Source organism: Vipera berus, assembly GCF_964194415.1.
Source record: "Vipera berus genome assembly, chromosome: 1".
Taxonomy (NCBI): domain Eukaryota; kingdom Metazoa; phylum Chordata; class Lepidosauria; order Squamata; family Viperidae; genus Vipera; species Vipera berus.
Genome location: NC_138202.1, coordinates 73,115,569 through 73,237,464, shown reverse-complemented (window position 1 = coordinate 73,237,464; position 121,896 = coordinate 73,115,569). Strand labels below are relative to the sequence as shown.

Here is a 121,896-nt window from a genome sequence, read left to right as displayed (position 1 = left end):
GTATGTAAGCAGGGCAGTAGGGCTTGTGTCTAAAGAATTAAATTAAACAGGTTATACTCTTGGAAAAACCAGGACAGACAAGTTTATATGAACAGGAATTGTATACATTTATTCTTTCTCCCTGGTATATTTCAAAGTATTTATAGTGCCCCGTCAACCATAACTAAAAATGATGGGATCTATAGTCTAATACATACATCTGGAGCCTTCAGTCAAGGGAGGGTATTCTTACCATGTGTAGAAGATGCTAGAGGGGTATAATTCATCAGCAAACCTTGTTAGAGGATATACTACTTAATATAAGTAGAGTGCTGAAAGAATAGTGAATAATTCAATAGCAGAACTTCCCATTTTCTAAAATAAAAAAGAAATCATAGGTTTTTTTAGCTCAGCTGGTAATGAATTTGTTATGTTTGAAATAAATGCTGTTTATTAAGAAACGCATAAAGGCAAAAAGGCCTACCTTCTGCTTTAAACTAGGTAAGTAACCCTCACTTAATGTAATTGGGACCAGAATTTCTGTCGCTAAGTGATGCAGTTTTAAAGTATGATATCTTGTGTCCACACCCCTGACCAAAAGAAATTCCAGCACTTCTGCTTGCCATCATTAAGTGAATCACTGGATTGTTAAATGAGGGTGAGACCTCCTGCTGGCTTCCATGTCCACCTTGCTTGCAAGAAGCCAGCAAAGAAGCAGGAAAATTGACAATCGTCCAACCGTGGAACGCTGCTGCAATGTTGCAAGTGCGAGCCACGTGCTGTGTGCCTGGAGGGTGGTCAAGTGACTGTGGGGATGTTGACATAAATACGAAGGCTACTTGTACCGTTTGTTCAATGCCGTCAGAAGCTTGGTTGCTCAGCAAGTAGTTGTTAAACAAAGCCTATCTCTATATGTAGGAGGGAGGGAGGAAGTTCTCTCTTGTCTCTTAAAAAACAGACTCATTTCACTACCAGTAGGCCAGGTAAGAAACAGATGCAGTGACATGTCTAGTGATTGAACAGGCTTACAAGTGAGAAGTGATAAAAAGTCTCCAACTGAAAAAGAATTTACAACAGATCTGAGTTTAGTTTTGCAAGGCAAAACCAGCTGGTGGTAGATGAAGATACCTTTTCTACACAGTGTTTCTCAAGGCAGGTAATATAGGAAGAAGGTAATAGGAGATTCTGACTATTGGCCAGCAAGAGGAACCATGCAGAGCAAAAAAGGTTAAAGTGACAGTTGTACGTTGTGGGGAATACTACCAAGCAGAACCTTTGCTGCTTTTCCTAAGAACCAAAAAGAATAAAATAATAGCTAGCAGAGTCTAGAAAAACTAATTCAAGCCCAAGAAAGGAAGCAGGCGAGGGGATCATGTTTGCCTTTTAAAGTTTTGATCAGTCTACTGATACAGACCCTCTTCTGCAATTTTATCATATTCTCCATTTCCCACGTGAACACAAAGCAATGACAATGAAGCACAAGAAACTTTTCTCTGCAGTCATCCACAAGTACTGTATTTTCCCGTCTATAAGACGCACCCTTGTATAAGACACTCTGGAAGGCGAGTTTCTCCGCACAGATCAGCTGTTTGGCGGAGCACCAAACAGCTGAGCCAGCAAATCTGGAAGTTCAGCTGGCCAACGATCTTGCCCCCTCCCCCCTCCCGTTAGTGGCAAGCCCACTGGGGCTTGACACTTGCACCAGGTGGCATGACAACCCACACTGGCATGCCCTGGGCTGCGGAGGTTACCATTATTTTTCTGTGTGTAAGGTGCACCTGATTTTTGAATAGGGTGTTTGCAAGAAAAAAAATAGCATCTTATACATGGAAAAATACGGTATATATATCCAAAGCCAGATCCTCATGACTGTTCATGGATTTTCTCCTTGTGATTTTTCAGAGGGATGTGGGGAGAACTAAACTAGTCAGCTTCTGAATCAGGCACATTAGTAAAAATGGTCTGATCAAAATAAAAGTGTAACTAAGCCTAAAAAAAGACAAATCTTGCTGAGGGAAAGCCAAAATAGTAAACAAAAAAAGTATAAGAATAAACAGCTTATTCAACAGGGAATTTAGAAGAGTCCCTCAGGAACCTATGGCTAGAGTGGCAGATTTTATTTTATTTTTTATAAATGAATAGTAATCAATGAGCTTGCCCATTTTTCAGAACCTAGACTGGTAGAAACCAAGTGACTGAAGAGTTTCAGAAGGTGGTCTTTAAACTGGGGGAATGGTGCATGCAGTTCTATGGAAATGTCAAATGATACATTGGAGATCCATCCACCCATCATATACATGCATGAAGTTATATATATACTTCATTTTTTCATGAAGTCATGCATATTTACATTTGGGTATGTAGTGGTTACAATGCTGCCTTTGACGTGGGACCCTGGAGTTCAAATCCCAGCTGGTACCTACCTTACCAATAGAGATATCTTGGAGCTTCATCTCCCTACCTCAGATATGACAGTGACATGAACTAGGAAAGTCACGCCAGCTCAGATGCCACCTAAATTAACATCTGCACCAGAGGTTGGGGAACCAGGAAAATCTGGACAAGAGAACCTGGAATTGATGGAATACTATTACAACAGTAGACCTAATGAGAGAAGAGATATGAAACATCTGAGGGAACTATGGATGGACAGAAAAGAAACAGCTAATCAATCAATGCTTCAACATAGTAAAGAAGCTTCTCTCACGTGAGATAGAACAATCACACATTATATCCCAGACAGGAAGAATAAGTGGATATGCAGCCAACACTTGGAACTTGGAGCATCACTGCTACCCCCTCCATTGCAGAGCAAAGCAGCTGATATGAGTCATTTGAGACTGGTTACCAAGGCTCAGTGTAGTAGTACCATGCTAGAAAGTGCCACCAGAGCCCTCAGCAATAGCACTTAAGTCTTACATACCGCTTCATAGTGCTTCACAGCCCTCTCTAAGTGGGTTTTTGGAGTTGGCCCAACAATCTGGGTCATTTTACTGACCTTGGAAAGATGGAAGGCTGAGTCAACTGTGAGACTATCAGGATCAGATGGCAGCTGGCAGAATTAGCTTGCAATACTACACCACACCTCTATCCCTAACAATTACTATCACCATAACGCAAACCAGTGAAGTGGTATACATCACAGCCGTTGTAAGGAGATGCTTGGCTTCATGATCAAGAAAAAAAACATACATACCCCATCCCTGGAAAATGTAGTTAGAGACTAAGATCAAAACAACTCTGAGAGAGGTTAGTCAGCTAGTGGAATTACTGAAAAATAAAAGGCCCTGATTCCATTTGAAGCCCTGGAGACTGCTAAATAAAGGCTCACAACACAGGCTAAGCAGAAGCAAGAAGATAAATATCTGCCCTCCAAAGTACCATCCAAGATGTACTCCCAACTGCAATACAATAACACAGTAACAGCAGACTGAATAGGGTTGGAAGAACTTATGGGAAAGAGAAGAACGCATAACACCAGAGGAAAATGGCTGCAGAATGTTGGTCACATTTGAAAATGAATATACCGGTAATACAGCTGCGCCAGAATAGTTTTACTTAAGAAGGACTATTGTAAACCACCATGAATACAACTGGGTATAAGTATATGATTGTTCTGTGAGTGAGATTTGATAAATAAAACCTGTGATTTGATGGTGGCTTTGGAAATATCTCTTCTAAAAAAAGGTTGTTAAAAAAAATTCACTGTAGACCTGAAGATGCAGAATAACTACAATTGTCCAAGTGCTTCATTTACATTACATTTAAATTAAATTTGCATAATAAATCTCTCAGTCCCTATCCCTGTCTTGTATCCATGTTTGAACAATGACTGACAAATCAGGATTTGTTTATCAATTTTATTGGAAACAAAAACTGTTGTTAACAAAGAAAAGTTTACCAATGTAGCTTAAATGAGCAACACAAAGACCGCCAAAGCTGCAGAAAGCACGGGAGATATAGGGCAGATTTATTTTATATACTATATAGCACATTGGTACATTTAAACATTTTTAAGATTGCTTACAAATATTCCAAATGGATTCCCTCATTTTAACTACATGGAAGCCAGATAATTTAGTTGATCTCAAAGCTAAGTATTAGCAAAGTACTAGCTATTAACAAAAACTAAATCATATTTTGTAGAACTAAGAAAAATGCCATTTCACAATTTAGCATTCATAAAATCACAATACATTAAGCTTTTACTTACCTTGACAACTGAATATTATCTTCCATTATATTTGACAATTTACTGCTTCCGATATCTCATGTACCTCTAACAATTAAGTCTTTTGTACTGGAAGCCATATAGAACAATACTCTTTGTATGCTATTAAAATAAAAACTTGGAGCTTCAGTAAGAGGGGCATGTCTTCAAATTTTTAAGGGCATCCTGTACAAAATGACAGCATTCTCATAAAATGGATTAAATATATTGAAGATTCTTTTCTAATTTCTAATTATGAAAAAATCATTACCAGTCCAGAGCAAATTCAAAGTGGAAACACGCTTCTCAACCAATTTAAACTAGCATTCCAAAATGTGTTGCAAGTTAACCTGGTAACATTAAACATTTCTGAGATTTGCTATTTTGATACATAAATATTAGTGTAGTATAAGCAACTAATCATTCAGGATCAACATACTTTTCTGTGCACTGTTAAACAGAGCTGCTAGGTCCACCTTCAAACTTCACATTGGTAGTCAACTTGGTGGTTTACTGGTTGCTAAGTACAAAACGATTATGTGCAAAGCACAAAGGATTCTGAAAAGCAACACCACAGTCTAGGTCTTAAATTCATTGAATACATCAATGAAGAAAACACTCCCAATGTGTCCTACTTTATTCAGCAAGGCCTCAACACAGTGCATAGTACATTTGAGTAATTATAATTTGCCAATTTATCGGGGTTTTTGTTTTTGGTTTTTTTTACTTTTTACAATTTTACCTACCTACGTGCACACTTCAGATGTCTGTGCTCATTTGAGAACATCCACAACTTATTTAAGCTTGTAGAAAATTTGATTTTGAAATTAAACATCTATACGTTTCTCCAAATATCTTAAGTGCAGCTTTCAGCAGAACTTGACCTAGAGCGAGACCTCTTCTTTGGCGGAGGAGAGGGAGAGGAATTCTGCGTGCCAGAGTGGTTTTTTTCAGAGCCTTTTCTTTCGGGCGTACGGCTTCGAGAGCTCCTTTTCTCAGGGGTGCGGCTTCTGGAACGAGACTTGCTGGTTGACTTAGAGGATCTGGCAGATCTTGACTTGCTGCGAGACCTTGAATAACTTCGAGAACGAGATCGGCTCCTAATAAATATTCAGCAATTAGTTTTCACTCTGCATAATAGTCTTATTACTGGTCTTCATATTCACCAAATGTGTTCGTATGCAATTTTGCACATCTTTATCAAGAAGTCTGAAGATCTTAGTCTTTAAAGAACTTTCTTTACAGTTTCTCTTTTGATTCCTCATTCAACTTCGCTGGACTTACTGTTTCTTAAAGCACCAAGCGTCATGGTTTCGATGTTAACTAATTTGTCTCTCCTAATCTATTTCCCAAGAATTACACATTTGGATTTCAATTTCAGATTAGAGCATAATACATCCACCACCACATTTAAAATAAAAATAACGCTTTGTTCTGCAAATTCCATAAATCCATTCATTTAAGCCCAAATGCAACCCTAACTCAGTAAAAAAAATCAAGTAGAAAGGTGCTATTAGTTTTTATTGATTCTCATTTATTCCACAATGTAAGAGGGAAAGGAAAGGTTTCCTTCCCTTAAACCTCTGCATAGTGGATATATTTAAAATGGACAGCCATACAAATCTTTTAATCTACTCTGGGTGGCTCACAAATGATTGGAGCAGCGCTAAAGTTAGTTGCTTTCATTTGTGTTTTATGAGTCATTCCTTTTCCTAAATTTCTGAACAATATATTAACTATTTATGTCTCACATCACTCTTTCCTGTATGTTCTGCCATACATGTCTTAGCCAACAATGCACAAAAGATGCTGCCTGAGCCGTGAAATGGAGCCTCTAGAGGATAAGTACAAAATCTATTAGTATCCAATGAAAAATGCAGAAAATTTATGCTCCGATAGAAAAATCTGGAAATACAATGCTTCTTCTGCAACATTCCCTGACCATGTAACTATTACAAATTATAATTTTACTGCCGTTCGTAATTTTTTAATCTAACAAAATACCTGCGCCTTTTGCGATCTTCAATTAGTTTAATTCTACGTCCATTCAACTCACTGCCATCCAATTTATCCATTGCACTCTTCATGTCACTGGATGATGCAAACTCTACCACTCTGTTGATTCAATAGCAAAATTACAATAGAAATTATTAGTGGTGACAAAAGTATATTACATTAAAAATACATTACTGGTTATCTTAGTTTCTCCCAAAACTTATAAGCAAGTAACTCCCAATACTTATGTTGTGATTCAGGGTCAGCCTGTGGGTTCGGCAGTTGGGTCGGACGACTCAGAGGAGGAGGGGGGTGTTGAAGAGCTTGCTGAGGGGGTTGAAGATCTTGCTGATGAGAGCCCTCAGCCAGGCCCCTCCCACCTGGTCACCACGGAGACCCAGCTGTGTGAGCCTGACAGCGTGGATGAAGATGACCCACAGCTGGCCCTGTTCAAGGACGCCCGACGCAGGAGGCAGTCAATCAGGAGTAAACAGAGGAAGGCAATGGGGCACCTCGGAAGGAGGCAGAGAGAAGCCACGCCCTGAACTGTATAAAAGGGGAATGCGTGGGAGGGCTGGTTTGCTGAAGGCAACCGCTTGATTAGTTCCTGTTTCATAGCTCCTGTTTCATGGTTGTTGTCTTGTTTTGCTCTGTTTTATCTTAATAAATTTGGCAGGCTTAATTCCAGCCTCTTGCCGTTTGTAAAGGGGTTGTCCCTGCCTTTTCTGCAGGGCTGGTAGCAGGCTGGTACAGAACAACTTAAGTCTAAAGTTATTTGAATTTCAGTACAAAATAGACCTGTGAAATATTTTCTTTGTACAGTGAGGGAAAAAATTATTTGATTCCCCTGCTGATTTTGTAAGTTTGCCCACTGACAAAAAAATGATCAGTCTATAATTTTAATGGTAGGTTTATTTTAACAGTGAGAGACAGAATAGCAACAAAAAATGCATTTCAAAAAAGTTATAAATTGCATTTTAATGAGTAAAATAGGTATTTGACCCCTTTGCAAGACATGACTTAGTACTTGGTGGCAAAACCCTTGTTGGCAATCACAGAGGTAAGACGTTTCTTGTAACTGGCCACCAGGTTTGCACACATCTCAAGAGGGATTTGTCCCACTCCTCTTTGCAGATCCTCTCCAAGTCATTAAGGTTTGAGGCTGACGTTTGGCAGCTCGAACCTTCAGCTCCCTCCACAGGATTAAGGTCTGGAGACTGGCTAGGCCTTCTTCTTGAGCCACTCCTTTGTTGCCTTGGCTGTGTGTTTTGGGTCACTGCCACACTGGAATACCCATCCACGACCCATTTTCAATGTCCTGGCTGAGGGAAGGAGGTTCTCACCCAAGATTTGATGGCACATGGCCCCGTCCATCGTCCTTTTGATGCAGTGAAGTTGTCCTGTCCCCTTAGCAGAAAAACACGCCCAAAGCACAATGTTTCCACCTCCATGTTTGACAGTGGGGATGGTGTTCTTGGGGTCATAGGCAGCATTCCTCCTCCTCCTCCTCCTCCAAACACAGCAAGTTGATGCCAAAGAGGTTGATTGTGGTCTCATCTGACCACAACAATTTCACCCAGTTCTGTGAATCATTCATATGTTCATTGGCAAACTTCAGATGGGCATATACATGTGCTTTCTTGAGCAGGGTGACTTTGCGGGTACTGCATGATTTCAGTCCTTCATGGCATAGTATGTTACCAATTGTTTTCTTGGTGACCACGGTCCCAGGTGCCTTGAGATCATTGACAAGATCCAAGATTTATCGCTGTTCTCACAATCCTTTAAACTCCACAAGTGATATCTTGCATTGAGCCCCAAGACCAAGGGAGATTGATGGTTATTTTGTGTTTCTTCCATTTGCAAATAATCGCACCAACTGTTGTCATCTTCTCACCAAGCTGCTTGGCGATAGTCTTTGTAGCCTATTCCACCTTGTGTAGATCTACAATCTTGTCCCTGACATCCTTGGACAGCTCTTTGGTCTTGGCCATGGTGGAGTTTGGAATGTGATTGATTGCTTCTATGGACAGGTGTCTTTTATATAGGTAACAAGCTGAGATTAGGAGCACTCCCTGTAAAAAAGTGCTCCTAATCTCAGCTTGTTTCCTGTATAAAAGACACCTGGGAGCCAGAAATCTTGCTGATTGATAGGGGATAAAATACTTATTTCACTAATTAAAATGTAAGTCAATTTATAACTTTTTTGAAATGCATTTTTCTGGTTTTTTTTGTTATTATTCTGTCTCTCATTGCTAAAATAAACCTACCATTAAAATTATAGACTGAACATTTGTCAGTGGGCAAACATACAAAATCAACAAGGGATCAAATAATTTTTCCTTCACTGTATGTTCTTTAGAACTTCTCCGTGGAAATTTACTGTTTCTAGCAAATGATTGTGTAGGAAAAAGTTTTTAAACAGAGATGAAAAGGAGTTGTCTCCCTTAATTTTTTTCCTACTGATTCTACATATGATTAAAAACAGGTAACAGATTTTTAGTTTCTAGTTAATAACATTCAGAAAAATTCCATCATCCCAATAGGTAGGATGCAAATATGAACGGAATAATTCTGTACTGATTCTGCAATCTAATTTTAATAGCAGCATTTTCAGTTATATTCTGGAACAAAACTGTCTGTTAAACAGTATTATGGTGGAAAGTCTGGTGTTTAAAGCCCTCCCAGAATCAGTAGATGTGAAAGTTCAACTTACCCTTCATTTGGATTGTTTCTGTGAGCATCCACAAAAGTAACTTCCCCAGCTTTCCTCATGAAGTCTTTCAAATCCTGCAGTAAGAGTTATAGTGCAGGTTAAGAAATGAGCATAAGATTCAAGATGCATTGTTAAACAGGACTTAATAGTTTACAAACTATAGCCAAATGTCATATGCTATAACTATGAGAAAAATTAAACTAATTTGTACAGTTAAGACATACCTTATATAACACCTAAAGTATTATAACATGTATTTTAACTAATATATGCATGGTGTTATTAAATGCAAGCATTTGATCATCTGTAATCTCAGTTCACTTGTATAGTCAAGGTTTGCCTAGAAACATTCTATGTCCCATTCTATAAAAAATTAAACACAAATGTCTTTATTAAGTTAATGCTAAGATTCTGTCACAACCTGTCAAAAGATAGCATTAAAATTTTATGGCTTTTGTCAGTCCGTGCCACAACCTTAGTGTTATTTTAACAGAGACTTGCATTTAATGTAATTGAGACGGTGTTTATTTTGCAATGTTATCTAACTAAGTGTTAAAGACGTTTTTAAAGTCGTTTATGCATTATTTCTTAACTTTTACAAAATGTCCCAATAATAGCTGACATTTTATAGCCAGAGGCTACTTACCATAACATACCACAAGCGGTCAGATGATATAAGCAGGTACCTTAAGCAAACAGTCGCTTGTCCAATAATTGCCTAGCAGCTCAAGAGGAACTCCCTTACATGGGAGGGGCAGAGGAATGGAGCATAGCAATGTACTTCAAGGGGAGGTACCAAAGACCCTGAAAGCATTGGAAAGTCTCCGGAAGTGGCTCTAGAACCTGAGGTTGACCTGTGCTAGCCAATCGAGCTGTGAGCCAACCAGGATCTACATCGCCATGATAGCTGTGTCATGGGCACCAAAGGGAAAACTCAGAACAGGCCAAGCCCTAGAAATTCAGCCACTAGGAACCCCAACCTCGTGGGTTCTTTCTCCTCCACACAAGAGAAACGAGGGCTAACCCAAAGCAAGGCTGTTAAAAGAGGTTCAAAATGAACTTGGTTAGAGTATATTTGTGAAAAAAAATATACAAACAAAAAGCCTAAAGCTGAACTAGATTACAGGATACCTCAAGTTATATAGTGTTTAATAAAGTTCTGCTCAATTTTACAAACTAGCATGTGAGTCAAACAGTTCAAACACCTGAGCCTTCATCCTAACACAAAACAAATTTGAAGAGCAGACATTCCTTCAAAGCAGGATTCAATTATAGTATACTGAATACTCCACAGTCAAAATTCTCCATAGTAGTGATTTTTTTAAATATTTAAACAATAGAAGAACTTAGAAATCAAGATGGGAGTAATTAGCATACACTTGAGTGGATCCTCTCAATATAAAGCTTATAACACATAATGCAGTATGATGGGAATAGCAATTCAAGTGATTATATCACAGTAAAAGGTGTATTTAAACAACCCTTGCACACTTTTTAATTCATTAACTGTAAAATTAGACAGGCACCTATTTATCTATAAATCTGATTATATCATATTTCCAATTTGATTACCTGGTGTGAAAGTTAATTAAGCTTAATGTTAAATTAGTTCTCCATATGTCACTGTCACAATACATTCAATTATTCTTTTTTAGAAATTAGAAGGAAAACTGAAATAACTTTATATTAATATTTTTATTTAAAAAGTATTTTTATTTTACTTATCCTAGATTGATGGAGAATTTTTAAAGGGGAGGAAAATAAGTTATATCAGAGCATACATAGTATAGATACCCTTAACAATAGTATCTGGATTTTAAAGACTTATATCAGTGGGAAACTAACTCCTTTAAACACTATATCAGGCTGTCACTTAAAGGTTGGAATCCATTAAATGCTAGCTAAATTCAAGATATTTTACTGAATTTCTGAACTTAAGTAAAATCTTGCCTCAGTCACGATTGCTGACCTCTGTTAGCAAAATTCAAATATTGGCTTTGTGTCCCTTGTTAGTCACATTATGTGAACAATTAAGCACCCCTCCCACTCAAATTAAACAGGAGGAAAAGTGATTTCAAAGGACTATGAAACTTAGCTTATGTTAGATTTACCCTAGGATTTTCCTTATCCAATTATAATTCCTGAGATCTTACAAAGTATATCCTATGACAATATCATACTATATTCCATTATGTTTAATTAGGAAAATAGAAAGGTAGGTGGTTACTATTCAGTGTCTCCTTTGTTCAAAGGAAATTAAGCTAGGCAAACAAGCTAATTAAGAAACGGGGATGGATGCATTATGATAAATATGTTTTCATCCTGCCAGTAGAAGGCAGACATAACATGCACTAGGTTAAACCGTCTATTTTCTTTCAAGCACAGTATGAACTCTTAAGCACTAACTGACATCAAGTAAATAATATCTGCAATAACTTAGTGTTTCTTATACAATTGATAATCTCATCTAAATCAAAACTTTTACTACCTTCCTTCAAAACAGTTAGCTGTCTGTATCATGGAAGCAAAATAGATTTGAACAGAAAATCACTTTATAGTTTAAAAGCAAGGAACTTTTAAAAAGTTGTTTAGAAAGAAGAACCACATGGATCCCGTCTATAATTTGCTATAAGGCGAGGATCATTCACAAATGGGGAGGATGGCATACACTTAAAACTGACAAAATGATTGTCGTGATTTTTGCATGCATTTCAGCAGAAGTATACAGTGTTGATGTTGCCCAGTGAAAACTGTCACATTAGCTTTCACTATAAAAATACACAGAAAGGCATTTAGAAACCGTCATGCCAGGAATAGCAAACAAAACATGCATACATTTCAGAAAATGAATTGTGAAACAATTTTTCTCTGGCTAAAATGTCAAAAAGACAACATGCTAAGTAGTGAAAGTAAAGATTTCCCCTGTCCAGTTGTGTCTGACTCTAGGGGGCGGTGCTCATCTCTGGTTTTTAGCCAAGGGAGCAGGCTTATCCAAAGACATTTCCATGGTTATGTGGCCAGCAATACGATACGCTGAGGCAATGGAACACTTTTACCTTCCCACCAAAGTGATACCTATTTTTCTGCTCACATTTGCATGCTTTCAAACTGTGAGGTGGGCAGGAGGTGGGGCAGGAATAGGAGCTCACCCTATTATGTGCTAGTTGGGTCTCAAATTGCCAACCTTCTAATCGACAAGCCCAGCATCTTAACCACTAGGCCACCGGAAATCAAATGCTGGGCTAAGTAGGTGTGATTAAGCAGCATTCTTCTATTTTTAAAATATTATTGCCATTGGAGGCCTCCTTATCAAAGTTCTTTCCACCTGGGTTTTTATAAAAAGAACACACTAAGCCATTTTTCTCTTCATAGATTTTATTTCCTTCTGCATTAGGTCTGTTAGCCTGTGAATCATTTTGGCAGGGGTTGCAGATGATGTTCTTGCTGTAACACTCATAAAAGATACAAGATAACTTTTTTCAAACAACTTTACTCACTTTTCCCTGAAAGAGGGCTATATGTAATATCTATGTAAGACAAGTTTCATATTCATGTCATAAGATTTTAGAGATGGTACTGCAAACCTGGAAGGTCAGAGCAGCACCTATTAAACAAAATGTTTTTTGTTGTGGGCAGCTATACTACCATTATACCTTGCGTGTTGTTGGCGTTTTAATTGCCCTGTACACCGCCCTGAGTCCTTGGAGAGGGGCGGTATATAAATCTAATAAAATAAAATAAATAAAATGTATTAAAGTTAAGTTTGCCCCCCCCCAAGATAATCAAAGGTCCAAACTTCCTGATTTCTTCCATGTGAATTTCTCATATTAGAGCAAGTACAACATGTTATGCTACTCAATCAAGACAGATGATATGACCTGTCTCTATCCTGACCTAAATTGTGCAATATATTAAATTGCTAAAATCTCTTGACAGCTCTCCAGTTCATACTTGTGCAATTATAATAAATCTTTGATGTAACAGATGTTGGTTTAGTAGATTTCAGATGAATGTTGATGTTATATATTCCATGCACAAAATCATATAAAAATCATAATCCATTGGAAGTGTGTGTGTGTGTGTGTGTGTGTGTGTGTGTGTGTAATTTTTTTTTTGGCTTGCTAAGAATAAAGGGAGACCGATATGATCATTTCAAACTTAATTGTTCTCATCAGTCAGCCATATGCTTCTGATTTTATATATATAAAATCCCAATGGATTTAATAATTTTTTTTAATTTTAATAGATACCTCTTTTCCCCCATTAGTCTGTTAACTAAGTTTATTTTATTTCCAATCTTTTCTTATTTGTTCTTTCTTCCTTTAAATGGTAGAGAATCCTATTTAAAGAATAGATATTGAAATTTATAGAGTAAAAAAATAGTAGCACTCAAAATGTTTCAAGGCAGACTTTTTACTGTAAACTACCCAGTCAGTCACTTAAGTGAGACTGGCAGTGTAGAAATGTGATTGTTGTCTCTTTCAATCATTTCTGTACACTTATGCAAAAAGGACAGAAAAATGAAATTCAATAAAAATGATGGCCATATAATGGTATCATGATGTCAAAAATGTATTAGAATTGTATTAGTTTATGCATAATATAGTTCTACACACAGAATTATAGAAAAATTATGGATAAAACCTAAACAGAATTGGTTAAAGAGCTGTGGTGGTGCACTGGTTAGAATGCAGTACTGCAGGCAAATTCTGTCCACAGCCAGCAGTTTGATCCTGACTGGCTCAAGGTTGACTCAGCCTTCCATCCTTCTGAGGTCGGTAAAATGAGGACCCAGATTGTTGGGGGCAATATGCTGAGTTTGTAAACCGTTCAGAGGGGACTGTAAAGCACTATGAAGTGATATATAACTCTATGCGCTATTGGTATTAAAATATAATATAGATTTACAATTTAATAAGTTTTTTTACTTGTGTCCTCTTAACAGCCATTATTTCAATCTAGCTTAATCAGCAGTTCTATTTTTAAAAAAAATTGGAAATATATACTTTTTTATACACTGACAACAGAATTTATGCTATAAGAAGCACATACAGAAATAGAAGGTTGGAGAAGAATGGCTTAGTAACTCAAATGCTATTTTTCCCCCCAAAATTGAATGGGAGAATGAATGGTGACATCATATAATTGTATACAAACCTGTTGAGGGGGGCATAGGGTTTGTTTAAAAAAAAGGTTTTGAGTAATTCCAAACGGGTTGTTAACGGCCAGAACAATCCCATTAGTAGAAGAAATACACCAACTCAAGGACATGTTAGAGAAAAACAAACCTGCGGTTTAAACTTTCTCTCCCAAATGACTATCCAAAAACAACCCCGGTTTGTTTCACTGACAATACTTATGCCCAAATACATGCACAAATTGGATATTTAAAATCATGTTAGCTACTCACTGTAAGCCACAAGTCCCTTTCAGAATACAGATAACATAATGCACGAAACATCCTGCATTAGAACATAACACAATACTTTTAAACATGTGAATAATTCTGTTCATTCTATTGAAGCCAGATATAAAATTGGAAGCAATTTGCAGCTTTATCGCTCAACGAGACCAGCCTTTTATTTAATACATTGGATGTTTTAAGTGTTGAGAGCTTTTTTTCTAACAATCTTACTAGGTGAAGATTTCATTTGTTCAAGAAACACTAATCAGCAGTTTTAAAAATATAAGCACTGTTTGCCTGTTGGTAATGCAAATGAAAGAACTTTAAGCCTCTCACTTAAAAAAAAAGTGCTAATGCTTTATGTTGCCTCTTTTAGGAAACCAATACACACCATTTTTAAAAAAAACATAAATGTTATTTAAAGTAAGGTCCAACTCACCTGCCAGCTGACACGTGAAGAAAGATTTTCAACTATAAGTCTGTGTTCAGTACGAAGAGGTGGACCATACTGACTACAAATGGAAAACATTTCCCGTTACTCTTTACTATATTTCCAGCAGAAAATTTAAATACTTTCTACTTTTTTCAGATTTTATCTCCACAAAAACTTTCTTTTCTAAGAAACATAGCTACTCTGGATTTAAATAATGACAAGAATAGCAGAGTGTTGTTACTAGTTTACATTATGAAAGCAAATAGAAGGACATATGACTGCCAACCTCCCAGTCATGTGATAATTGGCAACTGGCTCACATTTACGACTGGTTGCAGTGTCCCACGCTTACATGACTGCGGTTAGCAACTTTTTGCTGGTTTCCAGCCAAAAAAAAAAAGCATATTCAGAAGATTGGATGTACTTAATGGTCACATTATTTACTTAGAACCACATGATTCAATCTACATTCATTACAACTGTCATAAAATCAAGTCTGGTCATATGGTGCCTCAATTTATGACTGCAAGGGCTTGCAGTCAAAATTCTCGATTCCATTGTAGTTCCAAGGACTACCTGTACAACATTTTAATACTGAAAACTTTCATATTGAAATATGTCACCTAGTAAAACAATTTCCAAGGAATTTATACCTTTGGCACTAATAATGAATACGAGCAAATCAGCCCTGAAAGGATAAGGTTGTGGGTTATATGTGCTTTTCAATAAGCTGCAGTAAGCTCAGGAACTACTGAGTTCATTGACATTACAACAGCTGTGCTACTACAAGAGTTGGCTTGTTGCCATCAAACCCCAAGGCGTTATAAGAGCCGTGCATGAATAATTGAAGCCTCCACATTTGTTTATTCAGTCTATCTTCAAAGTGATCACTTTGTCATATCACAGCAAATGCAACAATCAACATTTTTTTTGAAGAATCAGAGAAGAGGCAATTTAGTTGCACACAATTTAATTTGCATACCTCTAAATGCCCCCTTTTTCAGAATATCCAGATCTTCAGAGCATTTAAACAGAAGTCTCAGAATCCCCCAACTGGCAGGCTGAGGCATTGGAAATAGTAGTCTCTTCTTGTCTGGCACTATCTGTCATGAACGTTTACTACCATGCCAGATACCCATGAAAATCAGTCACATATCCTACTTTAAAAGTTCATTTTTAGCCTGGACCTTGGATCATTCCTACTGCAGCAATTTCACTGCATTAAAAAAAAGAGAAGCTGAACAGGACATTTCAATATGCAAAAGTACAAATTCTCAATGTTTTGTACTTGTGGATGGCAAGAAATTTGCCTCAGAATGTGATGCAATACAAATGTTATATTTTATATAACCATCAATACAAGGGTCTGAATATGTACTAGCTACTTCCAATAACAGTTCAAACCAGAGAATCTAAGAAACATTAGAGTTATTTTTTAAAGATACTATCAAATGTGTATCACAAATATACATTCTTCAATAGCTCTTATACATGTCAAAACAAACATTACTTAAGATCTCAAATTTCAGTTTTGCTGTAAGGTGTGATAGCCCTAGGATACTGCTAACTTTTACAGCTATATTTTTCAACTATAGTTCAGCTATCCCAAAGTCAAAATTAAGGCCACACAGTGTACAATAGCATTCTATTCAATGCTCATATGAGAACAAGCTTTACAGATTGAAATTTAAACTTTACGAAACTACATTTCTCCTTTTGAGACCGGGTAGAAGCTGTGAATAATTGGTAGAACCAATTATATGCAATCTGTAAACACTTACAAGCATTAATTAGATATGTCTCTTCTCAGTGTTCAAATTATTTGAAACCTAGCATCTTCAATTAAGTGCTTACACCAAAATTGTTTGCAATTACATTAGCATGGAATTACAAAAATAAAAAAAGATGATTTTATTGTCTTAATGGAGAAGTATCTTAAAATGTATCTAGAAATATCAACTATATTACAACCCTGAAGCTAAGGACTGAGATATTGTAAAACCACTTGTAACAATGCAGTAAACGGAATTTCCTTCTTACCTAGATCCACCCCCATAAGACTGGTAATAATTGAACCGTTGTGGGTATCTGCCCCTACCCCCTCTTCGGGCTCTGGCATGTTCAATTGTGACCCTATTAAAAACAAGTAAATTTAGTATTTCAGTCTTTTTCTAGTAGAAAAGAACATATTAAACAGTCAAATATAATGGTGATAATTTTGGATACTTAAGAACAAAAGCAAATACTTGGTAACTCAGACAATTACAATCAAGAAAATCTCTCACTGCCTAAATTAAGTTCTTCAGACATTTATAACTGAAAAGTAAAAAGATATCTAAGATGACTAAATGATGTGCATTCATTTCTACAGCATTTATTTAGTTAGGCCAAGAAATTAGCTGAAAAGTCAATTTCGTAAACAGCATATTACTCTCCACTAACTCCTCCATCAAGGTATACATAGAGGACTTGGGAGAAAAAGAAAGATTATCCACTGTCTGTGCTAAAGAATAAAGATGATTCAGTAAAAGACATTCCTGATATTTCTTAATTTAACAAGCTTCTGTACAAGTGAATCCCATTTGTGGTTAAGGAGTTCTAGGGGGTACCTCTAAGACTTGAAGAAGTTATCTGTATCAGAGAAGTCACATATCTCTGATATAGACCAATAATGTTTTACAGCTGCTTCAGAAAATGGTGTTTATTAATTTTGTTACCAATACACTGTGTGTTTGTCTCAAATATAATCTGAAATCCTGCCTATGACACTTCATTCTCTTTCATTAATCCTGATTTAAGACTTTGTGCTTCAAAATCACTTCAGACTGCTTTTACCCCCTCCTTCCTCCCCAATCATTTTTAAAAATATCTTTTAATTCTCAAATATTACTCCATAATTTCTGTGCAAATTTAATTGGTCCTAATAAGCATACTGCTTGACTGCACATTTTGGATTTTTTAATATGAATTGGCACATAGTTTTGTCCCCTTTCATTTTATCATAATAGCCCCACAAAGTACATTAGAATGAAATTTAAAAAGTCACAAATTGAATTGTCACATGACTTGAGATTAAATACCTTTCATTACACAGCTCTTTGCCATTCAATTCATAAACCGCATCATCTGCATCTCTGTGATCCTCAAATTCCTAGGAAAGCAAAACAATGAAATGAAAAAAGTAAAATATTTTTGCCATTAAAAATTCTATCAGCTATTGCTCTGGTCATTCTGGGAGCTATAATTTAAAATGTGAAGGTTTTCCTAAGCCTGATTTTAATTCCTGAGATAATTTTTATCAATTGCATTGTATCAGATATGGAAAACTCAGATATTATGCTCTCAATTCTCAGCATTTCTCCCTATTGGTATAAATGGTAGTCCTTGCTTACTGACTCCCTCATTTAGTGAAAGATTTTTTTTTAAAAAAACTTTGCAATCAATCTTAACATGTCCCATATACATGTGCATTGCAACTGGCTTGCAAAAAGCAAAGTTAACAGAGAAGGAGGAAGTAAAATCATAAGTCGTGGTCACACAATTTTTCACTTAGCGACCAAAGGAGAACTGAGATTGTAAATCTGTCATGATTACATGATTTTCTGCTTAGCAATCAAGTTGATGGTGCCAATTGTGGTCACTAAGTAAGGGCTACCTGCATAAGATGTAGTTCAGAAAAACATAAATATAAGGGCTCATGCTTCATAAAGACTGTGCTTACACATTTATATGACTACATCTGCAGGAGTGACAGATGATGGAACATGCAGTCCCACACATCTGGTTTCCACCAGGACTGAGAAGACTGCTACAGTGATTTCTTTAAAAAAAACCTATTCATTATAAACAAATAACTAAAACAAAAGATTATCTTATTTATATGTATATCCAGCATATGCAAGGATTGTATCAAAAGATTGGAAATTAAATAAGTTCTTCTAAATCCTGTAAACCGTGTTGATAATATTTAAATACATTTTCAAATACCCAAATAAAAGGCATTAATAGAATTTCATAACTTTTAATCAACATTTTATGCAATATATAGCTTTTAATAACCATTTATATAAAGACCCAAGTTGTACATTTAAAGATACTTGCAGCCTCCATAAACATGGAAGACTAAATGTAAAGGGACACTGTTGCTTGGAAGAACAATAAACTGCTCAATTTGCCCATTTTCTTCACCTTTCAGGGATGAGAGAAATTATATGACATTTCCAACATTAAACACTGACTTTCTGTTCTCTCATCAGCTGCAATAATATGCAGCAAGAGAGAAAGTGTCAAATATATTGTTACCTACAATGAAGCAGGTTGGTTATCTGTTTCTGTCTCTAGCAGCAGAATAGAAAAGACAAGTCCATATAACTTAGAATTTGCTCGTTAAAAACATTGCTAACAATTTTTTTTCTCCAGTTAAAAGTGGGACAGGTATGCATTTCTATCAGAACAGTATTCTTTATTCTTTTGAGAGAATGAAGAAGTGGGTTGGTTTCTTTCCAGCTTATCTCCAATTTTTAACAGCAATATTATGAAGCAAAACTGTGCAGGAAATACAATTATGGAGACTCTCCTACTTCTAGTTAATATTTTCCTAGCAAAACAGTGCAGCACTAATGTCTACCCTTTCTCATTTCTTAAAAAAGGTTTAATAGAGGCATGTTTAGAGGTCCTGGAGTGAAAAAAATAGTTGTAACACAAGAGATTATCTATAGCTCAGGACTTTGGAGTCCTTGGTGCTCTCTGAGTTTGGTTATTTGCTTGCAGACATTAAATTACCCAATTAGTAACATCTATGTCAGGTTGCTCCCCATTTATATACATTAGCTTGGCCTGCCAGTGTCGGTGGGGTGGTGTTCTCCTTGGTAATTCTTTGAGTAGGGTATTGTTTTCAGGCTGATTGTTCCTATATTCTTGAATTAAAAAGTTGAGGGTACAATAAGACACTTATATGAGCAAGTTACAGCAGACTACTCTCTAAGGCAGACACGTCAAACTCGCGACGTCACGTGACGTCGCACAATGTATCAGGACAGTTTTGCCATTGCCAGCAATGGGGTGGTGCAGCTTCCGCATAACGCGTCCGGCCCGTGCCAGCAGTATATATAGATATGGATATAGATATATAGATAGATATAGTATATCACCCTACATACAACATAATATTGCTCCAGTAGATGCTTAATACAGAAAATATGTCTGAGTAGATATACTTACCACAAAACCAAAGCCATTTTTGAGATTAATCTCACGTATACGGCCATATCCTTTGAAAAATTTCTCTACATCTCGTTCCCGAGCATGGGGACTTAAACGTCCAACAAAGACACGACAGCCACTCATTCTGTTCCAAGCTGCAAAAAATAAAGTTCAGGAATTCTAGTTAAAACTGCTGCTTAAATAAATCCAAGCTCAGAAGTCTTAAAACAGGGGGCTATATTTTAAAGCTGTTTTTTTCAAATTCTATTTTCTTTCTTTTCCCCTCATATGAGAATAACAGAATAATAGTGTTGGAAGGGACCTTGGAGGCTTTCTAGTCCAACCTCCTGCTCAGGCAGGAAGCCCTATACCATTTCAGACAAATGGTTGTTCAATCTCTTCTTAAAAACTTCCAGTCTTGGAGCATTCACAGCTTCTGGAGGCAGGTTGTTCCACCGACTGTTCTTTTGAGAATTCTCCTGGATTTTTTTTTTCCTGGAACCTGGATGCAATGTTGTCAAAAATGCACCTGATGAACCCACAACCCTAATTAAATCGATCATTCCGCCTTTCTATTATTCTACCCCAATTGCTACGTACTAACATGGGAGGTTCATATAACCCTTGGATCCCTATCTATCTCTGTGCTTGGTTAAGCGCCTCCCAAACAAACAGGGAAGTTCCCAAATCATTCTAGCCCGTTTAAGAAAAACACACTCCCGACGCCCAATTCCGACAGACCAGAAGTCACTAAAAAAAAATAAATTAAAAAAAACCCCACGTCTCTTTCAGAGGTAGCTCTCAAGACGGTAGAAAAGCAGCGATAAAAAAGTTTTATTTTATTTTTTAAAAAAAAATGCATTTACTTATACCCGGGGTCGGCAACCTCGGCTCTTTTATGACTCGTGGACTTCAACTCCCAGAATTCCTGAGCCAGCATAGCTGGCTCAGGAATTCTGGGAGTTGAAGTCCACGAGTCATAAAAGAGCCGAGGTTGCCGACCCCTGACTTATACAGAGGAAAATCACCTCTGCTTTCGCCCTCTTCTCGAGAGTTCCTCCTGTTCAACGGAACTGGACGTAACCTGTTCAGTTTTAAGAGTCAGGAGATCGTCTGGGGTGCAGAACTTTGGGAGGGAAGCAACGAGGAAGCTCAAGAAAGGAAAGGGGGGGGAGGGGGGAGAGCGAAAAGAGAAACTTAACGGCAACAGTGACGGAGAGGAAGAGGAGAGGCGGCTGGTTGGGGGGGGGGGCAGGAGGAAGCTAAGACCAGGCTGAACAACTGCTAAGGGAACGGCCCAGGCTAGGCTGAGCTTCCGCCTCAATTCCACCTGCCGCTACGGAGCCATTAAGGCTAACAATCGTCACCGCCGAAGTTTCGGCCGACTCACCTTCGCTTCCGCCTCCGCCTTCGTCTCCGCTCTATCGCCTGAAAGCGAGACCGACGCTCACAGCAATGGCAGCCTTCGAGGAAACTCCCGTTTCAACCCCGTGCGGAACCGCAACGTTCGCTTCAGTCCGCCAGAGAAAATGGCGGCGCTACTTCCCTTCGGAGAAGCCGCAAGCAAGGCGACTGCGCCTGCGCCAGGCCCTTTAGCGCCAACCCGCTTGCGGACTGCGATTCCCAGACTTCAGCGCGTGAACCATTCGGTGCTCGGGTAAACCCGGGTTGGGGAGGGGGAGGCTTTCCTCTGTGGGAGTTACAGGCGGAAGTGACCTAATAGGGCCGCGTGGAGAAAGGGGGAGTGTCTGTGTACGGAAGAAAGGGAGGGTGGGAAATGTTATTAGAAGAGCGAACGGTTATCTTGTTCTTAAATCTAAGAGCTTCTCAATCTTAGCAAAGTTATATGGACTTCGGTTCTCAGAATTTCCCGGCTAGCTAGCAGAGAGTAAGAAACACTGTTCGAAATGATGCGAACAAGCAGTTTTCGAACCTTGAAAGGAAATTGCACAAACATTGCTTTTATTCCAGATTAATTATTCACTGCTATTTGTATTTGGTAAGCAGTCTAAATCCTACGATTAAGCGCTTTCAGGCAATAGGAAAAAAAAGTTTTCATTCTTGTCCTGCAGAAAGAGGCATCTCTACAATGCTATTTTCTTGGGAGACGTGCTAAAGCTTGAAGACAGAAACCTTTTCTTCTGATTATCAGGGATTGTTGCTTTATCCCTAGTTCAGTTGTACAACTTTGTGTGACTGGCACCAGCAGTATACTAAAATAAATATATACACGTGTATGGCTGAATCCTTGGTTTCTCTAATTCAAAAATGCAATACTAAAAATTAGGTGGAAAAAACTCCCTGCCTAGTTTAGATAGATTTCTTTAGTTTTGGGCTAGGTGACCTAACTGATTTTAGGAACAGAGGTGATGATATTTGTCTTCTGGCCAAAAATAAAGATTATTGTCACCATCCAATTGGATTTATTCATTTCAAATTTACGTGGTTGCTCTCAGTAGTTATGGCAATTTGAAGAAAAAGCTGAATGTATAAGAATAATCAGTACTTGAAGTTTTGTATTTAAGATATACGTTAAGTCTGGAATAAAAAATGAATACTTATGTATTAATAAACACAATAAACATCCACAAATGTAGTGATACTTCCATATCTGGGGACCACCAGCTCTGCCCTGTAAAAAAAGAATGGTTGGAGGTTGTTTTCTATTTTTCTGTTATCACTGATTACTTTCTGCAGTCTTTCTGCAGTCTAAAAGGTGCTGGTGATGACCTACATGGCTTGAGTCCGGGATATCTGAGGGAACACCTGCTGCCGGCATCAAGTTCCCTTCGTGCAGTGCGCTCCCACAGGGAGGGTCTGCTCAGGGTGCCACCGGTAAGAGATTGCCGGCGGGTAACACCCAGGGATAGGGCCTTCTCTGTGGGGGCGCCTGCCCTTTGGAACCAGCTGCCAGTGGAGCTGAGGACCGCCCCCGACCTCCGTTCGTTCTGCCGGGGCCTGAAGACCTGGCTCTTCGAGCTCTCTGGCCCAGGCTGAGGACTAATTTATTTTAATTGGGGTTTTATTTATACAGGGATAAATTTAATCTTTTTTAAATTTGGTTTTTAACTTTTGTATTTTTGGTTTTAATTACCCTGTAAACTGCCCTGAGTCCCTCGGGAAAGGGCGGTATATAAATGTAATAAAATAAATAAATAAAATAAAACAAATAGTCCTACAGCAATAAGATTTATGCAATATGGCATTGATTTGAAGGTTTTTGCTCTGCTGGTTCAAGTAAGCATTTCAAATATAGCTATAGTAAAATTGGTATTTTTTTGTAAAATGTTAGTGGTTCCACAAATGTCAACTATCTATGAAAAGAATATTGGTAAGAATTGATACCATCAGAATTTACTAGAGTCTAACAAATGATGAAATACCACCTTTGAGTCAAGCTGAATGTAATTTTATTGATATTTGGGAAGGTTCTCTTCATGATCCACTTGTGTACTGAGGCAGCATTAGCATCCTTAAATACTGGCTATTGGAAAGCTGAAGCTTCAGAGCTTCCCAAATAAATCCAACTGACCCATTTCTGAAAGTTGGTCTAGATAGGCCAATAGCTGATACAGCAGAGCTCTTTTATTTCTATTATAGGTTTGCTGTACTGATGCAACCTTCATAACTGTTACAACTGTTAAAAGAACCTTTTCCTTAAACAAACAAACATAGAATTTTTTGTCTCAACATTTTTATTCTTCGGACCAGCAAATACTTGGCAAGAGCACAAATGCACTTAGAACTTCATTGTATGGAAAAAATCAGCACATCATGTGGATTCTTGTAGTCAAGTCTCATATTCAGCTTATAACCATAGGAAAGCGCTATACTGATTAAAACAGAAGCCAAACAGAGTAAAACAGGTCTGAGAAGAACGTAAGATTCTGGCTGGAATGTTTTATCAGCCCAGTTTCTAGAAAGACAAGACCTTAAAGAAGGGGTCTCCAAACTTGGCAACTTTAAGACTTGTGGACTTCAGCTCTCAGAATTCCTCAGTCAGCCATGTTGAGGTCCACAAGTCTTAAAATTGCCAAGTTAGGAGACCCCTGCTTTAAAGGATAAGGACATTTAAGGAAAACAAAGATCAGAAGAGTTGCATGCTGAAGACCAAGAAAGAGTGAGAGAATTATGATGCCTTCAAATTGTAGTTTTGGAAATGTTTATTGAGAAGCCAATGAGCTTCAAGAACAACCAGTTACCCAATCCTAACCAAATAAAGTAAGATTGTTCCATAGGGGTGAAGAGCAAGGAAGCTGAAACTTACTACTTTGAGAATGTGGTTATAACCAGATTATGGATGAGAAAAAATAATTATTTTAGGCAAAGTTGAGGGAACTAGGATGGAAAATCAATGGATAATTTGAATTGATGGGACCAGAGAGATTACTGGGGTATCCCTGGAAAACCTACAAGCTGTTTATTTATTGTGTGTGTGTGTGTGTGTGTGTGTGTATTTATACTAGATATATAACATTGAAGATCCAAGAATATATGGTTCAATAGTGAGAACTGTAACATTTTGTAATTAGAAAAAAAATCAGAGATGCAAGCATAAGATAGGTGATAGTACTTGTGAAAAGGATCTGGGTGGCAGAGAGAGATTGAGCCAGCAGGGAAGCAAAAGTGTGGGGAAAGGAAAGCATTGCAAAGTAAGCAAACTTACACAAAGGGAATCTCTCTGTCTCTCTCACACACTGTCTTCTCCCACCCACTTTAATATCATATCTTCCCCCACCCCCTTTAATATCATGTCTTCCCCCACCCACTTTAATATCAGTGAGGCTCCTCCAATGGACCATGACCCAGCGTTTGCCCCGGTCCCATCCCCCCTCTGCCGGAGACACTCAGATTTGCCCCAGTCCTGCCCAGCTCCGAACAAATGCCCCTGACGCAAGTGATGTTGAGCTGGCCATGCCCACACAGTAGGCCACGCCCATGCCAGATTAACAAGATGAGAGTTCCAGCACCTTTTTTTTTAAAGAAAAAAGCACTAATAATAATAATAATAATAATAATAATAATAATAATAATAATAATAATAATAATAATAATAATAATAATGTTGGAAGGGACCTTGGAGGTCATCTAGTCCAACCCCCTGTTCAGGCAGGAAACCCTATACCATTTTGGACAAATGGCTGTCCAGTCTCTTCTTAAAAACTTCCAGTGTTTTTTGTTTCCTTCCACCTTCTTCCTGCCTACCTTCAGCAGTCCCAGGTGCTCCGTTTCAAGTTTTCAAAGGTTGGCCAACCATTTGTTTGGAATAATCCTCCATCCCTATTTTATTTCAATTTTTGAAATTTTAATGCCATTTTGTGTTGTTACTGAGTGCTCAGAAGTGATAGAAGGCGGATAATTTTAAATACACAAATACGCTCACTTATTCCTCAAATATTTGGCATCCAATACCTCTCCCCTCAACAGATTAGACTGTATGGCAGGAATAAGCAACAGGTGGCCCTCCAGATACTGCTCAACTATATGTTATTTCAGTATATTGGTGAAATGGTGTAAGGAAAACAGCCTAGTTTTAAATAACAGAAAAACCAGAGATCATTGTCGATTTCAGAAAACGCAGGCACAGCCACACTTCTCTGTGCATTAATGATTCACCTGTGGAGATGGTTACCAGCATCAAATTCCTGGGTGTGCAGCTAACGAGTAGGGTGGCTTGGTTGCTCAACAGTGAGAAACTGGTGAAGCGGGCACAGCAGTGCCTGCATTTTCTGCATCGCATGAGAAAAGCACATCTTCCTTCCCCTGTCCTGACCACTTTCTACAGGGAGACGATCGCGAGCATCCCATCATACAGCATCACAGTCTGGTTTGGAAGCATCGCTGCTTCTGACAAGAAGGCGGTGCAGAGTGGTGAGGATGGCTGAAAAGATCATTGGCAGTTCCTTCCCCTCCATCCAGGACATAGCACAGAAGCGTTGCTTGAGCAGGGTCCATAAGATTATCTGGGACACTACACATCCTCTTCATGACCTGTTTTCCTTGTTACCTTCTGGGAGGCAGCTTCGTGGTATCTGTAGCAGAACATACAGATTCAGCCAGTTTCATTCCATACAGCATTAACCTTGTGAACTCTCAAGCTTCCTCCTTCCGTTATATATTCAAGATGGACAGTATTTAATGTTTGTTATGTAATGTAGGGGTGCGAGTCTATACATATGTTGTATATAGTATGGTTAGGTGTGTGTCATGTATATTTCACTTTGAGAGCGGGCAACTAAATTTTATTTTTGATGTGTACCGTTGTGCCCGCAGTAAAAAAAATGACAATAAAGGTTATCTTATCTTTAGTAATTGGCAGTGCTGGTTGGGGTTGCTTATTGTTGCAGTTTAGCAGTATCCGGAAAATGCTATTCTTCTCGATTATATGAAACATGGGGTTTGGCAGGAACTCCAGTAGAATACTACTAAATGATTAACTTCGCATGATTTGCATGTATAACATATTTGCCTGTTTGTTTAGCTACCTGCAACTCAACTGTGTTTGAAAGTAAGCCTCATGAAATTATGAAAGAAAACTGCTTGATATAACTACAATGAGCTTTTGTGGAAGTTTGTAATTGAACTAGGCTGCATTCAACTTTTATTTTAAATAAACCACCTTTAGATCATATAAGGCATAATAAATAGTTACCTAATGGAAGAAATAAAATATCTGGTATATATATATCAAAGCAAAGTATCTTGGATTGTCAGTATGTTCCCTTCTCCTAGATTTTCTCAAAAATATTTTCCTGAGCGTCTACCAGATAATTAACTTAAATCTATTATTGCCTCAAGAACAAGCAATATATATTGCAATGACATAATACATAATAAAGGATGTTATCACAGTAAAGATAAAACAGTTGAGTGTATTCAGAAGCAGGATTCTTATAATCAGGCATTGTGTTATTTGGATAAAGCCAAGGGGAAAAAAAACAGGTGCCCCCTATGGATTTGTAGATTACTGCTTAAGCAGGAATCATATTTTTGGAACAATTAAATTACAGCACTCTAACAAGAATCCATATCACCTACACAGACCCAAATACTCCTGGGGGAAAATCTAGTAAAGGAGAAAAACACTTCTTCCTCACAAATACTATATTATTTAGTAGAGATGCATGTTGATAATATATTTTCTAAAATCTAACTTTTATGCATTGTACTTTCTTATTCAGAATCAAATGAAGAATAATAAAGAGTATGGGAGATTAAGGTATTTGTCATTGAATGACAAGAATTAAAGATACTGGGGTAAATTATCAAGGCATTTGATAGGAAACAGTTAACAGTTAACCCTGTACTATGCACTTACTAAGAACAATTAACCAGTGGAACAACCTGCCTCCAGAGGTGGTGAATGCTCCAACACTGGAGGTTTTTAAGAAGAGACTGGACAGCCATTTGCCTGAAATGGTATAAGGTTTCCTGCCTGAGCAGGGGGTTGGACTAGATGACCTCCAAGGTCCCTTCCAACTTTATTATTATTATTATTATTATTATTATTATTATTATTATTATTATTATTATTATTATTATTATTATTATTATTATTATTATTAAACTGGTTTTACTGAATAGTACATGTCTACTCTTGAATATACACATAAACACACTGAGTAAGTTAAGATATTGTCTCAATAGTATACTTTTCTACTTTTATGCTAATATGCTATTATGTTAATAAAAGTTACTATTATTTTACATTAATCCACTGCAGGATAAAGTCCTGTGAAAATTAGGGACCGTTATCCTTGGTGGAGCAGTGGGCTAATGCCTCCTTAAGTAACACCAGCTGCCTGCAATTAGTGCAGGTTCGCATCCCACCAGGCTCAAGGTTGACTCAGCCTTCCATCCTTCCGAGGTAGGTAAAATGAGGACCCAGATTGTTGGGGGCAATAAGCTGACTTTGTAATAATGCCGCTTGGGGTGTGTGTGAAAGCCCTAATAAGCAGGCATATACATAGAATGAAAACTACTGCTAAGCTTGTAAGCCGCCCTGAGTCTTCGGAGAAGGGCGGGATATAAATGGAATTTAAAAAAAAAAATCCATCACACTGATCCAGTGTAGTTGGTAGAAGTTATTTTGACTTCCCAATCAAGAGCTGAAAGTCCCTGATCCAAAATCACCCAGCCGCTTATGGGTATAAAAAGAGAACTACACCCAGCCAGCACCTTTACCTCTGTGTTCCACCAACTCTTATATTTCTTCCTTTCTCTTTCTCCTGTCTCACGATGGTTTCAATGATATCTCCATATAGTTCTCTTGGCGACAACATGGAAGTGTAGCAGCTGTTTTCCAGGGTATTTCTTTGGCCTCCTGTCTAGCATACTGCCCTGATATTCCCTAGGAGTTTCTCAGCCACACACTATTCAAGCTGTTTAGCTTTTCAGCGTAGACCTGATAGCACTAGTGATATAAACATCAACACATTCAAAGGAGAAAGAGGGTTACATTTTGGTGTCTTGCTGTTTTTAAAAAAGATATTTGAATATTGTACCAGCCCCATCCCACATTATCAAATGTGTATTTAAAATGTAGCTAAACAGAGTTAAGTAAGTGAAACAGACAAAATAATGAGGTCTAGATTTGTTATTACAAGATTTTTTTTAATACGGGCTGTGACTAGCAATATCAAAGATGCCAACTCTCAAGCGCCATATTTGGAGACCAGACAAGTTTCAGCAACAATACACGGGTAGGCAGATTGTAATTTTAATTAAATATGAAAACATGAGCTGTGTACATTATTTTTCCCTAAAAAAACACAGCAATCTCAAAAAGTTTTATTGTAAAATATTTTCATGAAATGAGTGAACCAGCAATACATGCACTTGCGCATCTCCCCCTCTGTAAAACAATATGATAAAGAAATAAGAGACAGGTGAGAAAGTTGACTCAGGATAGAAGAAGCGTGCCAGGCTTCAGGGATAAGAATGGAATACAACACTGACCTCCATTTCCCATGTTGGAACAAAAGAGAAAAAGGGGGAAGGGGAATGTCCTCACCAGCCGTATTTGGTGTAATACTTTAAACATTTTTCTATTTATGGTTCAACCTTGGAGAAAAATACTTTTTCTATAATAAAATAAGTTTGCTTAAATGTAACCTCATCCCGCCTCCCCCTTCAAATTTTGGAAACTGCCCTTTTTCAAGGCTGCGATTGCCTATGTCATTCCAAGACCTTCCTCACCCATCCCAAAGGAAAGCTGTTCTTTGATGTGGAAGCAAGAAAGGGGGGGGGACCAAGAAGGTAGCTCAGAGCCTGTTTGCAGACAGAATGAAAAGTGGCCCTGGATGGAACAGGGTCAGGTGCTGTGGTGGATAGAGAGGTGTTAATTAAAGGTCACTTTCGCCATAGAGAGCTGTCGAGAAAGACATGTAGTCCAGGGCACCAGGTACAGAATCCAGCCCAGTGTAAGGTGCCATTCTAGCAATGCAATATTCAGCTTGATCTGGAGGCAGTTCCCGCCGTAATTCATCCACAGTGATATAGTTCTGGAAGAGAATACACAGATGCACATTTTCCATTTTAGCTTATCAAAGGCTTTAGCTTACTGACATCAAGCAGTCACTGTTTGGTAAACAGTTCAGTCCAAATCCTTTTCTCTTTAATTGGATTACAGAAAACTGCAGTTGACGGTGTAGGTTAATTTGTTGTTTTTAAAATGCAAATAAGAGGGCTGGGTGAAACTTAAATGAAAGATACCAGGTTTTGCCTTAGGGAGGCTTAGGATCTGTCTTTTTAAAAATTCTTACTTTTTTTAGTAAGGTGTGTGTGTGTGTGTGTGTGTGTGTGTGTGAGAGAGAGAGAGAGAGAGAGAGAGAGAGAGAGAGAGAGAGACAGTCAGACTGACAGACAGACTAGGCAGAGGGTCCATGAAACCCAATGATGTCAACTAGGTCTTGTAAACAGAGCAGCTGAAGTAGAACAAAAAAGATCTCCCAAAAAGCACCTAAAGAATTTATGACAGATGTTAAATTCAAAGCAGGCACTTTCTGATTTGAAATTCAGTCCCTTGTTAGAAGAAACCCCATTTAAATAATTCATTATCCTACTGGAATCGCTGAAGAATACTTCAATTGATTCCCAAACGTTTGCTACAGAATTTGGGAAATGTGCTAGGAAAGACAGGTAGACTTGCCAGAACCTAAAGCAGGTTCTCACAGGCCTTCTTCCATAGGTAGTCCTTGACTTTTGACCATTCATTTAACAAAGTTTTGAAGTTTATGACAGCTTCAGGAAAAGTAACTTATAATCCGTCATCAAAGTTTTGACTGTTGCACTATCCCTGCGGACACATGATTGCAACCAGTTCACATTTATGATGGTTGCAGAGTTTTGTGGCATGTGATCAAAGTTTGTGACTTCTCCAGATGGCTTCCAATAAATAAAGTCAACAGGAGAAGTTGGATTTGCTTAATGAACATATGTAAGAGATGGGGGGGGGAGAGAGAGAGAGAGAGAGACAGAGAAAGAGAGAGAGACAGAGAGACTGGCCAAGCTATGGAGAAGAGTCAAGTGGGGAATTAATCTGGAGTCATTACATAGGCATAAGATGGTATGGTCTGATTCCCCCATTCCCTGAATGCCATTGGACCTGATCAAGTGTGGCCCAGGTGCAGATTACCAGTCTGAAAGATTCCTGTGAAATAGACATGAGCAATAAAATAGCTCTTCATGTATGAATCTGTTTATTTGTGTCTGACACCATGTAATTTGCTTAACAACCATGATTCACTTAATGACCACAATAAAAATAGTTGTAAAATTGTGTCTGGTCACAATTTTAATTTTGCTTAGTGACCAAAATTCTGGTTCAAGTTGTGGCCCTAAGTTGAAAATTACCATTACAAGTCTATAGCACAAAAATAACTGACAACTAAAAACTTGAGACATCTATTCCCACTTGGCCTTTGAATCCTTGTCATAAATGCCAAAGACATGGATTGCCTCTCTCCATCCCATCATAACAGCAGAATAGCTAGAGCATGTATCTAGAGAGGGATCAGGCAAAATACTGGCTTGAATGCCTGCGTGTGCACATGTATACAGAGTTGTTTTTACTTATTGTAGTGATATGAATTCAATAAACATATTTAAGAGAATGTGTAAGGCATTCAATCCGTTATTAAACTTTCAATTCCACTATTTTTTCCATTGCTTCAAACAAAAATAAAATATTGGTGAATTGAAGGAAAGTTCCAGATGCTCAGGTAGTTCAATAAAAACCACATTATTTTTTCACTGTAGGATAGTGGCCACTGGAATCTTTCTTTTGTATTTATATTTTAGGAGCCTGAAATCAAGCTTAAATTTTGCTACAAGTCAGAATTCTTTTCACTCAACCTGAACTCACTTTATCTCCAGCCAGGATCTTGAAAGAGGCCATAACTTGGTCAGCTGTATCAGTATCTGCCGTTTCTCGGGACATGAAGTCAATGAAGGCCTGGAATGTCACTACTCCAATGCGATTGGGATCCACAATGCTCATGATTCGAGCAAATTCTGCCTCACCCTGGGCCAGGAAATAAAATTCAGCAACAATTTAATCCAAAAGCGGCAGGAAATAATTGAATAGAAATTTTTTGCACTTATAACACTATTCCCTAAGATAATTTTCCTATCCTTTGAATGCATGGGTCTAAAATGCCCATCATCTCCAATCAGCATGGGTTTTAACCAGATTGAAGAGCAACTAACGCAAAGAGCACTATGCTCAGCCCAAAGTAGAATAGATCTGAATGCATTTTGAAGATGCAAGGGACCCAAATCCAACATGTTTGAAGTTTATCTTTCCCCCTTTTTTAAAATATAGCTTTATTAAATTTCAACTCCCCCCCAACAATAAAATACAAACTAACATAAAGGGAAAAGGGGGAAGGATTAGGGTTAGAGACTCACATGGCTGCAGGAAAGGAAAGGTCAGATTCTGTCTTTTCCCCTCTGTTCTGCTTCCCAACAGGAATATACAAATCCCATTCAATCTGAAATTTCTCCCTAGAAGATGCTGTGACTTCAGCAAAAAGAAAGCTCTGACAAGTTCTGCTCCCTTCATCTTTTGCCTGTGTCCAGTTTTTCAGCACTCTGCATTTGTATCCCTCCTTCTTATAACTTTTCTTTTTCTACTCTTCCTAGACTAGAGGTTCCTTTTCAACTCTGCCTCCACTTTTTTTACCCCTATCATACAAATCAGGCATATTTTCCAAATTAAGGGCTACTGAGATTTCTATCTATGGACTTTTCAAATCTTTGTTTTAAAGATCATTTTTCCTCCGCAATGCCATCGATGAAACAACTAGATGCTTTTACTTATAAGTGATAACGTGTAATATTTTACTGTTGCTAAAGTATACCTATATGCACATTGTAAATCAGTTCATATCCAGTTTTATAACCTGATACTAACATATTGTTTAATTTAATTCATTGAAAATTATGAGGATTAGCCCAATACAGGTGACAACTGGTTGTATCAAGGTTTAGAAGGACTAGAAACCAACCGATTTGATAAAATAACTTCTGAGTCGCTACCTATAAAGTCAGCCTGTAGCAGTCACTGAAATCCAAAAATCAAGGTAAGTTCATTCACAAGTAATGTATTTTATCATTTCTACTGAGACATCTGGCCTGATCTTCACAGTCATACCATGATTAGCTGCAAATGGAATGAGATCAGAAAGCCGTCCAAAAATCACAGCTAACTTTAATTTGATCACCATGGCTTACCTCTCTCTATGTGTGCATTGGAAATGTTAGAGCAGTCAGCTGCTGCTGGTGGAATATACAACTACTGAATTGTAGGACGCTGACAACACAAAATGTGCCAAAAATGTCTTGGCTGAGGAATTGCAGGATTGGGGGCAAATTCCATTAGTATGGAAACACTGCCGCTATGATCTAAATAGAAGCTGAACTGCCCACATGTGGTCATTGCTGGAATTGTCACTGGATTACAGGTGCTACATTACACACCATACATATGGTGGTGCAGAAATGTGTGCTGGCTCCTTCTGAATGCCAATGGCATGTGGGTGTCACTGCTCTGATTAGTGGGCATTAGTGGACTTCAGAGATTCTGGACATGCTTGTTGTCATTTTAATATTTTCTACTAACATGATTCTTGGATTGAGTACATGTTAAATGCACAACTAGATGTCTTCTAGAGCAGTGACAGAATATCTCTACATTCCCAATGTTTAAAGGAATTAACACTATTAGAAATTTCAGTCTGGAAAAATAAAATTACTCCTTCAGCAGAAGTGTGGTCTTGAAAGGAAATGTTATGCACTTGCATGATGGGCTAGTAATGAAACTAATTATTTTAGGAAAACAACCCATGAGAATAGACCTTATATAGTTTTGATTCAGTCTTTACTATATTGCTTCTTTTATTCATAAGATTCCCAAAGGAACTAACATCAGGCAACATTCTGTTTCTTTTGAAAAACATAGCTCGCATTTAGACAATTCTTTCCATAATTAATTCTCTTTCAGCACAATAAGATTTCAAATAATTTTCTGTTTGAAAATCACGGATTGATGAATTTTTACCTTAAATTTTTTGATGTATGCCCTTTTCCTTTTTAAGGGCCAAATATACCAATAAGAAAAGAAGTGTTGTTCAATCTACATTACCATATTGTAACCAATGGAGATTAGGAAGGTGTGGAAATCTTCAGCATCCATCATGCCAGTCTTCTTCTACAAAGAGTAATTTAAAAACAGAAGAAGAAGAAAAAAAAGAGGGGGGGGGAGGAAGAAACAGAAATGGGGAGAAAAGTCCAAGAAGAGATGAACTCATAGAAGATGTTATAAGCAATGGATATGCATTAAGAAGGAATGGCAGATAAAGCATTGCATGTAATGAACATTAAAATTAAATGAGAAAATAAGATTTGGACATTTTTCATAAAGATGAAATGGAAATTTAAATGTAGACAAACAGAGAAATAGTTACGGGGATATAAAAGAAATGGAAAAAATGAAAAAGCGAAGACAAGACAGCAAGATTTTAGGGAATTAGACAAATAGAAAGTTTAACACGCAAGTTTGAAAATGCATAAAAAGAAATAGCACAGTGGAGTTGTGGGAAAAACCAGAAAGTAATACATGGAAATATGTGCAACAAAATATAAGAGCGTTGACAGGAGATGGATTAAAACAAAACAAAAAAAAAGAGGAGGAAAAAAATGGTTATTTCTTCATTTTTCAAGATCTGCAGATGTTTCCCACTAGCATTCAGTACCTGCGCATCATTTCCAATATCGTAACCCAAGCTGATGAGGCAGGCTTTAAATTCTTCAGGGCCAAGAGTGCCGGAGTGGTCCTGGTTATGCAGTGTATCAGATAGCAGGACATGCATCGATGGTGATGTAAAACCAAGGAACAGAAAGGAGGTGTGGGGCGGAAAAAACAGAAGTGCACCATGCAGTGAATGAAGGAAGATACATGGAAGAAGAACAGCATGCAGAAAAAGACAGAGGGAGGGAGAATAAAAAGTGCACAGGTTAGATACCGTGTTACCATTTCATTGTGCCAATGCATTAAAAAAAATAAATTATTATTCATAAAATGTGACCTGACTAGCCAAGTGTGCGCATAACAACCACTGCTAATACCAAGCGTCGAAAGTGGCTCTGCCCATCATATCACCCCTCATCATTGATTATATAACTTTAGAATTGCCATATTTCCCCAACAGCCAAGCACACAAAGACAATGAATTCAAAATCGTGCTCTCAAAATAAGAATAAAATCTTCTGAAGTAAATTATAGGTCCTAAGAAGTTGTAGTAATGTCAGAAAGGATATTCTTTTACAAGTAACAACTACATTTTAACCAGGTGCAGTAATTTTTAATCAAAACGCCTAAATCTGCATTAGAATTCTGTTTGATATTTTCAATGTTCATCTTTGATTTAGAAATACATACATATAGCTATTTAAAAAATGGTTCACGTGGCATGGCACTGGATTTTCCTGTGAATGGATGCAGATTTTTCACCCTGTTGTCTGAACCAATGGTTCCTACTTGTTCAACTTAAAACAAATAAAATGAAATGAAGAAGCCAGAAAAAAAAATCTACAGAAACAACCCAGAATTTATGGTTCATAGCAAATGCTAAACAAACTACAGATTGAGCAGTCTGTAGTATCTTAGCCACACACAATCACAGGAGAAGTCAATAGATATGGTCAGTGCTTTTTTTGTCATAGAACGTACTGGAATGGAGTTCTGGCACCTTTTTTCGACAGATTTTCTAAGTTTTAAAAGTAACTTGAAAATTTGATGTTTGATCCATGTGGACCTGAATCACCCTGTCGAGCATAGCAGGTCGGCGGCAAAATCATTAAAATGGTGCATGAAGGCTGCTTGTGTGTTGAGTCCGATGCATGTGTACTTCATTCGTGCTGGTTGCGATGGCGCTGCATGGCTTGTGGCACTGCTCGGCTTGTGATTGGTCGTGTAGTCGTGCGCTGAGTGTTTACTGCGAGCGGTGACCATTATGTTTTGTTACACAACTGACGTGTGGGTGTGTGTACAGTGATTGACTACGTGCGAAAGGTAAATAATTTCTTTATTTTAAAAAATCATTGGTGAGAATTGAAAATCTTTTTTTAATTTTTAGTGTAAAAGTGTGACCCCAAAATTTAAAAATGAAAAAAAATACTAATTACTTCTCAACCACCGTTCCTGCTAAGAACTGAATATATAATTTTTTTAAATAAAAGATTAACAGGATGTGAGTTCCGGCACCTTTTTTCTTACAAAAAAACAACACTGGAAATGGTAATGCTAGAGTGCTGATTTGTTGCATCACGTGAACCAGCACAGTATTAAAATGGAAATCAAGAAATCCCACAGAACATATAAACTCTACTGAATTGCAGCTAAGGCAAAGAATTAAACAGAGTCGAGTTTTACTGCATACTGTTAGATCATGATCTGACTTCTGGTCTTGTAACTACATGGGAAGCCAGACTAAGTGCCTTGTGGTCATAATGAATAAGGCATGTAACCTAGATCCAGTGTCTTAAGTTGTGGGGTGAGTTATATTATGAAAGTTGCCCGGGATCTTTTTGAGAAAAAGTTCTAAAAACCCTCCTGAGGTAAAAGCAAATGTGAAACAGAGGAGATACAGCCAAGAACAGAGACTGTTTCTGAAAGGAAGACACAACTGCTTGCCCATAGCAAAACCAATTTGCTCTGATTTTAGTGGTATATATGCTTTGTCTTTTCTGAGATTTGGCTTAAATCTCTCAAAAAGGCTTATGAATGGGGAATAATGCTGTTTAAATGTAAAATATTGAAATTACGTATATAAACCTAGCTATGGAATTACATATAAATACATTGTTGATAAATAATAAAACAACTCTGTGATCATTAGCTACTAAGAACTAGTCTCACCCAATGAATCTGGGCCTTTAAATTTTCATCTGAGAATATTGAGCCAGAAAAATTGAGAATGAATGAACTATGTCGTTCAACTGTTTCTATTAACCTTTCCTTTGAAAGATGCTGGTTTTAAGGGTTTCACAAAGGATTTCAAAATAATATTTGGACTGACACTAGGATTTGGGGTTTCAATTTTCATTCAGCCCCAGGAGACTCCCTCTGAGTGCTTACAAGTATTGCTATTTTTTTTCCTTCTTACCCTGTCAAAGTGATTGAAGGAGGCACGGAATTCATTCATCTGTTCCTGGCTAATTCCTTTGGCGTCCCGAGTCAAAATCTGGTTCTCCACTTCATTGATAGTTCTAGCAGTTGTTGTGAGAAGCTGCTCCCAACCCACTCTGATGTGCTGGAAGGAAAAAAACAAACAAAGATATCTTATTTCCAGACATTTTAGGCTGAGGGGCAGTATTTGATGCCTAAGAAGGCATCAAATGAAGTCAAGGAAATCTTGAAACAAATGTTCCTTAGGTAGTGATATTATGTGAAAACCCTATAGGAGAAAACCGTGTTAGCAAAATATCAAGAGTTTGGTAGCACCTTTTCTGACTAACAAATTTTATAAAAAGGCATAAACTATTGTAAACAAAAACATATGCCATTTAATAAAATTTGTTAATAGGAAAAGGTACTACTTTATATGAAGACCCAGCTTCCTTCAGAAACCCATAATGGTAGGAAAACGGAAGGAAAGAGAAGAAGAGAACAACTGAGTTACAGTGAAGATGAGTGCGCCACTGAGAGTACCAAAGGGCCTAGTTGAGGATAGACTTCCTGGAGAAGGTCTACATATGTGGCTAAGAAACAACACCAATGTCAATAACCTAAAAAAAGAAACACACCTTAGGGATAAAGGTATTTCTAGATTTTATGGGCAGGTTATTCGTTCTATTAAATGTGAGCATGTAACTCTTTGCTTTACAGAACATGCCGATTTGGAATTGGGCCATACACAAACCATCTTTTTCATTAATTGCATATACACACACAAAACATCTTTCCATTGGCTCCATTTCTATTTTCTATTTCTGTATATATAGATAAAGAGGATTAAATCTTTGCTCCCTGTGTCCTTTTTAGAGAAGTTGATGCAACGGTACTCTGACAATTAAAAAAAAAATCCTGTTTCTCTAACGCAGATGACTGGTGCCTGAGACAGTCTTGGAAACAACAGCTGGCATATTGTAATTACTGCCAGACACAGTGATGGCAAAGCCTTTTTTAATTCTCTGAGGGCTTTTGCTTTACCCCTGGGATCTCCAACATGGTGGTCATGGAGACAAACATGCCTTGGGGCCTGCCATGCTTTCTGTTCTACACTCGTTTTGAAATGTTTCAAATATTACTTACTTTTAGACAAAATTAGAAAGGAAGCTGGCAGGCTCCAAACTAAACCACTAGAACTTCCTTATATTCCATACAGGAAACTTAAGTATTTTCAGAAAATCAAAAGGGTAAGCAAAGGCAGTTAACTGCTTTGTTTGAAAATGTGCCCACTTTACCTCCCCCCCCCCAATAATTTTGTGGTAAATTGGAGATTGAGTGAGCATCCTGCAGAGTTACAGAATGTAGAGGGAAAGAAACTCATCAATTTGGTAAAGGATGAAGTGACAAATGGGTGCTTTGTAATTGGCCACACTTACAATGATTGCTATTTTGTGAATGGATAAGACTTCCATGGTAGCCATTTGTTTCAACAACCACACTATGCTCCGAAAAAAGTGCACCCTTGCTCTAAACTCTAGGATTCCTCTTCCTAAAATAATCTCTAAGTGCTGTGCAACCTTCATTGTATGAGAACAGCAGCTGCCAACTGCACCACATTCCTATGTTTATCTTAAACTAAGGAGATCCAAGTAGAAACTTTGGACTTTTGAGGTCTCCCTAACATGCCTTTGCTTACAGTACAGCAAATATTGCATTGCATTTATTTATATTTATACATAATGTCAGTGTCAACCAATATTGGTCTGCCATCCTTTGGCAAGGAATTCTTTTACACACAGCAGGAGTGTGTAATACAAACATTCATTCTCTTCAAAGATCCTTTCCTTGCAAGCTTATACAATACTCCAGTCTTTACCTCCATAGTGTAGTTGGTGTGCTTATTATCAAAAATCAGAGCCTCCTGAATCAACTGGTGATCTCCTTCCAGCTGATCAATCTTTGGTTTATAGTTCACGATGCTCTTCTCGTACTGCCGCAGGTGATTCAGCTGGTCCTCCAGAGTCCCATGCATCTCTATGGAGATGCGGCCAATCTCCTGTAGTAGCCCAAAGGAAACAGGGAGGTAAGTAACAAGTTCCAACATGAAAGGCATTTGCTCCAACTGTTCCCTAAATGAACTAAAATGCTTTAACCACAGGCCTTGTGGTCTCAAAAGAATTCAATTGACTTGCAAGCTTTTTTAGAGGAAAGGTAAACACAACAGAACACTAGATCTTATGTCTTCTCTGGTGTGGATGGAGAATATCTACCTTGGGGCTTCCCCTACCACTGAAGGACGTCTTCATACTTATTTCACTACAGAAAAATATAGTGCACTTCTTATCTCAGACACTAATCACTGAAACTGCTGTCTAACTTGACACAAGTATATTGAACTGCATTTCCCATCCTCTCCAAGTAATAGACCTTTGGCTGCAAGATGAGAAAAGGAAGTCCAATGCATCTGAAGGGTACCATATGGAGGAAACCTGTTTTAAATCCTTAATTCATAATTGGCAGTAACTTCCTTTTCAGATAAAAATGCAATAGAGGCAATGAAATTATTGCAAAATGCAATAAAAGGCAAAGCACACAAGATGGTTTGCAGTCAATGTAGAGATGCATCCAATTGTGAGCCATTATAAAGTTAATCAAAAGCTAATTAAAAAGGAACAAATCTGAAAAAATATACTTAAAATACAAAAGCTCAATGTGGCCCCAACATGTGTCTCATGTTCATTTGTCCACAATCCTTGGTCAAATTCCCCCAAACAGATTTCTGAAGAGATCATTCTGAATACCAATGCTCTGTGGACAAACAGATGTGGCCTCAATATTCTGCTGAAATTATTTTGGCTTGCCTAGTTCATAATGGCGGTGGCATAATGAATTTATTGCTGATTATATGAAACCAATTGATCATAAAGGCCAATTCCATGAGAATGGTACAAATGAGAGCGGGATTCAGGTTTACAGTTTTTCTCCTCAATTCTTGATCCCATGTAAGAGTCAAGAATAAATGGGACGTTTCTCATGTTTATCTGAAAAAAGTGTGCTTCTTCTATCTAAGCAAATGAAACATGGAGGGACTGTACAAGGCAAAGGATCATTCTACACTCTGTGATGTGTGCCTATCTTATAGTGTCAGAATGAGCAGGGTCCAAATTTTTGGATTTTTTTAAAAAAATGCCACAATTTTATCCATAAGCAATAAGAATTTTTGGCATTGGCCATTAAATACCTCTATATAACGATGTGCTTTTTGACTTCAGAGGAAGGGAAAGCACTAGATAGCTACTCACCAGAGGAATTTCCATACTAAAATTGCTTACAGTGCTGGGACAGTGCTCTTCTATAGATAAGCTGAAAGGAGTATTAGATTGCACACTATATCTAATCAAGTGCAGAGTCAGTAAGCTGCATCTCTATACAAAATGCAAAAATTTTATTTTTATTTATTTTTTTTATTTTTTTTATTTTAATTCCATTTATATCCCGCCCTTCTCCGAAGACTCAGGGCGGCTTACAAGCTTAGCAGTAGCCTTCATTCTATGTATATGTCTGCTTATTAGGGCTTTCATACACCCCCCAAGCGGCATTATTACAAAGTCAGCTTAATTGCCCCCAACAATCTGGGTCCTCAAATGGCATGTCTATCTCATAATTTCATAGTTATTAAGTATCCCTCCTACTAGCGCATGCTTAAACATTTCATGACAATAGAGACCCTGGGTTAAAAATAAGCAAATGGCAGAGCCGGCATTTTGTCCCTCCAAACTTTCCAAGGATAGTTTATAAGGCTAGAAGCTGGTGAAGTCGAAAACATAATCGACTGATGTCAAGGCTTGGAAGAGAACAGCTGAATTTCTGTTGATTCAAAAGACTGTGAAGTAAAGAACTAGAGTGTATATATAAACCATATATATTCAGGAACGCTTTTGTGTGTAAATGACTTTTTGGTGCCTGCAATAAAGTAGCTAATATAATCTATGAGCTTTTACTGTAAGCAAACAAATATGAAATCAATATTTATGAAGCCTGAAAGTGTGTTGTCCAGCAAGCATTGTTCCCACCCGTACGCTTTGTTGCCTCATCACATTTTGTGGTGTAGGCAAAGATCACCTTTATTCGCAAGAGGACAGGGGATGACAGCCAGTGCTGGGTGACCCCTGTCTTCAGAAGAAGACTAAAGAAGCCAGGATGAGGATGAGGCAACAGTTGCCACCATGGGAAACCATCAGCACCAGAAGAATTGCTACAATATGGCATTTTCCGTGCAGTGACATAATGTTATGATAAGTCAAGTCCCTTAAACATTTTTGTAAAGTAGCTTTTCAAACAGACTTAACTTTGACATAAATTTGGCCAGAAGTAGAATATTTAACTTATTTTTAATAGAGGAGCTATTGCGAGGCTCAGCTTCTCATCTCACCATATTAACTGGAAGCCCCACCTCTACAATACCTTCTTTCAGCATTTTTTATGCAGTAGCAGCTGAAGTTCAGCAGCCGAAAACCTCCCCCAGATCAATGGCGCCTTATGAAGTAAGAAGGGCATTAATCCCCAAAGAGTGTAGCTAGTGTGCAGGGCCCAAAATGTCCCCAAATCAACTATGGAAGCAGCTTAGATCTTTCTTTCTCTTTTTGGATTATGTTTCAATAGAGTAAGTTCTTCAGCAGAAAAGCATCCAATTAAACATCCAGGTTTTACCTCCATCTTGGTTTGGATCCAGGGCCCAATGACATTGGCCTGAGCCCCAAATTGCTTGCGGAGTTTCTCGTTATGCTGTTGGCGTGCATGTTCTTCCATCAGGGCCTGATCTCTCCTGGGTACAAGCTGTCTCACCTTTAGCAAAAATATAAAAATACAGAATCTTTTGCTCAGTATTGTCAAACGTGAACAAACAAAAAGGATTCTGAAATAGGTGAGCTTAATGTCCCTGATAATCACAATGAGGTGGTCACTGACCTCGAGCCAGACATCCTAGAATGTGAAGTGAAGTGGGCCTTAGAAAAGCTGAGCAACAACAAAGCTAGTGGAGGTGACAGTATTCCAGCTGAGCTATTCAAAATCTTAAAAGACGATGCAGTAAAAGTGCTACACTCAATTTGCCAGCAAATTTGGAAAACTCAACAGTGGCCACAGGATTGGAAAAGATCAGTTTACATTCCAATTCCAAAGAAAGGCAGTGCCAAAGAATGTTCAAACTATCGCACCATTGCACTCATTTCTCATGCTAGTAAAGTCATGCTTAAAATCCTACAAGCTAGACTTCAGCAGTATGTGGATCGAGAACTACCAGAAGTACAGGCAGGATTTCGAAGAGGCAGAGGAACTAGAGATCAAATTGCCAACATACGCTGGATCATGGAGAAAGCTAGGGAGTTCCAGAAAAACATCTACTTCTGCTTCATTGACTATGCTAAAGCCTTTGATTGTGTGGATCATAACAAACTGTGGCAAGTTCTTAAAGAGATGGGAGTACCAGACCATCTTATTTGTCTCTTGAGAAACCTATATGCGGGTCAAGAAGCAACAGTGAGAACTGGACATGGAACCACTGATTGGTTCAAAATTGGGAAAGGAGTCCGGCAAGGCTGTATACTGTCGCCCTGCCTATTTAACTTATATGCAGAGCACATCATGAGAAAGGCAGGGCTAGATGAATCAAAAGTTGGAATTAAGATTGCCGGAAGAAATATCAACAACCTAAGATACGCAGATGATACCACTCTAATGGCAGAAAGTGAAGAAGAACTAAAGAGCCTCTTGTTGCGGGTGAAGAAGGAGAGTGCAAAACTTGGGTTGAAACTTAACATTAAGAAAACCAAGATCATGGCATCTGGCCCTCTCAATTCCTGGCAAATAGATGGGGAAGAAATGGAGGTAGTGACAGATTTTATTTTCCTGGGCTCCAATATCACTGAAGATGGGGACTGTAGCCAAGAAATTAAAAGACGCTTGCTCCTGGGGAGGAAAGCCATGGCAAATCTAGACAGCACACTAAAAAGCAGAGACATCACCCTGTCAACAAAAGTGCGTATAGTCAAGGCTATGGTCTTCCCAGTTGCAATGTATGGCAGTGAAAGTTGGACCATAAGAAAGGCTGAGCGCCAAAGAATTGAGGCCTTTGAACTATGGTGCTGGAGAAGACTCCTGCGAGTCCCTTGGACTGCAAGGCGATCAAACCGGTCAGTCCTAGAGGAGATCAATCCTGACTGCTCTTTAGAAGGCCAGATCCTGAAGCTAAAACTCAAATACTTTGGCCACCTAATGAGAAGGAAGGACTCACTGGAGAAGAGCCTAATGCTGGGAAAGATCGAGGGCAATAGAAGAAGGGGACGACAGAGAATGAGGTGGCTGGATGGAGTCACTGAAGCAGTAGGCGTGAGCTTAAATGGACTCCAGAAGATGGTAGACGACAGAAAGGCCTGGAGGAATGTTGTCCATAGGGTCGCGATGGGTCGGACACGAGTTCGCAGCTAACAACAAATATTTGCTACATTGACTGAAAATAAAACCATTATTACCATAAGGTCTTCAGTTTAACTGAACTCACACCCACAGATAATACAATCTCCACAGATGAGGCACGCACTAAACACATTAGGAGATCAGCCTGTACAAACACCAAAGTTTCTATATAAATTCCAAATAAATCATTTTTAATCTGCAATAACGCTAATAGCTACAACTACCTTTCCACAATCTAGTACCTATCAAAAATATTCAGACCACTTCTATTGAAATCTCCCAGGTTTTGGCCATGCTAGCTAAGAATTCTGGTATCTGCATTATTAATACTTGTAGGGCAACAGATAGAGAAAGGCTGGTTTAATCTATCATGCCTCTCAGTAAATACCTATCCTTTGACAGGTCAAGAGTAAGACATAATTCAGAATTAGCTTTTATTTATTTATTTATTATTTGGATTTATATATCACCCTTCTCCCGAAGGACTCGGGGCGGTGTACAGGGCAATTAAAACGCTATATACAACACATAATATACAAAAATTAAAATAAATTAAACCAAGTAGCCTAAACAATAAAACACGTTCTAAAATTTAAAATTTAAAATCTAAAATCCCAAACCCTCAGTCCAGGCCGGCAAGTTCAAATAGCCAAGTCTTCAGAAAAGAGCGAAGGTCGGGAGCCATCCAGAGCTCAACAGGGAGCTGATTCCAGAGGGCAGGCGTGCCCACAGAGAATGCTCTCCCCCTGGGGGCCGCCAGTTGACATTCCCTGACCGACGGCACCCTGAGGAGGCCCTCTCTGTGGGAGCGCACAGGATGATGGGAAGTTAACGCCGGCAAAAGGTACTCCCGTAAATAATCCGGGCCCATGCCATTTAGGGCTTTATAGGTCATCACCAGCACCTTGAAGGCAACTGGAAGCCAATGCAGCTCGCGGAGCAGAGCTGTTACATGGGAGTATCGGGAGACCCCCATCACAACTCACGCGGCCGCATTCTGCACCAGCTGGAGCCTCCGAGTGGTATTCAAGGGCAGCCCCATGTAGAGAGCGTTGCAGTAGCCTATCCGAGAGGTCACGAGCGCATGAGTGACTGTGCGTAGGGCATCTAGGTCCAAATAGGGCCGCAACTGGTGCACCAGGAGAACCTGGGCAAAAGCCCCCCTGGTCACAGCTCCTATATGATCTTCTAAACTGAGCTGTGAGTCAAGGAGGACACCCAGGTTGCGAGCCCTATCTACGGGGGGTAACACCTCGCCCCCTATTGATAAAGATGGAATAGAGTGGACAACCCGAGATGCCGGTATGCACAGCCACTCGGTCTTGTCGGGATTTAGACGAAGCCTGTTCCTCCCCATCCAGACCCTCACTGCCTCCAGGCAACGGGACATCACGTCGAGGGCATCACCGGGTTGATCTGGGGTGGAAATAAAAAGCTGGGTATCATCAGCGTACTGATGATACCCAACCCCAAAACCACGAATGATCTCACCTAGCGGCTTCATATAGATGTTGAACAGAAGGGGTGAGAGGACCGACCCCTGAGGGACTCCACAAACGAGAGGCCTCGAGGCCGACCTCTGCCCCCCTGCCAACACTGACTGCGAACGACTCAGGAGGTAGGAGGAGAACCACTGTAAAACAGTGCCTCCCACTCCCAACCCCCTGAGGCGCCACAGTAGGATACCATGGTTGATGGTATCAAAAGCCGCTGAGAGGTCTAATAGGACTAGGACAGAGGAGCAACCCCTGTCCCGAGCCCGCCAGAGATCATTCACCAGTGCGACCAATGCCGTCTCCGTGCTGTATCCGGGCCTAAAGCCCGATTGGTAGGGGTCCAGATAATCCGCTTCCTCCAGGAACAGAGGAAGCTGATGTGCCACCACACTCTCAACAACCTTCGCTAAAAAGCGAAGGTTGGAGACCGGACAATAGTTGTTCAAAATGGCTGCGTCCAGGGCAGGCTTCTTGAGGAGGGGCCTCACCACCGCCTCCTTCAAGGCGGTTGGGAAGCTACTCTCTCTCAAAGAAGCAGTTATTACCGCCTGGAGCCAGCCTCATGTCCCCTCCCGAGCTGCATAAACCAGCCAGGAGGGGCATGGGTCCAATAAACACGTGGTGGAACTCAGCCTCCCCATGATCCTGTCCACTTCTTCCGGAGTCACAGGATCAAATTCTTCCCAAGTAATGTTCCCAAGACCGCTCGATTCCCCATCGTCAGACTCTGCCCAGTTGGAGTCCAAGCCGGCCCGAATCTGAGAGATTTTATCCGCCAGATATTGACTAAACTCCTCGGCACGACCCTGCAGGGGCTCCTCCCTCGCCTCCTGATTCAGGAGGGAGCAAGTCACCCCAAAATCAACATCAAAGATTTCTTTCCTATAAAACAAGAGATGTGCAACAGAAAAGTTGCACAAAATATTGGGCACCTGAGAGAATTTACACAGAAGTTGCAGATCTAATATATACTTATGCAGTATAAAATCCCACTGAACTCAGGAAGATTTACTCCACAAAGAAGATGCAAGCAATGAACCACTAAAAAAGTGCCAGAATGCCCAGAGACAAACAGCTTAATCTTGAAAGCAACTCACATGGTCCCATTTGCCATTGATTTCCTGTGGGCTGATAGTGGTGTAGGGATTGTTTCCTGCCATGTTGACATGGTAGGTCTGGACAATTTTTGACACTTCATTGTGGATGCCTAGGATAGCTTGTCGCTCTTTGTCAGCATCTGGCAAGGTAGCTTTAAACTGTTCATGGGCTGTGGTCAGTCCCTGACAAAACAAAATTACATAATCATGATAAATGACACACTTTCTTAAATATAACATTATAAACCCTTGCACAGCGCAGAAAAATCTATATATAACAGATCAACAGAGAAGCACATGGCATCATTCTTTTACAGAGATTAGAATTTTCAAAAACAATTTGGAAAGAGAAAATTTAATTGATGCAAATACAATTTCCTATAGTGTAGCTGCTTAAGGATATGCCAGAAACATTATAAGACATACCTTCTCTTTAACAACCTTGGAGGCTAAAGTTTTATATCGTTTAAGGGATAAATTTAAGATTACAGCTAATTCTTTCTGATGCAGGAATAGGATTTTTTTTCTTTTTTAAACATAAAAGCATACCTCTGCATTTTTGACTAAGGCTACCTTTTCACATATTCATTCAACAAAAATCCATGACAGACTACAGCCAAACTTGCATTTTGATTCTATCAAGTTCACGGACATCCAAAATAGACATGTCCCATGGCTTACCAACTACTGACAGTTTTAGATATCCAGACTAATGTTTTCAAATGAAATAGCTCATCTCTCCTTTGAGCATTAGATCTGGGTTTAAGAATTTTACTTGTATGCATTAAAACAGAGTTCCCCAACCTTTCTGGCTTGGTGGCCCAGAAGGAAAGGGAGCAGCAGGGAAATGTGCATGTGCGCGGCACACATGCGCAAATGGGTGCACGCACAACGCTGGGGCTAGTATGCATGCACCCTTGGCACGCGCACTGCTGCCCACGTGCATCTGGGCCGCACGCACGTATGCTGGCATCCGTGCACATGTGCAAACAGGCTGCTGGCGTCTGCATGACGCTCGCGGCGGTGCTAGCGTCCCCATGATGCGCAAATGGGGCTGCTAGTGCCTGCTTAGAGGTGCTACTACAAGTGGGGTGGAGCTCACCGGCTATTCCCGGGGCCCAGTGGCCAACAGGCTGCAGCCCAATACTGGGCTGTGGGTCATAGGTTGGGGACCCCTGCATTAAAAGAAAAACATATTTGGCACATACATATTATGACTTAATCTTAATACCCACTCTTCTGACATGATACTCTTAACAATGACCCATGGAAAAGAATGGTTATCATGTATAACTGTCTCCCTAGTTTTACTGAAACATGACATCTTACTTTAGTGGCACATGGGGTATCATCAGAAAAACTGATTTAGGCTGATTGTCCACCCCTAAAGGTAAAGGTAAAGGTTCCCCCGCACATGCATGCTAGTCGTTTCCGACTCTAGGGGCCAGTGCTCATCTCCGTTTCAAAGCCGAAGAGCCAGCGCTTGTCCGAGGACGTCTCCGTGGTCATGTGGCCAGCATGACTAGACGCCAAAGGCACACGGAACGCTGTTACCTTCCCACCGTAGTGGTCCCTATTTTTCTACTTGCATTTTTTACGTGCTTTCGAACTGCTAGGTTGGCAGAAGCTGGGACGAGTAACAGGCGCTCACTCTGCTACGCGGCACTCGGGATTCGACCTGCCAAACTGCTGACCTTCTGATCGACAAGCTCAGCGTCCTAACCCACTGAGCCACTGCGTCCCCTGTCCACCCCTACAAATATCAAAAAGTAGATCTGGGGCATGGGCAAGAGACTGGGAAACTCTTCTTTTTCCTTCATATTCTGCATTTGCTTCCAGTTGTATATCTGGTATGGACTGGTACAGATGGACTGGTATGGACACCAATGCTTATTCATTTAGGGATAGCTGCTGTCACTTGCCTGTCTCTGTGGGAGAAGAGAAGCTATTTCTTGTTGGCAGACAGTGTTAGAATCAGCTAATGTAATGAACCTACCATAATCAGAGACTGAAAAGGTAGTATTTCAAACATACATACCTGAATCTCCTCAATTGTATGGACAATAAAGGTGTCCTGAAGGTCCTCCATAGCCCCCTCCATCCAATTATTGAAAGGTGCAGCTCGTTTGGCGTACTCTAGATATAGCTGATCAATCGTCTCCAGCAGTTTTTCTGTTCTCTGTAGTGAGTCCACAGAAAAATAATGCACGATAAGATAAAAATGTAAGTATTATATTATTTTGAACCATGAACGACCTAGATGGTGAGGTGCAAAATGTTCTGACCTTACCAGAAGTGGTTCAACCCTGCTCTATCCATCTCAGAATTGTTCCAATTTTGAACAATCCTGATAAGGATGGAACATTTTACCACACACCCCTAATAACTATATCATTGGGGTATTTTTCTTGCTTATCTTTTTTCTTTCATTCTAAAGAAGGATATTTTCAAAATTATGTTCCTCTCTTACTCAGTCCACAAACCAGCTAGACATACAGATACAGTACATTAAATTTGAATTTATGTAAAGAATAAGCAATGGTCTGGAGTGGTACTCTGAGGATAAAAATGGGGGAATTCACAGCAAACTACTTCATAGATTCTTACGTTGTGTGTGTGGGTGTATGTAATAAATTAGTTCTGCATATAGTGTCAAATGTCTGATAAGTTTTAAAATCTGATCTCAGCAATGTACACATTCTTCATTCCTTCCTTCTAAATTTCTCTATTACCATTTAACAGAAATTACCACAACCTGAACACAAAATAATTATAAAACTCTCCATGAAATAAACAGAATCAATAAATAATGAAATAGCTAAGTGCCAAATAAAGATCATGGAAAATAGAAACTGTATTTGCTTGACACTTAAATGACATGGAATCTCCTGACTTGAGATTATAAATATAATATAAATATAAATCTGAGAAAATGAAATCAAATAAATTAGAATTAGATATCCATCTAATTTGAGCTCAGGTCAAAGCAAATTTTTAATCTCCACTTGGCAGTTGTCTTTGTTAACCTGATGCCCTTCAGATAATTACTATTAAGTTCTTATTATGAATCCAATTAAACATCTTCCAATGTTACATGGGTAGAACTTTGATTTCTAAAGTCTTTTAAAAGAACCACTTTTAAACTACCTTCCACATTTGGGGAATCATGGCTTGAGATTCTTTGGAGTTACTGCAATACCATTTTCTCTATCTTCACCATTGGTTAGGGCTGCTGAAAATGATATTCACAGCTCAGCAGTATCAGGGGAGCCCAAGTACCAAACCTTGGATAGTTTCCCCTAGCAACTACCACAGAGGATTATTAAGTCAATTTTTATTTGCATGCTCCCAAAGTTTAAGAGAGGAACACTCAGAAAAACTAGGAAAAATACATTGCAGGCCTAGAATGCGTAAACATCTTTTACCTCCAATGCCTCTCTTCGTTTTTGGGTTAGAGCTCCAAGGTTATCCCACTGGTCACATATTTTCTGGCATCTGGCATTGACACTTGGTGAATCATAATAATCCAGCTCACTAACAAAAATAAGAATTTAAAATAAGAGAGAAAAGAAAAACCTTTTATCCAACTCATTGGTAGAAGATTGATACAAAATATTTTATGAAACAATGTAAATAACTGATGACACACAAAGGTCCAATCCTGCTATCCATTCTGACCACTTTGTCCAGAATACTTTTACACATAAAGATTTCTTTTGACATGTTTTCATAGTTTTTATCCCCCATAATTATGTAGCACCAATCACACCATTTTTTTTCTATCTGCCTTGAATTTCTTAGTCATCGGTTGTATGAAAATCCAAGTACTAGTAAGAGCTATGTAGTTACCAGCCTTGTCTACACCCAATTAAAATTTAATTCTATTGTACCTGAACTTAAATTATCTCTTGCCCACTGAGAAGATACCTCTACTGCCTTAGCTGAGCTCAAAAGGCTAAGATGAGCCATACCTGCTTAATTACATCCTTAGGATGTAAGGTAGACTGGAAGCAACGTAAATGTTTGCAAAATCATAAAAAATATCCATCTAATTTAAGCTCAGGTCAAAGCAAATTATTAATCTCCTCTTGATAGTTGTCTTTGTTAACCTGATGCCCAAGAGATAATTACTATTATTTCCACGCAGGTTGGGAATGCTTGGAATGACAGTACTAGATTGAGGAGGGCTGATTTATGGGCTTGGATATCCTTATTTCAGCTTGCAGACAAAATTAAGTCTCACAAATGAATGATGAAATATGTAATCTATGCACACCAGCTATGTGTCTCCCATGGTTTGTTAGTGCATAGTTCCCTCTCTCATCCCAACAGTTCTTTTTTTGGAGCTCAAGTGTGTGTTTCTCTAAACTTCTGATTTAAAAAGGAGCAGAATTGAATTTGAGAAGAAGAGCATCAACCAGCAAAAAGTAAACAGCATGCATGTGGAAGTCATACTTAAGTTCTTGTGCAATAGCAGCAATCTGTTCTACACGGTCCTGGTGAGCAGCAAGGTCACTTTCAAATGCCTCGTGTTTCTTCAGCAGAGCCTTGATCTCTGAGAGGGTGGCAGTTTCATAATCCTTCTGTTGCAACATGGCTTCTTTGCCTATCAAGAGGTGGACAACAAAGATGAATGAATAAAGGGCCTAAAAGTGATCAATTTATACAAGAAGTATCTTCTAATAGAAGTTCCTTTATAGCAGCTAATCATATTAGTAAGAAATAAGGTTTGTTCTGTGAAATACTGACTCAAAGCCACCATGTTTATTTTGTTATGTCTGATCCCCTTTAAGTTCAATCATTTTTCAGCCCTCCCCATTTTCTGGCACTGACATAATTCCATTTATTTATTTTAATTCCATTTATATCCCGCCCGTTGGAGGTTATCTTCCTTCCATTTATTCCAGAGGTGGGACTGGAATGCTAAAAATCTTTCAATGTTGCTGAGTGTGGGAGAGGATAGCCAATTTTCCAGTTTCACCACGACAGCCCAAAAAAGAGACATAAAAGGAAATACACCTGAGAAAGGTAAGCACAAAGTGTGATATATGACATCTGTACAACTGACGGTCCCTGCACATCTTCCCTCTACTTTGCCATGGCTGATAAAGTGGATAATCACAGGGCTGATCACAGGGCTGATAAAGTCCCTGTGAAAGAAAATTGACATTCATGGTATGATTTAATGTACTATTTTCATACCGCAAAGTCAAGATGTCTTATAATGGGACATATTTGGAGGCAGGGTATTATATCCAAAGCACCCCAAGTCCTTGCTAGGTGTCATTTACAGCCACAACTTCCACCAAAGGAAACTTTGACTGAAATGTAAGAACTGACTTAAAGAAGTAAGAGGAAGATCATGTGGAAGTCTTATAGGTGTAATCCAGTAAGAGTTTCAAAGATCACCAAGGTAAGTGTTAATTTGATGCAAGTTCTGAACTACCTGGAGACCAGGGTCAATAAAGCTTTGCAGACCAAATGTCCTACAGCAGCAAAAAAGCACAGGCAATTAGCACATTTCCAGTATGCTTGGTTGCAAACCGATTAGCATGTATCACTAAAACCGACTGAGCTATAAATAAATGGAGAATTTCTTCCCTGTTACTTGCAGCTAGGTTTTAAATACGGACAAGAGGAGATCTACTGTACTCTTGATAATCTAGAGTGGAAGATATCCACAATATCCATTCCAGGAGTAATAAGACAAAGTTCCACTTGTGGGGCATGGGACCAGGAGAATTAATGCCCTTCTTCCTGAGCATTTGTGCTAATCTTGCTACTTGACCCTTTTTAGTTGGGAAGCTTAGCTTTCTCCCAAGCTCAAGTTCTAACTCTTTGCTATTTGAAACAGAAGCTGATCCTGTCATTCTCCTCACATATAATTGCAATAATGAGAGCATTAGCAATTAGTAGGAGTTGCAGAAAGTCTGCGGTAGATCTTTGGTGCCAATTAAAAACATTTGTGGCCTTTTTTCTCTGGCTGGAAAACATGAAATGAAGCTTTCCAGCCTGTAATTGGTTGAAGTTGACCAAAGATGCACTGCTGGTCAACCAAACATAAAAAAGCAAATTGCTTGAACACCCTGAGATCAAGACTTCATTCACCAGTTTTTGCAACTGAGCCAGTATGCAGATATGTCATGGATTCCTTATTCATACTCTGCCATAAACCATGGTATATTTTCTTCAGTCAGGATAGAGCTCAGTTATTTCCTTCATTAGCTGAATTAAAATGCTGATTCCCCATTGCCTGATATGGAATTTGTTGAAGGTATTGTATGCAGCTCCAGAAAGCTTATTTTGGTCTTTGCTGTTGCTTTTGCTAGACTCCCCAGGCTACTAAGCATGGTCATCAGCCTGACATCTGTGAGAGTTGGATCTGGTGAGAAGGCTGTAAAGATCCTCCTGTAAGATAGAACAGAGCTGTGAGGGACCTTGGAGGTCTTCTAGTGCAGCCCTCTGTTCAAGCAGGAGAACCTATACCATCTCAGACAAGTGACTGTCTGGTCTCTTCTTTAAAACCTCTAGTATGGAGTGCCCACGATTTCTAAAGGCAAGCTGTTCCACTGGTTAATTGTCCTCACCGTCAGGAAATTTCTCCTTAATTCCAGATTGCTCCTCTCTTTGATCAGTTTCCAACCATTGTTTCTTGCCCGGCCATCTGGTGCTTTGGAGAATAATTTAACCCGCTCGTCTTTGTGGCAGCCCCTCAAATACTGGAATACTGCTATCATGTCACCCCATTTCTTCTTTTCTTTAGACTAGCCAAACCCAAGTCCTGCAGCCCATCTTCATATGTTTTAGTCTCCAGGCCCCTGATCATCTTAGTTGCTCTTCTCTGAACTTTTCCCAAAGTCTCAACGTCTTTTTTGTAGTATGGTGACCAAAATTGGTTGCTGTATGCCAGGTGTGGTCATACTAGGGTTTTATAAAGCGGTACTAATACTTTTTGTAATCTTGATTCTATGCCTCTGTTTATACAACCCAGGATTGTATTAGCTTTTTTGGCTGCTGCTGCACACTACTGGCTTATAGTAAAGTAATCGTCCACTAGGACTCCAACGTCCCTCTCACAGTTACTGTTTTTGAGCCAGGTCTAACCTAATCTGTACTTGTACCTTTGATTTTTCCCGCCTAAATGTAAAACTTTGCTTTTCTCCACATTAACATTCATTTTGTTGGATAGGGCCCATTGTTCAAGTTTGTCAAGATCTTTTTGGATCCTGAGTTTGTCTTCTGGGGTGTTGGCTATTCCTGCCAGTTTAGTGTCATCTGCACATTTGATTAGTTCCCCTTCATCTAAGTCATTGATGAAGATACTGAAGAGTATTAAGCCTAACTGGTACCCCACTGCTTAATTCTCTCCATGTGGATGTAGTACCATTGAGGACTACTCGTTGAGTACGGCTTGTCAACTAGCTACAAATCCATCTGGTGGTGATGTCTATTATTCCACCTTTTTCTAGCTTACCAAGCAGTAGATTGTGGTCTACTTTGTCAAATGCCTTACTGAAATCTACGTATACTATGTCCACAGCATTTTGCTGGTCTTCTAATTTAGTGACTTTATCAAAGAATGAAATAAGATTGGTTTGGCATGATCTGTTTTTAACAAACCCATGCTGACTACCAGTTATAACTTTGTTTGTTTCTAGTTGTTCACAGATCTGTTTTTTGATTATCTTTTCTAGGATCTTCCCAGGTGTTGATCTTAGGCTGACTGGTCTGTAGTTTCCAGGGTCTGGTTTTTCCCCCCCTTTCTTGAAGATGGTAACATCAGCCCTTTTCCAATCCTCAGGTACTTCCCCGGTGCTCCAGGATTTATGAAAGATGTGATGCAATGGTTCTGATATAACATCTGCCAGCTCCTTCAGAACTCTGGGATGTAATCTGTCGGGTCCAGGTGATTTATATTCATCAGGGTTGGATAGGAGCTCTCTTATTATTTTCTTGCTTATTTTAATTTTTGTTTCTAGTTTGCCTTTTGTATTAGGGTTGGTTTTTTTGTATTTTGGGTTATAATTTCTTTTTGTGTGAAGACTGATGCAAAGAATGAGTTAAGCAGCTCTGCTTTCTCCCTATTGCCTGTTACTTCCTTGCCATCTTCTCTCTTTAGTGGACCTACAGTTTCCATGACTTTTTTTCCTTGTTATTAATATGTTGAAAGAAACTTTTTTTTAATTATCCTTGATTTCTGTTGTAAGTCTTTGTTCATTCTGAGCCTTTGCTTTCCTGACTTCATCTTTGCGTGTTCTGGCTGTCTGCTGATAATCAGCCTTAGTTATGTGTCCCTCTTTCCATTTTTTGTACTTGTCATTTTTGTCTTTCAGTCAGATGGGAGCCACCACTTGAGGGAGCTCTTCAACTTCACTGGGTGTAAAGGAATTTCAGGTTGGGGAAGGTATAAGAGTGTATTAAGGGGAGAAAGAAGGAGTGGGCTGTTGAAGAAGGACTTAGAAAAGATATTACCTTGTTCAGAGACACAGGAAAGCATAAGAAAGAAATTCAAAAGAACTCCAGCCTTGATTTTCTTTGGTATAAGACTAGATGGAAAGAATCTTGGACAAGGTTTCAAGACTCTGTTAATAAATCCTGTAATAATAAAGTAGCATTTCTGGAATTCCTATTTCTTGGCTTAGCCTGCCTCAAAAGGCTGATTCTGGGGTTATTACATCCTTAAGTTCTGGAAGAGGAGGGGAATCCATTGGGGGTTGTCCATGGGAATGAATCTATGGAGCTACCATCTGGTGCTGCAGGCTAGTGAGAGGCCTGCTCTTGACAACTGGCTAGAAAGTCACAAGTTGTCCCTTCTTATTGTTCCATACCCTCCACACTCCAGTGGGATGGGTGATGACTAGGCGGCATGGCCCAATTAATGATTACATGGCTTTTCCTGTGGGGAATATCTGATGTTTAAAAATTATAGAATCTCCAGGAGGCAAATTTCTTGATGGAGCTATCTGGTCAAATCAAGCGCTTCCCTGCCCTTAGTGGTGGTTTGAATGTGTTTTGCAGGCTCTCTGGAGCAATAATAAGCCAGTGAAGGCTGAAAATAACACTTGGCTCAAGGATGGTGACTCAATTAAGGGGGTCCTGGACACACACCCCTTTCCCACACCAAGCAAGATTAAAATATTTTAGCCCCGCCTCTGGGAGCCAATGGGAAGAGGATACTCACTACAGGATGTCCTGACTTGATCTGGGAAGATAAATATTGGACAACTTTGTCACTGCTGAATGTATATTAAGCACAGAGAATGTTTTCTTCTCAAAAATGCTTTGACTAAATGAACAACTGAAATTATAGGATAATGAACTAACACAGGTCCTTCGAAGCAGATGTACAGAACTCAAATAATGGGCTTTTTTTGGCTGGAGTGGGAAGGTTGTTTAAGAACTGGGATCTGGAGTCACCCTAAAAGTTCTTAGTAGAAAGCTTTTCCCTGTTCTTCTACTGAAGTATCTATAATATATTAATATACTGACATTTATGTAGATAAACAATTTTATTCTATCCTTCTAATGCATATGCATTACTCCTGCAAGTTAAAGCACTCAAAGTTTTGTTCCTACTAACCTGATAGTTTTTATCATTCCCCATTTCTATCTTGTCTAGACTACACAAATCTCTAATACTAATAGGACATTTTTAGATGTTGTGTTACCGTCTGTCCAGGATTCATGAATGGAAGCTTTTTGCCGGAACTTCTGTGCCAGATGTTCCAGTCGTTCTAATCGTCGTATGTCATTCAACAGCCACTCTTCATAGCCTTTCTCAGCCTGCTCCAGGCCACCCCAGGCATTATTTATATCCTGCAGTAACCACAGCAGAAGTATAACACTATCAAGAAAAGGCAGATGGATTCAGAATAATTGAAATATTTCTCAACACCATGAGAATTAAGTTTGGAGAGTCTCTACAATCACACTATGAATGGGTGGCAATAACTGGCAGATAGATCGGCAGGCAAATAATGAAGCTCTGGCTAGGAGATCTGAGACAATACAAGATCAGAGCTAAAGGTAGTTAACTACTGTAATCAGAAAGAACTGGGCCAGATAACAAGATTATTTGGAGAGATTCCCTAGCAAATGTTTTGAGTTGCTACGGCCTAAAATTCTCCTGCAGAGCGATGTATTTTCACTTCTCTCCTGGGACTGATATGATGGTGAAGAATTTGCTCAGAGATTTTGATAATATAATCCCCTCCAGTGATTCTTAGTGTTTCCTCTTTATCTAAGTTTGTCTAAAAAGAGGTCACTTCCTGTCATCATCTAGAGGAGGGGTGTCCAACCTTGGCAATTTTTAAGATGTGGATGCTGGCTGGGGAATTCTGGGAGTTGGAATCCATAGGTTTTAAAGTTGGATGCCCCTGATCTAGGAAGATGCCATCTGCCTTCTCTAATATATAGTTCTTTGGTGCTATGAGATTTCTGTTCTAAAACAGCCACCGTGGTATAACATGATATAGGACAAAGAGATTCAGATTCAAGTCCCTTATTGACCATGGAAGCTCATTCTACTGCTCAAGCTAATTCATGGGAAGCTGGGTGTGTGTGTGTGTGTGTGTGTGTGTTTTCTAAATAGCTAGAAAGGACAATCTGTTAGAATAGTACCACTTGGCAATTTTTAATCTGTGGCTACTATAAGTTGTAATAAGGCCCACAGCAACCAATATATATTGACTTCTAGGAAACTGAGTTCCACTGGCCCATGAAAGCAGCAGTAACAGTAGGAAACCCACTTTGCCAAGTTATTGTGTACGAACTCATTAATCTAACACACTCACTGAAACCATTTTCCCTTCCGAAGGCATGAAGGCTGGCCTGTTGCTAAGCCTCAGCTTAGTTTGCAATGTGTTGAAGTTGATTTCCAGCTGGCACTTCTCTTGGACTTTGGGAGGCTTGTGAAGGCGGCGGTAATCTCGGAAATCTTCCAGTTTCTGCTGCATGGCTTGCATGGTGTTCTCAGGCGTTCGATTCTCCAACCATGGTATGGTGCGTCGGATCCATTCCAAAAGCTGAAAATACCAAGAAAGGAAAAGTCAGAATTGCTGGAAACTAAAATCATAGCTAGTACTAAATTTGGCTTTGATTTCTGTTGGGAAATTTTGCATTTTCTTCCCTAGCAGGTAGCAGCACCCAGCCAAGCTTGGCCGGTTCCCCCAAATTAAGTTGAGTGAACCTGACTAGTTATTTGGATGGAAGGTTATTGGGAAATGTCAAGACTCTGGCTAGATTGGGAAGTCTTAAAAATATTCTGGAAGAAGGCCACAACAAACCTCTTCTTTACCACTGCCAGGCAAATCACATGGAGAGACATTAAATTCAGCTCGAGGGAGCCTTTTTCCCTTTTGTCTTTACAGCCACATGACATATTTGTTCATTCATCTCTGAGACTGGTTTTGGGAGGCAGGCTTAATAGGTGGGGACCTATCTGAAGAGAGGACTTGTATATTTACAGCATGAGCGGAGAGGCAGCAATTCTTCAGGTCATGTGGAACTGTCTTGATTAAAGATAACTGCTGAAACATTTAGAAGACCAAAGATTCTCTGAATGTAATGGTATGTGAGAATGACCTTGGGAGACAAGGCAAAGAAATGCAGCCAAGGGAATGGTCAAAGACAGCCTGAAGCAATGTGGGCAAGGCAAGAGGTTCAGAAGAGACCCTCGCTAGCTTCTTGGGCTATAAAGAGGATGGGAATTCTGTTAATGTAATCCTACAATAAAGTAGAAATAGCTCATCTGCCCGTTTTTTTTCTGTCTACTTTACCTCACAAAGCTGACTCTGGGTCATAATGTGCATCTGTTTATCTTCCAGATTGAATCTGAATGATCTGTTATTATATTTATCAATTAACCTAGCAGTTCGAAAGCACGTAAAAATGCAAGTAGAAAAATAGGGACCACTACGGTGGGAAGGTAACAGCGTTCCGTGCGCCTTTGGCGCCTAGTCATGCTGGCCACATGACCACAGAGACGTCCTTGGACAAGCGCTGGCTCTTCAGCTTTGAAACGGAGATGAGCACCGGCCCCTAGAGTTGGAAATGACTAGCACTCATGTGCGGGGGAACCTTTACCTTTTTACTTAACCTTGGTTCTATGCATACTGTTTTTAGATTACTAGAGAACTCAGATATTTTAGTAGTATGAACTGCTGCTATCAGTACCCCTTATAGATTTAAAATCCACTTGGATAAAATACTGAGGAAATTTTCTATGAAGCCACAGTTCCAGGAACCATCCCTCGAGCCATGGCAGTGGCATACCCCCATTGCAATTGTTCACAAAGATTTTGATTGTTATATTCTATACTGACTTCCCTGGGACAGGGGCTCTCCAGCTGTCTCTACCTGTCCCATCTGGACCGTAAAGAGGAGCATGCTTCAGATCCCAACGGTGTGTTGGCTGATAGGACTTTTCATGGGCTCTGCACTCTAGAATATCATCCCTTTGGAGATAAGTTTGGTCCTGCTGCTGTTGCCCTGCTCAAAGACCTTGAAGACTTGGCTCTGTTCTGAAGCCTGGGACCCTGGGTTTACAGAGCCCATCTTCTGAATGTTGGACTAGTGTTTTTACGATTTTTCCTGCTTGTTGGATGTTTTATGTTTACTCTATATGTCTTTAGCTTTTTAAAATATTGTTCGCTGCCCAGAGCTGAAATAGGCGGCCATATAAAGCTACTAAATAATGAAAATAGGTAAAGGTAAAGGTTCCCCCGCACATGCGTGCTAGTCATTTCTGACTCTAGTCATTTCATCTCCGTTTCAAAGCCGAAGAGCCAGCACTTGTCCGAGGACGTCTCCGTGGTCATGTGGCCGGCATGACTAGATGCCAAAGGCGCACGGAACGCTGTTACCTTCCCACCGTAGTGGTCCCTATTTTTCTACTTGCATTTTTACGTGCTTTCGAACTGCTAGGTTAGCAGAAGCTGGGATGAGTAACAGGCGCTCACTCTGTTATGCGGCACTTGGGATTCAACCAGCCAAACTGCCGATCTTCTGATCGACAAGCTCAGCATCCTAACCCACTGAGCCACCGCGTCCCTTATATAATAAAAATAGCATGCTGTAAATAACAATGCTGCTCCGTTTCTTCCTTCCTCACACGTTTGCTGCTCCACTCCAGTAAATTAAACTATTCTAAAAGAACTCTCCTAGCTATACCAAAGAAATGGAAAGCAAGGCTACCTACATCACTGGCCAACTTCTCATAGTCTTCCATTAGATGTTCATTCTCTTGATTCACAGCCAGCACTTTGCAGATACGATTGGCTGCTGTTTCAGCCTGTTAACAAGAGAGAAAGAGAACAAGAGGGAAAAAAATGCTATCATTAGCAAAGATGTTCCACGTTTCTTCCTATTACAGTATAAGAGAAAGTCCAATCCATTTCTAAAAGAATGTTACTTGTCCCATTTTTTTTAATATTTCAAGAATTCTTTAGTACCACTGCTGCTGGGAGATTAGGACAAGAGGCACATTTTGGGAATTTCAATTTGAATGTGAACTTGTCCAACCTGAAGTAGTGTTTTTTCCCCCCATCCTTTAAAACCAAATAATCAAAGATAAAAGGGCCTGAAGTAACCAATGGAAGGAAGAGGAAGAAAAGCAATAAGCCCTGAATTCAGACCCCAGTTAAAAACAATTATTATGAGGATCGGCATTTGGCACAAACCATATAATGATGCCACGTGAGTCATAAGGTCATTAGGCAAATTATGCAAATGATGCTCTCATAACATGTGACATCACTTGTCCTTTTTTACATCCAGCAAAATGCCGATGGTCAGGAGCTATCTATGCTGCAATATTATTTCAACTGAATTATTTCCAAAATTTCACTTGACAGTAATTTTATTTTAAAAACAAGAGCAACTGTTTTGTAACTGTCTTGTCATTCTTGTGGGTTTTACTGGTTGCTAAGCAAACAGTAACCCCAAATCTCTAGCATGTTTCAACTTCTGTATCTTATCACAATGGCCAAAATAAATGACAAAGTCCAAGTTTTGTTCCAAAGTCTTCCAAAACTTCTTTAGATTATTATACTGGGCCACCAATGGCAGAGAACTAAGCTTTTGCTTTAAAAAAATAGGGAAGAGGCAAAGAAAAAAATAATAAATAATAGTACTCAAAATGAACAAATATCTATCTTAAAATAAATAGCTATATCACCCCAAATTAAAGAGGTAGCATCCATACCATACTCTGTACAAAGTATAGTCAGTTATTTTAAATCTCCTCTGATCCTGACAACCAAGTTGGTGCAAAGTATTTGATATCAGAAAAGATCAACAAAACAGCAAAATTGTCTTGCTTTTTCTCTAGGAAGTGGGTGTGCCCTGGGTTTAAAAGAGCCCTAATAAAAATGTTACCCTAAAAAACTATATTCTGCAGTCTTTATTCATTAGATTATATCCTTTAATTTTATTTATTTATTTATTTATTTATTTATTTATTTATTTATTTATTTATTTATTTATTTATTTGGTTTATATGCCGCCCTACTCCCAAAGGACTCAGGGCGGTTTACAAGGCAAAATTTAAAAACAATACAATATAAAATTAAAATTAAATTAAATTAAGTCTAGCCGCAAAATTAAAATCACAATTTAAAAACATTAAACCCCTCAGTCCAGACCAGATAGCTCAAAGAGCCAGGTTTTTAGGTCCCGGCGAAATGAACGAAGGTCAGGGGCAGTCCGGAGTTCCGTTGGCAGTTGATTCCATAGGGCAGGCGCACCCACAGAGAATGCCCTCCCCCTGGGGATCACTCGTCGGCAATCCTTGACCGGTGGTACCCTGAGGAGGCCCTCCCTGTGGGAGCGCACAGGATGATGGGAAATTGACATGGGAAATTGACGCTGGCAGCAGGTGCTCCCTTAGATAATCCGGGCCCATGCCATTTAGGGCTTTATAGGTCATCATTGCTTTATTATTTTGCATATGTGATCTGCATCTTCTAATTAAAGTGCAGTACAGTACTGTTTTCTGAACACTGAAACTTTTATGATTTTAAGCTTTTAAGTCAGTCAATAATAATAATAACTGTCAATTGTAAAAGGCCATACTACTTTGATCTTCACATATACTACACTGATGCATTGTGACATCCTAGGTTCTTGGGAAGATCTTCATCTGTATGAAGGCCATCACTAGCTAAAGAATTGGCAGCTGTGACTTCACATTGTTATGAACAGATTATTATTGTTGTTGTTATTAAATAAGTTTTAGTTATGTCACATAACATACAGTAATTAAATTCTCAGCTGTTTACAGAACACTGTGCTTTGGCTCATGCAAATACTTTTAACCATTTTAATTAAGCAGGAGGTTAAAATTCCAGCTGTAAGTAGCTATATTCTTGAGGCACTGGTTCGGGAAGATAGAAATTAACTTTCTGTGTTATAAAATTCACTTCTTCACATTAACTGCTCATAAAATATATTGTACTATATATGCATAATACAGAGTGAAAAATACTGATCTATGGACTTTATGTGAACTGATTGTTTTCTCTATTAAGGATCCAATTATTTTGAAGGGTTTTTTTCAACTGTATTTTTTTTACTGTATTTTGGCAGTAAAAAGTTTTCTTCCAAGCTACGTTTGTCCTAAAATTTCACTCATCAGAATGCACCATTTTTCTGGATCATTGTCCAGTTTTTTAAAAAGGGTATTTTAATTAATGAGCTAAGCATGAGAATAGCTTGGACAAAGACTCATCCACAGAATCTCTGAAAGATGCCAGATTGCAGTGCCTCTGAGAGCTGCAGATTTTACAAGTTTTGCTCACCTCTTTGCTTCATTATCACATCAAGAAAATACAGAATAAACATGGTTACTGCAGAATGCAGTTTGCTCCTAAGTTAATCCATAAGTGAAAGTCAATGTTATTATATCCATCTGTTTAGGAAATGTAAAAAATACTAAAGCTGAGTTAAAAGGCTATTTCCAGAAATCCACAAAGTAAAGTATTAAAAACATGGTATAAGTACCAATTTAGCAATTAAAAATGCTCATGCACTTAGAGTTATGAAAGTTAGAAGCAGTTGGGGAGGAAAAGAAGCAAACTGACCATAGCAAGTGTATATTTAGAGAAACACTCAGATAACACCCCCATCCCCATACACACGTACAAATCAAATGAAGGAAAAGCAATCCTACACACACACACACACAAACACTTATCATGACAGGCAGGGACCCTGTACCTGTGACTCAGTATAACAGAATGAAAGAAGAAGAAAGTTGATCATGTGACCTCCCCTTCAGAGCTGGTAGCAGTAATGAGAAATCTGAATGAGAAATGGAGTGACATCACAGTAAATCACCTACTCAAAAATGAGGGTGGAGCCTGAAAAGATAACCTTGTGCTCCTAGGCCTGCACCAAAACACTACACACTCACTGTGAATTAGCCCTGCTGGCTAAGAGAAGAAAAAGCTTCAGAGGAACCAAATCCTTGAGGCCAGCCTCCCCACCCCAATCCCCTCTAAAATGGTCATAGTTTGAGAGACCCTTAACCAAGCCAATGCGGTCTAGGCCAACTCGTCCTGGCCAACTCACCCCAGCCGTCTTGCCACAGTCAACTCGCCAAGGATAACTCAAGAGAGGGAGAAGTGAATTGCAGTGGGCCTTGTCTTGCTTTAGGTTTGAACCTTCTCAAGTCAGAAGTCCTTGAGGCTGGGGTGAGCCAGAGCGTAGAGTCCCTTTTATCCTCCTCTTGAATTATCCCGTGTTGAATTGTCCCCTGATGAGGGAGCCATGCGAGTCAGCCAGGGCGAGTCAACCACAGCGAGTTATCCCATTCCAAAGCCAATGAAAGACCCAAGATGTCATGCACACCCTATAGCCAGGCCATTTCTGAGTCAGATTCATCCTGATTGTGCCTCTTGTGTACCTAAGGTTAACCAGTGGGCTAAGCCTTCAACTAAACCAAGGATCTTTGCATTATTTGAGATTCTGAAAGGAAGCAAACTTGAATCCTCACTTCCAGTCCTAAGACACAAAAGGGAGAAGTTAGAGTGACTGTGTATTTTTTCATTTTACCACTTTCTTGCAGGTAGATGGTGGGGATGTGAAACTTAAGGCTTTCCACCCCCACTCCCACTTTTACATCATTTACTTGGTCTGGGGCTTTCTGTGAAACAAAACAGGAAGCATGAGTTTGTCAGTAACCACAATTTTTGTGAAATGTTAAAACAGGGAACACAAGTCTATCCACTACACAAAGGTGTAGAGAATTCTACCCAAAGTGACTGGTTTCTGATATAACTAAGTCAGCCAATAATTCTGTTTTGACTGATAACCAATTCCAGGTAAGACAGTTACTTATGATTTGGGCCAGACTCATTATGTTATGTGAACATGGTTAACTTGTTAGATTTCAACTTCCACTGTCCCCATCCAACTCATGGTTTTGTCCAATTCCTCTCATGGCTATCAGATTGGGGGAGGCTGATATCAATCAATTAATTTTAATAAACTTTTCACCAGTTGTTTGTTCCATGAGAAATACCTTCTAACTGAGGAAAGCTTTCTAACAAGATGGATAACAATGTTAACTGCAGCTAAACATAGGATCTAATCATTGGCGGATGGAAACATTATTTTAACAGTTGTGCTCACCTATGACTTAAAGAAATGAAATACCGAATTGTTATTTAAAATGAGTAGTAAAAAGTATAGATTTCTATTTATTTACTGACAAGGGTTTCAGCTAACATGTTGAAACCTGCTGAAAAACTTCTATCAAATTGCTACTTTCCAAAGAAATGAAACTGAATCTATGTATTCAAACAAAACTCTTTAATTGTAAATATGGTAAGTTTAAAAACCAACTCTGTATATGCTGATGTATGCTCTGCCTTTTGTTACATTTCAGAGTATTTACAGAAGAGGATTTTCCATCAGTCTCAAGCAGAACTAAGCAAAGTTTTCTGCACCATTCTAAGCATGTTGTATTTATAATCCATGTTGTCTCTTAAACACTGAAACAGCTTTAGAAAAGTTAGAGTAAACTGGTAACACAGGTGTTTGAAAATCTGAAGATTTATATCCCATTTTTCTGAAACTAAACTTTTTTTCATATTAAAAGGAGAATGAGTGAAATGTGTTCTTTTAAAACACACACATATCTGCACAAATTAAGAAGATCTATCAGTAACATCCTTCTGCAAAGTATATTCTCTAAATAATCACTTTTTGCCCGATTCTATCAATTCCAAGGTGACAATGAGCTACTACTAGAAACAACTCAATCAGAAACTAATGCAACTTATCAGCTACTTATCAGCTGGCTCTGTACTTTCAACTTAGTTTATCATATTTTATTTTAATGCAAACCTCAAAACCATATAGGCTTGATAATTAATTTGGGGAAAAAAATTAAAAATGTGCATGCTAATTGTTATTATAAGAAGATTACATAATAGAAAGTTAGGGTGAAATTTCTAAGATTGCCTTGTACAGTGAGTAAGATTAAGCCTCACAACAACTGTCCTCAAGTGAGCACAAGGATCCAGTGTGAAGCTATAAGTACACGGACTAAAGGCTGCTTTCCCCTTGGTAGCTTATACTCAGGTATGGATAAATGCATTAATGCCAATTCTGAATGACACACATAAGCTGCTGTATTTCTACAAACTGCACACAATCAGTAGGAAGCAAATACAGGCTGTGCCCGAGTACAAAAAAGTCAAGGGAAGAGCAGCTAGCTAGTATGGCATGGAAAAAAAACAACAATGGCGAGATGTTTATAGAGGATTTAAAAACAAAACAAAATAAAGCTGAAAGGATAAGAAAACATCACAAATGACACAGAGTAAAAAATAATGCCGGGAACACCAGTGAGTGGCAGAAGAAGACAAAGGGGTGGAAGCAAGGATAAGCAAGAAAAAGGAGGAGTATGCAGAAAGTGGAGTAATTTAATCTAGCCTTAGGACTAGATATTAATACAGCTGTACTCAAACTAGTTGCCCTCCAAGTGTGTTGGAGTGTAAATTCTTCACTCCAATGAAGGGTTTCCAGCACATAAAAGGTGAGTTCCAGGTTTGGGAAAGCAAAATAGGACAGGACTTAAAACTGCATTTAAGTATTAAGGTGGCCTTAGAGTTTTCTCCTCACCCTGGAAGAATATCTAATGTGGAGGACTTTCAGAATGACTCCTGAGAAGTCTTTTGCTGAGGGTGGATCTGGCAAATTGGACACATTTCTCTTCTTTTAAAAAAAAGTTGTTTTGGGGGGGATCCATAATAGGCATGTTCTGATCACATTGATATTAAAACACTATCAACAGGAGAGAGGGGATTTTGTTTTTTTATGATTACATATATTCTAAAGAGCAAGTTTATGTCTACAATTGTAAATAAGCTGGAATCTATAGCTCTACTATTCGTATGTATAGCCAATAGCAATGGAATCCTCTTGCTTATTGAACAAAAAACAGAAATAAAACGTTTGGAACGGCTGGCTTTTTTTTTCACTACAGGAAACAAATCATAAACCATGGCATTCATTTACAGTTTTTTTCAATATAGATACCGAAACAATAACCTGGGAGGGCAAACTCAGAATGACGGCTCTGCTCATCCTTGCTCCTTTTAACATTTTTCTGCCAAAGTTTGTTCGTTCTGCCCCTCTCTCAGGAAAAACGAGTCATGGTTCCTTCCATTTAAGGGATATTTCTAATTTATCCTCCACAAGAACCAGGATAAAGATTCAGTTTGAGATGAAACCATGTTTTAGAAGAAAAAAACATTGGAAGTTTAAAAAGGACTCCTCTGTACATGTTTAATTGGGTATTTCACTCCACACTGAAGTCTGTGTTGTTGCACTTGCAAAACATCTAAAAAGAAGAACTGTGGCTGAGCTCTACTTGCATCAGGGGCTCAACTGTCTAATGCAATGGTAGTTATAGCCACACTACTAAAACACCTGTAAACTGGCCTTTTTAAACACCCCCATCAGTTTCACTACTGTAAATAGTAGACTAGCGCTATATCCAGGGCTTTTTTTCTCATAGAACGCTCAGAACGGAGTTCCGGCACCTTTTTTGGATGGAACCTTGTAGGGTAGGCAAGGCGGGTTGTATGACATGTGTGAGTTCCGGCACCTTTTTCTTTTACAAAAAAAGCACTGGCTATATCAGTCTTGAAGAACGATCAGGTTTAAGAGGCTGCAAGGGATTCTAAACCTTGCAGGGAAAAGTGAGACTTAGAGGAAACTTCCCAGTTGGAGAAGACATGAACTTTGTAAAGTTTCCTTAATTTGGATTAGTGTTAAAACAGCCTAGAAGCTGTAGACAGGAAACCATGTCCAGGAAAAAGCAGAGTTCTTCTATGTTGCAAGAAAGAAACAGAGGGCTCAGCAAAGTTAATGGTCTTTTTTTTAATCCCCAAGATATTAAGAATGATAATTTTAGAGCTCAAAATGACAGTGTTTATAATATTTTTCTCTAAATTTGATGGGCAGGTAATAGGAGAAGGAGGAGGGAGTGGTTAGGAGTAAAGGCTCACCTTCTGCGCACCTGAGAAGGCGTGGTAGTAACATGAAACATAGGTCATAATGGCCTTCTCATCCGGCCTTAGCGTGCCTATAATATCTGTGCAAAGAAGGAGAAGAGGTTGAAAGGATAAAGTAAGAAGCAGCACACAGAATAAAATAAAACAGTCATGGGTGATAAGAGAGGGGGAAAACTTCCCATCATGCATTGCAGGACAGGCCAAACAGATTTCCATGCGGAGTGCTGGGAATTTGAATCAGAATGTGACTGGCAGAATTGGCTTTGTGGACTCCAGGAACCTGTTATCACCACCTGTCAGTTTTACATGACACTACTGAACTTCATTTTGTTTTTGTTTTTTACACACCTCCACAGTCAGTATATTCAGCCCACAAAATTAAATTTCTAGGAAACCAACTCCTGGTATAAAGTAGATCTATCAAAGTAAAACAAGATTATAATTTCTTTGGATGAGTTATTTGTTTATTAAACTTAAGGCGTTCATGAAATACCTTGATAGCTATAGCCCTCTTTTGAGTGAATAAACCGTTTGGCAAATTAGAGCCAAACTATATCTTGGGAAATATTGCCCGCACTCCCTTCTAAAACAGTGTATCTTCAAAGTTGCATGGCTATCATGAATATTCCTGATAAACAGAACTACTTTCTTACTAAGCCTTACTATATCAAACCAAAGAAGTCTTGCTTTTTTCTCCAACATGTTAACTTTCTTTAAAGAGAGAGTTATTGCCAAGGTGGTTATCCTTAAAGAGTGGTTATTGCCAACCACTCGTGGAAATGGACTACATGCACTGTGTGATTCTTCTGGTCAGAGAGATCAGCCCTTAATGTCATCTTATGAAATTCACCCAATCTCCAGAAATCTCATGTTTGTAACTGCAGAAGGGTGGGGGGGGAGAGAAATGTGCAGCAAAAAAGCTGTAGATCAATCCCTTGCCCAATATAGAAATATCATAAATCAACTATGCCACATAATCAGATTGGATATTGGATTGCTATCCAAGAAATGGTAAGACTGAACACAATTACAAGATCAGTGATATCATAGGGGAAGTCTGGAAATGTATTTCATACTGAAAGTATTTAATCATTTGGAAGGTTTGAAATACAATAACAAATGTTTAAAATTTGCTTCTGCTTTAGAAGACATATATCTCTCAAATCAAAAGTGAGACCTATTTTAAAGTTTAGTTCAAAACAGTTCAACAGGTTTGACAGTCACCAGGTTGATGAAACTGTTGGAATTCCTATAAGATTTGGAATATGCATGTATGTTTAAGAACATACATATTTTGTAAAGCTCAAGCCCATTTAATCCAGAATTATTTTGCAAATATTTCCCAAACCTTTAAGGGGAATTTGGTGACTCTTCTACCTATTGCTCCCTGAGTTGAATTTCATGTGGGTTTTTAATAACTTTTGAAGTAGTTTGCAAGTTCAAACTGAGAAAGGCAAGCTTATCTAATCCACTTTCATGCTACATCTTTGCTTGGAATTGTACAATTAATTTTCCAAATTTCTGTTTTCATGCTCTTATAGCCAGTACACATCTGTGCCTTCTAAATGATGGGGAGCATCTGTCATCCTGAATCTTGATACTAAATCATCCGTGCACCTGACATGAAACAGCAGTTTCTTATTTATACTGCAGTTCATTGCAGTTATTCAGGATTAGTTCTTACTGAATTCAGTCAAATTTACTTCTAAGCGAATGTGAGTAGTACTGCACAACCCCTTTGATCCAGAACAAACTATGAGACAACGAGGAACAATTGATTCATTAAATTATAATCTTCAGTGTCAAGTTCTTACTTGGGGAATGAGCAACATTTCAGGGGATTAAAAGAGAAGAATGCACACACAATTATCTAGGAAATTCAGGCTTTGGAAGACTGTGCAGTTTTACAAAACAAGTAGAACTACCCTGTTACAATTTCTTTTGAAAGGGTAAGGTCTTCTGACGTCAGCAAAACAATTCTGCACAAAGTGACATGATGGCTATTTGTCAACTTCTACAGTATTTCATTCACAAAGCTGTATTTGCTGAGGCATCGTGGATAAAAGAAACATTTTTGCAGAAGCCCATTTATTTATTTTCCTGGTCAAAGTTAAGTGTTCCTGAAGCTCACCTCAGGAGAAATGCTTGCACTGAGTGGGTCAAGGGAGGAGTTCCTAGTGCTTTCAAGACCTATATGGAGAATGGCTTGGCATTGCATCACTGACTGTAGAACTGTATTTGATTAATGTGCACTCCCAAATTGCTATACACTTGGAGTACCACTAAGACAACACTGCTCTCAAACAATAATAACAAAGATGCCCGTAGCTGGATAGGAAAGAGAAAGAGAGAGAAACAGAGATACAGAAAAGGGAGAGCAAGAACGAGGCTTGAACATTAGCAAGAGGATCAGGTGCACTGTGTGGAAGGAGCTTGGAATCCTGTGATACCTTCTGGGCTCCTGAGAAGGCGTGGTAGAAGCTAGAAACATAGGTCATGATGGCCTTCTCGTCGGGACGGGCTGTTCCAACAATGTCTGTCAAAGAAAACCTGAAGTTAAAGAGCATCTTAACTTAGGGGAAGTGAGAAAAGTGAGGTTATGAGGGGGGACCAAGTGAAGAGTGGAATTACATTTTAGCCCCTGCACGTTTTTAACAAAAGCTTCTTTGGGTGTACTGAGGAGAAGGTTCTCCTATGTTGAAGGGCAGTTATTCCTGCTTCTTTTCCCCTGCTTTAAAAAAAAGCGTTTTGAAAAATGTGCAGATTAGCACTTCCAAAAGGATGAGTGTCTATTAGGTCAGCAAAAAGATAGAGCATATAACCTCTAGATGATTACTGTATTACATCCAGATTCAGTCACAGTTTTGTCCCATACAGAATTAACCTTGAGAACACTCAAGCTTCCTCTTTCTGCTATATATTCAAGATGGTCAGTGATTAATATTTACATGTATTTACTGTATATGTAAGGGTGTCGGTATATACATATGTTGTATATAGCATGTTTATATGTGTATTATGCATGTGTACACTTTTGAGAGCAGGCAACAGAATTTCATTTATGTGTGCCAGTGTGCCCACAGTAAAAAAACGACAATAAAGGTTATCTAATCTTATCTAAATGAAACTGCTATTGTCTCTCCACCCAAAACCTGTGAAGTATTTTTATCTGCTGTTGGCCTGAGTGTTCCAAGCATTTGATAAGGAGTTATTGCTATTTATTACTATTGTATTTACTTGTATCCCACTTTTATGATTTTTACAAATAACTTAAGTTGGTGAACATATCTACCATATCTTTCTCCTCCTATTTTCCCCGCAACAATCCTGTGAAATGAGTTGGGCGGACAGAGAGTGACTGGCTCAAAATCACCCAGCTGGCTTTCATGGCTAAGATGGGACTTGAACTCACAGTCTCCTGCTTTCTAGCCTGGTGTTTTAACCACTAGATCAAACTGATTATAGGAGTAGGTGCTGATCATTTTTCAGACAAATGTTAATGTTTTTCACAGTATCTCCTTGCTGCTTTGAAGGGGAAGACAAGGAATGAAAGGTAATCTCTAGAGCACAACAAGGAAAAAAAGTTTGATGTGAGTCTAACCACTCATTTTTTTCTAAGAGTTTTATTGGATAAAGAATTTCTTTTTACCTTGAGATAGCAAGTCCAGAGGCTCTCTGTATAAGAGCATGGAGTCTTGGGAATCTCAACTAAAACTACTTGCAGGGCATAAAGTTGAACATTAAATAATTGTTTAATTTTGATTGTCCCCAAAGTGGTGCCTCCTAGTATTTTGATCTACAACTCCCGGAACCCCTCAACCAATGACCTGATAACTGGAGAATTCTGGGAGATGTAGTTCTGAGATATCTTAAGAATACCAAATTAGAGACGGATTAAGCAAATTAAACAGTGGACAGGCTGGCAGTCACATCCTGCAGAGTATGTCCTAAGCTTCTGTATATAGCTAAGATCCACTCTAGAAACAGTTCTCAAAATTCATGACCTAGATAGAAAGAAACAACTAGAGAGAGCCTAGGCAAACAATAAAATGTTCTCCCAAACTTTAAGGTAAAAAAAAGGCAGTGTAAAGGGCCTGAAAAACAAAGGCAATGATAAAACTAGAATTTAGTTGCCAGTGTTGATTTCTAAAATACAGGAAGGGACAACACAGCAAAAATGAATATTTAACGTCAGTATTCTAGAGCAGATATCCAAGAACAGAAGGTTATACTGAACCATTTAAAGGACAGTGGCCTAAGAAATAAAATGTCAAGATAAACTATTTAAAAAGGCAAAAGTCAATGAAGGATGACTAGCCCTTTGTTCTATTTTCTCTTTATGTATTGTAGATTGCTATCATATCACTGTTTGTTGAGAATTCAACTTGTTTGCCCAAGGTGGAACACTGAGTTAGCCAAAGAAAGGTGTGCAGCTATTACTGAGGCTCAAAAAGCACACTAGGGACGAGTGAAAGAAAGCGCTAACTCCACTTTACTATTATTTGTCCTAGCCCAGCTGACATTATTTTGCTACTACATGGAGCTAATGACCATGACTGGATCTCATGACTGGAACAAAATCATGAAGGACGTTAGAAAGTCCCAAATCTGTGCTGCTACTACTGATACACACAGATGTTTTCTCTGTTATCCTATTAATCAAATGGCATTAGTTATTGTGCAGGATCCAAAAATTAGACCAATATTTTAAGATTGTGGTTGCTGTAGATATATCAGAGCTTGGTCTGGTCTAAATGTGTCTAAATATGTGATAAGGAAGGAATGATCTGTAAGAACCCAAAAGTTCTAGTAAATACACGAAGGCATTTTGAGGAATCTTTGGGCGGAGTGGGAGGATGAGAAGGGAAACAAAATCGGATTTTACTATACCTTCTGCATCCAACATCTTTGGAATATCTAAGTATCTTTCAGCCACATCAAAAGCTGTATTCAGATTTGTAAGAGGATCATCCTAAGAAAAAGAATGGTTTTATTAGCAGTAAATACATAATACAAGAAAATACTTCAATAACCATCAGTTGCATAGTATATTTCATTGAAAAGCTAGATCAGCTGACTCAAAGAAAACAGAGAAAACAAATTTAACTAAAGGACAATGGTCTTATCTAGCATATTTCTTCAGGAAAGACTACTTTTTATTTTCTCCAGTTTATAAATAACCTACAGGCACATTTTTTTATTTAGCTTTTTGAGTATTTTAATAGTAATTTGTATTACTGTCGTATATAGAGAGGATTGCTATGCTTTTAACTTTCTTGTAACCTCTCTGATGGATGAGGATGGTTTTCGGTGGCCCTGCTTTCTCACATAATCATCTAAATAGTCAAATAAAGTCAACTCTCTTCAAGTCCTGCACATTCAAGATTATCATTTGATTTAACTTCGGGAATAGGCATTTTGATTGATACCCCCATTGCTTGTGGAATTCCCTTCCAATGGAGACTCACACTGTTCCTACTCTTGTAGGTTTCAGGAAAACAATTAAGGTCTATTTATTTCACTTAGCACAGGGAGAGGGCATATTGTTGAGTGAAGGTTGGAATCTGGTGTGGTCATAACCATTTCTTATTTTGATACTTGACAAAATGTATACTTTTGATGTTTGGTTTTGCCTATAGTATGGATTAACATGGGTTTTTCTTTTTATTTTATGCTAATCTTGACTGTCACGTACAAATAAATAGGCATACATAGATCTCAATTCAGGCTATGTATACTGCAAGAAACAGATGACATCGTCTTGCCATTAACTCTGCTATTTTCACATTTAAAGAAAGAGGGGGGAAACAGGAGGACTTTGCACGATTTGCATAGCTAGATTCATAAACACCCTTCTATGAAGAAGAACATTCTAGGAGCTGACAATTAAGACATTTCTTCTAAAAGAGGAAAATGAAATCCTTTTGCCCTTAATTTGGGGAACTCAATATAACAATGTTCAAGGAACAAAAAGAACCTTTTAAAAAGCTGCTGAAGCATCCATTTTAGTTAACTACTACGGTAATTATATTATAGATAACATTTGGAGCAAACATACAATCACTGCATTTTTGTTTAAATTGTTCCTCCTTTTATAAAGGTTAAGCAAAGATAGATTAGATTAACTTGATTTTCCAATATACTATTTTATTCTTTTCTAACATATATAACCTGTTATCTGAAATATCTCCATTTCTTTTAACTTAGTAACAGTTGAGGAAAAACATTTTTCGAACTTACTGATAAATGGGTATCAAAATGTATAGTCAGAATGGGCAGTAGGATTTAAATTGGAGATGGCCACTATTTAACAAGCATTATAATCACAGTGATTTATCAGACCTCAGTTAAGTGGACATATTTTCCCTTCAGACACCTTCCCGAAATCATGGATAAATCCAATTATATCAACAATAATTTCAACAGTTGACTGAATTTACATCTTTGGTGTAATTATGTATAATCTGTGAATTGAACCAAATAAATTCAGATGTAATAGATCAGGGGTGTCAAACTCAATTTCATTGAGGGCCGCATCAGCATTGCGGTTGCCCTCATGGGGCCGGGTGGGTATGGCCAGGGTGGGCGTGGCCTACTGGGTGGGCATGGCTAGAGTGTGTATGGCCTACTGGGTGGGCGTGGCCAGCTCTACATCATTCGCATCAAGGGTGCCTATGGGAGCCTGGGCAGGAGTGGGACAGATCTGAGGGTCTGGCAGAAGGAGGGTCTCTGGGCCAGGGCCAAGGCAGTGGGGGCCGTTCCCTCACTGTTTCCAGGATGGCTTTGCGGGCCACATGAAACCACTTCGCGGGCCGGATCTGGCCCCCGGGCCTTGTGTTTGACATGTCTGTAATAGATATTCAGCTTTAGCAGCCATGTTTTCCTCCTGAAAAGTCCATTTAACTGTATTAGGAGGTTTAAATACACTAAATACACATTTGTACAAATGCATGTTAAACATTATTGAAATGTCACCAATTGCTATCCTTCTAACTTTTGCAAATCAAAACAAGCATTTGAATTAACCTGAGTTAGAATTCTGAAGGCCAAGGAACTGCCAATCTGCTGTTAATCTAGATCTTCATCAGCATATAACTACTTCCTTTTCCAAACTGCTGCCTTCCACATGTGCTCTGGGAGTCAATCCAACACATTTGGAGAATACCAGGTCAAAAAAGACTGCCTCAAATCATTATAGCTGAGCTTTTCAGAGAATCTATTTCATCTTAGGTAATATTATCCAAAGGTTTTATTCTTTTGGGATCTATGAACCTGAGACATCTCAAAACATAACACAGTACCTTTCTTAGTTTTCCATAGTCGATAAGTTCTGGACGATGTCGGTGAATCAACGCACAAAAACCAAGACCATCCTTCCAGCTATAAAAGAGACAAAACAGAATTAGTTATATTCTTCAAGAAAGCAAACTGAAGAAAGTCTAAATCAACAGTGTTCCCTGTGCATACAATTGGGCAGAGAAAATATAGTTGATTTGGATGGCATCTTCCAAAATTACAAATGCTATTAACTTACAATTCTTTTCATCTGAGTCAGCACAACCAACAATCAGGGACAATTCAAACTGTGGGCCAACACATGGGAAAAAAACAAGTCAGCCATCTAGAGATTAATTGTATTTGGATTTAATCAAAATTTCTATTCATAAGCATTTTTGAAAAGTCAACCAGTTTCATATTTAGAAGGACCTGGTAAAAATAAAGAAGGTATATTGTTTTATCAATCACTAATGGATATATCCAGTAAAATAATGTTAAATTGTTGTTTGCCCTTTCTATTGTCAGATTTTGGCAAATAATGATTCCAGTTTGTCATATAATCAATTCCAGTTAGATATAAAAAGGAATACAGTATGACACACGACAAGAGCTATTTTCTTCAAATGAATGAAATATAGTTTCTTTAACAGAACTGAGGTGAGAGGGGAAGAATAAGGACATCAGCATCTCTTGCTGGGCTTCACGGTATAATATTCCTTTTCATCTTCTTTATTGATTTTTGACAGTTGTTTTTATTAACTGTATTTCAATGGCTCAGAAGGAAGAGAGCAGTAGAGAACGTAAATACACAAACATTGTCATTAGAACATGATGCATTGCTTCCATCTTGTCTCCATTGCCTGGACTGCTGTAATCAACCAAAGTTAATGATCAACTCAGGCCTAGCTTTATCGCTTAAACTTTTCAGTGCTGAAGTATACAGAAACATAGGTAGAAACAAGTCTGCTAGAGAAATGTGTTTTTTAAAATGAATGTGTTATCTGAGTGAAGCCTCGGTAGGGCAAGGAGGGGGGAAAAATAGCAGTAGCACTACATTCTCTTCCTTGGTTCCTCAACCCATTAGTCTGCATTAATTACTTTGTAAGTAATGCAAAAGCCATTTTACATGTCATTGTACATAGTTAAATCCTATAAAAGTTATTTTCATCATCTCTCCATAGTTTGCTAAACCACAGCATAACATTAGTTTTCCATTTGCATGTTGAATAAACCAACATGAAGCGACACTGCCTTCATGTTTCAAGTATAACAAAGAACTGTTGTTTAGTTTAACAACAGATGAAATGATGAGGAAAGAAAGATGAGCCCAGCATTCATTTTTATCTTGGCAACCTTTAGTTTAGCAAAGTGGGAATATAGTCTGAACCGGTCCTATCTTTATCTTGTTTTGGCTGGATACAAGTTTAAAAAAAAAGCTTCAGCATTTTAACATTACCAGGGGGAATTGCATATGGGTCAGCGAAAAACAAATTATGAAAGCAGCATTGTATTGTTGTGATACTTGGTCCAACTATTTCGTAGGGTTATTGTCACACACATGTAAAAAGGGAAAAAAATTATGTTGCATCAATGCCACATTGTTTGACAGAAATCCCAGTCCTGAAGATGTGTCTGATGCCATGGTAACAAAGTAAGAAATTTTAGCCAATTCTGGCCCTCAAATCCTGAACTGGCAGGTAGGTTCAAAGCACAAACACTCCATCCTCCTCCATCTAAGTAGTGATGTTAATTGTGAATGTTCTTAGCATAAGGTTTGAGGACAGCTGAGCTGAGCATTATGCAGCATCCAAATCTTTTAAATGAGATTTTTCTCCAACTTGGGACAGGCACTGGCTGTGCGATTGGGATATGTGACATATTAGAAAAGTAATATTTTCAGGGAACTGCTTTTAATGCTCTTTACCTAATATGGAAGTTTTGGATGTTCACGTTTTTGTAAGGGGCAGTTTTCCTTTGGCACCACAGCAAAAGCCCTTCTTTCGCAGATGTCTCTACAGAACAAAAGGTAAAAGCATTAGTTCCAAGTTTTCCTTAACCATTCTGACCTTTAAAGTCACTGAGGAGAACCTGGATGGCACCTTCCAAATGCACTTCTGAATCTCCCAAGAACCAGTTTTATATTGAAAGCCCAGAGTAAAATAGTAAAAGTAAAGTAAAAATAAGCAGCCCTGAGTCTTCTGCATTAGACGGCCATGGCAAATTTTAATTAATAATAATGACCCTAATAATAAAATACAAACTAAAGTTAGCAATAAAAAATAAGAGTTTACTCAACCTAAAAGTTATGATAATGAGGTACAAGCTTTAGAAGAGTCCTAACGATCAATTTGATTATGTGCGTTATATTATTTTAGTGACTAAGAGATTGCATTTAATTTTTTAAAATAAAGGTTCGTGTTTATTTATTTCTATTTACATCCATCCTTCATTATTTTTTTATAAACAACCCAAGGTGGCAAAAATGTCCAATATTCCTTCCTACTCCTATTTTCAAAACAACCACCCTGTGAGGTAGCTTGGGAAGAGAATGAGTAACTGGTTCAAAACCACCCAGCTGAGCTGGCTTCCATGCCTAAGCCTGGTTTCTAGCCTGATGCCTTAACCAAATATAGCTTTCAGTATTAAATATTTAAGGTACACCAGCCTTGTTTAAAGAATTTAAAATACAGTCACTGGAATTTTTCCCATACCCCTTTCCTTCCCTGAGATTTTATGATGTTTTTGGCAGTTGGCACCCGAAAATGAAAAAGAAAGTAGCAGCTGAGGCAACCGCTGTTGATGCTGCATTTCCATAGCACAGTATTCATTTGAAATGCTCTTTCTTTGAAGTTTCTTTAAACTTTATTCAAAAATAAGATTATAAATCTGGAATGCTATTCTTTCAGCTTTTTCCAAAAGCACTCAGTTGAGTAAAATAATACAGAGAGATAAAGTCAAATTTCCTTTCTGTCAAAAGTAAATACTCAGTGACTATGTGAACGTGCTCATGTAGTTTTCTGGACAATAATGTGGAATTAACTTGTTACTGTTTTTTTCTAGAGCTGTTTTCAACTTCCCAGCCCTCTAATTAATATTTAGTGCTCTCACATCTAAGAGCTATGCAGACTCAGCCCTGAGATCAGATCCTCCCCTCTTTTTATTAATACTGTCAATATGCTGCCGCATATAAAACAAATCAGTTCAAAATTATTAACCTAGCCTAATAGTTACAAAGATGAACCGAGTGTGAAATAATAATAAATGAATAAAAAGGCCAAACCGAAGAGGTGCGTCTTGAAGCTCTTTCAGAAAGCTAAACTAACCGAGACTCCTAAGGAAGCGGAATTCCAAAGTGTGGACAGGCAGAAAAGTTCTTTGAAAAAGAACTTTGCCTCCCCTGCAGATCTTAATGCCTAGGCAGGTTCCCTAACAATAAAGAGAAGCCTGGGTCTACAACATGGGTCTTCAAACTCGGCCCTTTTATGACTCATGGACTTCAACTCCCAGAATTTCTCAGCCAGGCATGCTGGCTGAGGAATTCTGGGAGTTGAAGTCCATGAGTCATAAAAGGGCCGAGTTTGAAGACCCCTGGTCTACAATATCATGAAAGCTGTCAGCCTATGTCCACCACTCTTATGCCAAAGTCAGGGAATGCAAACTTGGAATTCCTTAACTCTGCATTTTGTAAATAGAATCAGCAACTTTCAAGTACCTCTGTGCAATTAATCAAGCAGAAACACTAACTTCTCACTGATGTGCAAGTATCCTTCATTCAGAGTATAGGTTTCATGTTCTTTCCCTTGAGGCAACTCATAACATACAAACTCTTCCCCATCATAACTATCATTGAAAGAGATAAGAACCTGTTAGGATTTACCTTCTACTGAGATATCCTGAATGGCAAAACGAAGGATGATGGTCCAAATCATGCCAAGGGTCATTTTTGCATTCCCATCAACAATCTCTGTAAAAAAGAAATGTAACAGTTGAACAACCAGAAATAAATAAGCATGTTCTTAAAAAAAAACTATTAATCCAACAACAGAGCTAGACACCCTCTGAAATCTATGATAAGAAGAGGGGCAGAGGGTACATAAAAACTCTCTGGACTTACGATGAAGATCAGAAATCATCCGCCGAGGAGAAAAATATCAAACTCCTCTGAATGCATATTGCTTCTCTGGTCTAATTTGAGCTGTCTGGTTTTCTTTTTAATATCTTTCCATTTATTTATTTGACTGATGCATATGATGCCTTCCTGTTTGACTGCTCAAGACAGTTTACAGTTTAAGTTTTAGTACATCCTGCTTTCAGAGTGTTGGCATGAGAACTTGTTTTTTAAAACCAGAAACAGCAGCTGGGCTCATTCAATGTTTAAAAAATATACCGTAAGTTACTCTTGGTTTCAATATACCCAATTGAAAGCTAGGTGGAAGTTAGATCAAAAGGTTGGCATCACAATTATAGATCAAAATTTAGTAAAACAAATTAGAGACTTAAATTGTGCACATATAAAGAGGATATATAATGCTTTAATTGAATTGGATTCGGAAACGGAATTAGTTAAAGATTGTATGATAAAGTGGGCACAAAATATTCAGGAACCAATTTCGCTGGACACTTGGGAGATAATTTGGGTCAGAAATTTTAAATTTACTCAGGCTCAAAACTTAAGAGAAAATTTTTATAAAATGTTTTATAGATGGCATCTGGATCCCAAGAAGTTGTCTAACATGTATCCTAACTTACAGTCTAAATGTTGCAGATGTGGTAGTTTAGAAGCCACCTATTTTCATATGTGGTGGACTTGTAGAAATATAAAAGCTTTTTGGATTAAAATTTGGTGGAACATTCAAAAGATTTTTAAGAGAAAGATAAAGTTTTCTCCGCAATTGTTTTTATTGGGTATTGTTGTAGATTGTGATGTTAAAGAAACCAATTTGATGTTGAATATGATAACAGCAGCACGGTTACTGGTGGGACAATATTGGAAGAAGGATAGTTTGCCTACTATAGAAGAATGGGTGTTTAAAGTTTCGAATCTTGCAGAAATGTCTAAGATTTCTGCTTACTTGAAAGATCATTCACAGGAAAGATATATTTCAGTTTGGAGGAGATGGATACATTATATTCAGAATAAATATGGGACTAAAAAGTTCCATTTAGCTTATGAGTAGATTTTAGAGGGATATTGTTATTGATCTTAGTGTTGGTACTTTGTATGTATTTATGTTAAAGGGGAGTTAAAGCACATTATGAATTTGGTTAATTGTATATTATGTATAATTTTTATTTAGAATATGATTATTATAACTATAATCCTGTATTTAGCTCTGGGAAGTGGGGGGGAAGTGGGCGGGTTTGGGGTGGGGGGGATTTGGGGATATATTGTAAAATCTTGTTTTTGTAAAACTCTTTAAATAAAAAAAATAAAAAATAAAATAAAAAATAAAAAATATGATTTGGTTTGGTACCATTAGCCCCCTTTCACAATTTGCATTATTTAGAAATAGGCTGGTTGTTTACTGGCGTTACACAATGCCAGTGTCCACATCACCACATAAAAGGAAGTTCAGTTTCTATTAACTGGTAGAAGAATCTTGAGGGTAGTCAAGAGAAAGAAATTAGATTGTCTTTCTGGCCAATCTAATGCTCAGAGATTCCCATCATATCTTGGTTTTCCCCCAGGATATCAGCTAGTCAGTTACTCTAATAGCTGTGACACTACAGCTGAAAATTAACAATAAAATACTGGCACTTCCATTAACATTTCTGCTCCACCTAGAACTCCATAGAGAAGCAGCTATATCCTTCTTTACAGCAAAACAATAGAATCTTGTGGTTTCTTAAAGACTCATCTATGTATTATTGCGTAAGATTTCCTGGATCATTAATGAGATTCATGGAGTATTGCCCTGAGAAAGGAATATATAGAAACCCACTGTTGCTATGGATGGTAGAACAGAGAGAGTAAGAGTGAAGAAATGAAATGCAGGTGATAAAGTCACTGAATTTATTTATGTAGTCATTCAATATACAGTTTGGGATATAACAGATATTTTTGCATCAAACTGTGTAATGTGATAAGAAACAAAACTTTTCAGTTTAATTGAGAGAGGTGTTAATTCTTTTAATTAATTCAAACTTGATTACTTTCTTACATGAAAAAGGTCTATCAAGTCCACCCCAATCCAAATAACACCACCTTATGCTATATTAAAGAGCGTTAAGGTGTTTATATCCACCTGCCTAGCAGACAGACACTATTGTTTTGAGATGTTCAGTAGTTCAAAATAATTGCCTAGATCAGCTGAAGGATTCACTCAATGAATCATGTCAGTGTTAACAGCAGATGCATAAAGCTCCTAATTCAGGAATAATAATAATGATGATGATGATAATGATGATGATACTGATACTGATACTAATAATACTCCCAGTGAGGCACTACCTTGATGTGGTTGTGGGCCTTGTATGCTCTGAGGAAGATGAGAGCTATGCCAGAGGTTCAACCATACTAGACAGGTCACATCCGAGGAGTCAGACAAAGAGTATCTCTCCCATAAAAAATATGGTGAGATGTAAATTTCAGAAAGTCCAGTCTGAACATCTTGCTGTGTGACAAACCATAACAATACCACCAAATATCCACATCTGCCTATCCCAGGTCGCTGGAAAGGATTCAATAGGTAGACAAAAATGCCAAATCCAGTCTGAACATCTGGCAGACTATGCAATGAACCATAACAACAATAACAAAAGAAAGCAAAGGTAGTATCAATAGTAATAGGTTCCCTTGGGTGTAATTCCAAACAATTAGAGGACAATCTGAACACCATCAGCATTGACAAATTCATCATCAGTCAGTTGCAAAAGGCAGCTTTATTGGAACAGCTTACATATTGCAACAATACCTTGTTTAACATTTAACACTATCAAATATCAACAGCTGCCTATCCTACGTCCTTGGGAATGACTCAATAAGTAGATAAAAATGCCAAATCCAGTCTAAACATCTGGCTTTAGTGTGTGACAAACAAAGTCAACCAACAGTCCAAAAGCATTCCAAGAGAAGTAAGGCAGCAAATTCATAATGGACAGCAGGACTGATTAACAATTATGCCAATAGAAGTCTTCATTCAAATGTTAGTTTAGATCTTTGTATTATCTATGACTGGGCAGCAGCAGCAGCAGCAGCGGAAATAATTAAAAACAAATTCTGAAGGAAACAGTGAGGGTTAACAACTTGCATCCAAAATGTGATCCTGTCAGATTCTATCACCTCATTTCAATATTCCACAATTTTGCAACAATAAAAATGTGCTAAGTGACAAAGAAATCTTTAAGACAGATTCATGAATAAAAGAACTGTTGCTAGGGAGCAACAGTTTGGATTTTATTTGCTAAAGTTGGTAACTCTTGTATGTCTTGTTCTCCGCCACAAAACCAATGTTGTCACCCTGGTGTCAGGAATATATCTGTATATCAAATGCGAAGATATGTTCATATGCAAAACACTCATTCTGTTGCAGGGGTTAAGCATGGAGTGAATCTGTTTTATCTTGAAATTCCAGAATTCTGATATAACAAAGAAAAGGCTAATAGTTCTTAAAGGTCTTCGGGGTAGGGAATAGAAGAGATGTGGGTTTATTAGTACAGCTTTAGTACAGCTGATGGACACCCCCCCTTTCCTCCAAAATCAATGGGGCCCTTTTGGGAGGTTCATACCAATGGAGAATTGAGATTCTGTTCTGCATCTTTCACGCTTTATGAAGCTTCTCCATTAAAAGAAAAAGGAGTTGACAGAGACATGAAATACGGACTAAAGACTAAGGATGATGATATGAATTCTCCAAGAAGTAATAGTGAAAACTTGTACGAGGGATCCTTAAAAAGTCAAGCAAAAATATCTCAGGTGTGAATTCTAGAACAGTTGTCACTCTCCTTTCTCACGATCTCAGAGTGCTGTTCACAGCACACTCAACAAGGAAAAATGTTCAGATAGATCTGCATTCAGCCTGTGAAAAGATACAGACTGTTGTTTGAAGAACAGGAACAGCTGGAAAGAAGAAACCAAGTGTTCTGCTCTAAGTGAGTATATTTCCATATAATTGGTTTTACTACAATAAGTCTTTGTGAACAGAATATACAAATAAAGATACAATTTCCATCCCTTTGGTGCTCAGTTGTTTCAAAAGGAAAATAGCCACTGAATGTTCATAATAAAACTGGGTTCTTTAAAAGGACTCCAAAAGGCATTAATATGTATATCCAGGGCTTTTTTTCTCATAGAACACTCAGAACGGAGTTCCGGCACCTTTTTTGGATGGAACCTTGTAGGGTAGGCAAGGTGGGTTGTATGACCTGTGTGAGTTCCGGCACCTTTTTCTTTTACAAAAAAAGCACTGTGTATTGCCCTGTTTAACTCTGATATCTCCTTGTTTTTACATAGGAGGATCACGGGATATTTTTTTTTTGCATCAGGATTTCAAAGAGGATTTATGAAGTTATTTCATATGTAAACAGGAAATATGATGGAAATGCATCAAAAGAGAATGAAAATGTGTTTACACTCTATGTTGCAGTTCATTTTATTACAAAATGTGGACTATTTTTGTGCCACTTGTAAGAATTTACTTTGGATTAAAAAACTCCATTACTAAGTGTGAGAGGTCATGCAGTATAAGCAACTAAAGCAGGGGTGTCAAACTCAATTTCATTGAGGGCCGCATCAGCATTGCGGTTGCCCTCAGGGGGCCGGGTGGGTATGGCCTGGGGAGGCATGGCCTACTGGGTGGGCGTGGCTAGAGTGTGTATGGCCTACTGGGTGGGCATGGCCAGCTCTACATCGTTCGCATCAAGGGGGCCTATGGGGGCCTGGGCAGGAGTGGGACAGATCTGAGGGTCTCTGGCAGGAGGAGGGTCTCTGGGCCAGGGCCAAGGCAGTGGGGGCCGTTCCCTCACTGTTTCCAGGATGGCTTCGTGGGCCGCATGAAACTACTTCGCGGGCCGGATCTGGCCCCTGGGCCTTGTGTTTGACATGTCTGAACTAAAGGGAATGCTTTCTTGAACCTGCAGAATTTGCAGAATATGAACAGTACTGTAAACTATATAAAGGTGCCTTTAATTTAGCCAATAAAAACAATAATTTCACTATTTATGATTTCCCTTGTATAAATACAATTTTTAAAAATTGTCCTAAATGTCAGTGTCTCTTCCTTACAGTTTCCTTTTTACGCCACAGTAAGAAATGTTACCCCTTCATGGATTACTGCCTTGTCGTGGCGAAGGGGCTTGCGTAATTCAATGAAGCTATGAGCTATGCCGTGCAGGGCCACCCAAGACGGACAGGTCATAGCAGAGAGTTCTGACAAAACGTGATCCACTGGAGAAGGAAATGGCAACCCACTCCAGTATCTTTGCCATGAAAACCCCATGGACAGTACCAAAAGGAAAAACGATATGACGCTGGAAGATGAGCCCCTCAGGTCGGAAGGCGTCCAATATGCTACTGGGGAAGAGCAGAGGGCTAGTTTGTTTATGTTTATGTTTATTGGACTTATATACCGCCCTTCTCCCGTAGGACTCAGGGCGGTTCACAAGGAATTTAAAATAACAATACAAATTACAAAAGTTAAGTACAGTTAAAATAATTAAATTTAGTCCTTGAATAAAATAAAACCCCTATTAAACTCCAATTAAAACCCAATTAAAATAAAATTACAATTAAAATTCTCAGCCCTGGCCGGAAAGCTCAAAGAGCCAGGTCTTCAGGTCCCGGTGGAATGAACGAAGGTCAGGGGCAGTCCTGAGCTCTACGGGCAGCTGGTTCCAAAGGGCAGGCGAACCCACAGAGAAGGCCCTCCCCCTGGGTGTTACCCGCCGGCAATCTTTTGCCGGTGGTACCCTGAGAAGGCCCTCCCTGTGGGAGCGCACAGGACGAAGGGAGCTTGATGCCGGCAGCAGGTGTTCCCTCAAATATCCCGGACCCAAGCCATTTAGGGCTTTATAGGTCATCACCAGCACCTTGAATCTCACCCGGAGGGCAACCGGAAGCCAATGCAGCTTACGGAGCAGAGGTGTTACATGGGAGTATCACAACCCCCATCACAACTCACGCGGCTGCATTCTGCTCCAGCTGAAGCCTCCGAGTGGTCCTCAAGGGCAGCCCCATGTAAAGAGCGTTGCAGTAGTCCAACCGGGAGGTCACAAGCGCATGAGTGACTGTGTGTAGGGCATCTCGGTCCAGTAGCGCCAAAAAGAATGAAGCGACTGGGCCAAAGCCGAAAGAACACTCAGCTGTGGATGTATCTGGTGGTGAAAGGAAAGTCCGATGCTGTAAAGATTTGTTTCTCCATAGGAACCTGGAATGTAAGATCCATGAATCAAGGAAAGCTGGACATGGTCAAACAAGAGATGACAATACTGAACATCGACATCTTAGGAATCAGCGAACTAAAATGGACAGGAATGGGTGAATTTAATTCAGATGACCATCAGGTATACTACTGCGGGCAAGAATCCCTCAGAAGAAATGGAGTAGCCTTCATAGTCAATAAAAGAATAGGAAAAGCAATACTGGGATACAATCCTCAAAATGACAGAATGATCTCAGTTCGAATTCAAAGCAAACCATTCAATATCACAGTAGTCCAAGTCTATGCCCCAACCACCGTTGCTGAAGAGGATGAAATTGACCGGTTCTATGAAGGCCTACAGCACCTTATAGAACTAACACCAAAAAATGATGTCCTTATCATCATGGGGGATTGGAATGCTAAAGTACGAAGCCAAAATATAACCGGAATAACAGGCAAGTTTGGCCTTGGAGTACAAAATGAAGCAGGGCACAGGCTGACAGAATTTTGTCAAGAGAATACGATGGTCATAGCAAACACTCTTTTCCAACAACCCAAGAGACGGCTCTACACATGGACATCACCAGATGGTCAACACAGAAATCAGATTGATTATGTGCTCTGCAGCCAAAGATGGAGAAGCTCTATACAGTCAGTAAAAACAAGACCAGGAGCTGACTGTGGCTCAGACCATGAGCTTCTCATTGCAAAGTTTAGGCTTAAACTGAAGAAAGTAGGGAAAAGCACTAGGCCACTCAGGTATGAAGTAAATCATATCCCTGTTGAATATACAGTACAGGTGACAAATAGATTTAAGGAATTAGATCTGATAGACAGAGTGCCTGAAGAACTATGGACAGAGTTTCGCAACACTGTACAAGAGGTAGCAACTAAAACCATCCCAAAGAAAAAGAAATGCAAGAAAGCAAAATGGTTGTCTGAGGAAGCTTTGCAAATAGCTGAGGAAAGGAGGGAAGCAAAAGAGCCTTGGTGGAGCAGTGGGCTAATGCCTCCTTAAGTAACACCAGCTGCCTGCAATTAGTGCAGGTTCGCATCCCACCAGGCTCAAGGTTGACTCAGCCTTCCATCCTTCCGAGGTAGGTAAAATGAGGACCCAGATTGTTGGGGGCAATAAGCTGACTTTTTAATAATGCCGCTTGGGGGGGGCAAAAGCCCTAATAAGCAGGCATATACATAGAATGAAGGCTATTGCTAAGCACATTGTTTTGTGCTTAGATTGTAAGCCGCCCTGAGTCTTCGGAGAAGGGCGGGATATAAATGGGAATAAAAAAAAAGGCAAGGGAGAAAAAGAAAGATACGCCCAATTGAATGCAGAATTCCAGAGAATAGCTAGAAGAGATAAGAATGCCTTCTTAAATGAACAGTGCAAAGAAATAGAAAAAAAACAATAGAATAGGGAGGACCAGACATCTCTTCAAGAAAATTGGAGAAATGAAGGGAACGTTTCATGCAAAAATGGGCATGATGATGGCAGGGGCCTTACAGAGGCAGAAGAGATTAAGAAGAGGTGGCAAAATTACACAGAAGAACTATACAAGAATGAGCTTAACGTCCCTGATAACCACGATGAGGTGGGCACTGACCAAAGAATGTTCAAGCTTTCGCACCATTGCACTCATTTCACATGCTAGTAAAGTTATGCTTAAAATCCTACAAGCTAGACTCCAGCAGTATGTGGATCGAGAACTACCAGAAGCACAGGTAGGATTTCGAAGAGCCAGAGGAACTAGAGATCAAATTGCCAACATACGCTGGATCATGGAGAAAGCTAGGGAGTTCCAGAAAAACATCTACTTCTGCTTCATTGACTATGCTAAAGCCTTTGATTGTGTGGATCACAACAAACTGTGGCAAGTTCTTAAAGAGATGGGAGTACCAGACCATCTTATTTGTCTCTTGAGAAACCTATATGTGGGCCAAGAAGCAACAGTGAGAACTGGACACGGAACCACTGATTGGTTCAAAATTGGGAAAGGAGTCCGGCAAGGCTGTATACTGTCGCCCTGCCTATTTAATTTATATGCAGAGCACATCATGAGAAAGGCAGGGCTAGATGAATCAAAAGGTGGAATTAAGATTGCCGGAAGAAACATCAACAACCTAAGATATGCAGATGATACCACTCTAATGGCAGAAAGTGAAGAAGAATTAAAGAGTCTCTTGTTGCAGGTGAAGAAGGAGAGTGCAAAAGTTGGGTTGAAACTTAACATTAAGAAAACCAAGATCATGGCATCCGGCCCTCTCAATTCCTGGCAAATAGATGGGGAAGAAATGGAGGTAGTGACAGATTTTATTTTCCTAGGCTCCAATATCACTGAAGATGGGGACTGTAGGCAAGAAATTAAAAGACGCTTGCTCCTGGGGAGGAAAGCCATGGCAAATCTAGACAGCACACTAAAAAGCAGAGACATCACCCTGTCAACAAAAGTGCGTATAGTCAAGGCTATGGCCTTCCCAGTTGCAATGTATGGCAGTGCAAGTTAGACCATAAGAAAGGCTGAGCACCAAAGAATTGAGGCCTTTGAACTATGGTGCTGGAGAAGACTCCTGTGAGTCCCTTGGACTGCAAGGTGATCAAACCGGTCCGTCCTAGAGGAGATCAACCCTGACTGCTCTTTAGAAGGCCAGATCCTGAAGTTGAAACTCAAATACTTTGGCCACCTAATGAGAAGGACTCACTGGAGAAGAGCCTAATGCTGGGAAAGATCGAGGGCAATAGAAGAAGGGGATGACAGAGAATGAGGTAGCTGGATGGAGTCACTGAAGCAGTAGGCGTGAGCTTAAATGGACTCCAGAAGATGGTAGAGGACAGAAAGGCCTGGAGGAACGTTGTCCATGGGGTCACGATGGGTCGGACACGACTTCGCAGCTAACAACAACAACAAGATATGTTAGCATTGCCAATCTAGTATCAATATAGAATTCCAGTGTCTTCTCTTGTTTTTCCAAACTTCCGATATAGCTCCTTGGACATTCTGGAGCCAAGATGATGATTGGGAAATGATTAGTGATGATATCACTTGTAGTCAAGTGATATCAGGGATCTTTAACTTTGAAATGCTGTCTATTCTATTGCACATTGTGCATTTTCAGAGACTGCTTCTTTCCTTCCACTTACTCAGATATATCAATGTTGCATAACATTGCATAACAAGCTGTAATAAATAATAATAATAATAATAATAATAATAATAATAATAATAATAATAATAATAATAATAATAATAATAATAATAATAATAATAAGAAGAAGAAGAAGAAGAAGAAGAAGAAGAAGAAGAAGAAGAAGTTGGAAGGGACCTTGGAAGTCATCTAGTCCAACCCCCTGCTCAGGCAGGAAACCCTATACCATTTCAGACAAATGGCTGGCCAGTCTCTTCTTAAAAACTTCCAGTGTTGGAGCATTCACCACTTCTGGAGGCAGGTTGTTCCACTGGTTAGTTGTTCTAACTGTCAGGAAGTTTCTCCTTAGTTCTAGGTTGCTTCTCTCCTTGACTAGTTTCCATCCATTGCTTCTTGTCCTGCTTTCAGGTGCCTTGGAGAATAGCTTGGCTCCCTCTTCTTTGTGGCAGCCCCTGAGATATTGGAACACTGCTATCATGTCATCCCTCACCCTTCTCTTCATTAAACTACACATACCCAATTCTAGCAACCGTTCCCTATATGTTTTAGCCTCCAGTCCCCCAATCATCTTTGTTGCTCTTCTCTGTACTCTTTCTAGAGTCTTGACATCTTTTTTACATCGTGGTGACCAAAACTGGATGCAGTATTCCAGGTGTGGCCTTACCAAGGCATTGTAAAGTGGTATTAGTACTTCACGTGATCTTGATTCTATCCCTCTGTTAATGCAGCCTAGCACTGTGTTGGCTTTTTTGGCAGCTGCAGCACACTGCTGGCTCATATTGAAGTGATTGTCCACTAGGACTCCGAGATCTTAAATCATGCATAACATTGTTTCACTCTAGTATTTTGGGGGAAGGTTTGCGATGTTTAAGAAAACAACTTGGCTCATCATGTTCTTGGATTAGAGAATCTATGAGCAATTTTTCCCCTAAGATGAACAAAGGCATAGGACTCTTTCTTTTCTCTTCCTTCCCCCAAATCAAAGATAATGAGACAGGATAATAATCCATTAGAAGGAACACAGAGAGCATATATCCATATACCTGGTTCTTGGTGACTGGGCAGGATACAAATGAATGTAACCAGTGAATGAATGGATGGAGAGAAGCCAAAAACTGCTTCCAGCTATTCTAAGACTCCTTAATTGAGTGAAGTCATAGAGAGGAATAGTAATAGTAATAGTAATAGTAATAGAATAGAATAGAATAGAATAGAATAGAATAGAATAGAATAGAATAGAATAGAATAGAATAGAATAGAATAGAAGCTGGAAGGGACCTTGGAGGTCTTCTAGTCAGTCCACTGCTCAAGCAGGAGAACCTATATACCATCTCAGACAAGTGGCTGTCTAGCCTCTTCTTAAAAATCTCCAGTGATGAAGCAGCCATGATTTCTGAAGGCAAGCTGTTCCACTGGTTAATTGTCCTCACTGTCAGGAAGTTTCTCTTAATTCCAGGTTGCTTCTCTCTTTGATCAGTTTCCAACCATTGTTTCTCGTCCTTCCCTGTGGTGCTTTGGAGAATAATTTGACCCCCTCTGCCTTGTGGCAGCCCCTCAGATACTGGAACACTACTATCATGTCTCCCCTATTTCTTCTTTTCTTTAGACTAACCAAACCCAAGTCTCGTAGCCGTTCTTCATAAGTTTTAGTCTCCAGGCCTTTGATCATCTTAGTTGCTCTTCTCTGAACTTTTTTCAAAGTCTCGACATCTTTTTTGTGATATGGTAACCAAAATTGGCAGCAGTATTCTAGGTATGGTCTTAACTAGGGTTTTATAGAGCGGTACTAATACTTCATGTGATCTTAATTCTATGCCTCTGTTTATACAACCCAGAATTGTATTAGCTTTTCTGGCAGCGGCTGCACACTGCTGGCTCATAGTCTAGTGATCATCCACTAGGACTCCAAGGCCCCTCTCACAGTTAATGTTTTTAAGCCAGGTCTTGCCCAATCTGTACTTATAACTTTGTTTTTTGCTGCCTAAATGTAAAACTTTGCTTTTTTCCACATTGAAACTCATTTTGTTGGATAGGACCCATTGTTCAAGTTTGTCAAGATCTTTTTGGATCCTGAGTTTGTTTCTGGGGTGTTGGCTATTCCTGCCAGTTTAGTGTCATCTGCAAATTTGATGAGTTCCATTTCAATTTCCTCATCTAAGTCATTTATAAAGATACTGAAGACTACTAGGCCTAAGACAGAATCTTGTGGTATCCCACTGCTTACTTCTCTCCATGTGGATGTAGATTGGTTTGGCATGATCTGTTTTTAACAAACCTGTGCTGGCTACTAGTTATAGCTTTGTTTGCTTCTAGTTATTTGCAGATCTGTTTTTTGATTATCTTTTCTAGGATCTTCCCAGGTATTGATATTACACTGATTGGTCTGTAGCAGGGGTGTCAAACTCAATTTCATTGAGGGCCACATCAGCATTGCGGTTGCTCTCAGGGGGCCGGGTGGGTGTGGCCTACTGGATGGGCATGGCTAGAGTGCATATGGCCTACTGGATGGGCGTGGCCAGCTCTACATCGTTCACATCAAGGGTGCCTATGGGGCCTGGGCAGGAGTGGGACAGATCTGAGGGTCTCTGGCAGAAGGAGGGTCTCTGGGTCAGGGCCAAGGCAGTGGGGGCCGTTCCCTCACTGTTTCCAGGATGGCTTCGCGGGCCACATGAAACCACTTCGCGGGCCGGATCCGGCCCCCGGGCCTTGTGTTTGACATGTCTGGTCTGTAGTTTCCTGGGTCCACCTTTTTTCTTGAAAATGGGAACCACATCAGCCCTTCTCCAATCCTTAGGTACTTCCCTGGTGCTCCAGGATTTATGAAAGATATGGTGCAACGGTTCTGAGATAGCATCTGCCAGCTCTTTCAGAACTCTGGGATATTCGTCAAGGTCAGATAGGTGTCCTCTTACCATTTTCTTGCTTATTTTAAATTTTGTTTCTAGTTTGTCCTTTGCAGTGGGTTTTTGGTATGTTGGGCTATAGTTTCTTTTTGTGTGACGACTGATGCAAAGAATGCGTTAAGCAAATACATTACTTTCTAGCAATGCATCTAATATTAAATATGTATCAAATAAAAGCAGGTTCATTATTGCTACTGTCCAGTTCCTGCTTGAAGTGCACGCTGCTTACCTTCAGCTCCAATGGAGACCAGCTTGACTCCTTTGCTAGCAATAAAATCCAGAGCTTTGTTCACATTTGAGATTTTGTGTACTCGCATTTTGCCTCTTTCCGGTTTAGCCAAACGTTCACCTAGTCAGGTTGAGAAAAGAAGACGTGATTATTATTTTTTTAAAATGAAATCCTTCATTTCACCACTACCAAGAATTCATATACCACACAAAGAAAACAGCTGCTTCTCTCCTGATCCATTAGGATTTGTCTACAGTCATAATTTTATAAATACCTGATAGTACCACTTAATCATATAGGGGGATCATGTATTTGACTATTTCCCTCAAGTGACAAGTTATACACATACTAAGCAGCCCTTTGGGGAGCAATAAACTAAAATAATCATACCATGGTCACAAGCAGGAATGACATTAAACTGTTTTCAAATTTGCTTTGTTTATTTTTTTCTCTTTTCCTTTTCCAACAGTGGAGATCTTAATAGTAAGTTGAGATCAAAACCTTTATTGTACAACAAATATTTTGATACATCATGCAGTGTTTTCTTAATATTGTATTCAATTCTGGAAGAAAAACCAAGTAATTTTATGCTTATTAACATTTGAAATTATAATTAATATTGATATTTCTTTCTTGTTTTGAATCCTAAATGGTCTAAATTATCTAAATATTACAGTGATGATGTTTACTCAATATTGTATTAATCAATATAATCAATACTGTAGCAAAGCAATATAATGTATAGTGTAAGGTTTATAACTATGTAAATGAAGTAAATTACAAAACGAATAAAAATAAATGGGAGAACACTTTATATAGGGAATATTTAAGTATACAATTGCCTCTTATTCCAAAGTGGTATTTTCAGAAGGACTGACCTCATGATTTTCCCTAATATGTATTTCAATAGGTAAAGGTAAAGGTTCCCCGCACATGCGTGCTAGTCGTTTCCAACTCTAGGGGCCGGTGCTCATCTCCGTTTCAAAGCCGAAGAGCCAGCGCTTGTCCGAGGACGTCTCCGTGGTCATGTGGCCGGCATGACTGGACACCAAAGGCACACGGAACGCTGTTACCTTCCCACCGTAGTGGTCCCTATTTTTCTACTTGCATTTTTACGTGCTTTCGAACTGCTAGGTGGGCAGAAGCTGGGACGAGTAACAGGCGCTCACTCTGTTATGCGGCACTCGGGATTTGACCCACCAAACTGCCGACCTTCTGATCGACAAGCTCAGCGTCCTAACCCACTGAGCTACCGCGTCCCTTGTATTTCAATACATAGGTCCTAAAAGCAATAATGCTTCCCCCCCCCCCGCTGTACAGTATGACATTCAGGGCGGATATTGTTTCTAAGGGTTTAGCCCAGACAGAATAAAGTGCCTAAACAAATGTGCTCAATTATCTTCATAGTGGGGAATTGGAAGTATATACAGAAGTAAATAAAAACAGAACTAAGTTGTCATGGCAGTTTTCATTGGGATTATTTTTTTTTCTAAAGATGTGCAAAATGTTTGGTGCATGGAACAGCTGACTATGGGTGGTCTATGCCTGAATGGAAACATACACGCTTCAGGAGTTTTGGCCCATGCAGAGAACAACATGAAGCTGTTTTTATCCAGACACAAATGGTTTGGAGTTGGGGTCAGGGAGGAGGGGGAAGCAGCCAAGGACATTAATGGCTAAGGAGAAACATAGGAAGATCTGGGGACAGGCTGACCCAGGAAACGTGCTGTGCTGCAACAATATCAGGGGTGGCAGAGCAGAAATGAGGAAGGGAGGGCTCTGGAAAATAAGAGCAGTGGGCAGGCTGGTACAGGATGCTGTACTGGGAACCACAGAGGAGGGTAGGGAAAGCTTGTCCTAGTCACTCTTCTGGATTTTGTTTTATGTGAAACCCAGAACAACTAAAGCATTCTGGGTTTTGTTCTACTAAACCACAGCTTATCAGGGTTCTAGTTTCTTTTTGCCCATCAAAAAGGATTTTTTTTTTTGCCTCCCACATACCAACTGATTACTCTGCTTATTGCAGCCGACTTGTACTGTACCGTTTCCCCCTCAAATGAGTTAGGGTTATCAATTGGTGGCTAACAGTTACTTCTGCAAATTTATATATCCACACCGTAATCCCAAAGATATCAGATCAATGAATTACATCTGAGGTGGGCCAAAAAAATTTCAAACATGAGATTTTAGCTCTAGTGGCAGGCAAAAAAGGAGCAAACAGCCTTATCTGAAACAGAACCTCTGGGACCTGGTGGGCTTGAATCACACCATTTTTCCCCCTTTTGGGCTACTTCTAATTATTTTTATTGTACATTTCCAATGTTCTACTTTGACATTCCCCAAAGGCTATCTTATGTCAAGAGATCATTCATACACAGCAGCAACAATAAACCTTATAGTTAAAAAAAAATTGGAGGGAGATAAATGGCATCTCGTTTCTTGCAAAGGATTCAGTCTACAATCCCTTGCTTTTCTTCAGTTATGTGTCCTTTCTTTCCAAAATACGGCATGTCCAGCCGTTGTAACTGTGTTTACTTTGAACTGTTGCCAAAAGCAACTGAACCTGAAGTTCAAAGAAGCAGGAGAATAGCCGCTTTTCCTTCAGACAAGAATGAACTGACTCTCCTTTGGCAGTCACAGTAATCTTTACCAGACGATGCCACAACAAAGTCAGGGCTTCTCCTACACTTTCAAGAGCCCATGCCAACTGTACATGTTTAAAAGGGCTTCTACGGGGGGGGGGGGGAGGAATGGGAATCATTGAGATTTTAAGAGGCCATATAATGTTAAATTGCAGCAAAAAATGTTTTGAAAGACTTTGGCTGTGCACAGTATGTATAACCAGCTTTTCTCCTTGACCGGTGAACCCTAGATTTGTTGGTACTATAGTTTCCAGAATTCCTGGATAGTCAAAGGCAAAGAATTGTTCAAGCCAGAGTCCTAAAGAAAACCTGGAAGGCACTGCAGAGAAAGGCAACATTCAAAACGAAACGCAATAAGGGCAAAGAGATGAAGACAGAGAGGAGAATGCAACACCAAGAAAATATATTCCATGGCAGAATTCTGTAAATAAAAACACCAAGGGTTGGTTATTTGCCCTCTGCCTATCGCTGTCTGTAAACTGCTTCCTCTTAGCTTTCCTCTCCTTCCCGTTGCATGAGCGAGCACTTCACTAGCAAGATAAACAAGTCAGGAATAAATAACGCCAGAGACAATTTCAGCTGGTTCTGGAAGACTTCAAAGAAAGCCACAGGACATGTACCATTCCACATTTTGCTTTTAAATTCTGCAGAGGAAGGAGGACCACTTGTGGCTTTCTCCAAGGCCTTTGGTTGTAGAAGAGCAATCAAAGTTCTATACAGGTAATCCTCAACTTACAACCTTTCGTTTAGCGACTGTTTGAAGTTACGACGACACAGAAAAAAGTGACTTGTGACCGCTTTTCACACTTAACGACTGTTGCAGCAGCCCCACGGTCATGTGATCAAAATTTGGATGCATGGCAACTGTTTCTTATTTATGATGGTTGCAGGGTCCTGCTGTCATGTGATCTTCTTTTGCAAACTTCTGACAAGCAAAGTCAATGGGGAAGCCAGATTCACCTAACAACCGTGTTACTAATTTAACAACCGCAATGATTCACTTAACAACTGTGGCAAGAAAGACCGTAAAATGGGACAAAAATCACTTAACAACAGAAATCTTGGGGTCAATTGTGGTCATAAGTCGAGGACTACCTGTATGGAGGACAGCACAATGAAGCTTAAGTGGGAAAGGTGTCCCGACGAAAACATATGGAAGTGAAGCGACACTACTGCTTTGACTGACTTGGTTTCCAACCCTGAGAAAGTACATTGTGACTGGATAAGTAATGCAGATACACCCTTCCCCAGCTGACACTGTTCAGATATTCTGGATTGTGGTTCTCAATATCCCAGGCTGGCTTGACCACTCTAGAAGGCACCAGTTTGTATTTGGATGCTTCATGTCCTGATAACAGAGAGATGCTGATGAGGCAAGGAGAGAAGCAACCTAGAACTAAGGAGAAATTTCCTGACCGTTAGAACAATTAATCAGTGGAACAACCTGCCTCTAGAAGCTGTGAATGCTCCAACACTGGAAGTTTTTAAGAAGAGACTGGACAGCCATTTGTCTGAAATGGTATAGGGTTTCCTGCCTTAGCAGGGGGTTGGACTAGATGACCTCCAAGGTCCCTTCCAACTTATTCTTATTCTTATTATTCTTATTCTTATTCTTCTTATTCTTATTCAGGGGTCTTCAAACTTGGCCCTTTTATGACTTGTGGACTTCAACTCCCAGAATTCCTCAGCCAGCAAAGCTGGCTGAGGAATTCTGGGAGTTGAAGTCCACAAGTCATAAAAGGGCCAAGTTTGAAGACCCCTGTTCTTATTCTTATTCTTATTATTATGTGGTAATGAATACTGGATATGAATAGATTCCCATTTATTTGCCTCTCTGGAGTTCCTTCTCTCCATAAATTTCACAACATGAACTGTGTGCACATGGGACACACTGATTCAAACAATGGCTATCTTGGCTCTTCGTTTGTACCACAGGGAAAGCTTGAAGCACAGGTTTCTCCACTCCAGCCCATTAACTATTGCAAAACAATGGTCTCGCCTGATATAACTTCCAGGAGTAGCATGAGTTTCAGGCCATCTCGGAAATCTTCTTCTATGTTCTCAATCTGGGTGCCAGCCTTCCGGAGGTGAGAGTTACACCATGCTGTAAATGTCTGGAAAGAGATAAAATGAGAAGAAAAGGGATTAATTCTTCTCCGAAGAGAATTTGTAAGGCCACCGAAAAAAATCCATAGTATTGCAAAAACACTGCTGCTATGTGATTTACCCGAATTAATGTCAGAGTTTAATCGGATTTATTAGTTCTTCATGTTCTATTTCCTTAGTGCACAAAAGCCCAGGAGATAATAATAGAAGCTGGAGTGGGGGGAGGGGGGAAGCTAATTTTGCATGTCTGGCAAAGTCCTTGCAAAGAATGACTCTAGAGTTCATTCACCATTTTCTCTGAATGGGTCCCCAGTGGTTGGAGCAAGCTTTTTTTATTCTCACATAAGGATTCCTGCCTTTACAGTTTCCACCTCAATCACAGAATCCACTCATTCCCCCAGAATTATACCAGGGTTATTTTAAGATAGGGTTGCCAAATCCAAGAAAGCCTCCAATGCCAAAAACAGGTAAATCTCAGTTTTGTGGGAATGGTACTTTCTTTTTTTTTTTAACTAGACTACAAAGATCCACCATCCAGAGCCATGTGCTTGAGTAGGCTGGCAGAGCCAAAGAAATCTAAAATATTGATTGCTATTCGTTGTAACTATGCAAGCTGAATAGACTTTAGTACTCTTGGCTATCCTCCAAACATTTTTTCATCTCAGCAGCATAATCTGGGGAGGCAGACAAGGAGAATTGTGCTACTGTTGCTAATCTTCACAGGTAGGAGTCAAAAACCTTTGCTAATCATTGTAAATCCCGAATTAGGTTCGTCAGTAGATTAAACTCAAATCAATTGTTGAATAAGAAAAGTCAGCCTGCAGGTAGTTAGTTTCCCCCCAACTTTCTTGATGACTGACCTAAAAAAAATACATGGATCTGCTGTTTTAAACTTTAAAAACAAACAAACAAACCATAAAGCTCTCAGGCCTCCAGTCCAATCTTTGCACATTATCAACTAAATCCTTCATTACTGGCTGTCAAATGTAATATATGGAGTGCAGCTAGGTAATTTGTTTAGCTCCCACGTGTAGTTCTTTAGCAAATGCTTTTATTTGAGTTTTCAATCATTGTTTTCTGAGTTTACAGGTTTATGACACTTCTCAGAGGAGATACAATTGAAAAAAAGAGGTTTTTTTTTTACTTTTACATCACCTTAGGGAACCACTATTTTTCCTATAACTGCTAATTTGGGCAAAGTGTTGCTGCCCTATAATTTCTATTGGGGACCAGTCTAAAATTGCTTTGATGTGTCACTTCCAGAATATGTCTATTTTTGTGAAATTTCTATCCCGTATTTTCTGTGTCCATTAACATTTTCAGACTGAGGGCCCTCTAGGACAATTCGCCACAGCCAATTCTCCACAGTCAGCTTGGCATGGCCAACTCACCACAACCAACTCGCCACAGGACAATTCACCACACCCAACTCACCACGGGACAACTTGCTGCAGGAAAAAAGTTACACAACATCAAAGAAATGGTAGAATTTAAAAAAAATATTTTAAATAATTAAATAAAATTGTTGAATTGTCCTGCAGTGAGTTGTCTCATGGCATGTTGGCCACAGTGAGTTGACCATGGCGAGTTGATAGCAGTGAGTTGGCTACGGCAAGTTGGCCAGTGTTGTGATTCAGGGTCAGCCTGTGGGTTCGGCAGTTGGGTCGGACGACTCAGAGGAGGAGGAGGGGGGTGTTGAAGAGCTTGCTGAGGGGATTGGACAGCTTGATGAGAGCCCCCAGCAAGGCCCCTCTCATCTGGTCACGATGCAGACCGAGCTGTGTGAGCCTGACAGTGTGGATGAAGATGACCCACAGCTGGCCCTGTTCAAGGACGCCCGACGCAGGAGGCAGTCAGTCAGGAGTAAACAGAGGAAGGTAATGGGGCACCTCGGAAGGAGGCACAGAGAGGCCACGCCCTGAACTGTATTTAAGGGGAATGTGTGGGAGGGCTGGTTTGCTGAAGGCAACCGCTTGGATTGTTCCTGCTTCTTAGCTCGTGTTTTATGGTTGGTGTCTTGTCTTGCTCTGTTTTATGTGAATAAATTTGGCAGGCGTAATTCCAGCCTCTTGCCGTTTGTAAAGGGGTTGTCCCTGCCTTTTCTGCAGGGCCGGTAGCAGGCTGGTACAGAACAGCCAGTTCCTAGATATCTCAGGGGCAGTATTAATCAAAAACAACATATCTTCCATGTTTTAAACCATGAAATACTTAAAATATTTTAAAGATGGTTTTACACCTACAGAACATACATGTATGAATAAATAAATTGTTGTCCACCTTATTTCAGCGAAGTGCACAACTGACTACAAACAAAACAATGTTTTCATGGTTACTGAAACTTGAGTGAACATTTTCTTTTGATAGGTCATATTCATTTCAGATTTTAATGCATGATTTAAATTAAGGTTACCACAATGCATAAATCATTTTATACCAAATATGATACATAAATGTCTTATTTACTCATCATTCAACCAGTTTAGAACAGGGTGGACTGAAAAGCCACGTTGAACATAATTGTCGGGCCTGGCATGCCCGACATACGGAGGGGCCGCGGAGCGACCTGCCCGGGCCCGAAAATCACCGCCGGCGCCCGCGGAGCGCCCCGCCAGGCCCCGGAGTCAAGCGCCAGCGCCCGCGTCTTCCTAGAAGGCCGGGACAATGCTCGGCTTTCCCCGCGCCTCAGCAACCGCCCGCCCAACGTCCGGGGAAGCCAAAAAGCAACTTACCGGCTTCCAGGGACTCCCGGCGGCTTCTTCCTCGCTCTTCCTCCCTCGGTGGTGCCTGGAACGGAGAGCAGCGACCACGAGGCATCGGCTGCAGCCTCCCAGCCTGGGGCCCGCTTGCCAGCACGTTCCACAGCGCCGCGCCGCTCTTACCGACTCCCGGAAGCGATCAGCAAGTCGGGAGGGAGCAACTCAAACGGCAGGACAAGGACGGGTGCCAGGAGGGTGCAAGGGGTGGTGGAGACTGCCGGCGAGTTAGGGAGGGGCTCGGGGCACAGCCCTCGTCGGACTGGAGAGATGGGGGGGGAAATGAAATCATGCGGAGCTCTGGGGGAAAGGAGGGTGGTTTGAGCTGGGGGGTGGCTTACCGGCTGCAATGGTGGTGGGGCGGGTGCCAAAGGGTGGATACTGTAGGGGGTGGAAGTTAAGTTAGGTGTGGGCGTGGTGGAATAATTAAGGGTGTGGTGGAGGGTGTTGACGTTACTGGCTATTTAGCAGCGTTGATTGTGCTGTAAAATCAACGCTGACTTCATCAATCTTCGGGCACTTGTTTATGAAGCAAATAAACGTGGCTTAGAAGAACCAGCTCCCGTTCCGGTTTCATTTGTTGGGTGATTCGTCGGACGGGCCCTGAAAGTAAGTCAGCGTTCCTTTAACCTTTGTGGAGAGTTCTTCCTGGGTGTTTGCTATGGCAGAAGGTACAGAGGATTCTGCGCCGCTGGCTGGGGAGCAGGAGGAAGCTGGAGCTGCAGCTGGGCTCTTGGAGTCGGTGGAAGTGGGGGAGGAGGCGTTGCCCTCGGTGCGGCAGAAGGAAAGGCCTCCCCCACTCGACGGCCCTGGTCCGGGACCTCAGGAGGCTGGAGTGAGGGGGCGCAGCGGTGATCGGTGGCCACACTCTGATGGGGACTATAGAGGACTCGGCCAAGGCCAGGTGGCCCGGCCTAAAGGTGCGTCTACAGAGTGGAGGGAGCGGTGTTACATGGAGGACAGCAGTGAAGAATGGAGCTACTCTACCGCTCCGGGCAGCCGTACTATGGAGGTACTCAGAGAGCGGTGAGGGGAGGTGAGGGGCCGGGAGCCTGAGTTTTGGACTGTTCCAGAAGAGTCAGACCAGGGGCAGTGGTCCCTCCCAAGGGCCCCTGCCCGGCGGTCTAGTCCGCCCCGCTTCCGTATGGACAGCCCAAGGTACCAGGGGCCAGACCGTCAGCCTGAGGTTCGTAGAGGTCCTGGGGTCCCGGCTCCCGCAACGGCAGTACCGAGTGGCACGGCTCCTTGGGACAGCGTGACTGGAAGACCGAGACAACAACCGTTACGACCAGATGGGGGGGCTCCAATCCAGGGGGTGCCGCTGGGTCCTTGGGGTCCAGGGCTGCAGTGGGGCCCACCGCCCCTGACTGCGGTCTATGATGGTCATCCAGACCGTTTGGCAATGTTTCTGGGCCAGGTGATTAATCATATGGACCAGTACGGACTGGCCTATACGTCCCAGTGGGCAATGGTAGTGGCCGTGACGGCGTGTCTTCAAGGAGAGGCCGCGGTCTGGGCGGCCGACCTATACGCCGATCATGCCCGTGAGCTCGGGGACCTTGGTCTTTTCCTGGAGGCTCTACGGGCCCGTTTTGAAGATATCTCACGGGTGCTCCGCGCCGAGGCCGAAGTGTTGGATCTGCGCCAGCAAGGAAGACCAGCGGTGCGTTATGTTGGGGAGTTCCGGAAAGTGGCCGGGAGGCTACGGTCATGGCCTGAACGCCTTCTTGTGCACCACTTCAAGGCTGGACTGGACAGTGCCCTGCGGCGAGCTTGTGTGGTAAGGGGGGTGCCGGCCCGTCTGCAGGACTGGTACCGGGTGGCTGTTGAGTTGGACATTGGCTTGCAGGATATTCGAGGACGACCTGAGGGGGCAACCGGAGCCCGTCGGCCGGCCGAAAAGAAGGTGGAGGAGCGGCCTGGCTTGTCGGCGTCCAAAGCCCCCTCCGTACAGCCACCACGTTCTGGTATCAGGTGTTTCCGGTGTGACCAGCCGGGTCATCGGGCGGCTGAATGCCCGCTCCCGCCAGCCCGAATGGCTCCCCCTGCGACCTCGACACGGGCTTTGTCCACTAGGAAGACTTCGGAGCGGTCCCGAACTGCTTATCAGGCAGTCGATGACAGCCGGCGGGCGACTACTCCCTTGGCGACCGGACCCGTAACCACCCAGCCCACACCAACAGAGGACCTTGAGGATCTGGAGCTGGAGGAGGATCCGATGGTAAGCGCCCCGGTGTGTCCCTTCGCGTTCCCGGTGGTGTTGGTGAGCCCAGTGTCTGGGCAAAGGCGGCCAGTTAGGGCTTTGGTCGATTCTGGGAGCACCCGGTGTCTTATCAACCGGAAAACAGCGGCTGCAGTGGGTATCCGGTTGCAACGCCTGGTAACCCCCCTTCGCTTCCAGCAAGTGGATGGGTCGCTCCTTGGGGGAGCCCCTATCACCCATGTTACCGAACCAGTCCGGCTGGAGTTGGGGGCCCACTGGGAGACTTTGCGTTTCATTGTGGTGCCCTCTATGACTGAAGCTGTTATCCTGGGCCTTACGTGGCTTGATAAATGGGGTCCCACGATTTGGTGGGAGGGAGGTTGTCGCCATCTCCGGGTGGGTTTGGGCCCCGAGCCCCCTCTCCACCATTCTTTCCTGGGGCCGGAGGACATAGGGTCGCGGGAGAAGGTTTGCGGGGTAGCGGATGACTCGAAGGTGCATGTGCCCCGAGTTTATTCCGACTTAATGGACGTCTTCGATGAGCGGGAGTGCGATTCGTTACCACCCCACCGGCCGACGGATTGTGCCATCGAGTTTGAACCTGGTGCCAGACTGCCTAAACCCCGTATGTACGCCATGTCCCCGAAGGAGATGCAGGAGTTACGGCGGTACATAGATAAGAACTTGGAGAGGGGGTTTATCCAACCAGCCCGATCTCGGGTGGCGGCGCCAGTGCTCTTCCGCGAGAAGAAGGATGGGGGCTTGCGCTTGTGTGTGGACTACCGGGGGGTTAACGCAGTGTGCGTGGAGCACCTCTATCCCCTTCCTTTGATGAAGGACCTGCTGGCCCATTTGGCAACAGGCCGGGTGTTTACTAAATTGGACCTGAGAGAAGCCTACTACCGGGTGAGGGTCAAAGCAGGGGACGAGTGGAAGACTGCGTTTAATTGTCCCCTTGGTAGCTTCCAGTTCCGAGTGATGCCGTTTGGCCTACAGGGAGCTCCGGCTGTATTCATGCAATTGATCAATCAGGTCCTGCATGAGTTCCTGTATCGGGGAGTTTTGGTGTACTTAGACGACATCCTAATTTACTCGGACACATTGGAGGAGCATGTACTCCTAGTGCGCCAGGTGTTGACTAGACTGTTGGAAGCGCAGCTCTATGTTAAACTGTCCAAGTGTGAGTTCCATAGGGCCCAGCTGGACTACCTTGGGTATCGTATATCGGCGGCAGGAGTGGAGATGGATCCTAGAAAAGTACACGCCATTCAACAGTGGCAGCCTCCGCGAACTCGTCGACAGTTGCAAAGTTTCCTTGGCTTTGCCAACTTCTACAGACAGTTCATCCCACGTTTCGCGGCCATCGCCCTGCCGTTAACAGATCTTCTGCGCACACGACAATTAAAGACACGTCCACGTCCAGGGCTTAAGGTGGAGTGGTCCACAGCGTGCCAGCGGGCATTTGAGGAACTGAAGTCCCTCTTCGCTAAAGAGCCCGTTTTACGACACCCCGACCCCGAACTGGCCTATGTCGTACAGGCGGACGCGAGCGATGTTGCCCTTGGGGCCGTCCTTCTTCAGCGGAGTAGTGCCGGGGTCCTGCAGCCGTGTGCTTACGCTTCCAAGAAACTGACTCCCACTGAACGGGCCTGGGCAGTGTGGGAGAAGGAGGCTTTTGCAGTCCGTTGGGCCTTAGAGACTTGGCGACACCTCCTGGAAGGGGCCTCCCGTCCATTTGAACTGTGGACGGACCATAAAAACCTGGAGGCCCTACAAACCCCTCGCCGCCTGTCGCCCAAGCATGTCAGGTGGGCTCTATACTTCCGTCGCTTCAGGTTTGTGCTGAAGTATGTGCCGGGGGGTCGAAACTTTCTGGCGGATGCCTTATCCCGCATGCCACAGTTTGACAGCAAGAGGGAGGAGGTGGTGCAGGCGCTTATCCCGACACTGGTGGAGGCGGGGGATGCTTCAGAGAGTGCTGGACGGGTGACGGAGGAGAATTTGAACCAGACCATCCAAAGGGCCTTACAGGAGGACGCCTGGTTACGGAGTAATCCGGGACTATTGTCTATGCGGGACGGTCTGGCGTGGCATGGAACACGGTTGTATGTACCTGAATCTGTGCGGCCACGCGTTCTGCATGGTTGTCATGACACCAAACAGGCGGGACATTTCGGGTTTGTAAAAACCTTGCATCTGGCACGTCGTCAATTCTGGTGGCCCCGCATGAAGAGTGACATCGAGGAGTATGTGCGGCGTTGTCATGTCTGTGCTACTACAAAGCCCCAGGTTGGGAAGCCTTTGGGGCTTTTGCAACAAGTAGCTGACCCGTCTCGGCCATGGCAAGATATCGCCATGGACTTCGTTGTGGACCTCCCAGAGAGCAAGGGTCACACCGTTATTTGGACAGTGGTCGACCTGTTTTCCAAACAGGCACACTTTGTTCCGTGTAAGGGGTTACCATCGGCTCGTCGACTAGCTTGGTTGTTCCTCACGCAGATATACAGACTGCATGGAGTGCCGCGACGTGTAATTTCAGACAGAGGGGTGCAGTTCACGGCCCGCTTTTGGAGAGACTTCCTGCGTCAAATCGGCTCGTCGCAGGGTCTGAGTACGGCTTATCACCCCAGCACCAACGGGGCCGCAGAACGAGCCAACGCTGCCGTTGAACGTTATCTGCGAAGCTACGTCTCTTTTCGGCAGACGGATTGGGTAGACCTGTTAGCGCTGGCTGAGGTGGCGTACAATAACGCCGTCCATAGTAGCACTGGCTTCTCTCCCTATCGGGTGGTCACGGGTCATGAATTCGTTCCCTTTGCTGAATGCCTTCAGGAGGAGGGGTCTTCGTGTTCACCGCAGGACTGGATGCGTCAGATCACGGCCGCCTGGGGGGCGGCAAAGGAGGCATTGGACCGGTCTGCTATGGCAGCCAAAACACAGGCGGACAAGAAGCGGAAACCCTTTGCTACGCCGCGGGTGGGGGATCTAGTTTACTTGTCCACCAAGTACTTACGGTTACAGGTTCCGTGCCGTAAGCTGGGGCCCAAATACCTCGGGCCGTTCCGGGTGGTGCAGGTGATAAACCCGGTGACGGTGCGACTGCGGTTGCCTAAATTCTTGGGTAAGATCCACCCGGTGTTCCATAGCAGTCTGCTGAAACCCGCTCCAGCAGCTACTACGGCGGCGGGGGAGGGGGGCCCCGGACCGGTTCACCGCCCGCCCAACGTCCGGGGAAGCCAAAAAGCAACTTACCGGCTTCCAGGGACTCCCGGCGGCTTCTTCCTCGCTCTTCCTCCCTCGGTGGTGCCTGGAACGGAGAGCAGCGACCACGAGGCATCGGCTGCAGCCTCCCAGCCTGGGGCCCGCTTGCCAGCACGTTCCACAGCGCCGCGCCGCTCTTACCGACTCCCGGAAGCGATCAGCAAGTCGGGAGGGAGCAACTCAAACGGCAGGACAAGGACGGGTGCCAGGAGGGTGCAAGGGGTGGTGGAGACTGCCGGCGAGTTAGGGAGGGGCTCGGGGCACAGCCCTCGTCGGACTGGAGAGATGGGGGGGGAAATGAAATCATGCAGAGCTCTGGGGGAAAGGAGGGTGGTTTGAGCTGGGGGGTGGCTTACCGGCTGCAATGGTGGTGGGGCGGGTGCCAAAGGGTGGATACTGTAGGGGGTGGAAGTTAAGTTAGGTGTGGGCGTGGTGGAATAATTAAGGGTGTGGTGGAGGGTGTTGACGTTACTGGCTATTTAGCAGCGTTGATTGTGCTGTAAAATCAACGCTGACTTCATCAATCTTCGGGCACTTGTTTATGAAGCAAATAAACGTGGCTTAGAAGAACCAGCTCCCGTTCCGGTTTCATTTGTTGGGTGATTCGTCGGACGGGCCCTGAAAATAATTTCACTTATGGACTTCACACTATTAATTCCTGCTGCAGATGCTAACCTTTATCACATAAAACTATAACAAAAGTGTGTTTTCTCTCTCTCTCTCTCCTCTCTCTCTCACACATAAAACTGTTCTTGCTACAAATACAAGAACCATGCCAGTTGTAAAAGCTTCTTTTATATCAGCCAAATGATGCATGACCAACTCAAAAGAGCACTTAACAGTTTCTAAAATGAAATGGCAAATTGCCATTAAATGACCATTCAACTGGCCACAGGCAATATTATGAAATTTATTGCAGCAAGCCACTACATTAAGTTTAGCTTCTCATTTATAACACGTTGTCATCAGTCAGGCAGTCCTGTCTCTGCCAATTTAATCCCACTAGAAAGTTTTTCCTATCTGTGGGGTCAACCAGCAGTCCATCTATGTTCAATGTATTTCTAGAATGATAGTTCCTGGGGCTGCCAATTCATAAAACTCTGTGCAACAATTTTATCTTGTCATCCAGAAGTGATGGGAAAACACAGGATGCTTACAAATTGAAGACAACGATCCCTAAACCACCATAAAATGGTGAAAATGAGGAAGAGTGATTGCTTGACAAAAGCCCGAATAAATAGCATCTAAAGAGCAAGACACACTTTTCCATTCAGTACTGCCATTCCGTATGTTTCTTTTTAGGCCTCTTGTGGGTCATATGAAGAAATGGAAAAGCTATCACTTTCAAAGAAGTTGATTGCTGAAGCTAATAAATTTCATTCACACCTTCTTCTTTCCCCTTCCTTTTGAATAACAATGCCATAGAGAACCATTTCACAACCGACATGGGAAGATCTCAGCATCCAGAATTAACCACAGCAAAGACATTCAGGAAATCCACATATCATTCTAGAGGATGACTGAGCCGGTCTAGGCTGCCATATAAATTTAAACAAACACACATGCATATATACATACACATACACATTTCTTTCAAAAAAGAAATTGAAATTTTATCAATGGGTAAGAAATTCTGCCTGGCTGAAATACTGTCTGCAAATCTCCTTTTCACTGTCCGAATCCAATTTTAATCTGGCTTAAAACATCAAGCCGTCAATAGCTTTTAATTTTTGTTTCAACAGCTCTAAATCATAACTATTTGAACTAGGAAGAGTAGGAAACCAGTAAGTGTTGCCATGTTACTATGGAAGTGAAGTTATCTGTGTATGTGCAAATCAGGAAAACTCGCTGAAAGATGCCAAACTTACATCCTTTAAAAACATCATTGACAAAGAAAGGTGACAAGGCATATATAATCATCTGTATTTCCTGAGAATCTTGGAAATACTGAGGATTTTTCCAGAAAAAATAACAACTCTTGGATTGAGACATGAAACAGAGTAACTTTAGAGTAGTCACTCTTGGCCAATCTAACCCATCCAACAGTATCTTTTTTTTTTAATCCCATTTATATCCCGCCCTTCTCCGAAGACTCAGGGCGGCTTACAATTTAAAGCACAAATCAATGTGCTTAGCAATCTTAATAGAAGGATTGTTTTTTTCTGTTTTCCACGTTGGTGAATTTCATCACTTGAGAGCACAGAAAAAAACAGATTGTTTTGCTTGGGGTCATCATTCATTACTCCCTGACTAAGCTAAAATTTAACCCAACATCCAGTTATATCCAGAATTCAGTTTTCTTGATTCACAATTTTTATTTTGAAACATATGGATTTCCTTTATTGAACAGCCATTTGTGGCTCTTTTTTAAAAAATTTCTAAATAAATAAATAAAATTTCTAAATAAACCTGTCTCTGCACCTTTGCAGGAAAAGGTTTTAGCATGTTAGGCTTCCAGGCAATGGAGTTCAAAAGACAGGTTTATTTAGCTGTGGTTGTGCAATGATTAGAATGCAGTATTGCAGGCTAACTCTGCCTACTGCCAGGAGTTCGATCCTGACTGGCTCAAGGTTGACTCAGCCTTCCATCCCTCCAAGGTCAGTAAAATGAGGAGCCAGATTGTTGGGGGCAATATGCTGACTCTGTAAACCTCTTAAAAGAGTGCTACAAGAGCACTATGAAGCAGTATATAAGTCTAGGTGCTAATAAGACCATCAAACCCAGCAACAGATTTAAGGAAGTGTGAAAAGCCCATTAGGGAGACAGTGGCAGGTACAGGACAGTTCACATGTTTCTGTATAATCTTCCCATTCGTTTCCTTAATGACCAAACAAGCTCCTGTTTCAGACTTTCATCTATCCACTTGATTAACATTGTGTGGAAGCCATGGGGGCTAGCAGTATCCATACAGTCTTAGACTAATGCAGTGATGGCAAACACCGTTTTAGAGACTGAGTGCCCAAAACCCGCCCCGCCCGCTGGGTCACCCACCGCTTCCACGGCCCACTGCAGATCGCCCAGACAGCCCAGCAGCACCATGGTAGCCATGCCTTCTGCCTGCGCCCCGCAGCAGTATCTGTGTGTGACAGAGTGCAAAGGCAGACTTGTCCCTACTGCCCGGCTGCCATATCCTTGGCTGTGCTGTTCTGTGTGGGCCACACCCGGGGGTGACTCCTCTGGGGGGTAGGGCTGATGCTGAGGTGGGGGCCATGGGGGGAGACGGAGCTGGGGCAACGGTGTGCGTGCCCACGTGCTATATCTGGCACGTGTGCTATAGGTTTGCCACCACTGGACTAATGTATCAGTGGCATGTCTGCAGGGGAAAAGCTCCCAACTTCAACTTATATCCATTTTAAAAAGCCCCCACCAGCACACCAAATGTGTCCTCAGAGGGTGACTATTGCCTTAAGATACTGTTGGATGGGTTAGGCAGAGGTTGGAGGTAACACAGAACCTTGCTTTATCTTAAAAGGAGACAAACTGGTGGTTTAAACTGCAGCACTTGAATATCTCCTGCAAATGGTCTGCCATAAACTTTACTGAATCTGGTGCTAGATGTGCTAGGAATGAAGTTCACAGAAATCCTTCCATATTAATTGGGAATTCTGAAAATGGCAGTTCTAAAACAATTGAAGATTTCCCTTTCCACATGAAATTGAGGAGGTTGGATTCCTGGATTCAAAAAGATTTATTTATTATATAATGTATGCTCCTGTATGTTTCCAAGCAACAGTGTTCTTTGCCTACCACAAAGCATCCAACTCTCCCTCATCCCCAGATTAATTTTCCCAAAGGTAAATTAATTCTTAAACCAAACTCTGGGCGGCTTACAATCAAGAATAAAACACTATAAATTAGGTCTATGAGCATTATTTATATTATTCATTGGTAGTTCTGCACATGAAATTACGCGGTTCATTACAGTATTTATAGAAATTCAATAGTGAATCCTATTTCTAAATGGTTAAACATCACTAGCATTTCTCAGCCACTGTTGAAGCATATATAAAAACAGCAGTCATAGGATCTCATAAAGCCTACCTGAGTATCAAAGGTAGCAGAGAAACCTGATAATAGAGAATATGCTTCATGGGACCCAATGACTGCTTTTTTATATCTGGAACACAGAAGGAGATGGGGCAGCTTTAATCCTCTGCTCCCATCCCAATCCATGGGGATGGGCCTGAACTTTAACCCTGAATGTCGACTGGTGGCCCCCAGGGGGAGGGCGTTCTCTGTGGGCGCGCCGGATTTGTGGAACCCTCTTCTGGTTGAGCTCCAGATGGCACCCGACCTTCGCTCCTTCTGGTGCGATCTAAAGACTTATCTGTTCGAACAAGCCAGCCTGGCCTGATGGGCTTGGGTTTTACTGTTTTTTAATGTATTTTAACTTATTGCTGTTGTTGGGCATCTTGTTTAATTTCTTTTAATATTTGTATTCTTGTTTTTTAACATGTTCACCGCCCTGAGTCCTTCGGGAGAAGGGCGGTATACAAATAATAATAATAATAATAATAATAATAATAATAATAATAATAATAATAATAATAATAATAATAATAATAATAACAACAACAACAACAACAACAACAACAACAACAATAATAATTCTGAAACATGCCTGAACTCAGCATCTAATGATACTGAAGGGAAAAATACTATTGGCATACATTTATAACTACCAGAAAAAAATATTGGAATGAAACAGAATCTGATAAGATTGCTTTGTACAGTGTCAGCCTTTTTTCCTTTCTTCATCCATGAGTTCCAAGCTCATCCATTTGAAATGAGACCCAAGACATCTATAGAACTTGGCCAAACTCTATAGCTATATACAAAGGAGCTACCCTTCACTATGGCAACTACAGGTCTCACAAGTCCTGCAATTACTTTCATCTAATTTTCACTGTATTTTACTGGCTTGGAACATTATTGCTTTGAAGCCATTGTTTATCTCAGTTGGGTATTCAAGGCAGAGGTTTTGCAATTGTATAAAGGGTCACTAATATTTCACTCCATCTATCTAAGTCCAACAGGAATTAAGTGCAAAGTAAGTGTCTCCTTGAGGCCCCACAAGTTATACTGAGATCACTGCCAATCCATTCTTTCGGTAGCTCTTCTAAAAAGTAAGTCTTCCCTCTTACAATGTTCTAGAAAGCATTGGCAGATGTATGCCACAGTCAAGTGACAAAATCTTAACTGTTCTAACCTCAGAAGAAAAGTATTCTGCTACAATGTGTTTATTATGACTGGTATGTAACAGTGAAGGAACTAATGAAGAGAGCAAACACTTACAGGCTGGAAACATGGAACTTTCAGCAGCAAAAATGCATCCAGTAATTCATCTTAGGAGATCAGAGAAATCTTAGCAAAATGTTGGCATCAACTTTCCTCCCATTTTGTAAGATCAGCCACATCACAGCTCTCTGACATTGCTAAAGTCAGCAGAGTATCTAACACTGCAGGAGAAGTCCTTCAGTTCCTTTTAAAGCTGCTTTGGCCCATAAGAACCTAGTCAATTCCCATTTTCTTTTTCCACATTAATCCAATATCCTTTAGGTTGGTATTGCTCAAGGAAGGGTCAGTAGATAATTCTATCAAAACATAAAACACTAACTTTGATCTTATCTCCTGTGATAGCTTGCCAAGGTCCTGCATCTGGTAGGACACTCATAGCCATCAATGAAATGATTTGTGCATTTAATGTGTTATATTTATAATACCACATCTCAGAACATGTTTCCCATCCCCACAGGCTTTTCCTTACAAAAAAAGCAGTGATTGATTTAAACTAGAGGTTTCCCAACAACTTTGCCCAAAAAACCCTTGGTTGAGATTACATTTGTATTCAGCAGATTTCCTTAAACTGAAGTAAGATTTTCTCATAAATCTGTTCCTTTACTGAACTTCATGGGCTGCTAGACATGTCTCTGATAGACATTTACAGAGAGCAGAAGGAATCCACTCTAGGTTAGCCGTTTCAGATTTCATGTCACTGCTCCTAATTCTAACACTGTATACAGTACCATGATTTAGTTGCCTAAATAGTTGAAATGAACACCCACCCACATGTGTGTGTGGGGGGGGAGAGGCAAGAAACATCTAAAGAAGGGTTGTCAAACTCCCAGCCCGCACCCACCCTATTGCCAGCAATGGAGAAAAAGCTCCGTGATGTCGCGTGATGTTACATGATGTCGCGGGTTTGACATATCTGATCTAAAGTGTCATGACCTTCTCATACAAATTATGTAATTTGTATTAATTACCCAATGATGTCACAATGCACATGATATCATCCATTGGATGCCTATCACTCTCACCATTAATAACCATGGACTTCCTCACCGGAAGTCCAAAAAAAAGACTTCATAACTTAGAAACCCATAACAAGTTGATGCACCTTTCAAAATAGAGTGCCTACCATGCTATGACATGAATATTTTGAATAATAAATAAAATCATGATATATAATTAAAATGTAGGGATTACTGTCATTGTTCTCTAAGAACCGCAGTACGTTTTTCACTAAATAACATGACAAGTTTTGAAACTATTACTGAAGCACTAACTACCGTAGAAAGAGACATATTGAAATTATAATTCACTTGAGCCCTTAAGTGTTGCTTGCAATCTAAATGTCGAAGCTGCAATCACACAGAAGCTGCAATCACACAAATACCAGAATATTTAAAAAGCCGAACGAACAAGCACTTTGGTCTCCTTACTGCTTTCAAAGTGACATTCCAGTTTTAAATGACCTTTGCATCTGTTCTTTCAGTCTCTCTTTATGGCCTTAATGCCTTCTCTCCATTACAATCCTTCCTTTCTCCTATTAGACCCAGATTCCTACTATTTAATCTAAGCTACCATATTTAAGGAAGTAACTTAATAATCAAGGGAAAATGGTGATTAAAGGTCAATTCCACAACTGTTGACTCAAGACAACTTATAAAAAAAACACTAATCGCTGAAAAGCAGATTTGGGCTAGTTATTTTTAAGCTCATCCTTAAAAACAAACCATAAGGTTCACACACACACACACACACACACACACACACACACACACACACACACACACACACAGAGAGAGAGAGAGAGAGAGAGAGAGAGAGAGAGAGAGAGAGAGAGAGAGAGAGAGAGAGAGAGAGAGAGAGAAATATTAAGCCATAATTGCAAGCATTGACATCCACTGAGGTTGTCTGTAAAGTTAAAGTCCAGGACCACAAGAATGAAATCTTGTCCTTTTTACATGCATTTTATGATGAATATAAAAGGAGGTAGGACTGCAATCATGTGTCTCAATTGCCCTCTTGACTTTGTTGACCCTTTGTTGACGCTGAATGTCCCTGCTTGCAAGCATGATGTTGCTTTGACCTACAATTGCTGTTATTTTTAACTACGGTAATCCTGGACTTAAAACAGCTCATTTAGTGCAAGTTGCAACGGCATTGAAAAAGTAACTTATGTCCATTTTTCACACTTATGACCACTTCAGTATCTCCATAATTATGCGATCGAAATTCAGATGCTTGGCAACTGACTCATATTTATGACAGCTGCAGTGTTCCAAGGTCATGTGATCACTTTTTGCTACCTTCTGACAAGCAAAGTCAATGGGGAAGGCACTGAACAACCATGTTACTAACTTAACCACCACAAGGATTCACTTAACAATTCTGGCAAGAAAGTTTTTAAAATGGGGCAAAACTCACTTAACAAATGTCTCACTTAGCAACATAAATTTTGGGCTTAATTGTGGTCATAAATCAAGGACTACCTGTATTTCCTTGCAGTGTAACTGGACTATAGTTCCAGTTTCATGAAATAAACATCCAAGAACTTTAGTTAATAACATCTATTAACAGAAAAGTTATCTACGTGTTCAAAACAGGGACCTGTATAAAAGCAAGGTAAGGTAATCAAACTCTTGCCCCTTGCTGTTTGCATGTAGAAATCTAGAAGCTTGCCTTTTTTTTAATTGACAGCTGTTTGCTATTTTGATCACTGTTATTCCAGTCAGACCGAGAAGTATGTATTTATTTATTTATTTATTTATTTATTTATTTATTTATTTATTTATTTATTTATTTATTATTTGGATTTATATACCGCCCCACTCCCGAAGGACTCGGGGCGGTGTACAGGGCAATTAAAACACAATATACAACACATAATATACAAAAATTAAAATAAATTAAACCAAGTAGCCCTAAACAATAAAACACATTCTAAAATTTAAAATTTAAAATCTAAAATCTAAAACCCCAGTCCCTTCAGTCCAGGCCGGCAAGTTCAAATAGCCAAGTCTTCAGGTCGCAGCGGAAAGAGCGAAGGTCGGGAGCCATCCGGAGCTCAACAGGGAGCTGATTCCAGAGGGCAGGCGCGCCCACAGAGAATGCTCTCCCCCTGGGGGCCGCCAGTCGACATTCCCTGACCAACGGCACCCTGAGGAGGCCCTCTCTGTGGGAGCGCACAGGACGATGGGAAGTTAACGCCGGCAAAAGCTACTCCCGTAAATAATCTGGGCCCATGAATCTCAGTAATTTGCATATGTAATATTGCAGTGCTCTGAATCTCTCTCAGAAGATGAGCTTTTCTTTGGAAAATGAAATCTATCTTTGGTCAGCAAAGTACCAATGCACTTTCTCGTTCAGAGTGAGCAGGTCTTGCTTTATTTTTGCAAGTTCTACATGTCACTTAAGACAGTTGTGAAAATAACTTTTATAGAATTATGTTTAATTGGGCTGAAAAATTCAGGAGACTACAAATCAGTAGCTAAGAAAAACAATAAATCAATTAATAAATCTGCTACCATCCACTGGTTAGTTGTTTGGATTCTTGCAGTCTGTATTTGTTAGCTCTAACTTTATACTATTTTCACCAGAGTCAGCATAGACAACATATGAGTATTTGGGATTTACGGTAATATTTAGAAACAGATAGGGGTCTTTCTGTGATTCATCTATATTTTGTAAAAATTTGTAACCAATAACTAACTTCCATATAAATGAAAGTTGATAATCTTCTTCCCTTTTTAAATTATGTAATATTTATACATTTCTAAATACCTTTTGACAGATTAAATACTAACATTCGTTATGAAATGACGTTTCTTGTGTTATAATCCATTGTGCAGTATAATTTATTTCAGCATTCAAAATATCTGAAACTTATCTTATCTTGCAAAATATATTTGTTTCAAAAATACTTTATTAACTTTGAGCTCTATATATTGTGCTTGTATGTGTGTATTCTATTCTCCCTCTAAGTTTTTTTCCACCCAAATAAACCTTCTATTTTTTATTCTGCAGTTGCCCAATGGTATTCAAGTTATGGTATATCTGTAGCTCAGGGTTGAGCTAGATGCTCTCTGAGCTTGGCTGTTTGCTTGCAGATGTTTTACTACACAACTAGGTAGCATCATCAATGTGAATGAGTGTGACAAACCTCTGAAATGTTTACAAGCAAATAACAAAGCTCAGAAAGCACCAAAAACATGTTTTTACTAATAGTGGCAATGCCCTATTACAGGAAGATATACAAAACCAATCTATTCTGATTTCTCATTGAGTGATTTCTATGAAAATAATCTATTAACAAATGGAATTTGAATCTCAAGGAAGAAAATAGTAGCATTGGGCAAAAAACAAATTGTCATATTCAGGTATTATGGTAAGCCACAACAGTAAAAAACAACAACAACCCTAATTTATTCATGAATCATTATGGTTAGGCTTTGCCAATAGCCATAATATCTTGACAGCATCTTTGTGTGTACACCAGTCTTAATCTTTGTGTGTACACCAGTAACTCTGGCATAGTTCTCTCCTAATAAGCAGAGATTAAGGGGAAAAAGAATTGTGGCTTGTTAGTAGAAAAATAAGGTAGAGTTCCATATTTCCATTTAACACCAATGCTAATAAGTCATGGTGTACACCAAACTGTTTTACAGTTCGGGCATAACGTCCAACCACAGCCTGTGATAAATGTGGCATATATTGCTTCCTGCAACATACTGTTCCACATAGCTATCTTATTTTAAGGCCAGCCATAATCTTCATTGCTGCCTACAGCAGAGAACTGCTTTTGTGTAGTTGCTAAGAGACCCTTTTGTCCAATGTTTGATCCAAACATTGTAGTGTTACCTCCTAAGCAGCAGCCAGAAGCTATTGCAACAACAAACTAGGAACTCACTGCCTATCAATCCTCAAAACTGGAGTTAAATGCTACTTAACATATTGCCATAATTAAAGACTGGCTGAGCTAGTATTCTAACCTCTGGAATAGTATTTTCTCCTTACATTAAAAGGGCAAGGAAACTATACATTACACTTACTGCAACGTTTAACAATGAACCATAGGACATTTAAGTCAATAAACATGACCTACTTCACAACTGTACAAATTCATCAAATTGGAGAGGGGGGATGCATAAAACACTGATCTACTATAGCAGACATGTCAAACTCGCAACATCATGTGATGTCACAGGACGTATCGGAACTTTTTCCCCATTGCCGGCAATGGGGTGGGCGCGGTTTCCTTGTGACACGTCTCGTCCGCAGGCCAGCAGTTTTACACCCCTGTACTATAGTGTTTGCAAAACTATCAGGATTGGAATTCACATCCTACCCAACTGGAAGGTGATGGGGTCAGGAAAGGGGTTGTTAATTATCTCTTCTACAAAGCTTGGCTACTTTTTGCAATCAATTCTGAAAGCATGTTTTTCAGACAGACATTATATGCAGGGCAAAGGCCATTTCTTTTTCAAGTTACTTGGGTTTTTTAAAATTAACAGAAATACAGCTTTTACTTTGGAACAGTATTACTGTATAACTCAACATGACGGAGAAAGGACACATTATGTAAAAATAAGATTTTTGTGGAATTCTTATTTGCTTATTTTCACAACCTAACAACACTGATGAGAACATGTCACATGACTCATAAAGTTTCAATACAAAGATCACCTTTTTGTACTTAATTGACACAAGTACATTAAGTCATGGGATTTGCACTGTGATGTCAAGATGCACGTTGGGTCATTTGTTCCTTTCCCTGTTTCTGTGAAGAAGCTTTGCAAAAACACCGTAGCTCAGTTTTGCTGGTCTACTCTTGCCAAATTACCATGTTCATAGCTAAGAGCTGCCTGAGAATTTTAGGAGCTGCTATACTGAATATTAGGGTGGCATCAAGTTGGAGAATGTCACTGTAAACCAACCTACACCTTCACAGTATGTGAATAGTAGATAAAGCTTAAAAAAATACCCATAATCTGTTTCGATAATGATAGCCTCTGGATGATAATTGCTGATTGGGATAAAATCACTTAAAAACCTTGCCAAGGAAACTGACTTATAGAAGGGTAAAGATGGTGTGACTATGGCAGGTAATAAAATGAAATGAAATGAGTGCCAAAAGCAGAGAAAGAAAGGAATATTTCAAACGACAGCATATTACAGTGGAGTGATATATTCTCCACTTCAATAAGCAGTTTGGTGTGGTAGTTAAGATGCTGTTCTAGACACCAGGAGTCTGTAAGTTCTGGTTGCACCTTAGGGATGAAAGTGCCTTGGTGCCAGCCACTCTCTCTTAGCCCAGCTCATTTCACAGGGTTGTTACTGTGGGGAAAATGGGAGGAGGAAAGAATGTTATGTTTGTTTGCTGCCTTGAGTTATTTTAAAATAATAGCAGCAGGGTTTTAAAAACTCTAATTAAAAAAATAAACAATGAAATAGCATACATCAGCTGGACAACTGGAAGTTAATTATTTTTTTCATATGCACTGTAAAATGTTATGCACTGAACATTTCAGGAACAGAAATGAACATCTCTATTACCTTTAAGTGCAGATGTACAAATGGAGAAACTATCTCAACCACAAAATAATAAAGAATCTCAAGAGCTGCCTTCCAATGGATCCAGTAACATTTAGCTATGACCTGAAAAGAAATAAGAACCATACAGGAATGTCAGCTGCATCAGACTGCGACAGGTTGGTATTGTTTAGTAGAATAAATTCATTATTATTATTATAAAACTTTTATTCATAAAACATGAAACTCAGTCAACTGAACACTCAAAGTGACTGGCACTAATGGTTGACACGGGTTGCTGCCAGCATCCTAGGTATCAACCAGGTATCTCCTTAAAATGTAAGTAGCGCAGTTTTTTGTAGCTTTGCTGGAGTTACTGCAGGAAGCTGCAATTTCTTGGACATAGTTCCCAGTGCCCCAATGACAATGGGTATTACTGGTACACGTTTCATCCATAATCACGCAGTTTTGATGGCCAGGTTGCGGTATTTTGTAATTTTTTTCAGTTCTTTTTCTTCGACTCTGGTATCTCCTGGTACAGCAATATCAATCAACTGTACACTTCGGTTCTCTATGACTGCAATATCTGGCGTGTTGTGTTCCAAATGGCGATCTGTCTGTATTCGGAAGTCCCACAAGATCTTCACCCTCTCATTCTCAACAACTTTTTCCACCCTATGTTCCCACAACTTTTCGGACACAGGCAAGTCGTATTTTTTTACACAATGCCCAGTGGATTAGTTTAGCAACTCAGTCATGTAGTCAGTTTGTGCGATTTTGCTGCACTCACATATTAAATGTGAAACAGTTTCAACTTTGTCATTGCAAAGTTGGCAACTTGGATTGTCAGTAGATTTTTGTATCTTCACTTTCTTGGCATTATTTTGTAGTGCTTGTTCTTGAGCAGCCAGTATTAAGCCTTCCGTTTCTTTCTTGATGGTTCCAATCTTAAGCCATGCCCATGTCAAGTTGTTATCACATTTCCCTTCAATATTTTTCAAATGCTGTCCATGCAAAGCTTTGGTTTTCCATCTATTTAATCTGTCGTCCAGCCATTTTTCCTTATATTCTGCCTATTTTCTGTTATTTTTATAATGCTCTCTGTTTTCACAGCCTGCAGCAATTTTTCTGTACTTTGATTTACATAGTCATTCAAACTTTGTTCTTCTACAGTTTGGTGGATTTGCAGTAGCCCTCTGCCCCCTATTCTTCTTGGAAGATACAACCTGTCAATGTCACTTTGTGGATGTAGAGCGTGGTGCATATTCAAAAGTTCATGCGTTTTCCAGTCTAGGTGTTCCAATTCAGCCAAAGTCCAGTTGATAATTCCAGCTGGGTAGCATATCACTGGGACTGCCCATCTATTAATAGCTTTAATTATATGTCCAGCATTCAGCTTTGATTTTAATATTTTGCGGACTCTCCTGATGTATTCCTTTTGTGTTGACTCTTTGACTTTTCCATTCAAGATGTTATCTGCTTCCAATATGCCTCGGTATTTGTAACCGTCATCCTTTGCTAGTTCTTTCATAATACTTCTGTTTCCCAGTTCTATTCCTTCTATTTTTCCCATTTTTCCTCGCTGCATGGATAATATAGCACATTTTCCAAGTCCAAAGTCCATCCTGATGTCGCTGCTAAACAGCTGAACTGTGTTGTCTATTGATTCAAGCTCAGTGTGGCTTTTCACATACAGTTTTAAGTCTTCCATGTATAGTAGATGGTTTATCTTGCCATGCTGGCTTGAGATGTGGTATCCCAGTTTTGTGTTTTGTAATATTATTGTCAATGGAATTCATGCGATGTTGAACAGTAGTGGTGAAAGTGAGTCCCCTTGGAAGATTCCTCGTCTGATGTTGATTTCACCAATGTTCTCTCCATTTGCTGTTAGAACTGTTTTCCGTTTTTGCATATTTGCTTTCAAAAATGTACAGATGTTTTTGCTGATTCCAAAGTTTTCCAAACACGCATTAATCCAACTGTGGGGTAATTATTATTATTATTGTTGTTGTTGTTGTTTTGCAATCTTCTGCAAAATTGAATCTCAAGATTTAGAGACCACTCCAAAACATATCTGAGGGTGTTTATAGGAGAAGCTGCAAGGCTGAACAGACAGTGAATTTAAAATTGGAACACAAGCTACAAACTACAGCTAATTTGATCCTGCTGAGGCCAGTACTAAATTGTATGTTATATAAGTCAGTGGTTTCAAGACCACGGAACATCACTGACCATGTATCACTATTTATTATTTTTAATGGAGTCTGAATAAAAGGAATATTGAAATAAAACAGGTGTTAATAATAGTGTTTATTTTTCCTTGCAATTAATCCATTGATTGTCAATCTTCGTGGAATATATGAGCTTGAATAGGATGGCACATTTTATCAGTGAAACAGTGTCTTAGATTTGGCACAACATGCAAGAAAAACTCCACCAAGCCTCTTTTTATTTATTATTCATTTATTCATTCATTCAATTTGTACAGCCGCCCATCTCACATGTGTAACTCTGGGCAGTTCACAACAATTGAAAACAATAGCAAAAACAGTAGAAAATGTAAATAAAAAATTGTAAATACAACCAGACGCATGGTGAAAAAGTCAGTTACACACAAAATATAATCACATTCAGCAGGTAAACACCATCAATTCATCATAACCATTAAAGAGGCTCACCACTCCCACTAGCTCTCTTCCTTTCCTTCTGGCCTGCCAAACTAGAACAGACTTTTCTGGCATTGCATTCTTCTTGGCACTCACCATAACCTAACAGTAATAATTAAATTCCCAGCACCCGAGAATTATGGATAGGACCACCACCACTCCAATATACTGTATGCCTTCGAGTTGCTTGGGAAACTTTGAAGTTCCATAGAACATAGATTTAACAATTGTGGCTGTAAATCAGAGGTCCCCAACCTTTTGGGCACCAGGGACTGGTTCCATGGAGAAAGGTTTTTCCACAGACCGGACACTGCATGGTTTGTATGTTGCCTGCATCCCACAGATGGGGTTTTGCTTGTTTGTGTAGACCAGTTGCTGACATGCCACAGACCGGGAGTTGGGAAACCCTGGTGTAAATCACTTATCTAATCATTTGTGAGTCTTAAATGTGCTGCAAGACTAATTAATGATTTAGGAACTTTCTTTTATTAATTGATTTCATAATCTTAAATGTCAGCTAATACTAAATATGGCATGCTTTTCTTCGATCTGCAAATTTTTGTCATAACTTAGAACTTGTTGTGGAGTTTCTTAATAAGATTTTTGCTATATTTGGAGAGCTCAGGACACATTCTTTTTATAGAGTATTACTAGATTGCTAAACCTATGAACTGAATGAAAACAATTAAATTGCAAAATTCAAAAACTACACTGTATTTATTGTTTTCCACCTTCTAAATTAAGTTATTTGCCCAGGTTCATTGGAAAGAAAAGGCATTATATAGGTCTCTTCTGGGGGGGGGGTCAAATTCATCCCCATTTTTTCTAAATAAAGCCAATGTTTTATAGAAAAAATATAAATCCAGCTTACATTTTTTAAAGAAATGATTTATGCTGCACCTACTTTGGTTGAAAGAATTTTGGATTTTCCAACTATGTATATTTATAAGTATATGCAGGGCTTTTTTTCTCATAGAACGCTCAGAACGGAGTTCCGGCACCTTTTTTGGATGGAACCTTGTAGGGTAGGCAAGGTGGGTTGTATATGTGTGAGTTCCGGCACCTTTTTCTTTTACAAAAAAAGCACTGAGTATATGTATATGTATACATATATGTATATACACACATTCACACACAAACGCACACACAAACACACACACACATTTTCATCATTAATCCCTCTAGCCATAACCTTTGGGCTTGATTAGCAATACTGCAGCATTACATTTAGCTACAAGATTAATTTAATATAAGGCACAGTAGGAAAAGTTTACAAATAGAAGAAAGGAACGAGTTGCAAGATCTAAAATTAGACTCATAAATTTTATCAGATAAAAGAAAAGAAAGAAAAGCTGAAAATATGCAGGGCAATTGCCGAATGCTACATAGTCATTTCTGCTCTCATTCTGTCTTTGGACAAAGTAATGGTCATGCTGTTAGTCTACAGTAAAGCCCATCCCCCTCTTGAGAAGCTTACTGGATTAGTCATTCTCTCACAATCCAGCTGAACTGACTTAATAGTACTGTACCTGTGGGAAAAACTGGAGGAGGGAATGCTGTGTACACTATCTGAGACCTGAGGAAAGAGCGGGATATAAATTTAATTAACCTACCTACTTAACTAATAAAAACAAGACTGAATAGGAAGTGTTGCACAAGCCATAATCTAAGTTGTAACAAAAACTATAGTTCTAAATACTATTTATTTATTTGGTCAGCTACTCGCCAATGACTCTGGACAACGTATAGATAAGAACAAGTTTTTAAAAGCAATAAAAACCCAGGGCTCCAGGAAGGAGAAAAAAAAATTCTACTACACCATTATTGTTGGGTTCACATGCCACCACCAACTTATTGATTGTGGAAAATGGGAAGACATTACCTCCTGGGTCCTCCTGATAGGACTTGGAGCATGTCAAATGGATGTTACAAAATGAGCAGAAAAAAATAGGATGGATCCACTAATAGTCAGGTCATGAAAGGTTTTAAAGATGACCACCAGTGCCTTAAACTGTACCTACAAGCCCAGTGATAACCAAAGAAGATTCATAATGAAATGTACCCATAACTATTTGCAGTACTGCATTTTGTAGCTTCTGAGTAGTGTTTAAGGACAGCATCAGGTAGAGTCAACTACAGTATACCAAATGTCATGTGACTAAGATATTGATGTAATTAAAACACAGAGTAACTGTGAGAACACCCCCCCAAAAAAAATCCAGGATTATGAGCAACTGGCAATAAAATGAATCTTGAATTAAAGTCCCTTCTAGTCATAGCTACCACTTGTTCTTTAAAAATGTAATAAAAATAAATAAAATAAATAAAAAGGAGCTGTGAGTCCAAGAGCAGCTCCCCCACCCCTGGCTCCAAATTACACAATGGTTCTCTCTGGGTAAATGCAAGGTCCCAGGAAATGAATGGTCCCTGAAACCAGAACCATTCAGTCGTGCTATGGTTGAGCTTAAAGTTGTTCTATCCCATCCAGACTTCAATAGTTTTCAGGCACTATACCCTAACACTACTACTTGACCAGCCTGAGGTTGAGACACACAACTTGGCATCACTGACATATTGATGATGCCTGACCTTGTGTTGTCAATCAGATGACACCCAGCAGTTGTCAACACTGCAATGATTTTGGCTGAAACCATTTTTGCTTCGTTTTCGGTTGCCACAGTACTGGGAGTAGGGATGAGTGGTTTTAAGGTTAGACCAAACAATAAATTGTCCCGTGGGAACGAAGGTCATTACTGCCTGACTTTCGTTAGAAAGTCCAACAAAGTATTCTATTGGAGAACATAGACAATTACATAATGTTTGGGTGGGAAGTTCAACTTTGTAACATTCTAAGGCAGACATGTCAAACACAAGGCCCGGAGGCCAGATCCGGCCCACGAAGTGGTTTCACGCGGCCCGCAAAGCCATCCTGGAAACAGTGAGGGAACGGCCCCCACTGCCTTGGCCCTGGCCCAGAGACCCTCCTTCTGCCAGAGACCCTCAGATCTGTCCCACTCCTGCCCAGGCCCCCATAGGCGCCCTTGATGCGAACGATGTAGAGCTGGCCACGCCCACCCAGTAGGCCATATGCACTCTAACCACGCCCACCCAGTAGGCCACGCCCACCCAGGCCATACCCACCCGGCCCCCTGAGGGCAACCGCAATGCTGATGCGGCCCTCAATGAAATTGAGTTTGACACATCTGTTCTAAGGTTTGAGAGGGAACTCCAGACTTGGTTTCACTTTTGACTGTGCTGATACTTTGTAGCCAATAAATATGTTTTTTAAGGAAACCTCTTGCCTCAGAGTTCTGCTTTTACTAGTTTCATCTATCGGAACCATGACAGCAGTTTCATGTAGATATTAAACAGGAGAAATGAGAGGACTGAACTCTGAGGAACCTCAGAGTGCAGGGATCTTTATTACTGGGATGAACCCTGCAGAAAGAAAGTGAATTATAACAGGACTGTGCCCCCTTTTGCATCCCCCAGAGCCAATCCAGAAGGATATTGTGATCAATGGTAAAGAAAACCACTGAGAATGAAGACCAGGACAGTTGCATCATTCCTAACCTAATTGCACCAAAAATTCATCTACAAACATGCTATTCAGACTGAAATGGAAATTCAGATTAGTTTTGTGGTGTCCTCAAGTTCTAAGGGCATCAGGCTTCCATTTGCTGTGGAATAAAAGCACTCTTTGCTGAAACAGGCATTTCTAATCAAAATCAGATTCTGACAAATTGTTTTTCAACTATATTCTGTACTCTATTTAAAATCAAAGGCTCTCTTACCACAGTTAGATTTGGAATCAAAAGATTTTGCAAAGTTTGTATTCCAGACAATGTTTAGCCTTTCAGCATTCTGAAGAGACTAGGTGAGGAGTTTAACATTTTGTCTATAGTCCTTCTTCAAAAAATTTTAGGATTTTTTTTTTAATTAATCAACCTTGCAAACTTCACCATTGTTTTAACATAGGCTCCAAAAGCGTAAGTCAGGAGACTTTTGCTATGAATCCTGAAAATAAATAAATGGAACATGTGCTGTCCAGCATAAATCATGTTGTTGTTTGTTGTTAGCTGCGAAGTCATGTCCGACCCATGGTGATCCCATGGACAATATTCCTCCAGGCCTTCCTGTCCTCTACCAGCATAAATCATAGATGGATACAATTCTACCAGGTTTTCATAATGAATGACCTTGGGTCAAGGTAACACCTGTTCTAACTTTCTCAAACAGAACCAGGAGTCTGAGTTTATAAGAATATACAATGAGCAGAGAGTACCAGTCTGTATTAGCACTTTTAAAAAAAGCAACGTTGACAGGCGAAAAA

At 40.1% G+C, this 121,896-nt stretch overlaps 2 protein-coding genes across 5 annotated transcripts; both read right to left on the bottom strand.

Annotated features, from left to right (window-relative positions):
* Positions 1–3,928: 3,928 nt before the first annotated feature.
* On the bottom strand, positions 3,929–21,570 carry LOC308659214 (serine/arginine-rich splicing factor 5-like). The gene is made up of 8 exons (XM_081312680.1): positions 21,330–21,570; positions 19,958–20,094; positions 17,818–17,888; positions 16,778–16,870; positions 14,744–14,816; positions 8,901–8,974; positions 6,194–6,304; positions 3,929–5,289 (listed from the first exon to the last, which is right to left on the bottom strand). The coding sequence occupies exons 2-8, from the start codon at positions 20,081–20,083 to the stop codon at positions 5,046–5,048; spliced, it is 792 nt and encodes a 263-aa protein (XP_081168806.1). The 5' UTR covers positions 20,084–20,094; positions 21,330–21,570; the 3' UTR covers positions 3,929–5,045.
* A 6,967-nt stretch (positions 21,571–28,537) lies between these two features.
* ACTN1 (actinin alpha 1) lies at positions 28,538–94,867 on the bottom strand. Of its 4 annotated transcripts, none has more exons than XM_081312620.1 (20): positions 94,757–94,867; positions 90,116–90,235; positions 77,359–77,445; positions 75,406–75,493; positions 73,505–73,583; positions 71,094–71,175; positions 68,654–68,739; positions 58,877–58,969; positions 56,472–56,702; positions 55,347–55,494; positions 50,134–50,284; positions 49,104–49,212; positions 47,717–47,857; positions 45,679–45,861; positions 41,322–41,456; positions 38,488–38,667; positions 36,607–36,753; positions 34,195–34,275; positions 31,305–31,463; positions 28,538–29,442 (listed from the first exon to the last, which is right to left on the bottom strand). In XM_081312620.1, the coding sequence occupies exons 1-20, from the start codon at positions 94,779–94,781 to the stop codon at positions 29,284–29,286; spliced, it is 2,484 nt and encodes an 827-aa protein (XP_081168746.1). In that variant the 5' UTR covers positions 94,782–94,867; the 3' UTR covers positions 28,538–29,283. The 4 variants fall into 4 exon arrangements, with proteins under 4 accessions (XP_081168746.1, XP_081168747.1, XP_081168748.1 ...); XM_081312621.1 differs by lacking the exon at positions 94,757–94,867 and adding an exon at positions 90,506–90,752; XM_081312622.1 differs by lacking the exons at positions 75,406–75,493; positions 77,359–77,445; positions 90,116–90,235; positions 94,757–94,867 and adding an exon at positions 66,198–66,283 and having other exon boundaries at positions 73,505–73,549.
* Between the last annotated feature and the right edge of the window lie 27,029 nt (positions 94,868–121,896).

What these genes read in the sequence shown, in the direction of transcription:
- ACTN1 (XM_081312620.1), bottom strand. Translation starts at nt 94,781, where the DNA reads ATGCTACTCCTGGAAGTTATATCAG. An exon ending in GCTATTGCACAAGAACTTAA is followed by an intron (nt 49,213 to 50,133) that starts GTATGACTTCCA and finishes TATTTTTGTTAG; the next exon opens with TGAGCTGGATTATTATGATT. An exon ending in ACACCAACTACACTATGGAG is followed by an intron (nt 36,754 to 38,487) that starts GTAAAGACTGGA and finishes TTTTCCTTCCAG; the next exon opens with CACATCAGAGTGGGTTGGGA.
- LOC308659214 (XM_081312680.1), bottom strand. Translation starts at nt 20,083, where the DNA reads ATGAGTGGCTGTCGTGTCTTTGTTGGACGTTTAAGTCCCCATGCTCGG. An exon ending in CTTCACGTGTCAGCTGGCAG is followed by an intron (nt 8,975 to 14,743) that starts GTGAGTTGGACC and finishes CTCTTACTGCAG; the next exon opens with GATTTGAAAGACTTCATGAG. An exon ending in GAAGATCGCAAAAGGCGCAG is followed by an intron (nt 5,290 to 6,193) that starts GTATTTTGTTAG and finishes AATATTTATTAG; the next exon opens with GAGCCGATCTCGTTCTCGAA.